This window comes from Dipodomys merriami, unplaced genomic scaffold (assembly GCF_024711535.1).
Source record: "Dipodomys merriami isolate MVZ:Mamm:240054 unplaced genomic scaffold, mDipMer1.0.p SCAF_263, whole genome shotgun sequence".
Taxonomy (NCBI): Eukaryota; Metazoa; Chordata; class Mammalia; order Rodentia; family Heteromyidae; genus Dipodomys; species Dipodomys merriami.
The window spans coordinates 939,001-1,083,179 of record NW_027204082.1 but is presented as its reverse complement, the minus strand read 5'-3'; the positions used below and the strand labels follow the sequence as shown (position 1 = coordinate 1,083,179).

Here is a 144,179-nt window from a genome sequence, read left to right as displayed (position 1 = left end):
TGGATTTTTGTTTGTTTGTTTGTTTTGTTTTTGTCAATTGTGGGGCTTAAACTCCAGAACTGGGCTCTGTTCTCTTTCACTCAAGGCTAGTGCTCACACTTTGAGCCATAGCGCCAATTCCAGTTTTCTGGTGGTGAACTGGAGATTAGAATGTCATGGACTGTCCTGCCCAGGTTGGCTTCAAACTGCAATTTGCAGATATCAGCCTCCTGAGTAGCTAGGATTACAGATGCCCCTGGTGCCTAGTGTGTGTGTGTGTGTGTGTGTGTGTGTGTGTGTGTGTGTGTGTGTGTGTGTGTGTGTGTGTGTGTGTGTGTGTGTGTGTGTGTGTGTGTGTGTGTGTGTGTGTGTGTGTGTGTGTGTGTGTGTGTGTTATTTTTGTTTTTGTTTTAAGTAATGCTCAGTTGAATCCAGAGCCTCCATGCTCTATTACTGAGCTCCATTCCCCAATCCCTGATTCTATTTATGGATGTCTATGTGATACTGTGTAAATCAAGCTATCTCATTGGGTTTTTACATCCCAAGAATTGGGGTAGATTCAATGACCTCTGGGTCACTTCTTTAACATGGTTTCAGTGACTTCAGAATACTTTAGGAAATGATAGTTTTGTGTGCCCCCTAGTGGTATCCTCTGGCATGGCAACTAAGAGAAGCAGCTTTTAAAATGGTGGTGATTGCCTCTAATTTTTTTTCCCCCTGCACCATTCATTTTAGGTATTACAATTAAATGATGTGGAAATATCCTAGAAAAGCATTATGAGTTAAAGACTCAATTCAGTATATTCAGAAATCAGCTACAAGTACACTATAAAATACATTACAGATGTTCCTTTAGGTAGGACTTATATCCTACCCAACTCCTTATAGCTTGAAAATGCATTATTTTCTTGTCATCATTTTTCTTTTCTTCCTTTCTTTTTAAACTGATACATAAAATCATAGATGTTATCATATCAGTGGAGTACCATGTTATGTATTGATACCTGTATACATTGTGTAATGTTTAAATCAACTTAAACATTTTTATCTCAAATATTTATTATTTCTTGTAGTGCTGTGCATCAAACCCAGGGCCTTTAATTATAGTTTTGCTATACTGTGCTTTGTAAAGGATTGCTTGTTTCCCCCTTGGGATTCCAAGGGCTAACGAAGATGAAGTTTGCTACTGCTGCCCAGAACACAGATGGCATCATATTCTACAAATCCCTAGCCCAGAAAAAGATCAAAATTCAAAATCTGAGGCTTTTACATAAGTGTATATTACTTTCTCACCATCCGAAAGCTAAAAAACCCTAAGTCAAATATAATGAGTTGGGAACTGTCTGTACATGTCATTTTTGAAATAAAGTATCAAATTGCAACAAGAAAAATAAAGCCGCTGCTTACAGAAACCAAAATTACAATTCTTCTTCAGAGAGCAGAATATAAGTAAAATCAAGATTCTTAGTTTTGAACTGAAACATAACAGCAATATAATCAAGTTCTGAGTCCTAAATGTGTTAGCTCTTTCACCATTTTAAAATAAGTTTAATTAATACAAAATAGTCTGATAGAATCTTACTCCTTTTTTATTGTCTTCCTCTTATTGTGGTTACCTTCTCAATCATTTAGCTACTTGAGAAATCTTTTTCTATGTTTTTATCTGCTTGCCTGATTCCCATCTAGCTGGGCCCTGGTGGCTCAAGCCTGTAATCCCCACTATTCAGGAGGCTATCTGAGGATCATAGTTCAAAACCAGCATAAGCAGGAAAGTCCATGGAATCTCCAATAAATTAGCCAAAAAAGGCAAAAGAGGCACTGTGGCTCAAGTGATAGAGCACTAACCTTGAGCAAAAGAAGCTCAAGGACAACATCCAGGCCCAGAGTTCAAGCCTCAAGCCCATGTGAGGGAGGAAAAGAGTGGGATTCAAGTCAGAAAAGAAGCTCAGTGTTCACACTTGCCCTGGGAAGTTCAGTTCCCAGTTCTCAGTGAACTGAGAGACTTTGGGCAAGCCAGTAGCTCTCTGAAACATTTTTTTCCCCTATAGAATATGTGGTTTTGAAATGGTAGGCCTTACAAAGTATGGTTGTATGGAAATGTATCTATTCTGTTTAGAGACTATGGTTATTGTCAAATGTAAATGATTGTGTTTTCTATCTGTATTTTTTTAAATCTCTACAAATCTTGCAGGTCTTGCCTTTTAAGTTTCAGTATATTCAGAAACTGGCTACAAGTATACTATAAAATGCATTACAGATGTTCCTTGAGTTAGGATTTATAGGAGTTCACTCCTAAAATCTTCTTTCTAATTAGCTCTTATAATATACTCCATTGATTATGCTGTCCTTCCTCACTCCTGGACTCATGCAATCACTGGGCTCCAATCAAGCCACTTTGCCACCAGGGTGGTAGAGTTTCTCACGTGCAAAAGTAATCATGTTTTCCCAGTTTGATGTTCTGTGTGGCTCCTAATCATCCACAGGAGAAAGTTTTCAATTCCTTTACCATCTCCTCTACCTACATCTCCATCTGCTAGCTTGTACTTCACAGATTCCTAATTCCAAGATTGTTTTGGTCCCAATCTGCACGCTTTGGTAAGCTTATTCCTCTAGCCTAAAATGTCCTCCTTCTGAGTACCTCCACTACAATTCTTTCACAACATCTTTTCATTGATTGCCGGCAAAATTCTGCTTACACTTTACAGGACTGCTCAAAATGTCCCCTTTCACACGACTCCTTCCCACTTTGTTCATGTTTTGTGTTTGTTTGTAGGGCATTTTCTTTTATTTATTTATTTATTTTTATTGTGAACATACTATACAGAGGGGTTACAATTACATGGGCAAGATAATGAGTACATTTCCTATCAAGCATTGTAGCCTCCTTCTTTGTTTACCCTTCACATCCCTTCCCAGCCTCCCTGGCCACCCCCCTCAATCCTCCCCCACCCCACCCAAGTTGTAAAGTTCATTTTCGACATGACAACTTGTACTTCTCATTGCTGCAACGGGTCCACCTGTATCCTTATTTAAACGACTTGTTTTTCCCCTTCCCCTCCACAAATTATACCGACATCAAATACAGTGAAAGCCGGGGTTATACTGTGGGAAAGGGACATACAAAGCAACAAAGAAATAATCTTATTAATGTGTTAGAAACAAATGCATGAAAGAAAAAAAACATTTAAATACATATCTTAGGGTTCATTTTCCTAACATCACCTTATCTGACCTTTTCTGCTTGACTCATACATATACTAGATATTGCAAATAAGGGAAACCATGGGACCTATGTTTCTTTGGGCTTGGCTTACTTCACTTAATATAATTTTTTCCAAGTCTTTCCATTTTCTAACATGGGGCAATGTCATTCTTTCTGATGGAGGTATAGAATTCCATTGTGTATATATACCACATTTTCTTGATCCATTCATCTACTGAGGGGCATCTGGGTTGGTTCCATATCTTAGCTATGGTAAATAATGCTACAATAAACATAGTTGTGCTGGTAGCTTTAGTGTGGTCTTGTTTGTAAACATTTGGGTAAATGTGTAGGGCATTTTCTTCATTATACTTTTATATGCTAGATTCCTGAAGACAGTGGACCATGTCTTCATGCTCCAGTCACTAGGACAATCCCTGTTCTAGTAAACACTTGACAACCTCTCTCTCTCTCTCTCTCTCTCTCTCTCTCTCTCTCTCTCTCTCTCGCTCTCTCTCTCTCTCTCTCTCTCTCCAGTCGTGGGGCCTGAACTCTGGGCCTGGGTGCTGTCCCTCAGCTCTTCAGCTGTCGACTAGCACTCTACCACTTGAGCCTCAGTCCCACTTCTGTCTTTTTCTGTTTATGTGGTGCTGAAGAATCGAACCCAGGAACTCATGCATGCAAGGCTAGTGCTCTACCACTTGAGCCACAGCGCCACTTCCGGCTTTTTTCTTTTTGCTTACGTGGTGCTGAAGAATCGAACCGAGGGCCTCATGCATGCAAGGCAAGCATTCTACCAGTAAGCCACCTTCCCAGACCCTTGACAACCTCTCTTGATGATGAATATTTCCTGATAGGCTAACTCTGATTTTCATAGGTTTTTAATAATTTCCTTAAACTAAGTGATAGGCATCTGCTTTGTTCTCATTACTCCATGTTGTCCCCATGGCCCACTGACCACCCTCCCCCAGGAGCCCCTCCAGATTCTCAGGAAAGCTTCGCCCCTGACCTTGTCTGAGAGCACAGGACAGGTCTTATCTGAAAGTGCAGGACCAGTGTCAGGATGATATCCCTACCATTAAAACTCCACAAATCCCAAACAGAACAATTCCACAATAAATTCCTAGCAGGACAGGACCAAGAAATTCCAAAGAAGAATCTGACCTCTTTCCCAATCTTCTTCTCCAGCCCAATCTTTTTATCTATCCAAAGACCCTATATTAAAGACTTACCTCTCCCCTCTTGGCCCATTCCTCTTATGTATCTAAAGATGGAAAATGAAGGATTGACCTCTACTCTATTATCCTAGGTGCATATAGACATTAGTGCAAGCAGGACAATCCTACCTAAGCGTGGCCATCAACATTCCATTGTGGGCCTAATGGACACTGCCCACCTACTCCAGCCCGAAGAGCCTTTTTCTAGAACCTGTGTTTCCTTGCTCAGACCACATAAAAGTCCAACTCCAACCCCACCTCCTTGAACAACCTCTGATCCAATGGAGAGGTGTGTTGCCCCTCGTTGTATCTCAATATAACAGTCCTTGCCTGTGGAGATGGAGAGTCTGGCTGGTTCTTTCCTTCTTCATTTTCCTAACACTGTTTTAGTATTCTTTTAGCATCTGCATAGTTGTTATAACCTTCTCTTGGGACATCATCATTGTTATCAAATCTATTATTGCTTAAGCCATGGCTTTTATAGTTAGAAAAGACAAAGCATACTTTCCTTCAGGGAAAGGATGAAGATGGAGAGTTAGACTGAGTGAGGATGAAGTGAAGCCTCATGGGAAAGATGCTGAAACAGAACAGCTTTGGGTCTCTTGTCATGTTCTGCATCTTTCTATATGCATGCTCTAGTCCTCTCTCTTTGCTCTATTTTCAATTTGCTGGTAACTTGCCCGTGCATTTTTGGCTATTATTCCAATCCCCGATATCCTTTCACTCTGTACCCGGAATACTTCCTTTCTCAGTCTCAAATTTCAGGTCCCAAAAGAGGACTCAGAATGACACAGTCTATCTACTTAAGTCAAGCCACATTTAGCTATTAATTCATTAAATATTTATGGGATATCTAACATGTACCATGTAGTTTTCTAGGAATTGGGACAATAGTATGAAAAAGACAGATCAAGAAAAACATCTCTCTTCAGTGAGATTATATTTGGTTCATAGCGGACAAGTAACTAAATTACAGTGCTTAGACCAGATTCCAGACATTGGTATCATTCCCTGAAGTTGAGAGTAGTTGAGCAGGGTAATGTGGTTAAAAAAAAAAAAGTCACCTGGTCAACAAAGGTGAACAGGGCAGATTCCCACAAAGGGAATGTGGAAAGGCATAGAGGAACATTAGCATAATTTTAGTTTGAACTTCCTCTGTATTATTCATATTCCCTTACTCAAGTCTCATATTTTATATATCCCATTTATAGTTTTATAAAATTCTTTAAAATCTTACCTTTTTTGGTTCATTCAAGAACACCATGATATCTAGCAGTGAAAAAAAAAAAAAGAACTCCATGATGTTTAAATGCATTCATATATATTCTAAGAAGGCCCATCTTGAAAGTAATTTGTAAAGATTACCCTGAAGAAAATCTAGATTTGATGTGTATGTGTGTGTTTGTGTGCGTGCGTGCATGCGCACGTGCACGTGCACGTGCTTGTGTGTGTGTGTGTGTGTGTGTGTGTGTGTGTGTGTATGTTTGTATGCTGATACTGGGGCCAGAACTCCACTTCTAGTTTTTGGTAGTTAATTGGGTGTGAGAATCTGATGGACATTTTTTGCTGAAGCTACCTTTGAACCACAATCCACAGATCTTAGCCTCCTGAGTAGCTATATTATAGGCATGAGCCATTACACATAACTTAAACTTTAACACTTGACATAATTCTATTGGCTCATTTTGCAAGACCTAGACAGTACTATTCCCACTTATCTGTGTTCATGTTAAAAAGAAATGACTTTGGAACATTTATTAACAAGCTCTAAACTCCATTAAAATCCATCTTTCTTTCTGGGATCACTGTGTGTGTGTGTGTGTGTGTGTGTGTGTGTGTGTGTGTGTGTGTGTGTGTTTATTCTTACTATCCCCTAATATCCACATCTTTCCATTCTTTTTTTTTAACACAGTCCCCCACTACCACGAATTCCACAGTGGAGTTTCCCACACTTGGAGAAATCACAGGGGTCAGCACATCCAGAATGTAATGGATAAGCCTTGCCCCGAGAAAACCACCTTTGTGATCATAATGTCTCCCCTGCCAGGTAAGTATTCCATTTCTTTTTTGTTCATGTTTCTCTTCATTCAACCTCTCCATTTTTTCCCCTTCCCATCACAAGTCTATTTATCTCTCTTAATTTTTATATGAAACAGAAATTAATATTTTATAAGTGGTGCTACCACCTTTCTGGGTAGGCTTATAAATGAGTATCCCATGTCTAGATTACCATTTCGTATCATGCCTGAAATTCAATTAGCTAAAGTTATGGCCTAAGAAGAAAAAAGAAAGTAATGGCTCACCCACAGGCTCAAATTAGAAGTCTTCTCCCAGAAATAAATACTTGCCACCAAATGATGCCTTTATGCTTACGAAACAATAAATTACTCTAATGTATAAATACATTTTGTAAAATTCATAATGACAATGACCATTAATTTTCTATTATAAAATCATCACAATGAATGACAATGTTCAAGAAAATCAAATACTTTTCTTCAGACAAGAGCCTTACTCAGTAGCTTTTATTGTGATTAAAATCAAAGAGCCTGCTCAATAATCTTCTGTTTAAGGTAACCCAAATTTTCTCTGGTATACACAGATTAAATCTGCCAGGCTCACAAGTCTACAGTGGGACCTTTGACTTCAAAATTCTGAGACTTTGGGTACAATTTTTCATAAAGAAATTCTTGTAGAGTTTTTATTCTATGATTAAACCCTAAGTCGATCTGTAAGTATTTGCTTACAACTTTAAAGATACAAGCATTCGTTTCTTTCTCTAACTCTCCCTACTCTTTCTAACATTACTTTCTGATCTCGCAGCAAAGCAGGGGTAGGAATAGGGACAGGAACATAGGATGTAGACCTGAATGAAAAATCTTTAAATGATCCTCTTTTTTTGTCATAGGCAATTCTACAACTGTTAGCTAACTTCACCCATTTCTCTCAGCCTCAAAATAGATTTTGTGCCAAAACTTGCCATCTATATAATATTAACACTTTTTTTCAAGAGATATGAACACTTTTTAGAGCAGAGGAAAAGTACATCTGAGATCTGAGGATAACAGTTTAAAGAAGCACAGACACATTTGACAGACTCTTTTTTTTTACCAAGTAACTTTTAACAAACTAGAAGTGGAAGTGTGGCTCTAATGGTAAAGCACCAACATTAGGCAACACAATCAAGCAAGAATGCAAGTACCTGAGTCCAATCCCCAGTACTAGCACATGTGCGCACACACACACACACACACACACACACACACACACACACACACACACACACACACACACACACACACACACACACACACACACACACACACACACACACACACACACACACACACCCCAAACTATTTTTACAACTTTCTTATTGGTTTAAAATGCTCCAAATACATTTTGGAACAAGGAAGGAGAAGCCCAATAGGACTTCAGGAGCGTTTTATTAAAAAGGTTTTTTGGTATTGTTATTGTTGTTTGTTTTAAGAACGAACTCTCATGACATAGTCTTGAATTTATAACTTTCTGCACCAGCCTCTAAGTGCATGAGCCCCCTGCACTGAGCTAATTTTTCAATATTTAACAAACATACTGAGCTGGTGCTAAGCACTGGGGGTTCAGCTGAATAAAACAATCTTCCCTGATGCTACCCAATTCTACTGGGAAAGTAACAATCATGCAGTATAGAAGAAGGGAATAAATGGTGCTGGCAGGCCAATAGGTAGTGGATATTAAATAAGATGGGAAACATTAAAGTGGCAGATAGGCTGATCTTTTGGAGTGGTTTAATATTTTCTATTCTTGATTTAAAAGGCAGAAAAATGCCCATTTATAATCCACTGTATAAAGACAAAGTAGTATTATTTTAACTGCTTTTAATCTTACATACATTTGATTAACTATTTTTGTGTATCTGTCTTCTGCCAGGAAAAACAAAACAAACACACAAACCTAAACCAGAGTTGGTGTCATCTTTTAAATCATTGATATTTGGGCCCTGATTTCATGTAAATCAGAATCTCCCACTGTGACGTCCAGGTACCTGTTGTGTTGTTTTTTTCTTGAGGTTATGTTTTTGTCTTCTTTTTCTTCTCACTTGTTCACATATGCCTTCCATGTACTTGTATTTTAAATAGAAACATGTTTTATAATCCACATTATAATTTTTTGGAGTTCCAATTATACAAGAAACGCAACAGATAGTTTGGACCAAAAACCTTTGAACTCAGCCTACAAACCCCCGAAAGCCTCATGCCCAGCAGCTCTAAGGTATTTCCTAAGATAAATTATTGTGTCTGTAGATGTCAGCTTTTGCCTTGCTCTTCTACTTTCTCTTTCAACTGCTTTCCTCTACTTTTTCTGCCAGGAGCCTGGTGACAGCCTGGTTGTTTAGCCCTATGGGTGGCCAATGCTGGGCTAGGTTTTCAGCCTCTGATGCAAGACAGATCTAGTTACCAGGATTACTTTGGGGGCTGCTTCCATGCTTCCCTGGGGACTCTCTACACCCTGACAGGTGGCTGTCCTTCACAACTTGTGCTATACTAGAGACCAGTTCCAGAGTACCTCCAAGAATAGCCCTTGGAGTTCCTGATAGCATACCACATAAGTATGCTCTTGGTGTGGTATAAAATGCATCTTATATCTAGTCCCTTTTCTCCTTGCCACTTTACTCACCCCAGCACAGTTCTGCCTCACCTCATATGTACATATCCCCTTTATGTGTGCTCACATTTCCCAGAAAAAAGAGAACTCTTATTCCAGTCTAGAAGTTTTCTTACCCATCACACAAGAAACTGATTCAACTCTTGCTCCCTAAAAAGCTTTGCACTGGAGTCTGCCCTGCTAAGCATTCTGCTTTTGCTTCTTCAGAACTCTACGATCCACTTCTTTATGGCCATATTTCATTATAATAAGCTTGTACATTGCTTTAAAATGTTTTTGTTCACTTTTTATCTAGCTGGGAAAAATGGTATGATAGTTTAGCTGGCTTCAAGTTTATATCCTTCCCAAATAGTTCTCCTTCTACTGTAACGTCTCTGTCTCTGTCTCTCTCTTTCAATCTAGATTTCACATGTGTCAAAAAAAATTCAATATTTGTCTAGTTTATTTCAACTAACATGATAATTTCCAGTTTCATCCATTTTCCTACAGAGGATATAATTTTATTCTTCTTTATGGCCAAATAATACTCTATTATGTATGCATACCACATTTTCTTTGTTCACCCATGTATTGATGAACACTTACACTGATTCCATAGTTTGGGTATAGTGTAGAATGCCACAATATACACACATGTGCATTTATCTCTATTATAGGCTGGCTTTGATTTTTTCAGGTATATACCCAGGACTGATAGGTCTGTTTTAGAGATTTGAACTCAGGTCCTCATGTTTTCTAGGCAGGCATTATTTTTGACCAGTGTTTTTTGATACACGTGTAAATATTCAGAATTAAAAGTCTAATTAATCACAAATACTACTACTAACACTAGCACTGAGGTGCTATATAAGGTCTAGCATGCTACCTAAAAGGCCCATATGTTGAAGATTTGTCCCAGGCTGTGGTGCTCATGGGAGGAAGTTGAATCACTGGGAGCATGCTTTTCAAGGGGATTTTGGGCTACTGGACTTTTCCACTCCCTCTCTGTTTTTCATCCCAAGTAAACAGACCTCCTCAGCCAAACACTTCTGCTACAATGTGCTGGGCTGCCACAAGCCCAAAGCCATAGGGCCAAACAACCATAGTCCAAATGAATCATTGTGCCTCAAAAAGTAATTAGCTAAGATTTTTTTGTCATAACAACAAACAACTGATTAACTAATAAGGCAATGAAGATTTATTTTCAGGATATTTATTATTTTCTCTTTGAAAAAATAATTGTAGAATGTTTTATTTATAAAGAAAGGTAAGAAGGAGCAGTCCTACCTTTCCATGTTTTCATGCTGAATTTCATTAATTCCTCAAATCCAGCAGGTGTGCACCTCCGATAGGATGAAAGCTTTCCTGGAGTTAATTACTTCCTAGACTACTACTGCAGTATATATATATATATATATATATATATATATATATATATATATATATATATGTCTATAATTGCACTCATCATATGCAATGTAATTATTTGTGCATCTGATTTGTAACCCACTCTGACAAGACTACCTGGGATGGAATCTATATTTTATTCATTCATGCACTTCTCCAATGAAGTCAACAAACAACAAATGCTGTTTGAAGTGTATCTGAAGAAAAATGCTTACATTTAAATAGATTTCTTTTATTTGAAGTTTTTTTGTATTTTTGTTTTAGGTTTTGTGTGGGTTGAACTCAGGGCCTAGGTGCTGTCTCTAAGCTCTTTTGCTCAAGATAGCACTCTACCACTTTGAGCCACAACATCACATACAGTTTTTTTGAGTAGTTAATTGGAGATGAGCGTCTCACCAGGACTTTCCTGCCCTGGCTGGCTTCGAGCCACATCCTCAGATCTTAGCCTTCTGAGTAGCTAGGATTACAGGTATGAGCCACTGGCACCCAGCTTTGAAGTGTTTTTATTATAGCTGATCAGGCAGACTTAACATTAGAGAAATTTCTGGAGGTACAATCACTGAGAGCTATTATTTATTTTTTATTATTGGAAATACTGGGATTTAGACTTGTGGAGTGAACCGTTAGTATTTACAACATAAAATATTTATAATCATTCTTATAACATTAATGAGACTACATTTATTCTCAAACTTTTCAGGTGTGAAGTATTTAAGATACCTATGAGATTATGATTTGATCTATTTTTAACTGTTTTATTGTATCTTATGAATTATATATAATATATACTTGCTTTTTTTTTTTTTTTTTTTGCATATCCTGTCATTTGATTCCTGTTGGTGGTGGTGGTAGTGGTGATGTTCATGGGGTTTGAACTTTGTTGCAAGCCTGGGAGCTGACTCAGAGCTTTTTTGCTCAAGGCTAGTGCTCTGCCACTGAGCCCCGGCACCACTTCTGGTTTTCTGGTGATTAATCAGAGATAAGAGTCTGGGGAACCTTCCTACTCAGACTGGCTTCAAACCAGAATCCTCAGATCTCAGTAGCTAGGATTATAGGTGTGAGCCACCGGTGCCCAGATTTTATTTTTATAAGAAGTAGTGTTTAAATATTGAGAGATTAATTTGTGAGATGAATGAATTTGTTTCTCTACATATATTTGCTATAGTACAATATTCCTTATTTCTTCAGTTAAAATCTAATGTATGTGTTTAGTCATTTTGGTACCACAAAAATGATATTCTCTAGCCAGGTGCTGGTGGCTCATGCCTATAATCCTGGCTACTCTGAAGGCTGAGATCTGAGAATCATGGTTCAAAGCCAGCCCGGGCAGGAAAGTCTGAGAAACTCTTATCTCCAATAAACCACCAGAAAACCGGAAGTGGCGTTGTAGCTCAAGTGGTAGAGCACTCACCTTGAGCTGAAGAGCTGAGGGACAGCACTCAAGCCCAGAATTCAAGCCCCATGACCGACAATAAATAAAATAAAATAAAAATAAAAGCAATCATATTGCAATTTTTCACTCCCCAATTTTTATTATTAAACATCAATTAATTCTGAATTAAAGAAAAACCTAAATGTATTCTATTTCTAATTGTTTCTTTTTCTAGTTTATTAAAGAGTCCTTTCACTATACTTTTTTTTTTTTAATTTTTTTCCCCCAAGCCCTGGTCATTGAACCTTACAAATGTGAAGATATTTGGAATTTAGTTTGCCATCCTGGTGGGGATTTCTTGTTTATTTATTTGTTTTTGTCAGTACTGGGGTTTAAAGATAGGGCTTTCACTTGCTTGGCTGGCTGGCTTGCTTGCTTGCTCACAGTTGGTGCTATACCACTTGAGCCACACCTCGAGCCTGGCTTTTTGATAGTTACTTGGAGATCTAGGATTTTTCTGGTGGGCTGTCTGCATTGTGATCATCCAGATCTCAGCTTCCTGAGTAGCTAGGATTGCAAGTTTCAGCCACCAGCGCTCGGCTGATTAAATATGTCTTAATATGTATAAATAACAGAATATTTGATTGATACCCACAATATTTTTATTCATTGTAATTCCTGAACCTTGAATTCTGTAGAGGCTTTTAAGATTTTGTAATAAATATTTATTAGAGGAAATGAGCTTCCTTTTTGAGAATCTGCATCCTTATTTTTTTCCCAGAAAAGATAGTTTTTAACCCATCCATATTCCCTCTGTATTCCCATAAAACAAAGACATTAGGGTGCAGTAGATTTTTGCAAGCCAACTTACAAATTCCCAAAGGTTCTTTATATTGTAAATGCCTGGAATAGTATGAAGTCTATTGAACAAGCCGAAACATTGGATGTAGCAGGATGCTAAAAGAAACTATTTCTTTTATGCTACACGTAGTAACTAGTTATGAAGGTTTGACTTAATGTAGAGCCTTGTTTTTCTCTAGCCCTACTTTCTCTAGAAGACTTTTCTTTCATGTATGTCCTTTGAATTATAAAAAGAAAACAAAGCTGTAATTTTTGTGGAGTCATTTACAGTTTTTTGTTGGTTTTATTTTAGTTTTGCTTTGCTTTTTGAGATCTGGTCTCACTCTTGCCAAGGCTGGGTCTCCAGCTCTGGGCTCAAGTGATCTTGCTGCTTCAGCCTTTTGAATGCTAGAATTATAGAAATGCATCCCCATATCTGACCCATTTTGTTTTTTAGTGCTTTTGTTGCTTTGAAATTTATGGCTTGCTCTATTTTGAAATGATGATAGGAAAATATTTAAATCCTCACAACCTCGTGATCCTTGCAAAATAAAATTTAATTATTCTATGTTTTCAGTAAGATTTGTTTTGTGTGTGGTTATATATCATTATAATTATTAATACAGTTATGTCTTAGTTTTCTCCCTCTCGGTCTTTCCTTCCATAGATGATAGATAGATAGATAGATAGATAGATAGATAGATAGATAGATAGATAGATAGATAGATAGATATTCCAGGCATTTTGACAGTTATAAAAATGGATAGATGAAGGAAAATAAGTAAAAAGAAAAGTAATCGACTGAAATGGCCAAGTTTTTTTTTTAACACCTCAGTTCATTAACAGTCACATGTTTGTTTTGTTCCTAATAGCGAATAGCAAAGTGAATTTCAATCATCATCAGTACTTCCTTTTGTGTAAGTCTAAGTTGATCTTGTTCCCTTATGTTGAAACCATTTTAATTGATTCTTCTCTGGGGCTTAGACTGCATTCAACAAACATGTGGACTTCTGATTCATTGGTCACAAACAAATTCTAAACATCTTACAAGGGGATTAAACTCATCTTTGTTCTGGATTATATTAAAAGGAAGAGTTGTTTCAGTCCCATGGAGATTGAACTGTATTTTGAATTTATTACCTGGTGCTTCAAAGCATTTTTTTTCAAGGCATTTTCCCCCCAAATCCTATAATTCCAAACCAACTTCAGCAAGTTGAACTAAAACTTCATTTGGCTTCACCAATGTAAACATTTTATATTTCTTGCTAGTCTCCTGAAAGTGTATCAAATATTTTCATTAATGAGTTTAAATTTTATTTGAAGAATATGCATTTTTTTTGCAAAAGTAGACTCATTATGCTCATAAAAGTACTCTAAGCTTGTAAAAGTTAAAACATTACAAAAATATTGTAGAACTGGGCACCAGTGGCTCACGCCTGTAATCCTAGCTACTCAAGAGGATTTGAGGATCACAGTTCAAAGCCAGCCCAAGCATGAAAGTCGGAAAGACCCTTATCTCCAATAAACCGCTCAGAAAACTGGAAGTGGTGTTGTGGCTCAAGTGGTAGAGCGTTTGCCTTGAGCTGAAGAGCTGAGGAACAGTGCCCAGGCCCAGAGTTCAAGCCCCACGACTGAAAAAAAAAATGTAGAATATTTACCTCTGAACTTTCAGAGAGCCATTGTTCATTAAAGGTGTTCACTAAAAAGTGTGCTTATAGGTGGTTGCTGTGGCTCATAGTTATATTCCTAGCTACTCAGGAGGCTGAGATTTTGAGGATTGCGGTTTATAGCCTGCACAGGCAGGAAAGTCCAAGAAACTCTTATCTCCAATAAACAAACAAAAGGAGGAGGAGGAGGAAGAGGAGGAAGGGAAGGAGGAGGGGAAGGGACAGGAGGGAGAGGAAGAGCAGGAGGGGGGGAGAAGAGGGAAGAGAAGGAGGGGGAGGGGGAGGAGGGGAAGAAGAAGAAGGAGAAGGAGAAGAGAAGAAAACCTGGTAGAGAAGCTGTGGCTCAAGTGGTAGAGTACTAGCCTTGAGCAAAAGAAGCTCAGGGACAGTGCCCAGACTCTGAGTTCAAGCCCCAGGACCAGCACACACACACACACACACACACACACACACACACACACACACACACACACACGCACACACACACACACACACACAAACACACACAAGATATTAATTAAAATATGTGTAACAACAAATCAAAGAAAGGTTGGAAAAATGGGATTACATGAAGTTGCAGAATTTCTGCATGGCAAAGGCCATAGCTATCAAGATTAATAGAAAGCCCACAATTGGGAGAAGATGTTCACTACCTATACACCAGACCAGGGTCTCATAGCTAAAATATACCTGGAACTCAAAAAATTAAATCCCCCAACAACAGATCCTCAAAGAAACAACTGCCCAATAAATAAGTGGGCTAAAGACTTACAGAGAAACTTCTCTGAAGAGGAAAGAAGGACGGCCAATAGACACATGAAGAAATACTCAACCTTTCTAGCCATAAAAGAAATGCAAATCAAAACAACATTGAGATACCACCTCACCCAAGTTAGAATGGCTATAATCAAGAAATCTAATAACAACAGATGCTGGAGGGGATGTGGACAGAAGGGAACCTTACTGCATTGTTGATAGGAGTGTAAACTTGTTCAACCACTTTGGAAAGTAGTACGGAGGTTCCTCAAAAGACTCCACATAGAGCTCCTCTATGACCCAGCAATCCCACTTTTGGGCATTTACCCGAATGATCACAAACAAGAACATACTAAAGCTATCAGCACAACTATGTTTATTGCAGCATTATGTACCATAGCTAAGATATGGAACCAACCCAGATGCCCCTCAGTAGATGAATGGATCAAGCAAATGTGGTATATATACACAATGGAATTCTATGCTTCCATCAGAAAGAATGGCATTGCCCCATTTGTTAGCAAATGGAAGGACTTGGAAAAAATTATATTAAGTGAAGTAAGCCAGGCCGGAAGAAACATAGGTCCCATGGTTTCCCTTATTTGTAATAACTAGTATATGTCTGAGACAAGCATAAACGGTCAGATAAGTTGATGTTAGACTAAATGAACCGCAAGATAAGGACTCAAGTCGTTTTTCTTTCTTGCTGTTGTTTCCAACATATTTATAAGGTGATTTTTTTGTTGCTTTGTATGTCCCTTTTCCACAGTATAAGCCCTGTTTTCACTGTATTTGATATTGGTATAATTTGTGGAGGGGAAGGGAAAAAACAAATTGTTTAAATAGGGATACAGGTGGACCCATTGCAACAATGAAATGTACAAGATGCTATGTCAAAAACCGAGCTCATTACCTTGGTCATGTAATTGTAACTCCTCTGTACTGTATTTTCACAATAAAAACTTATTAATAAAAAATAAATAAAATATGTGTAAATGTTTTACAAATTGGTGTGTAGGGAAACTTTTTTTTGTCAGCCGTGGGGCTTGAACTCTGGGCTTGGGTGCTGTCCCCTCGCTCTTCAGCTCAAGGCTAGCGCTCTACCGCTTGAGCCACAGCGCCACTTCCATAGGAAAACTTTTTATTCACTAATTCCTTGATAATTATATAGTGCTTAGAAACATACTAATCATCAATTAATACTATTTTTCACATTGTATTCATCACTTAATATATTTTGGCTATCTTTCCATGTTGGTGTGTGTGCGTGTGTGTGTGTGTGTGTGTGTGTGTGTGTGTGTGTATACACTTCATCTTTTCCATTGACAATGTGATATTCTATAATATACACCTATCTTACTTTTCTAAAGATTATAAAGATTGGGGCTGGGAATGTGGCTTAATGTGGTAGAGTGCTTGCCTAGCATGCAAGCCTTGTGTTCCATTCCTCAGTACCACATAAACAGAAAAAGCAGGATGTGGTGCTGTGGCTCAAGTGGTAGAATACTAGCCTTGAGCAAAAGAAGCTCAGGGACAATGCTCAGGCCCTGAGTTCAAGCCCCAGGATGGGCAAAAAAAAAAAAAAAAAGAGTTGTAAGTATGGAAATATCTGTTCTAGGTATGTCTTACTTGCTATACCAATGTTGCAGTGAATACCTTTTTATACATATCTGCATATTCTTAGAAACTAATACTTTAAGTCATTTTTTAAAAAAGTAATGGACTAACACTGTTTTAATGTATTCCATTTTTGTTATTTCACTAAATAATTACTAGTAGTATATAAATCTTGTAATAAATAGCATTTCAAAAATCTTAGTTGGCACCTTTAGTAAGTGCATTTGCCTTGATTCAAAAATAGTGTCCTACAAATGACCCATCAACATGTTCTTTTATGATCCACTGAATGAGAGTAATAATGATTGCTTGACCATTATACAGCTCTTCAGTTTACCAAGCACCCTTACATAATGATCTCATTTGACTCTCGCAGCAATGCCATGTATGCAGGACAGGTTTATAGAAAAAAATGGTGCTGACTTAGAAATATATACTGCCTGAAATAGTGCATAAGTTCTTTGTTCTGCTAACTCAAAAAGTCAAGCCACTGTCATGAAAGATGTGTTATATCATATTGGTACCTTAATGTGGAAAAACATTTTCATGTTACTTCAATAACTAACATTACTAATTTGTTATCCAGTTCTCAGTCAGTCTCTGAAATCTAGAGATTAGACTTGCCAGGTATTTATTAGGTAAGGCCTCTAGTAATTACCACTCCTGAACTAAGCCTGGAAAAGACATGTGTGCAGCAGTTGTTAATGGTTGGCAAATGTTAGTACTCCTTTCCCTCATTTGGAATTGGTAGAACAGAGAGTAAAAGTGGAAAAGAAAATCTATACGCTGTAACACCAGAAAACATTGCCTGATAAGACCTTGGGAATTTCTATCCCTACTTCCTATTTTTCTTATCCCAATGACTGTTCCTTTATCCAGTACCTATTATGGACAGAATAGGCTTCCATTATTTCTCACACTCCTGGGAGAACACAGACTCCTGTGGCTGGAGAGGAAATCATTGTTATGGTGTCTCCTGTTTTGGGAAATTCCGGAAGTACTCCTGAATGACCCTATTGTTGGCAAAGCAGCAAACTTAGGTTGTCTCATTAGTAGATCTAAGCCCACTCTCAATTTAGCTAAAAATGTCCTTCTGAACTTCCTCTCTCTTATGTGAACTGTCACATGCACAAGATCTCAAAAACCAATGTCCAGATCTAAAATTCAAATACTGCCTATTAAATATGGTAACAATTGCTAACCAACCATGATTCTGCTGAGTGGTTACATTAATACTTGAAACAAGTTTTGAAATGCTGCTGCTGTGTTCTCTTCTGTCAATACACTTACAAGCAGGTGATCTGTCACTATTCTATCTACCTGGTATACTTTGTACTGGTAAAAATGGACTCAGCCATCAAGTCAAATTGTCTCTTGTTTGTTCTGTGTACAATACTAGATCATTCTCACCTCCCTGCTTTCCTTTATATTGTTCCTTTTCCCTTCAAGTCCTTCACTTTGATATGTCTGAATTTGAATTAAGTTTTGGGAGCAGACCACAGGTCTCTCATTAAGGCTTCCTTGCTATGACAGGCAGTCTCACTGTTATTCATACATAAGCGGAGAAAACTCACCACTTTTCTCTACATCCTGATGTTCTCTTTCCAACTGTGTTTGAATGATCAAATTTGTACTCTTGAGAATCAGCTCTTAAAATAATAACCTGGTTATTGAGTTGCAATAATCATAATAGGCACCAAACTCCAGCAAATGTCTGTCTAGTCTCATATTCCTAAGGCCTTCAGTCCAAACCAAGTAGGGATCTATACTGATGAGTAAAGTGAGTTTCCTACGTATCAGTTGGGCCTTTCAGAAGAATCCCAGTAGCGGTAGGAGTCAACAGTAGTTGATCAATTTCTTCCTTTACTGGGCATGGTGGATAATTTCAGAATGATCACCTAACCCTATTGCTTGATGAACAAATTCTATCTTGCACAAGAATCAATTCTTGTTCCTTATAATTTGTATATAGCAGGTAACTTTGTCCACATTTCACCTAGTCAGAACATTTTAGAGAAGGTTACTCCATGCCTGGTTGAAATTTTAAATTTTCTAGTTCAAAATAATATATGTAACAAATCCATTAAACATTTAAAATAGATTTAAAATGTCTCAAATTCAGGAAATTTTAAAAATGCAAGAAATATGGTGCATCTGGAGTGTGAGGATCTCCTATAAAAATTTTATCTTGGTCTAGGAAGGTGGCTTAGTGGTAGAGAGCTTGCCTTGCATGCATGAGGCCCTGGGTTCAATTCCTCAGTACTACATAAGCAGAAAAAGCCAGAAGTGGTGTTGTGGCTCAGGTGGTAGAGCGCTAGCCTTGAGCTGAAGAACTGAGGGACAGTGCCCAGGCCCAGAGTTCAGGCCCCACGACTGACATAAATAAATAAATAAATAAATAAATAAATAAATAAATAAATAAATAAAATTGATCTTACTTCTAGCTAGTTCTATGACTTACCTAACAAGATTTACAGTCTTATGTTACAGGTTGTTAATGGACCTTCTAACTAGATTATAAACTTCTCAAGACTGAGAACCAGACACATATGACCTTTGAACCTCCCATAGCTCTTAGTATAACTTTGAACACACTAAAATGTTAAATATGGATTTAGTAATTGAAGTCAAAGACAACTTAAGAAAGAGGTACTGAGGTTCCAACTCAATGGGTTTGAAGTAAGAAGGAAGGAAACAAAATTTATCCAAGGTATCCCAAATGAGAAGACTTTAACAAAAAGATTACTCAAATATATGTAGGTGAAATTAAGAAAAGAGTCAGTGTATACTTAGGGAGCAACTACAAAAGCAGAACCATTATTTCCCTGGGGCTGAAGAAGCAAAGAATAAAAGAACAAAGAAGCAAAGAATAAAAATACAGTAAATAATAATCTAGTAAGAGCTGAAGTTTGGGAAGAAGGCCAATCTAGCAGAAAGTATGATTAGGAGTGACACAGGTACTAACAAAGATGTAGGGTCATAGCAGGGTCATAGTAGGGATAGAGAAGAAATCCCTACTTTCTACCCTGAGATATCCTATGTGTCTTTACTCAAAAGAATTGGAGATGTAAAATCCAGTCTGAGGCATGAAGCAGTGCTGAGAAGGCTGGGGGGAAAATGGAGGTAGAGAGGACTAGGACAGGACTGGGAAAGTAACTAGAAAATAAAGTTTTTATTATACACAGGGACAAGAAAAAGTCTGAGTCTGCAGGGCGTCCGTAGCTCATGTCTGTAATCCTAGCTACTCAGGAGGCTGAGATCTGAGGATCGTGGTTCAAAGCCAGCGTGGGCAGGAAAGTCCATGAGACTCTTATTTCCAATTAACCACCAGTGGTAGAGTGTGGCTCAAGTGGTAGAACCTCGCTTTGAGCTGAAGAGCGGAGGGACAGCGCCCAGGCCCAGAGTTCAAGCCCCACGACCAACACAAAAAGAAAGAAAAATGCTGAGTCATTATCTCTGGATAAAAGATACCTGGTAAACAAAAATTATCTGAGAAAAACTAGATGATCTAACTTAGTCAAATGTAAGCCCTGACATAGTATTACTTTTCTTCATTAAATCATTCTGATCACAAAAAGCAAACTCACAAGGGGGAAAAATCTACCTGAATACAATCTGAATAAAGAGAATTAATGCTCTGTAATAGTCAAATTTTTCATTTTTTTGTAGTGTCAAACTAAGGAATAAATATACATATCTATCATTCAAGACAATAAATAAAATTCATTTACACACACTGCTGCCATTACACTCAAAAGTAAGGACCTACTAATTAATGAACATCTCTGGATTTCTTTATTAAGTTCTATAAAATAAAATAATTATATATTTCTTATGGTACAGAAACTGTTCCGAAGAACAACAAACTGTCTAGTCACTGGTAGCTCACTACAATCCCAGGAGGCTTAGTTCTGAGGATCCAGGTTCAAAGTCAGCCCAGGCAAGAAAGTCCATGAGACCCCTCTCTCCAATTAACCAGCAAAAAGCCAGAAGTGGAGCTGTGACTCAAGTAGCAGAGTGCTAGCCTTGAACAAAAGAGCTAAGGGATATTACCCAGGCTCTAAGTTCAACCTCCAGTACCAGCAAAAAGAGAGAAACAGAAGACAGACAGACAGGCACACAGAGACAGACATAGAGACAAAGACAGAGACCAAGACAGAAACAGGAAGAGAATAACAAACTATTCTTTGTATTTAAACTTTAAATGTAAATTTATTTTAATTTCACATTTATTTGTGACTATATAGGTTAATAAATATTTATATTAGTAAAACTACAGAGCTAGAAGACACCAAAAGTCTTACGATCTACCATTTAACAGATAAACAGCTCTTAGATTTAAGTCATCTGCCCTTTATTAAATACATAGTTGTGGCAGAACCAGAATAGAGTTCAAATAGTCTGTATCCTAATCCAGTTAACCATACTTTTAGAAATGTTTTATTTAACTCCTATTAGATTGCAAAAGAGCATAAAGGTTAAAGTCAAAGATTCAGAATTAGGTAGCTTTAAATCTAGCTGGACTTTAGGGAAATGACAAATTTTTTCTGCTATCTCATTTCCTCCCCTATAAAATAATTACAAACTATCTACTGCAATAGACTAAGAAAGTAAACATTAAAGTATTAGCAAATGTTAAATATATAGTGGATGCCCAATAAATAAAAGCTATTACAAGTTAATTATAAAATTGTTTTGGTTTTCTTTTAATTGATAATTTAGTCATAAAAGGTGGGCAAAAAAGAACTTGAGAGGGATTATGAATGGAATTCTAAACCAAGAAGAGAATCTTTAAATAAATCAGAAAAGGTACTGGAGTTGAGGCTCAAGTAGTAGAATGCAAACCAAGTAAGATCTTTAGGCCCAGAGTTCAAACTTCAGTATCAGTACAAAAAAATAAATCCCCCAAAACAGAATTACAGAATGAAGGAAAGTAATTAGAATATGAAGGAATACAACAGACCTAACTAAGTGAATAAACTTTTTTACCCCATCTTTTTCAAAGAAATATTATCTAAGAGTTTCATTTTCTTCCTTTTTTTTTTTTTTTTTGGGTCCGGTCGTGGGGCCTGAACTCTGGGCCTGGGCACTGTCCCTCAGCTCTTCAGCTCAAGGCTAGTGCTCTACCACTTGAGCCACAGCACCACTTCCGGCTTTTTTCTTTTTGCTTATGTGGTGCTGAGGAATCGAACCCAGGCCCTCATGCATGCAAGGCAAGCACTCTTCCACTGAGCCACCTTCCCAGCCCTAAGAGTTTCATTTTCAAATTATAAATTTTAAAAATTAATGGAATGCCAGTTTCCATTAGTTCATGCCTGTAACCTGCCTACACAGGAGACTGAGATCTGAGGATCCTGGTTCAAAGAAGAAAAGTCTGTGAGACTCTCATCTCCAATTAATTACCACAAAAGCTAAAACTGGGGCTTTGGTTCAAGTGGTAGAATAGTATCCTTGAGAAAAAAGCTCAGGAACAGCACCCAGGCTGGTTCAAGGCCCAGGATGGGCATAAAACAATTAGTAGGGTTTTTTAAAATAGCAGTTGTAAGATTATAGAAATAATAATTATATTTTCATGATCAGCAATTGAAATTGTTGGATCTATTAAAAAGTTGAGAAGACATTTAAAAAGCATAAAGCACTAAGAAAGGATGTAAGGGGAGGGCTATTTCTTTTATTTTCTTTCTTTTCTTTTTGTGCTGATACTGGGGCTTGACCTTAATGCTTCACTTTCTTCCTTAGCTATTTTACTTAAGGTTGGTGTTCTACCACTTGAACATGCCTCCAGTTCTGGTATTTTACTGGTTAATTGGAGAGTTCTACCTGAGTTGGCTTTGAACCATAATCTTTAGCTCTAAGTCTCCCATGTAGCTAGGATAATAGACATGAACCACTTATACCCAATATGGGGAGTATATTTCTATTAATAAATAGTGAGAAGCACCCAGGACCTAGTGAACACACAACAAAGAGATGAATCAATAGTTCTTTTTTTTTTTTTTGGGGGGTCCGGTCGTGGGGCCTGAACTCTGGGCCTGGGTACTGTCCCTCAGCTCTTCAGCTCAGGGCTAGCACTCTACCACTTGAGCCACAGCGCCACTTCCGGCTTTTTTTCTTTTTGCTTATGTGGTGCCGAGGAATCGAACCCAGGGCCTCATGCATGCAAGGCAAGCACTCTACCACTGAGCCACCTTCCCAGCCCCTGAATCAATAGTTCTTGATCTATTTGCCTGTATTTTAAAAAGCATATCAAGAGTAAAACTGCAATGGTAGCCAGTTGTATAACCTGTTAGGTCAATTTTTCAGAAGACTAATAGATGAACTATCTGAATTCTGTCTAAAAAATGAATTTCAGGTTTAGCTGTGTAATCTTACAGATAGTATCAAGAATACTTCATGAACTAGTTGGACCTGTAATTAAAGTTCAGGACCAATAAAAAATGTAAAAACAATTTACTGAGGAAAAGGTACCATGCCTTATAAAGGAAGTTCATGTAAAGCAATCTACTGAGGAAAAGGTACTATAGCATATAAGAGAAGTTCATGTAGACATATTATGGGTTCTTTAGGAAAATAATGACCACCGTGCCAAAAACAAAAAACAAGAAAACAACCAGATGAAGTTTACAAATAAAAGACTTCCTAAATATTCTCATGTATAAAGATTATTCGTACTATTAAATAAAAAGGTTTAAAGATTGTAGTGACAGTGCTTTTTTTCCCCTTTCACTACATATAGTTAGGGAACTGGCTTAATATGAAGAAAGAAGATATATGACTCAAGAAATACATCTTAATTTGAAGAAGCATAAATAACAGGGTTATTATAACAGAGATCCCTCTGTGTTGAGTCAATATTTAAAAATTATGTGATCTGGAGACACACAAGTTCAAAGATGATATTTATAGGTGATCATAAATTCTTCATGTAGGAAATACAAAAATAGCAATGGTTGAAAGACCCCAGCTCACATTTCTTTTTTCTTTTTTTTTTTTTTTTTTGGTGGTCATGGGGCTTGAACTCTGGCCCTTGGTGCTGTCCCTCAGCTCTTCAGCTCAAGTCTACCACTTGAGCCATAGAGCCACTTCCGGCCTTTTCTGTATATGTGGTATTGAGGAACCGAACCCAGGGTCTCATGCATGCTAGGCAAGCACTCTACCACTGAGCCCCCTTCCCAGTCCCCCAGCTCACATTTCTTTACAGTTATGTCCAGAAATGTTGATTCTCTTTTGGGTGAGGGGCTCTAGGAGTGATGGTGTTATTTAGTGGGGTGCAATAGGTGGGCCTCAGTGTTCATTATATGCTAAGTAGGTACTGGGCTAATGATAGAGGTAGCCCATTTTTCTCTGAATATGAATTTCCTTATGCTTCCTGCAAGAGCTGGATAGGCAGAAGATCTATGAATGCAGTTTTTTCTCTTAATGGCAAATGTTTTGTGATGGATTACCAAAAAATTATTGTTAAGCATACTAATGCCTTTTGTTTTGGCTTGTTTTGTTTTGTTGAGACAGAGTCTCACTGTATAACTTAGACTGACCTCAAACTTTCTATAAAAACTGTGCTGGCTTCAAACTTGCCATCCCCCTGCCTTATCCTTCCCTGTGCTGGGATTACAGATGTGCACAGATACTCCTACTTTCTAATGTACTTTCAAGAGTTCACTTAACTTATGGGCAAGCATTGAGGCCCATTCTGAGATCTCTAAAGGGCATTGAAGGGCATAATAAGACTGAGCAATCAAAGGTACTCAGGCTAGAAATTTACTCTTGCATCTATGTGATAAATCCAAGGCCAATGATAATCTATAGTTCAGTTTATAACTACAAGATACTACAATATAGTAGCTCAAGGGACTTCAGAGATCATCTAAGTATGAAGTATAAAATTTTTTTTATTTGGATGATATTGTTTTACTTTGCTTTTTATATGTAAGAAGATCACAGAGCTGGTATACTATGTTTAAGAAGTTCATAGGTTTTGAATGCTTTAAAGGGAAAGGTTGCATCTTGAAAACATTTAAAAAATCACTTTCTCTAATTCTTACATAATCTCATGTTTGCTTTTGTTGTTGTTTTTCTGTTTCTATAGTTCCTTATTTTTGAGATACTAGAAACTAAACCAAGTTCTAATACACTCAAACCAAGCACTCTGCCATTGAACTACACCTCAACCCTTGTAAGATTCCTCTTAAGTAGCTGATTACAAATACTAAAAATGAATGGAAAGGATGAAAAAAATAAGCTATCTTTTATATATAAAGAGCACATTTACTATGTCCTGGGAATTTATAGTTTAATTATTTATAATAAGTCCTTCAGGTATTACTATTGCTAACATTAGGGGACACTGAGGTTCAAGTATATTAATAACAACTTACCCGTACTTCCTGCATAAACCGAAAGGACTTAAGCACACACTTTGACTCTTTCTTCCGTGTTTTTAGCATTCCTATTTGATACAAGAACTTACCAATATTCTTAAAATTCATGTTGGTATTTGATTGTGATTGCTATTAACATAACAAAAGGCACCCTCATTAAAATACCTTTCATCTTATATCTTTAGTCGTCTTGAATTTCTACTTTTAAAATATTTTCAATTTATTGTTCATGTAGGTTATCCTGTTAGTACAACACCCACTATTATAGATAATAAAAACTATTTTTCAGTAAGGACATCTGCCAAATGTCATGACTATTCATGTGCTGATGTTGGTACTTTCAAATAAATTTGTTTTGTGGTGCCCACTCTATTGCATTTTTGAGTAGGCTGTAAATCTTGTTAAAACCAATAAAAATATAATTTCAGGATGTTTCAAAAGCAATCTTTCATGTCACTGGAGTCTCAAGTTCTTTCTATTTCTACTTTCTTCTTTGTTCAGTGCAAAATGGATTCTGATAAAAAAAAGTACTTTTATCTTTAAAGATAACACTTTTTCTTGTTAGAAGTAGCACACAACTACATGACAGAATTTAGAACATGCACAAAGTTATAAAGAAAAACTTCAACACTCCATTACCTAGAGATAAAATATGATGAGCATTTTCACATAAAGTATTTCTTTTAAATATATGAGATCAAATAGTGAACTCTGCTTTATTTAGAAGAATTTCAAGTGATTGTAAATTATACGTATACATATAGACATGCTTTCATCTAAGATATTCATGTTACATTTTTCAAATAGCTTCTATAATCTTAATCCATTTCTTTATGTAATAGTGATTATAAAAGGTTTTGATAATAAGAAAAACTTTTACTAACTGTATATTTGAAAAATGATAGTTGGACAACAACAAGGAAAGGAAGGGGTAACAATGATCGACAAGTAATGTACTCATTGCCTTAGTCATGTAACTGGAACCCCTCCTTACAGCATCTTAACAATAAAATAAAAATAAAAAACAAAAAAAGAAATATATGAGAATATACATATTATATAATAGAAAAAGTTATATTTTTATTCATATATATTTGTTTTGAATTTTTGTTTACAATAATATGTAGTCCAATAAAATATAAAAGTCTCAAAAATAACATTTGTTGTGGTTGAGTACCACATAGATAAGAGTAACTATGAGGACAAGTGCAAGGCCCACAGTTCAAACCAAACTATTGACAAAAATGGGGGGAATAACTAACATATTCTAATTGCTTCTTTATGCCAACCAATGCTCTAAGGCTGTGTTTGTATTTGTTTGATAAACTCTCAATAACTCTATAAAATAGGGAATATTATTTACTCTTCATTTTACATATAAGAAAACTTAGAGCCCGGTGCCGGTGGCTCACGCCTGTAATCCCAGCTACTCAGGAGTCTGAGATCTGAAGATCACAGTTCAAAGCCAGCCCAGGCAGGAAAGTCCGTGAGACTCTTATCTCTAATAAACTACTAGAAAACCTTGTTGCTAGTAAATTGTATATAAGAGTTTTAAGGATTTGTCTGGGTTGACTCTAGAACTTGGTTTCTCAGATCCCATCCTTTTGAATAAATAGGATTATAGGTATAAATCACAAGTGCTGGCATCATGTTTTTCTTTTTTGGCTAAATACATTACTCTTGTTTGACTTATCATGTAAAGAGATAAGAAGAACCTCAAGAAGATATGTAAGAAGGATTAATGTTCATAATTTTCTTTAGCTTTAAAGAACATCCAAATGGAAGCCAGGCCTGGTGGCACATAGTCCTCTAATCCCATCACTTGGAAGGAGGTTCACAAGTTCACAGCTAGTATATGCTTCATAGGGAGACCCTAACATAAACAAACACACAAAGGAAAATAAATACAAATGGGCTTTTCAGTAGGTTTATATGGGAGGCTCAGCTTGGAAAAAAGAGGGAAAAGTAAGTTGTACAGTGGCAATGACTGACAATCTCAAGAAACGATGAGTTCTCAGAAGGAGACAATGCAGAGTATCTAATGGGCAAGGACTGCTGTGATGTAAAATCATATGTGAGTTGTCTTAAAATATTGGAATAAAAAACAATTGTAGGGATCTCATCATTCAAGCTCTTCTCTGACAAAAGCATATTTTCTAAATCATCCCAATAACTGGTCTTACAGCTAGTTTCTGCTTCAGAAAATCTAGTGAGGAACAGCTCAGCCAATTATTCTCAGGGAAACCAGTTTCATTCGTATAGATCTAATGGTTTTTGCATTATTTCTCACATTGAGTTGAAATCTGCCTTTTACTAAGTTTTAGTACTGATCTTTTAATATATCATGGTGTGCTGTTCATGTAGTTGTTATCTATGCTTTATCATGTCAACAATTACCTCTCCCGTTGACTTTGTGTTAAACAAATTAAACATCTGTTTGTCCTCAAAACTTTCTCTTGGTTCTAGTCACCTTGGTTATTCTGCTATTTTATCAGAATCTCTCTTATATCCAGATCCTGTTTCATCAGTGGACAGTACAATGGAATTATTGTTTCCAATAAAATAACTTGCTTCTATTTTTTTGTTTTTATAATTGTATTCTGTAAAGTTATAGTACTTTCTTTAAAAAAATATAACCCCTGCTTTCATTGTATTTGATGTCGGTATAATTTGTGGAGGGGAAGGGGAAAAACAAGTCGTTTAAATAAGGATACAGGTGGACCTGTTGCAACAATGAGAAGTACAGGTTGTCATGTCGAAAACGAACTTTACAACTTGGGGGGGGGGGAGGATTGGATAGAGGGGAAGGGAGGATGGGAAGGGATGGGAAGGGTAAACAAAGGAGGCTATAATGCTTGATAAGAAATGTACTCACTATCTTACCAATATAATTGTAACCCCTCTGTACAGTATTTTCACAATAAAAAAATAAAAATTTTTTAAAAAACAATGTAAATGATATTAAGGAAAAAAATTTAAATCTCTTTCAAATCTATACTTCCACTCCGAGAAGTTAGCCACAATTTAGTTGATTGTAACCACTCAGAATTTTCTTCTGTATCAAGCATATTTCCTATGGTTCTATTTCATTCATTTAAACAGCTGCGTTGTATTTCATTATATGATTATATCATCATTCTGTTAGCCACTCCTATAATGATGACATAAATGTTGAGGTCTCTCCTTTATTCATTTTAAAGCAGTATTTTTTAAAAGTTGTGTTTCTTTGAACACTTGGTAAATATATCTATAGAATAAATTCCTTGAAGTAGACCTCTTATGTCAAAGTTTAAATATGTCTTCAAGGGCACACTAATTTGTAGTTCTATTCTGTTATGCAACTTTTTTCCTATGTACCAAACTTCAATATATCCATGTTTATCTATATATATGACACATGGAATACAATTTGGGCTAGATATCTTCTATTTATGTCTCCAGATCCACTGTGAAGGCTTCTTTTCCTCTGCTCTTTGCCTCAAGATAACAATCAGTTTGGACAATATCAGTGGATTCCTGTATTCAACTTCCTGTGTGTCTGCTTTATGAGGAACTAGTAGGAGATGAACAGTAGAGTGAGGAGGAGAGTTAAGGTATTTCTTGGGCTGCCTCTGAGGCCTAGCTGTGACCCTTAAGTAAAGGACATACCTGTGCAGGAAGCCCTCTTCCCACAGTCCTCTCTATGTTCCTACTACTGCCTCTTCCTCCTGTCCTTTTAGGCGCAGAAGAAGCAGTCTGCCTTGCTGAGCCAGGTTCTGCTCTTTTAATAGTTTCCTAACCCTAATCCTTCCTATGTAAAAGACTAAGAGCTTAATGAAATCCCCTCAAAGTACCTAGTGTGTATACTTTTTCCTACCATTTCTTATTCCTAGGACCCCCAACCTAGATTCATCTGTCTTCTCAATGATTCCAAGAGCTAGGTATATGGTCTTCTAAACCTCTTTCTTCTGTCAAGAGCAGATATGATCAAGTAATTCTTCCTAAGAATAACTGGAAACTACTTAAGGAATACCTGCTATGTGCTAGACATTGTTTTGCTATTGTAGATGGAAAGTTAATCAGAGAGTCAAAGTTTCTCTTCATAGGGCTATATTCTACAAGTAAATTAATAAAATATATTGTTATGCTAGCTAGTGCTAAACATAAAATTAAAATAAAGCAAGTGAAATGATTGGATAGTGCTGTAGATATACAGATATTTTATAAAGAATATCTAAGAGATCTCTCTGAAGGATGCAATCTGAACACAGAACTAGATGCTGAAGAAGAATATACTATGTGAAGATGTCAGATGTATGTTCCAGGCAGAAGGAAAGAGCAAAGGTGCTATATTTGCAGCAAGTCTGCCATATTTGAAGAGAAATTGGAGTAACAGTGCCTTTAGACTGTGTAGCAATGGGCTTTGTTTGATCAAGATCAGTTTGGTCCTTCTTTCTTGTTGTAAGAGTTATAACTTTGTTAGATCACAAAATAATTGAATAAACCAGAATGTCTAAGCCAGTCATGAAAACCCTTTACCAAAACTCTTACTGATTAAGTATATTAGTATAGTTTTGATCTGTGAGACATGAGACTTGGGAGGTATGAAGCTTCTTGAATTTTCTCCTTGGTAAGAAACAAATCTAAAGGAGAACAATTCCTCAATCTTCTTCCCTTTCCTTTTGCATTAGATGATCTTTGTCTAAATATAATGCTGGAAATGAAATAATCTGGCAGCCATGAGACCATAGCCAAATTTTAAAAAGATAATACATAAGACCAGTGTGGAGGATCATACCTATAATCCTTGCTAATCAGGAGACTGAGGTTAGGAGAATTGAAATTAAGGCCAGTCTAAGCAAAAAGTTCATGAGACTCATTCAATCAGTAAAAAGCTGAGTATATTGGGATAGAGGTGTGTCTCAAGAGTTAGAGTGCCAGCCTAACAAGCTTCTAATATAACTGGGTGCCCATGTCTGATACCTGTTATGTTAGTTGTTTCTAAGGTAGAGATTGGGAGGACTAAGGTCCAGGCTACCCTGGGCAAAAATTGATGAGACTATCATCTCATCTAATAGCTAGGTATGGTGGTATCTCCTGTCATCCCAGCTAAGTGGTTTGGTTTTGTTTTTTGGCCAGTCCTGGGCCTGAGCACTGTCCCTGAGCTTCTTTTTGCTCAAGGTGCTAACCTTGAGACACAGTGCTACTTCCTGCTCTTTCTGTTTATGTGGTACTGAGGGATTGAACCCAGGGCTTTGTGCATGCTAGGCAAGCACTCTACCACTAAGCCACATTCTCAGCTCCATCCCAGCTAAGTGGAACGCACAGATAGGACTGTAGTCCAGGCTGGCCCAGGAATAAATGTGAGGCCCTATCTGAAAAGTAATAAATATAAAAAGGTCTGGAGGTGTGGCTCCAGTTGTGGGGCACCTACATAGCAAGTAAAAGGTCCTGAGTTCAATCCTTTTTATACAGTTACAAAAACATATGAATCAATAAATATAGACAAATTATACTGTATATAGGCAAATTATCACATATGTACTCAAATTTATGATAGTGTAATCCATTATTAAGGTAACTGATTTATGGGGATTAATTTTGGTGTCAACTTGGCTTTGCTGAGGAGTACCTAGAGAGCTACTAGAGAACTATTTCTGGGTCTCTTCATGAGAGTATTTCTAGAGCAGACTGGCATTTAAATCAGTAAAGTATAGATCTATTACTTCTAATGTGGACAGACACCATATAATCTCTAGAGGGCCTAGGTAGAATAAAACGGCAGAGAAAAGGAGAATGCTCTTTTTTTTTTTTTAGAGCTGGAACAATCATCTCTTGATTGTGAACATTCAAACTACAATTTCTCAAGACTTTCAGCTGGACTAAGGTCGACAGCATTGGCTCCTCTGGACATTAGTTCTTTTAGACTGAAGCACAATTTATCACTAGATTCCCTGGTTTTCCTGTTTGCAGATATAAGATTCCTTGGTCTCCATATGACAACCATTCTATCTGTCTGTCTGTCTGTCTGTCTATCTATCTATCTATCTATCTATCTATCTATCTATCTACCTACCTACCTACCTACCTACCTATCCATCCATAATCTGTATTTTTTCTTGGGGGGAAAAGAGGGAGCATATTGGGGCTTGAATTCAGGACCTGAGGTTCTCACTCAAGACTTAAACTTAAGTCTGATGTTCTACCATTTGAGCCACACATCCACCTCTGGTTAATTGGAGATAAGAGTCTCACAGACTTTTCTGCCTAAGCTGTCTTCAAACCTCAATCCTCAGATCCTATTGGATAGGTAAGATTATAAGCATGAGCTACATCTCTATACAGCACTATGAATATAACTTTATCCTATTGGTTTGTTTCTTTGGAGAGCCTTGATTAATACAGATTTATTTACCATTTCCATTTTAACATTTAGTTAAAACCACATTAAAAGAAATAAAAACCTCACAAATAATTCCTGAAATATTGTGATTGAAATCCTCAAATGCTAAGAATCTCTCTGACATCTTCTGCTTGCCAGAACCTTTAACACAGGTTCTAGGTATTGCTTTTCTCTGCTTCAGCCATGTCAGACTCTTTACCAATTATGTTTTGATTCTGTGAGTTTGCTATTGCCATGTTAAATCCTTATCTCTCTTTGAACTAGTTTAGAATTTCTATTTCAGACACATCTCTTTTGAAAAGAAGGCAATTTCCTTTCATAAGCATGGCTGTCTTGAATACCTTGGGTGTTGTTTTCTTCCTAGCTGGCACCAAGAGTCACAAAAATGAGGCAGCTCATTTAAAATATTTTCCTCATGGTTGTTCTCTTCCCCCATTCAGGAAAAAGATTATTGGTTACCATGGCAATCAGCTTCCACAGCATTTCTTTCTAAGTAACAGCACAGGTATAGCACAAGCTTTATTCCACGTTCTTTACTGTAGTTCCTTACAGATCTGCATATTTTTCTAGTTTATTCTCTGTAACTGCTGCTTAAAACAACCAACCTCAAATTATACCAGACAATATTTTCAAAGACACTATGTTTCCTGAATATTAAAAAAATAGGTTTATATTTAGTTGTACAGCAATTTCCTTTATCAGTTTTCCTTACTTTTGTTCTAGCTAGTCTTCTTTTACAATCCTAGAATTATATTTGTATATATTTGACCAGACTTGGAAAATGAACAGTGAATTTATAGTAAGAAGTAAGAGCAGGAGTTTGTCCTAGAAATCACTTCCTATGATCTATATCATAGTTTTCCTATGGATAATTCACCAGCTTTCCTCCTGAACTCCCAAGCTGTCTGATTTTTTAAAAAAGAGTAAAATTCGCCCTTAAACCACATTGCCTTGAAGATACTATTATATTCCTAGCCTTGAAACTGCTTTTACTTTTTTTTCTTTTTTCTTTCTTTCTTTCTTTCTTTTTTTTTTTTTTTTTTGCCAGTCCTAGGGCTTGAACTCAGGGCCTGAGCACTGTCCCTGAACAAATTCTTTTGCTCAAAGATAGTGCTCTACTACTTGAGCTTTCTCTGTATTATGCGGTACTGAGGAATCGAATCCAGAGCTTCATGCATGCTAGGCAAGCACTCTACCACTAAACCATCTTCCTAAATATGCTTTTTCTTTTAAATTGAAGACACCATTGGACTACCCTGTTTCTATCAAAAATATTACTAAAAAAAAAAAAAAAAAAAAGATGGAGCCGGGTGCTGCTGGCTCACACCAGTAATCCTAGCTACTCAGGAGGCTGAGATCTGAGGATAGTGGTTCAAAGCCAGCCCAGGCAGGAAAGTCCGTGAGACTCTTATTTCCAATAAACCACTAGAAAACTGGAAGTGGCACTGTGGCTCAAGTGGTAGAGTGCTCACCTTGAACTGAAGAGTGCAAGGACAGTGCCCAGGGCCAGAGTTCAAGCCCCACAACTGACCAAATGAATAAATTAATTAAAATAAAATAAAGAAATAAAAGATGAGCTGGGTGCCAGTGGCTCATGTCTTTAGTCCTAACTATTCAGGAAATAGATCTGAGAGGATGTGGTTTCAAGTCATCCAAGGCAGGAAAGTCCATGAGACTCTTGTGTCCAATAAACTACCTCCTCCAAAAGCCAGAAGTGGAGTTCTGACTCAAGTGTAGAGTGCTAGTCTTGAGCAAAAGAAGCTCAGGGACACCATCCAGGTCCTGAGTTCAAGCCCCAGGACTGGTACAAAAAATAAAATAAAAGATAACTTTACACATTCTAACACAACATTCAGTGATCTAGGTGTGCTAAATAGTATAAGATATAGAATGAGTTTATAGAGTTCATAGGAAAATATTCTTACCATTACTTTTAGTCTTTCCTGACTAGTTGTTTATAATTAGGTATCATAAACTAGGAATCAAGATTTTTATGGAAGGATCTCTCTACTTATTATTTCTACCTATCACTTCATTTAAAGTACAAGTGGTATTTGGTAGGGGAGTATCTAAGGGAGTTGCTATTATCTAATATTTGTCAATTCAATAAAAGATCAGCCTTTAACTCTTTCCTTCAAGATTTTTTCCTAGCTCATGAATGACTTTTCATTGAAAAACTCATATCTCATGATCAGTCTATGAACAACACCCCATTGGAGACTTCCATCTCCTATTAAGGGCATGGAAGTAAACTCGGTAGCTGCAACAGATGCCTACACCCACAGATTCTAAAATCAGAGGGTATTCATAAACCACCCCACAAAATTTCAGAGTGTAGTGGGAAATGGGAACAGTTAAAAACTCAAAATGCTACTGAAGTATGTTCTTCCTCTTCCGGTAAAAGAACATATATTACTTTCTAGGAAGCTCACTACTTAAAAATACAAAGAGCTTAGAGTTGGGAATTCAGGACTAGAATCTGGGTTATGTCAGTTCATTTTAGAAGAAAAGATGTTTACTAATAGACAAAAAACCATAAGATGGAACTCTAACTCCTTTCTAAACTGTTTCAAAGCTCAAAGAGGAAAGGGAGGAAGGAATGTATTTTACTTATTTATATTTTCTGAGAAGATATTCCATGTTACATACAAAGTTTCATGGTTGGGCTCCAGTTGTGACTGGGTGGTAGAGCATTTGCTTAGCAAGTGTAAAGCTCTGAATTGCCAAAAAAGAAAAAAAAATCCATGGTTTTACTTATTCCATTGGGTATATGGACATACATGTTTCACATACTAATCTCACATAAGCTAGATAGAAAAACTAACCATTTATAGGCACCATTTTCTAGATTAAGAGGCAGAAGTAGTCATAAAAACTGAATAATTATACCACAGAGAACAATTAGATATATGAAGAGAAAACTTGCTCTTAATTTTCAAGTTGACAAAAGACAACTAAGAAGAAACCATCTAGCTGTGAAAAGTAGAAACTCTAATGAAGGGTTCACATTCTAAAGCTAGAGTCAGCTGGCAAACTGTTTTGACAGCTGGATTAAGATCAGTTGGGTTTGAACATGGTCAAATGAGAACCGTAATTAACATGTAGAGAAAGAACTGGAAAGAAAAAATTACTCAGCACAGATAGAAAGGTTTGTAGAAAAGTTTTTTATAGAGTAATACATGTACAATTTGTAGTTTCATGTATAGAAGCCAAAGGATTGGATTATTTGAAAAAGGATAGCTTTATTATTTTATATGTAATTAAAAAGCTCCATTTGTCTAAAACCCCTATTTATATGATAATAATATCATATTAGTGTCAAATTGGCAAACAGGGATTTAATCAATTTTGTGTGTGCACGCGTGCGCTGTTCCTGGGGCTTGAACTCAGGGTCTGGAGCTGTCCCTCAGCTTTTTTGCTCAAAGCTAGCACTATACCCCTTCTGCCATAGCTCTATTTCTGCTTCTTGGTGATTAATTTGAGATAAAAGTCTCATAGACTTTCCTGCCTGGGCTGGGCTTGAACTGTAATCCTCAGATTTCAGCCTCCTGAGTAGCTAAGATCACAGGTATGAGCCACTGGCACCCACAATAACCTACTTTTAATATTTTAAATTATAAAAAAGATTATGATTTTATAATGTGAAGATGATACTAGAAAGTCTGAGTCAGTTGCAAATGTGTCCTTTTTCATGCTCGAGTCTTTAATACTGAGTTTTGAACTTGACCAAGAAAATATAAGAGCAGAAAGCTGCAAAAATAATGTTCCCTAATTAGGAATTATGAAAGTTATTTAACATTAAACTGAGTCTTTTCTTTTTTCCTTTTTTTTTTCTTTGCCAGTCCTGAGGCTTGAACTAAAGGCCTGGGCACTGCCCCTGAACTTCTTTTGCTCAAGGCTAGCTAGCACTCTGCCACTTAAGCCACAGTGCCACTTCTGGCCTTTTCTGTTTATAGGATACTAAGGAATTGAACCCAGTGCTTCATGCATACTAGGCAAGCACTCTACCCCTAAGCCACATTCCCAGCCTGATTTTGCTTTTTTAACGCCCCCCCCCAATAAAAACAAACCAAAAACACCAGGAAGAGTAGGCTGGGTGTGGTGGAAAAGGCCTGAAATCCTAATATTCAGAAGGCTGAGGCATAAAGATGTAAAATTCTTGGCCAGCATGGGCTACACATCCAGATCAAAACAAAAACTCAGACATAGGATACATTGTATACAATTTCAACTTTTTAAAATTTAATCTTCATTGGTATTGATTTGTAACTCTTTTACTAATGACTTTATAGTTTTGTAATCATAATCCTGGGATTGGCAGGTCATCTCTGTGTTGGGTCAGCCCTGGAGAAATGGCCCCTTCCGTTGGTTTTCTCCCCAAGGACCCTAGAAGTCCCGCCCAACACCTCTTACCTAGGCAACTGGCATGCCTGGGGGCAGTGGGAAGTCCCTCAGGCTCTGAGGTCATTTCTTCATCCTCTGTGGTCACCTCCCCTTCCACTGTGACCACACTTCTCCCCGCAACTCCAAATAATCTCTCTCCTCCTGCTATAATAAACCCTCTTCCCTTGAGCCTCATGGGAGTTTCCTTTCAGCAACCCTTACACTCTGATTCTGAATATTTAGTTTAATGTTAAATGATGTATCAAAGTTTGATTTGTAAAATATAGTCACTGAATTTATAGACTTAATTCTTAATTCTGAAATAGTAATAGTGTGGAAAATATAGTAACTATTTCTGGGTCATGATTATCATATTAAAGCAAATAAAATCAAAGTTCATTGTTTGAATCTTACCTAATAATAAACTATCTTAAAATAATAAAGGTGAGCTGGGAAGGTGGCTCAGCGGTAGAGCACTTGCCTTGCATGCTTGAGGCCCTGGGTTCGATTCCTCAGCACCACATAAGCAAAAAGAAAAAAGCCGGAAGTGGCACTGTGGCTCAAGTGATAGAGTGCTAGCCTTGAGCTGAAGAGCTGAGGGACAGTGCCCAGGCCCAGAGTTCAGGCCCCACGACTAGACCAAATAATAATAATAATAAAGATATTTAAAACCTTTTTAGTATTATGATTTTGTGTGTGTGTGTGTGTTCCAGTCCTGGGGTTTGCACTCAGAGCCTGAGCACTGTTCCTGAGCCTTTTTTTTTTTTTTTTTTTTTTGGGTCCGGTCGTGGGACCTGAACTCTGGGCCTGGGCGCTGTCCCTCAGCTTTTCAGCTCAAGGCTAGCGCTCTACCACTTGAGCCACAGCACCACTTCCGGCTTTTTTCTTTTTGCTTATGTGGTGCTGAGGAATCGAACCCAGGGCCACATGCATGCAAGGCAGGCACTCTACCACTGAGCCACCTTTCCAGCCCCTGTTCCTGAGCTTTTTAAGGCTAGTGATCAGTACTACTTGAGCCAAACTGCATTTCTGGCTTTTTGGTGGTTAATTGGATATAAGAGTCTCAAGGAGTTTCCAATCAAAGCTGGCTTTAAACTCTGATCCTTAGATTGTAATAGTGGAGATAAGAATCTTAAGGACTTTTCCCTCAAAGGTGGCTTCAACCATCTCCCTTCTCCACCCCCACCACATCTTCAGATCTCAGTAGTTTGAATTATAAGTGTGAGCCACCAGTGCCTGGCTGATTTGATGAAGTTTATAGATACAGTCTACAGATGTTTACTTTGTCATATTAGAAATAATATAAAACAATACTTACCAAACTAAGAAATAGACTAAAGTAAAATAATATATGTTTTGTCTTGTTTGTCTTTGTGTTGGTGCTAGTCCTGAGGCTTGAATTCAGGGCCTGAGTGCTCTCTGAGCTTTTTTGCTCAAAACTAGTGCTCTACCACTTGAGCACAGCTCCACTTCCATCTGTTTTTTTTTTTTTTTTGGATGGTTAATTGGAGATAAGAGTCTCATGGGTTTTCCTGCTGCAGTTGGCTTTAAACCATGATCCTCAGATCTAAGGCTCCTGAATAGCTCTGATTATAGGTGTGAGCCACCAGTGCCTGGCCTATGTGTGGTAATAATAATAATACTAGACTTGGTGATCTTAATTCCATAAACTAGAATTTATATTGTTGATAAACCATAAGGAAGCAGATGCATTGGCATTTGCTATGTATATGATGGTAATTATCTGAGTGAAGGAACTAAGTTTCCTTTTAATGAATTTAATTCATTATACCAGGCCAAACCAGGCTATTTTGCATGTGAAAATTTCAGATCATTTAATGACTTTCCTTATGACATAAAAATCGTCTGTAATTCAACTGTTAGTCCATTACTTTAACTATTAAAGGAGTCTAGAGCCGGAGTTGAATAGTTGACTAGTTGACTATGTCACATGATACATAGAATTTTAGGGTAATGTATCCCAATTCTTACAGGCAATATCTTTCCACTAGTGACGGGTTGTCCCTCTCACATTTCCCTGCTGGAAGGGACCTGAGAAGACTTGGATCTCCAAGGCTGCTGCAGCAGGGATGCGAGTAGGAGATAGGATATTACCCGCTTGACACTTCGCCACTGTTGCTACGAATGATTCACTTGTGTTTGGCACATTTGCTGCAAGGAAATCTCCTCCTCCTGCTGCTTCCTTCTTGGAGCTCCTCTCCGGTTGTCTCCGCTGTGGCCTTTAAGAAGAAGTGAGAGCAGGTGGGCAGAGTTGCTCGCCGAGTCCTTCCCCCGCCCCCCCTCACTCCTTCCCTAATTTAGCAGTACTTCCGGCCGCGTGACATCATCCCCCGCACCAGGGTGACGTAAGCGGCGGGTGACGTGTGTGCGGCGGAGAGCGCGCTGACGTTGCTATTTAAAGGTCCTCCTGATGGGAGGATGGAGACACAGCGCGAGCACCTGGTGCGGGGCGTGGAGGAGGCTGTAGCGGCAGGGAGCGGGGTCGGGAGCCAGCGGAGGAGCCGAGCGCGCTGCCCGCCTGCCGCCGGTCGCTAGGGGAGGGGAAGAAGAAGGAAGGACAGCCGGACTGACCGGCCGGCCTATCGCTCCACGAGGGCCAGCTCGGCCGCTGACGGACGCCTGGCCTCCCCGCCGCTCCGGGGCTCTGCGGTCTGCCGCTGGCCTCGGGGCCCGCGACCGCGGCTCGGTGGGGCGGCCGCTCCCGCCCCCTCCCGCGAGCAGGGGAGGGGCCGCGCTCGCCCCGCGTTTTCCCCGCCCCTCTCCGCCCCTCGCCCCCCGCGGCTCGGGGCCGCGCTCGCCTCCAGCCGGCGGCGCTGACTGAGGGAAGCGGCGCCCTCCGCTCGGGGAGCGGGTCCGCGGAGGCAGAGGCTGAGGCACCGGCAGCCTCCCCCCGGCGGGCTTCCCGGCCGGCGCTGCCCTGGCCCAGCGGGATCTGGAGGCCGGCGGAGGCGGCCTGTGATGGAAGTGTGAGGAGGCAGCCGCGGGCCCGGGGAATGTGAGGTGGCGCGTGGCGGCGGCGCGGAGCGCGAGAGACCAGCCGGGGTGGGGGCGCTGGAGCAGCAGCCGCGGCGGCGGCTCGCACCGCTGCCAGCCCGGCTCTTCTGCCTCAGACGCGGCGTGAGCCTCCCGCCTCAGCCCGGGAGAGCGCCCGGCGGCTCTTCAGCCTCCGCCGCTGGCCGCAGCTGTTCGGCCGCCCTGGCGCTGGCGGGGTGGGGGGGGGCTGGGTGCCGGGAGGGGAAGCGCGGGGCTTCGGCTGTCTGATTCATTCATTCTCCTCCGCGGACTGGAGCCTTAGAGCTGCCGTGCTCTGAAGAGAGAGGAGGCAAGCGGGGACCGACAGCCTCGCCTGAAGAGCCGGGCGCGGGTCGGGCTCCATTGTGCTCGGCGGCGGGGGGCGGGAAGGGGCTGAGGGAGGTGGGATCGGGCCCCCTCCCCCTGCTCCCCGGCGCGCGCGGCGCCCCCAGCCTGCTGCCAGCCTGGAAATGGCTCCGTTTCTTCTCCTGGGGAGAATGAATCGATCCTGCCTAGCCTTCTCTTCCACCTCTCCTCCTCTCCGCTCCGAATCTTAGGAGAGAGGAAAAACAAAACAAAACAATTCCTTTTTTCTTTTTAAAGACCGATTCCAATGTGGAGTGCCGAGCCAGCCGCGAGCTGCCGGGTTCGCACTTCCAGAAGATTTTTCTACATACTCTTTCTCTTTTGTAATGTAAGCGCTGGGAAGCAGTGGCATTGCTGCTTTTAGGATTTTTATTGGAGTGCACGTCGCATTGGGTTGCACGCTCCACCCCCCGCCCCCCGGGAGCTGGTGGGGTGGAGAAATTTGAACCCACAGCCTTAGCGCCGTTAAGGCCGAATTACCTGGCTCGCTCGGAGTGTCGAGGAGGACATGAGTGAAATGACCAGCGAACTCATTTTTTATAGGACTCCTTGAAGCTGGTTTCTGCGTTTTCCTACATGTGCACTCATTTTGTGGAATAGTTTGACCGCTGTATCCTCCACGCAGCATTTTTAACTGATACTAAGCAAATGCCACCTCTGTTTGAACGATTTGGTGTCTACGAGAGAGAGCTCATTTTACCTAAGAGAAATAATTGAATTGGTCAGCATCACTGAAATAACCCCGGAAAAGATCGTGGGGAGGTGGAAAAGCAACTGCGAAATAGCAGACGGAGAAATCCTTTTGGAAGTTATTCCGTAGCATAAAAGCAGAAACTTCAGAGCAAGTTTTCACTGGGCAAAATGGGGTAAGGATTTTTGTGCTTATCACAGCTTTAAATCTGTGTGTGTGTGTGTGTGTGAGTGCGCGCGCGCGCGCGCTCGTGTGTGTATGTGTGAAAGAGGGTGAGAGATTGGTAGTGGTGACTGATTTTCGACAAATTTGCCTCTTGATAACGAGTCTTACTTTAAAATGTAGATGTGCTAACCTTTTAACAAGTTATTTGTATTTTTTTGTGGAGTGAAATTGGAGGTCATAATTAAGGGAGTGTATTGTTTGTAACTTAATTATGGACTCATTAGTAATGTTTACATAGATATTATATTCTACCCAATACCACTTAATTGATCAAACCCACTGAATCAGTTACCAAAATCTTGTCACCTTAGGTTTTGTTGACCGTATTTTACCAGGAGAGGTACTGCATTCTCTCAAGACTTTGGAAATAAATCAGAAGCACAAAGGACTAGTGATTACTCTACGGTGCTTGAATCTGATCCAATGTAAATCTTTGCCCTTACAGTGCTCCCTGTTTTGCCCTTGACTATGCAAAACTACAATGTAGTTAATTTATTGGAATGTTAAAAGGATAATTTGAAAGTCTGGCTGGTGGGCTCTCCTTTGTGCCAATGCACTTGGTAGATCAGAGCTGGAAAAAGCAAAGCTTTTGGTTGAAGGAACTTGTTCACTGCTTTTTGCTTTTAAGTTCAGACTTTAAGTTTGTGTTAATCTTGATTTACACCCTTCAACTCCGAAGTCAGCCAAGAAGGCATTTTCCAAACTTTTTAACTATTTACGGCTTGATAAAACGCTAGTGATTTAAGTTAAGCTGGAAATTTATTAGTTTCTTTCCAGTGCTTTCGTCTAAGAAGGACTTCCAGAATTTTCTGTTTTTTTTTTTCTTTGTTGTTGTTTGAACAGATCTTCTGAAGTGTAGTTGGGTACAGAGTTTAAAATGAGGGACTCTGAAATTGTGACAGGTCAGGGTGTTCATACATTTTGGGTAGTACTTTTTTTCTGGGATTTATACGTTAGTTAACTTAAAAAATTTCAAACATATGTTACAGGAGTCACTTAAGTAGTTAATGAGGTAAGTTTTTTTGGTAACTTTTAACAGGTAATTAGAATATATATAACTTGGATGATTTGGGTACTGTTAAATGAAATTAAAATACTTTATTTCTAGTGCTGCTATTAGTAGCTTGGTGACCTTAGACAATTATTTAACCTCTATAGACTGTATTCTTATTTGTAAAATTAAGAATTTAGATAAACTAACTTATAAAGACTTTTGTAATCTGTAAAAATAAATTATTTTCTTTCCCTCTGTTTAAACAATCATGTTGAAATAGATCTTGCAAATATAGAGATATTTTCTTTATCTAAGCTGTTTAAGCACTTAATCTGGGCAGGTATGGCATTTCAAAAATGTTTTGGGTGATTTGCACCAATTCAAACTTGAAAAAAATACTATGTTTTTAAAGCCTTTGAAATATGGCTTCCCTTGAGCATCTGCAGCTTGAGTTTAAAATGTGTTATTTAAAACGTGTTGGAGTACTTTATGCGCACACTAGAACCACATGACAGGTTTTTTTTTTGTGTTGACACTATATTCTCTAGACTGGAGTCAAATCATGAACGAAAATCAATTAAAAAAGAAAATAAAAAAAGAAAAAAAAAGAAAATGAATTTTCCACAACCTTTCAACTATTTTGACCATTTTACAAAGGGAAGAAGGAGATGAACTTAAGGAGGCTAGTATTTAAGGCATGAAAGCCCCTTATGTAGAACACTTAGTATAATGTTTTATATGCCCTTTCATAAATAACTTAAAAATGGACTAAAGAGGAAATGGAGCAAAGATCTGTGGAGTTAGTTTTCCAACATCTATATTTGGGAGTAAGATCCTTTCTCATTGAGAATGACTTATTTTAACTGGGTTTTTGAAAGAGGAAGGACAGATGGAAAAAGGGAGAGCATACAGTAAATAAGTCTGGCAGAAATTCCCCCATTTGTAGGTGTTATATTTAATCAATGCTTGTGGAATAAGTAGTCACCTGGATCTGTTTAAAACAAGAAGAAACAGAGCTTTAATTGACATTTCAAGTTCTTCCTAGTCCTAAATTACCTTCCTGTGACAGGTATCTAAAATTTAATATTGTGGATAAAGAGTTTCATATAAATAGATCTGTTGTTAATGTCGAGTTTAAAGGATTTGTCTTTGTCTTACTTATGTATAATTGCAAGTCTAGTATCAAAGTTTAAGCAAAGGATTTTTTTTGAATAAAATAAATGATTAGGCAGAAAAGAAATATGGCCCCTGTAATAGTTTCTGAACTATGTGCAAAAGGAAAAGAACAGCTGAAACTGACAGTTGGCAGAGTCTTTCAAAGATCTTGGATGTTGTTTGAACTCTTGAATTGCAGTGAAAGCAGCTGAAGTGTGGGTTTGTATAATAGGTATATCAAACATCTTAAAAAGTAAAGGCATTTATGTATGTAAGATGAAGCCTGTAAAAACCTTCAATGTCTCAGTGAGGAGCAGGTTCGGTTTGACCCAACTCCCTGCCCCCTCCTGTCCAAATAGTATCTCTTAATGACAGCAGTGAGTCAGTAGCTATTTCAGAACTGTTAGAGTAGGTAACAGACATCCAAGTAACTTCAACCAGTTATTTCATTCTACCTTTTGTTTTTACTTAGCTTATATTGGTAACCCTATCCCCACCCCCTTAAGATATATATATATATATATATATATATATATATACATATATAGAATTATAAAATGGGGGTTCTCTCTGCTAATGGAGTATGTTAATAGTATTTTTGTTTGTTTTTGCTTTGGTTTTAAATTATCTCGCTTGCTTTTGAGAACCTCCAGTTCCTCAGTTTCTCCTTTGCTTTCCCTGCTTAACCTTCTGAACAATAAAAGTTTTTCTGGATTTTTGTTTGTTTTGATGCTTCCAATTGCAACCTAAACAGATTGCTTTTTTGGGGGAAAGGGGGTGCTGAAAGACAGGATGTCCCTATTTTCTTTCTGCCTGAAGTGGCATGGGGGTTTCTGATCTCTGGGGTTATAGCAAAAGTATGGAAATCTTGATACCTCACTATAATATGAATGCACTTCATTGGCAAAACAATCATCTTATTTCTAACCACAAAGAAGTTATGCAAGTCCTTAATTCTTATTTTGCCAGCAAAATTTGTCCAATCTTATTAAATGGTATTCTATGAACAGATACGATTTCTAAAGAGCTGCTAACTCATACAGTGGTCTTCAGTGTTTTGTAAGTAAAATCATATGTTTAGAATGTTAATTTTAGGCAACAAACTCTGACACCTCTTATAGAGATGGATTTATTGATGAACTTAATTTTAGCATTTTGTACCTCTTTTTCTCCCCATTTACTGTAAATATTACATGTTGGTTGTTTTTCTTTTCCTCAAGGAAACAAAGATGAAATTAATGAGAATCAGTGCTGCTGCTTTTACTTCTTCTAAGCAATATTTCTGAGAGAGAGGGATAAAGTAATTAAGATTTGCCATCTTTTTAATATTTTGTTCTTTTCTGTCCTTCATGTTTTGTTTTTCATCTTATTTTGCGTTTCCAAAAATCATTTCTCTGGGAAGCCAAACTTAATTTTGTAGGGACATCTTTTTAGTGATCTTGTAAAGGAGAAAACAATAACAAGACTTTCTCACTTGGCTTTTTTGTAATTAAAAATCAAAGTTATGGCTCTTGAATAACTAAAATATATAGCCAAATTTTGATTTGGTTTAATTTCATTTGTGCTTAACTATTCTCTTTTAAGGTAAGCTACTCAAAGAATGCAGTCATTTCTTGTATTTGAAAATAAACTTGTTTATAAAATCCAGAACATTAGCAGTTCAAGCAATATTTTATCTTCATAGTACAGTTCCCCTTACAGTTTCTCCAGCTTTTGAAAAAAAATCACCTTAATCTCTTAATTCCTAATATTAGCTCAAAGTAGCTTTTCTTTGTGGGTATTTTACTTTCATATTATTCTATAAAACATGGAGAGCTGCCACATTATCTCTGAAAAGGATTGGCACTGAATGTTCAAAGCAGAATGGTTATAGGTAACGAGGTCTTTTTGTAAAATTATCAAGCAAGAGTGGAATGGAAATTGAACACAAACACAAAAACTGTCCTGAGGGACCTCAGATAACAAAGCAGTTTCATTACTTTATAAGGACATTCACAGTCAGTCAGGTTTATCATTGTCATGTCTACTTGTCATGTGTACTTGACTTTTTCTCCCCCATACAAGGACTTGTTCCTAATTCCAAACTGGGCATTCGTTGCAGAATCTTGATAGAAACATACTGAAAGTACTTGTCCAGCACACTGAGGCCTAGTTTGATCCCCAGCATGCAAATTAAAAAAAAAAAAAAAGGTTAGGGAGCCATAGCTTTGATACATGACTATAGCAGTATGCTTCCTAACAGATTAGGAAACATGCAACTCCAGCATGCATGTATGCAATTCTAGCTAAGAGGTTATGAAATAATTAGAACTTGTTTTTAGTGTACAGAAAAGTAGGGCTCCTAGTAACTAGTATTGCCAGTTGTTTTTCTGCTAATTTTCTTGGTAAATAGTTGGACTCTTTCACTTGTATTTAAGTATGCCCCAATCTTATTATTCTTCCATTTCATGTAGGTATTTGTAAGAAGGCTGAGGGAACTCTGAGGGTTGTTTTATAAGACTTTTTTTTTTTTGATGATGATGATTCAGAATTTTCTGTCCTAGTTACTTTCAGTTTCTTCCATTAGGCTCCCATTAATGTTCTCTAGGAAATTATCTTGAATTGACTATCAAAGACCTCAAAATGCTTAGGTTAGAAATTCTTATCAGTTTTCCAGAAAGCAGGATAAATCTGTACCTTCCTAAACTTATATGGGACAGTTATTTGAATCTAATTATTATTAGATTAATGAGCTCAGCCTAGCTCCTTTACTTTTCCTGTGCTTAGTTTCTACTTACATTTTTGAAAAACCATGCTCTTTCCTTACTGAGTTTTTCTGAATCTCTGTCTCTTGGCTTTTAAAATTGATAAGCTTTGTTTAATCACCCTGCCAGCTTTCAACATGTTTGCAAAATGAGGTTTCCACTTACTCTATGGTCCATATATGTTAGGCTGAAAGAGAAGACTACCTTAAACTGATGTATCTTGAGATTTTGTTAAGTAACTAGCAGTGCTAGATCTTGCAAGCTGCTCTTTTTCTTACTCTATTACCATCTGGAAAGTTTTAATTATCTATTTTCATTGTTGCTTTCATTTGGCATTTTGTTAATATTAAGTGTATGTATTCCTATGTTACTATAGAATAGACACAAAGACATTAGTGTCAGTATTGTTTAATTTTATTTTGTAATATGTTAGTGTATTCTGAGTAATCAGTAGGTTATTGGGGTGGTAGGAAGCGAAAGGTATAGTTGTCAGGATGCAAAACTATATATTCTTTATGATCTCAACTAAAAAAATGTTCATTATATGTATAAAAATGTTTAAAGGAGGATTGAGGGTGTGGCTTAGTATATAGTGCTTGCCTACAATGTCTGAGGCCTTGGGGTCAGTCCCCATTACAAGGGGTGAAAAATAGATTTAAGAAAAGTGCATTAAGTCTTTTTTGAATAGTTTCTATAACTCGTTACTTAAAATTTTATTCAACTCCTCAACTTTTTTCTCAGACCTCACTGAACCTCCTCTGCAGTTCCTTTACCAGCAGGTAATTACTGCTCTTTTTTGGGGGAGCACTTTATAGTTTCCTTGTACTTCAGCTACTGTTCCTTATACTTTCTGTCCATAAACACTATTATTAAAATTACTTACATATTGGTGCCACTTTTCTGTTCTTTGATGTTACAGTTTTATCCTTCATTTTTTACTTCATTTTCATTTTAATATAAGTTTAGCCAAGGAAGACAAATGTGTGCAATTAATTTGTTATGTTTGACCAGAATCTCTGAGCCTTTAGCTCATGAATTTATAAAAGGCATTCTTCAAAATGTGTTGACACTGTTGATGTTTAATTGGTTGGAATTTGGTAGATGATAAAGTGTTGACTATCTAAAAATGTAATGTAAGCAACACCCGAAAACTCAATGTATGATATAAGCACATTTTAAAATTAAAAACTTGAAATTGGTCGTCAACCCAAACTCCAGCATAATAGAATACATTCTCAACCGTGTTGAGTAAGTAAGGTATTGCTACGGCTTGTCCTCTAACATTGTGCCTCTTGTTTAAAAAAAAAAAAAGCATTAAACATTTAATTCATGTCATGAGTCATGCTAGGCACTGGCAACACAAAGATTAGATCAACATGTTAACAAGAAATTGCATCACTATGATTCAGGTGATTGTATTTGAGAGCTCAAAGAAGGAAATGCCCACTTCTGCTATAGAAGATTAGCGATATTTCATATAGCCAGTGATGCTTGTTTTGAGCCTTAAAGAACAAACAAGTGTTGGGGAGTAGAAAGGTCTGTGAGAATTGTTAGGACATTTCAGGAAGTTGGTTTCAGAGGCGAAGTACGATAGTTAAAAAAATTAAAAGTAGTTAAGGGAGATGTGACTAGAAAAGTAGTTAGGGGCCAGAATATAGCCATGTAACATTAACAGGGTTCTACTTCTCCTCTCAAAGAGTAGTTTTTGTATGTTTTTGATGAACCGAATCCATAAAAAAGAATTTGAACATGTAACCATATCTCAAATTCCCACTGCTGGGTTTCCTTTCTTCTGTTCCCATTGTGTACTCTTTTTTCCCCCTCACAGCCCTTTCCTCTCATCCTCTTGGCAACACTGAACATAGTTGTAATTGTTTCTCCAAGTAGATGAAGGTTAGATCTGCTGTATACCCAATATCTAGAATTGTGTCTATTGAATGTTAAAATGTATTATTTTATATCACATTTTAATGAAGGAAAGCATGTTCCAAACTTTATGTGAAGAAGGGAACAGGCAGATAGAAAAACTAGAAGCAGTCCTTGTAAGAACTCATACTTCATTGCTTAGCTTAAAGTGAGGATGAGATGAAAAGGAGAAACATTTATGCATAAATTTTGTAAGTGGGTGGATAAAAGGACAAAACAGTTCAAATAGTTGAATTTCTACTTGCTTTCCCCTAACTTAAAAAAATGCAGACTCACCAATTCATGAGCCATGTTCATGACAAGAATATTCTAGTATGTACTTAAAATATTTATGTTGCAAGGAAAACATGATGGCTAAGAAGTACTTAATGCTTTCAGGGAATAACCAAATAGACGTGCTTTACTTAAGGAAAACTAATTAGAAACTCACTCAGAGCCAGATGTCTTTTACTTTTGTCACACATAATAAGATTAGTTATCAGATTTTTCTGGAGACTGGGTAGGGAATAGATAATGAAATGGCTATTGTGGCGGGGCGATGGTGGCTTATGCCTGTAATCCTTTTGACTCAGGAGGCTGAAATCTGAAAATCCCCGTTCAAAGCCATCAGGGCAGGAAAGTCCATGAGACTCTCACCTTCAGTTTACCACCATATAACCAAAGTGGAGCTATAGCTCGAAGTGGTAGTGTGCTAGCCTTGAGCATAAAAGCTCAGGGACAGTGTCTAGGCCTGAGTTCAAGCCTAGGCCTGAGTTAAAGGGCCAAGACCGACAATGCAGGAGTGGGGGTGGGAGTGGGGGACTGTTGTGTCTTAAATGGGAAAAAAAAACAAGTTCACATGGTGCCTGTCCTCATAGAACTTTATTCAGGATCAGTGAAGACTTTATAATTAATATTTTCAAACTGTATCTTTTTCCATTTTTCTTTGGTCTGTATGTGTCTTTATGTTTAAAAAGTTTTCTTGAAAGCATTATATATCCAGTGAATCTCTGACTTTTAGTGGGGATGTTTGGGCCATGTGCATTTAATATGAATGTTGATATAATTGGGTTTTAATTTGGCATCATAAATTTTCTGTTTGTCCCATCTCTTCTTTGTTCCTTTTCCTTTGTTTTGCCTTAGTTTAGATTTCTTTGTGTGTGTGTTGGTACTAGACCTTGGACCTGGGAGCTGTGCCTTAGCTTTTTCACTCAAGGCTAGTTCTCTGCTTTTAACCACACCTTCACTTCTGGCTTTTGGATGGCAAATTGGAAGAGCTCGTTGATGTTCCTGCCCAGTCTGGCTTTAAACCATGTTCCTCATATTTTCAGCCTCCTGAGTAGCTAAGATTACAGGTGTGAGCCACTTGTACTCAGCTAGATTTCTTTCATCTCTTTTGTTGACTTCTTGAATCCCTCTTTCTCTGTCAATGATTCTTTCAGGTTTTCTTTTTTTTTGTTTGTTTTGTGTGTGTATGTGTGAGTGTGTGTGTGTGTGTGTGTGTGTGTGTGTGTGTGCATGCGTGTGTGCGTGTGTGTGCATATGCATGTGTGCATGCACTGGTACAGAGGCTTGAACTCAGGGCCTCAAACTCTCACTTGGCTCTTTTACTCGTGGCTGACACAGCTATTTGAGCTATTCCTCTGCTTCCTGCTTCTTTTTTTTTGTTTTGTTTTTTTCCTGCTTAATGGGAGCTAATAGTCCTTGGATTGTCTACCTGTGCTGGCTTTGAATCTTGATTTTCAGATCTCAGCTTCCTGAGTAGCTAGGATTATAGGTATGAGCCAACTGCTCAAGTTTATACAAGTTTGTTCAAATGAAAGTTTTTTTTCACCCCCAGAGTACTTTTTCCTTGTTGGTGATACTAGGGCTTGACCTTAGGGCTTTGTATGATCTAAGTTTTGTATGACTTGAACTATACCATTAGTCCTTCCCCAAGTATTTTCAGTCCAAGACTTCTTTTTATTTTATTTTATTTTTTTATTAAGACCAGGAATCCAACCGGTAGCTGATGGTACTCTACCAACTCTACCAACTAAGCCGTGCCTTCACCCCCTCAGTCTGTGACCAACTCAATTGATATACAACAGACAGATAAAGAGGGACAAGTGTGTAGTCATTCCTATTTTTATGCTTTTGTTATGTTTTACTTTTAATATTGTCAGTGTTTTTTTTTTACTTTCACAATATTTTTTTTTTTTTTTTTTTTTGGTCCGGTCGTGGGGCCTGAACTCTGGGCCTGGGTGCTGTCCCTCAGCTCTTCAGCTCAAGGCTAGCACTCTACCACTTGAGCCACAGCGCCACTTCCGGCTTTTTTCTTATGTGGTGCTGAGGAATTGAACCCAGGGCCTCAAGCATGCAAGGCAAGTGCTCTACCACTGAGCCACCTTCCCAGCCCCTACTTTCACAATCTTTTGAAGAGATTTTATTTAGTGCTTGTTCTGTGGCTTGAACTCCAGCACTTGTGTTCTCACTTGGCTTTTTCTCTCAAAGTTGGCACTCTGCCACTTGAGCCATACTTTCACTACCAGTATTTTGCTAATTAATTGAAGATAGGAGTCTTTTAGACTGGTTTTTAACCATAATCCTCAGATCTCAGCCTTCTGAGTAACTAGGATTACAGAAGTGAGCCACTAGCACCAGGCTTGAAGGTATTTTAAAAATACAAAGTGAGGAGCCAGGGGCCCATGCCTGTAATCCTAGCTACGCCTGTGGCTGAGATCTGAGGACCACAATTAGAAACTAGACCGGGCAGGAAAGTTCCTATGACTTTTATCTCCAGCTAATCACAGAAAAAGCCGGAAATGGTGCTGTGACTCAAGTGTTAGAGTGCTAGCCTTGAGCAAAAGTAGCTGAGAGACAGGCCGAGAACTCAAGTCCCAGGACACACTCTCTCACTCACTCTCTCTCTTTCTCTCTCTCTCTCCTCTCTCTTCTCTCTCTCTCACACATACACAAACAAAACAAAAAACAGTAAAGAAATACTAAAGTATATTTGTCCACGTATTTATCACTTTTCTTTTTATTCCTTTGAGTAGATCCAAATGCTGATATCAATTTACCTGTAATCATTTCAGAGCTTCAAATTCAGTGGCATTTAATATATTCATAATGTTTATAAGCATTACTCTTATTTAGTTCTAAGATTTTTTTTCTTATTTGTGCTGGTACTGGGGCTTGAACCTCAGGGCTTTGTGTTCTTGCCTGTTTTTTTTGCTCAAGGCTGGTGTTCTACCACTTGAGCCATTCCTCCAATTCTGGCATTTTGCTGGTTAACTGTAGATAGTCTCACAGATTTATCTGCCCACATTGGCTTTGAACCACAACTCTCAGATCACAGCTTTCTGAATAGATAGGATTACAGACAGGTGTGAGCTTCCTGTGCCTGGCTTTAAGACATTTTCATAACCCTAAATTCACTTTTTTTTTTTTTTTGGTAGTCCTGGGAATTCAACCCAGGGCCTCTTCCATGCCAGCCAAGTACTCTTATCACTTGAGCCATGTCTCTAGGTCCAGAGCCCTTTCATATTTCGTTTTTGAGATAAAATGTTACTGACTTGGCCCAGGCTGGGCTGGACCTTGAGATTCTTCTGCTTCTACCTCCCAAGTAGGTGGGAGCATAGGGGTGCAGTACAATACTCAGCTGAAAAGTACATTTGCTGGGTAGAGGATTTTGAGCTCTGATTTTTTTCCTTGTTCTATATTTTGAAGATGTTCTGTTGTCCTCTAGTTTATGTTGTTTCCAGTGATACGGCTATCTTTTCTTTTTTTGTGTGCCGGTCCTGTAGCTTGAACTCAGGGGTTGGCCATTGTACTTCAGTTTTGTTTGCACCAAGTGAATGAGCTACCACTTGAGGTATAGTTTTACTTCTAGCATTTTAGTGGCTAATTGGAGATAAGAGTGTCACAGATTTTCCTGCCTGGACTGGCTTTTGAACCTGGATCCTCGGATCTCAGCCTCCTAAGTAGAATTACAGGGGTATGTCACCAGTGCCTGGCTTAAAAATGGACACAGGAAAACCCATTGCAGCATTGATACCCACAAGACAGTATATGAACTTTCCAACTTCAGGGTGGGAGGAGGAGTGAGGGAAGTAGGTGAAGGAAGGGATAGTGGGAGAACAACAAGGAAGGGGGTAACAATGCTGGACAAGAAATGTACTTATTGCCTTACTCATGTAACTGTAACCCCACTGTTCAGCATCTTTATAATGAAATAAATTAAAAAATAGTCTATAAAATTGCCATATCTATTATACAACATTAATTCTATCAGGCAAGATATTCTGTTAAATAAAAAAGGCTCTCTGAAAAAAATACTATTAACAAAGCAATCATTTTTAACCTCTTTTTCCTAGTTCATATTAGTGTTTACTTAAAAAAAACTTAATAGCGTAGTAGTGCTAACATTTAAAGATTTTTATTTTTTATTGGTATACATTAGGTGTCCACAGCTGGAATTTCAGCTGTGACATTTCCAGACAGATGCAATATATTCAGGCTAACCTCAATCCTTCTCTTATTGTCTCTTAACTCATTTCTTAAAACAATTTCAACAGCTTTCATTGTTCTCATTTATATATGCAAACAAACTACTTGGGTCATTAATCCTTAGTGCACCCTCCCTCCCAGCAGAGCCTGCTTTATTTGCCTTCACTTTTTTAAAAGTCTGTATTGAGGTTGGAAGTATGGCTCAGTTGGTAGAATGCTAGCCAGTGAGCAAAAGCATCAGGGTATCGAGTTTGAGCGCCAGACTCAGACCAAACAAACAAAGGAAAAGTGTATGAATTGCACCAAGGGTTTTCACTGTGTGTGTGTGTGTGTGTGTGTGTGTGTGTATACATATATGCATATGTATATATATATATACATATATATGTATATATTATTCTGAATAACCCTCTCTATTGCATTCTCTATTGCTACCTTGCAGCTTCCTGCTGATCAGTAGCTGTCATTGAGATTCCTTTTGGCCTTTTATTATCCTTTCTGAGACATTCCTAAAGTTATTCAAATTTTATCACCTTGCTACCTGATACTTCACTAAAGAAGAAAATGGAATCATGATAAAATAGCCTTGTGAAGCATGCTTACAACTCCTGCTAGCCTTGGTATTAGGATTTAATGAGACATTTTCTATTTCTCCTTATATTTCATTATAATTAAAAATTGGCCATTGTGAAGAATTCCACATGCTGGAATTTTATTGACAAAAGTGACATAACATACCTGTAATTTTAGTTGCCTGTTAAGCCCTTTTAAGGGTACTTAAGTGTTTTCATAAGATGTATGTATGTTCATGAGTACTTGAATTTTGAAGATAGTTGTATTAGAATACTTAGTTATTTAGATTGATAAGTAGAAGAATCCTAAAGTTTATTTTTAGTCATGCCATTTATCATAGTTCTTAAGCAATATTTCTGCAAGGGAAAGTGTGTGTGTGTGTGTGTGTGTGTGTGTGTGTGTGTGTGTGTGTGTGTGCAAGCGTGTGTGCATGTGTGTGTGTGTGCGTGCTGGTCCTATGGCTCAACTCAGGGCCTGTGCACTGTCCCTGACCATTTTGTGTGTGTGTATATTTTTTGTTTTTGCTGTTATTGTTGTTGTTCAAGGCTATTGCTTTACCACTTGAGCCACAGCTTCACTTTCAGCTTTTTTGGTGGTTAATTAGAGATAAGATTGTCATGATCCTTCCTACTCTTCTTGCTTTGAACTACTTACTCTCCTTGGATGTCAGTCCCCTGAGTAGTTAGGATTTCAAATATAAGCCACCTGTGCATGGCAAGTGATTACATTTTTTTTTTCCTTTGGGTCCGGTCGTGGGGCCTGAACACTGTCCCTGAGCTCTTCAGCTCAAGGCTTGAGCTCTACCACTTGAGGCACAGCACCACTTCCGGGTTTTTTCTTGTGATTACATTTTTGACAGACTAAAAATAAGTAAATAAAAAGACAAGTGTTAGGGCTGGGAAGGTGGCTCAGTGGTAGAGCGCTTGCCTTGCATGCTTGAGGCCCTGGGTTCGATTCCTCAGCACCACATAAGCAAAAAGAAAAAAGCCGGAAGTGGTGCTGTGGCTCAAGTGGTAGAGCACTAACCTTGAGCTGAAGAGCTCAGGGACAGCGCCCAGGCCCAGAGTTCAGCCCCCGTGACCGGACCCCCAAAAAAAAAAAAAAAAGACAAGTGTTAGCATATTGAGATTAATATGTTGCTCTTTGAGTCTAGAAGTTGATTATTTCAAATTGTTACTTAAGTGCTTATGACATTGACTAGATTTGATCACAAAGCAGTATTTTTTAAAAGGATGTGATAAAAAAGAATATATTTTGATAAAATATAAACCTTACATATATGAAATACTGTCTGCTTTTTTCTCCAGTGTTTTTCCTATCTTAATTTTCTTTCCAGTAAAACTTCTAAATATTCTTCCAACATTTATTGAATATCTCTTACGGACCAGGTGTAGCTTCAGTGGCAATACTGAACTAAGGTTTATATAATAGAGTTCTTCCACACAGTAAGATACAGATACAGATCTGGAGCAGGACTTTGTGTGAATACCAGCAGTATAATGTGTCAGGCTAGTTATACATTCTATGCCTTAGATTCCTCACACTTTTAAAAGGGGGTAGTAATAACTACTTAAAATTTTTAAAAGATTAAATAACACAGGCTTAGTGCTTAGAGCCCTGTGACCATGTTGTAAACTCAGAAATGTTCATTACACCCAAAGAATTTACCACATTCTTATTTTGTAAGTTCTTCAGGCTTTTGTATATTTAAAAGTCTTTGTTTGGACTAGCCAATTTTGGCTTCTTTCACAAAAATGGTTAAAGTTGTTGGATAATTTATTATGTTCTTATTGATACCATAAATCCAAAAGGTTTAAAACTGATACCATAAATCCGAAAGGTTTAAAACTGTCAAGTCTTTTCTGTCATTATTACATCTTTTGGTTTAACATCTTGTATTTAAGCTGAACCGTTTTTATTAAGTCTGTAAACTTCTATACACAATTAGTTTCTACAGAAAATTTTCTGTATTTCTTAAAATCAGGAATAAAAATAGTGTTGACATGAAGCAGGTAAATAAATGTAGGAGACTACATTTCCATTACTAGGGTAATGGAAAACTGAACCTGGCTGAGTTTCTTAGCAAATTAATGTGTGCATTGAGTTGTCTTGATTGGGCATAACAGCAAGCAAATTTTCCCCCTACAACTGTCATCATATAAGATACTGAGTTAAATAGTGATTCAGAGAAGCCTCTTTTTTTTATCAATAAGTTAAAAGATTCAAGGGGGAACTACAAAAAATTTCCCCTCGTATTGGGACTTTATACTTACTCATGGCTGGCGCATCGTACTGCCAGCCTGGAATTTAGGACATTTTTCTGCCCAGATTGGCTTCAGACTACAATCCCAAGCCTCTAGGATTACAGGTGTGAGCCACCAATGCCAAATAGAACTATAAATCTTAATTCAGTGAAAGTATTCTAGGGAAGGAGATAATCAGAAATTTGCCATCTAACTATATTACTATTCTTTTTTTTGGGGGGGGGGGTCTGGTCGTGGGGCCTGAACTGGCCTGGGCACTGTAAGGCTAGCGCTCTACCACTTGAGTCACAGCGCCACTTCCAGGTTTTTTCTTTTTGCTTATGTGGTGCTGAGGAATTGAACCCAGGGCCTCAGGCATTCAAGGCAAGCGCTCTACCACTGAGCCAACTTCCCAGCCCCACTGTATTATTACTATTCTGTAGGAGGAAAGTTTATCTCCAATTAAGCACCAAAAAAGCCAGATATGGAGCTTTGGCTCAAGTCGTAGAACACTAGCCATGCCATGAGCACAGAAGCTCAAGGACAGCTCCTAGGCCACAAATTCAAGCTGCAGGACTGGCATACACACACAAAAAATGGCATCCTCTTGTACAGCAACACATTGTGTATTGTAACAGGGAAGAAGCCAGATAGTGGTGGCTCATGCCTGTAATCCTAGCTATTCAAGAAGCAGATATCTGAGGATTGTGGTTTGAAACCAGCCTAGGCAGAAAAGTCCATGAGACTTATTTCCAATTAAGCACAAAAAACAAAAACAACAAAAACAAACTCCCAAAACAGCTGAAAGTTTTGGGGCTATGGCTTAAGTGATAGAGCACTAGCCTTGAGCAAAAGAGCTCAGGAACAGCATCTAGGCCCTGAGTTAAATCCCAGGACCTATCCCCAAAAACAAAAACAAAAAACTTGAAACAAGGGAGATTTGTAGTTGACTTCTTTTTTAGGAAGCATTTTTATAGGCAAGAGTATCCACAAATATATACTTTTCTGGATGAATCCAGTATCTCTAGGGCTATAATATTTTAATGGACTCACTTAAAAAATTAAGATATTCAGTAAATTATGGAAATTTACAGCTCACTATTTCTACATGTACTTGAATGATCACCATGACAACATTCTATAGCTGTATTTTTTATATATTTATTTATTTATTGGCCAGTCCTTGGGCTTGAACTCAAGGCTGCTACCACTTGAGCCACAGCACCACTTCTGGCTTTTTCTGTTTATGTGGTACTGAGGAATTGAACCCAGGGCTTCATGCATGCTAGACAAGCACTCTACCACTAAGCTACATTCCCAGCACCAATATAGCTGTATTTTTTAAATACATTGGATTAAACATTTTGCTTAAACTCTTTTCTTATGTATAACACATTCACATAGAAAATTGAGATTATAAAAAAAAATAAGTTACTTATTCCAAGAAGTTTTAAACATTTTGGTGTGTCGTCTTCCACTCATTATTTTCTGAGTGCTTAATATATACCAATTATTTCAGCTGCTAAGGAGATACGGCAATTATTAAAATAGATTCTTTCCCTTGATAAGATTATATACTTTATTAGGCAAAGAGGAATAATAAGAAAATACATTGTATTGTCAGATGATGGTAAGTACTGAGGAGGAAAAGTAAAAGAAATAGAATGAATAAGAGGGCCAGGGGCAAGAATTAAATGGTATAGTTCCTGCTTAGCAAGTGCAAGGTCTTGAGTTTAAACTTAGTATCACCAGAGGGGGATACTTTTTCCCCTTCTGAATGAATGAACATGAGAATGAGGGAATCCTGGAAGAAGAGAGAGAAGGAGATGCAGTATTTATAATATAGTAAGCAGGTTCAACCTCACTGAGAAGGTAACATTTGAGCAAAGAGCTGGAGGAGACAAAGATGATGGGTAGATATGAGGCAAGAAGGCACTTCAGGTAAAGGCTGTGGTCTGGGATATGCCTGGCATATCTCAGAAGCATCAAGTAGGCCATTGTGGCTGGAACAAAAGAAAGACAAGAGGTATATGAGGTCCGAGAGGGACCAGGGGTTATATTCTGTAGCTGTTCTCCCTCCTGGCAACACATGACAATTGCTTTGGAAGTTTTTAAAAAACACTGATGCTGGGCTGTCCTATCTAGACCACTGATTGGGTGAATGGAGGCTGGTTTATAATGTGCAGCCAGAGCTGGGAAACACTAATAAAAGGTCACTAGGCCACATGTGAAAACACTATGAAAATATCAAAGAATTCACTGATTTAAGTTTTATTATTTTTAAACAAGTATGAGGAAAATTTGTAGTCATATAGAAAAGTATCTACACCCTCCTCACCACTTCAGCAGCCATCTAAAAATTGCAGCATTTGCTTTATTATTCTCCCTACACTCCTTTTTAAACCAGAATGTTTTAATGATAGCTTGGTTTTTAAAAGGATCATTCTGGTGTCTGTTGAGAGAGGGAAGGCAGGGCAAGGGGCCAAAGTAAGTATCTGTATAGAACAGCCACTATACTGTCATCATTTATGAACTATTTGCATTTATAATTTTGAACATTTTATGTCACTGAATACTCTAAACTTGTTTTTTTTATGGATGTATACTATTTTGTTAAATGGTTGCACCATAATTTATATGATCTTACTTTATTGGACATGTTAATTTATAGGCTTTAGTTATTTTTGGTGATATATCTCTTTAGACATATCTTTGCTTATGTTTAGAATTCTTAAGTCAAGTTACTGGAATAGAATTTCTGTGTCAAAAGATATGCACAGAAATTTAAAGGCTTTTAAAATACATTGTCAGAGTGTTTTCCAGGAAGACTTTACTAATTTATACTCCCACAGACTGTTTCTGAAAGTGTCACGTTTCCTTAAACTTTGACTAATATTGAATTTTGCCAGAAATTTTTTTAAAAAATCCTGTTTTGACAGGTTGAAAAAATAATTCATGGTTTTAATTTGAAGTTCTTTGATTTCAAGTGAGGCAGAATTCCATTTTCAAAATAACTATTCGTATAATTTGCTAGTTGTGTGACTTGAAGTTACTTAGGACTTCTGCTTCACAGGATTTTCATGAACATTAAAGAATTTTGATGGTCTAAGTTTTTAAACTTTTTGACTTTGATCCACAGTGTAAAAAAATTAAATTATATCACACACTTTTAAATGTGTAGCCAAGAGTTTCATGAAATTGGAGTGACACTCATGCCCTTGTCACATGTGATACACTTAGATGTTTTATATTCATGTTAATTTTTTTCTTCTTTTTGTTGGTTATAGGCCTCAAGCTCAGAGCCTGGGCACTGTCCTCTTTGTACTCAAAGCTAGTAGTACCTTAGCACTTGAGCCACAGCCCCTACTTCTGGTTTTTGAGTGAAGATAAAGAGTCTCATGGGGACTTTTCTCCTGGGCTGACTTCAATCCAGGATCTTCCTATCTCAGCCTCCTGGGTAGTCAGGGTTATAAGTGTGAGCTGCCACCAGTGCCTGGTCATTAATTTTTTTTTGGGGGGGGCAGTCCTGGGCCTTAAACTCAGGACCTTGGCACTGTTCCTGAGCTATTTTTTGCTCAAGGCTAGCACTCTATCACTTGAGCCACAGCACCACTTCTGGCTTTTTCTGTATGTGGTACTGAAGAATCGAATGCAAGGTTTCATGCATGCTAGGCAAGCACTCTACCACTAAGCCACATTCCCAGCCCTTGTGAGTATATTGTCTTCTTTATGTCTAGTGTGTGTGTGTGTGTGTGTGTGTGTGTGTGTGTGTGTGTGTGTGTGTGTGTGTGTGTGTGTGTGTGTGTGTGTGTGTGTGTGTGTGTGTGTGTGTGTGTGTGTGTGTATGTCTGGTGTGTGTGTGTGTGTGTGTGTGTGTGTGTGTGTCCCCTCCCCGCATCCCCCTGGGGCTTGGGCCCTGTCCCTGTACTACTTTTGCTCAAGGCGAGTGCTCTACCATATGAGCCATAGCACTACTCCGTGTTAATTTTTTCTATGCTCTTATTCACCATTCAATTGATTACAGCCCTCTGGCTTGAAAAGCACTGTTCTAAATTATGTTGTAGCAAGGTACTTGCGGTGGCTCACACCTGTAATGCTAGCTCCTCAAGAAGCTGAGATCTAAGGATTGCGGTTCAAAGCCAGCCCAGGCAGGAAAGTCCATGAACTCTTATCTCCAAATAACCACCAGAAAGCCAGAATTGTGCTTCAGCCTTCAGCTGAAGATCTCTGGGACAACGCCCAGGCCCAGAGTTCAATAAATAAATCGTTATGTTTTATCTTGTTAGTCCACTTTTATCTGCAGTGATTACCTCTATCAAGTACCTCAGAAGTCATCCTCTCTTTTTATCTAATAAAATTTACTTTTAGAGAAACCGAACAAAAGGCCTCCAGAGTAACACTACATTCATGTATCAAACATTAAATAACTTCACAAAATCAGAAAATATATTTGTTTGAGCTTCTATTATGTTTTATTGATGGAATAATTAGTACCATTGTGAAATAGATACATGTTTGAGTCAAAACACTGCATTATTACAGGAATTGTAGTGCAGACTCCCAAATTGGGACACATGTGGAAAAAGAATTTTGTTTATAATTGATATTAATTAGAGAAGTTGACAAAATTTAACTCACATTTAGTAATATATATATATTTTTAAAATTTTTATTTTATTTTTTTTTTCGGTCGTGGGTCCTGAACTCGGCCTGGGCACTGTCCCTCAGCTCTTCAGCTCAAGGCTAGCGCTCTACCATTTGAGTCACAGTGCCACTTCTGGCTTTTTCTGCTTATGCGGAATCAAACCCAGAGCCTCATGCATGCAAGGCAAGCACTATACCACTGAGCCACCTTCCCAGCCCATATTTAGTAATTTTTAATACAACTTTTTCCAACAGAAAAGAATTTGAAAGTTAGATAATTGAGGATGTATGACTACTGTACATAAAATACCCAGATGTTGTTCATTGTTAGATATCCAAATGACTTTGAGGACCACTCAGAAGTAGCTCTTAGAAGTAGTGTGAAGAGAGAAAACTTGATAGGATGAAAGTAAGTCTTTAAGTACTGAGGATGTTGGAATTAAAATGCATTGAGGGACATAAAATGGAGTGGTGTTTACTATTAAAAAGCCATTCAGGAGTTTACCTAATTGACAATATAATTGTGCTATTACTCTTGATCTCCAATTTAAGATTAAGTATGTTTTATTTAAGTTGTTAGTTGATGCTGGACTAAAACATTTTAATGACTAAGTTAAAAGTTTAAGGCATTTACTATTCTTTACTGTTTCTAATTATCTACTTCATAGAAAAATTTAGACAAATGTCAGTATTTTGGCCTATACAAATTAAATTTTATATGGAATAACCTTGTTACTTTTGGGAAAGAAAAATAAATAATTCTATATCTGTACTATAATGATGTAATGTCATCAAATTGAGCAAAAAGAAGCACCTCAGTTGTGCTGTAGTGGGTATTGCCTTTATTTAATTCATTTTTAATATTTACTGATTAATATTAGATATATGAGATGTTCTCATACATATGATTTGAGAGCTGAATTGTAGATCTAGCTTTTTATTATCTGGACTAAAATAAGATTTTAAACAAGTTCACAAGTGAATGCAGAAAACCACTGGTCTCAGAGAGCTCAGAAATACTTGAGAAGTTGCTTAGCCTTCAAAGCTAAGCAAGGAATGCCATTTTATGCCCATTAAATTGACACAAATTAAAGATGTTAATTGGACATTTACAAGTGAAGGTAGAATATAATACTAATAAGAGTATAAATTGGTATACATGCTAGGAAGAACAGTTTAGATATATGCTTTGGGTGGATATGATCAAGAATTCTGCTTCTAGTGTATTTCTTACCATATGTGCATACAGAAACATTGTGTGCAAAAATGAGAGCAAACTGTAAGGAAAATGGCTGCATACAGTAGCCATTGTCTAGTCCAGCATTCTCCATTAAGAATATAATGTGAACAACATGTAATTTTATTTGTTTTATAGTTCACAAAGGATGAAATCAAGGACTGAGGTTGTGACTCAAATGGCAGACCACCTGCCTAGGAAGCATGAAGCTCCAAGATCAAACCTCCATCTCACTAAAAACAGGGATAAAATTAATTTTAATATATCTGATGTATATTAAAGATATATTATCTTTCAAATGTGAGATATTTTCAAAATTGAGATGTTTTCCATTCTCTTTTTCTACTGTCTTTGAAAAAAATATATAGCATTTCAAACATCTCAATTAAGATGTTAAATTTTTATCCTAAGTACTTGATCCAAATTTAAGTTTCATGAAGTTAACTGTTGGAGAAAGAAGAAAGAAAATTGAATATCAGATAGTTTAATTCATTTTCTTAATCATACTAGTCATATTTCAAATGCTCAGTAGTGTGGTTAGAGGCTTTCAGATATGATAGGGAGGTTCTAATTATAGCATGTCCTCTTACATGGTAGTTAAAGTAAATTGCCTATACATGTGGAAAATAAAATGTGACCAATTGTTCAAATATTTAGTGTTAATTAGAACCAGAAAAATTGTATCAGTTTGAAATATGCAAAATAATTTAGAGAATAAACAAGTTTGCAGGTGTTAATATTTTGCCATGGTACTTACATATCTTTTGTTTTAATTCTGTATATTTAAAATATTTACACATTCATATAAAATGTCTATTGTTTAGTGTGTAGTAGCAGGCATAAAAGAAGAGAATTTTGTTTCTTAAAGGTGATTTTAGAACTTAACAGGAAGTGGCTTTGTAGCTAAAGTAGTAAAGTACTTCAGTCCCTGGTTCAGATCCCAATACTGCCAAAAGAAGGGGAGAGCTAGGGAGAAGAACAAACTTAAATGGCTCCCCCCTCCCCCCATCCCCCCATCCCCCAGTTGTGGGGCCTGAACTCTGGGCCTGGGTGCTGCCCCTCAGCTCTTCAGCCCCACTTCCAACTTTTTGTTTATGTGGTGCTGAGGAATCGAACCCAGGGCCTCATGCATGCAAGGCCCTCTACCACTGAGCCACCTTCCCAGCCCTTAAATGACCTTTTAATGTTTTATTCTTTTTTGAAGTGTTTTTTTTTTTTAAACTAGATGTCTGTTGGGAATCATTTTAGGTTTTTAGTAATATGGCACCTATAATAACAGGAATTACACTCTAGTCATTACAAGACTATTTTCATTAGATTTCCTTAGTGTATACTGTCAATTCTCTGAATTAGCTTTATTTATTGAAAATCACAGGGGAAGAGAAAAATAGTCTTATAAAATTGAAAATAGTATACTAATTTTAAATGTACTTATAAAGCTGTTATTTTAAATGTAATATGTATCAGGCATAGTTCCTTTAATATTTAAAAATAACCTAGTATTTTAAATAGGTCTTTAAAATGTAGAGACAATGTCACTTGGCTATTATTTAATAAATAACAAACCCAGATTTTTGACATTGAATGGGCGTGCTTGCTCTTTACTCTGAATATTACCATATTCCTTAATCATTGTGTGCGTGTGCATGTGTGTGCATGCACGCACGCATGTACACACCAGTACTAAGACTGAAACTCAGAGACTGAGCTCTTGCTTATTCACTTTTTTTACACTTAAAGGCTGGTACTGGTACTCTATCACTACAAAATATAAACAGTAATGCTACTGTTTAAGTATATTTTAGTTAATAATCAAAATTTCCAACTGTACAGTGTCATTTGATATCTACTGGAATATGCAAATTTAATTAAATACTTCATGTTATGAACGTATTTCTGATGCAGTGATTTAGACAAAAAATCTGTTATTTGAATATGTATTTTAAATCAGCTAAAGGACCAGAGAAGTCAGATAGTATAATTTTAAAAAAAATCTTTTTGGAATGGGGCTGGGAAGGTGGCTCAGTGGTGGAGTGCTTGCCTTGCATGCATGAGGTCCTGGGTTCAATTCCTCAGTACCATATAAGCAGAAAAAGCCAGAAAAGTGGCACTGTGGCTCAAGTGGTAGAGTGCTAGTCTTGAGCTGAAGAGCTCAGGGATAGTGCCCAGGCCCAGAGTTCAGGCCCCACGACTGACCAAAAAAACCCAAAACTTTCGGGAAGACATTTTTTAGTTAGTATTACATTTTTTACTCAAGGCTGGTGCTCTATCACTTGAACCACATCTCTGTTTCGTTGGTGTCACATTTTAAGTCTGTTCACCTTTCTTAGCAATATCACTTTAAAAATTTGTATTCGTTATATATAGTAACTTGATCAATATAAAAAAGCCTGGACCTGCTATGTTTTTTGTTCATCACTAGATGGAGTTCTTGCTGTATAACATGTATTGGATAGGCATCAATACTGTAATTTTGGCTTTCCTCAAACTTATATATTTAAAGAATATTCTCTAGATGAGCAATCAGCTGTTAAATACATACCATGGTAATAGGAATATACAGTTATAATGTGCTTTTTTTTCTTTTTGTCAATGCATATTAATTTTACAAAGGGATTTCATTATAGTATTTCCATATATGGCATACATACTAGGTTCTTTGATCAAATTCACCCCCTTTATAATTACTTATTGTCTCCCTCTGTCTTTTTAAACAAAATGGGTTTTATTGTTCTCTTTTACACAGTATGCAATCTTTAACAGCATTAAAAAACTTTTTTGTTAAGTTTTGTAGGGGGTATATATGTGTGTGCATGTCCTCATGCAAGAAAGAGGAATTAGGTGGAAGGGGCAGTGAGATTGATTGATAACAGATTCTTGGTAAGCAATTAATATTAACTTACTCAGCCAGTTCTTTTTCAAAAATTCGAATGATTAAGCTCCTTCTGATCTGTGAAGGTATGCTGTATGGTTAGAGTAGCACTGAAACCAAATTCTTCAGACATTACCAATGAAGTTAAATGACCATTGGGTAAATGGTCTGTGTACTCCTTGACTTATCCTTACTGTTGTCCTCAATTTTAGCCTTGTCCAGCTTTTCTTACCACTTTACACTCTAAAAAAAACCCAAGCCAGCTGGGAAAGTGGCTCAGTGGTAGAGTGGTTGCCTTGCATGCATGAGGCCCTGGGTTCAATTCCTCAGCACCACATTTTTATCTTTTCTATGAATAATAGAAGCACTTTTCCTAAAAGTAGGCACTTTATGGTTTTTCAGTAGTGTTTAAAAATGTTCCCTATAGCATTCTTTCTTCAGTTTTTTTCAGAGTTTAATTTTTCCATAGTACCAGTTATAAAGATAATTTTAGTACCTATACAAGATTGAAAAGTTAAATAGTTAAATGATTATGAAAAAAAGTAGTAGTCCCTTATCCCATAAAATGCTGTCATTCATCTCTGTCCCTGTAGGAAACTGCTTTTAAAGATCCCTGTTCTTAGTTTTTTCAGTTGTTGTTTTGGTGTGGCTGACAAACTCTTTCACTGCTCATTTTTGGTTAGAAGCTTTGAAGATTAAATATTTGTAGAAGAAAGTCAACAGATAGTGAAGTGTCACAATTTCCATATTCTTGTTTCTATTTCTTCTCCCACTCATCTCAGTGCAGTTAAAAAAAATAATTTTCTTTATTAGCTCTACAATTTTAAGTGGGATCCCTAAAGTCCATTTATGGATACTGTGGAATTATTAGGAAGTTAAGGAAGAACCATCAGTCAAGAGTTCTCAAGGACTACATTAATGTTTTATTGGAGGTAAGGGATGTGATTGCGAAGTTCATTATATATAAATCTCTTCAATTGTCATTTGTATAATCTTTATAATGATAACTGTTTCTACTGGGAAGCTTATTTTATTACAATACAGTCTAGAGGTAGACTGATTCATAAGTTCAGAGACATATCAAGGAACCAGGTTTTTCCATTTACTTTTTTTTTTCTTTTTGAAATTAGACTTCATGATTTTATTGACTTCAAAACAAAAGTTAGAGCTTAAAACAGGATCATGTGCCTCATTCTGTTTTTATCTTCTTCCAGATCAGAATGTTTGCATCTCTTAATAGCCAACAAGATGTCCAAATGGCTTTAACACAGCCCGCCAGTATAATCTTGGTAGTTTCAGCTTCTTTTCTGGGAGTTTGGCTTAGCCTTTTCTGTAACCGCTGTGCTTCCTGTCACAATACTGCTTTCCCTGGGCACATAGAATCTTTGCCCTTCTTGTACTTTGTTATTTTGTGAGGTTTATGTTTGACACACATTTTTACAAAAAGCCTAGTGGATTTTTGGAAAGTTAACTATGATTGTGAGGGGCTTATCAGCAGACATCTATTCTTAACTAAGAATGTTGGCTTTGTTCTCGGGTATATTCCTATTACGGTGCTACAATGGCCTCATCAAGTCTGAGTGTCATGTGCAAACATTATTTATGAGAACACCCTTTCTTATATGAGTGGTTATCTCTTCATGAGTGACCTTAAAAGCTTCCAGAAAACTTTCTGCAGTTACTTCATCGACCAAAATTGCTTCAAAGATCCATTTCTAAGCTAGCATCTGGTAAGAATGGGATTGACATGATTATTTTAAGTGTAGAGAAGGGTATAGTGTTTGAGGTTTGTTAGATAGGAGCAGGAAGCATAATTGATGGATAGTCTGCCAACAGTGTTTGCAACAATCAAACTCTCAGTGGAAAGTATTACCAACATCGTTTCTAAGACTTCTGCCATGTTACTTTCTTTTGAAAAATGAAATAAAATGGGAAACTTAATTGAAACCATAACCTTTCTATCTCCTTTGCTGGAGTATCTGTTTGTACTTACATATGGAAAAATAACATTTGTTTATTTATTTTTTTATTGTGAAAATACTGTACAGAGGGGTTACAATTACATGGGCAAGATAATGAGTACATTTCTTATCAAGCATTGTATCCTCCTCCGAAAAAGAACATTTGTAAACTAAGCTTTAAATGTAAACTAGGAAATGTATCATTTCTTTTCTCTTGAGTTTGATTGTATTTATTGGGCCTATAACTTTGTATTTCCTCAGAACAAAGATGCAATACTGTGAGTAATCACACAGTATTCTCAAATACTGTGTGACATATAGTGATTTCAAACAATGTTATCACTGATTTTTTTCTTTAATGAAACATATTCAAATGACAAATATTAACTTTTTGCTTTTTTTTCCTGTAGAACTTACATAAATTTCTCAGCAAATACTCATTTCACTTATTTTTTTGGCTACTCTCTTCCTCATTACACTGATGCTTCAGAGCTAAATATAGTAATTTTTAAAAAAATACTTATTCATTGATTTTTGGTACTTGGGCTTTCCATAGTTACTTGGCCTTTTCACTCTTGGCTGTTCCTTTATTAATTGAGCCACACTCTACTTCCAGCTTTTTTTCTGGATAATTGGTGATGTAGTTTTTTGGATTTATCTGCCTGAGCTGACGTCTGACTAAGATTCTCAAATCTCAGCCTTTTGAGTAGCTAGTTTATAAGCATGTGACACTTTCATCTGGTTTAAATACCGTAATTTGTTATGTAATGTCACATGAGTTTAAATAAGCCCCACTTTTTTTTTGTTTTTGTTTTTTTGGGTCCGGTCGTGGGGTCTGAACTCTGGGCCTGGGCACTGTCCCTCAGCTTTTCAGCTCAAGGCTAGCGCTCTACCACTTGAGCCACAGTGCCAACTTCTGGCTTTTTTCTTTTTGCTTATGTGGTGCAGAGGAATCGAACCCTGGGCCACAGGCAGGCAAGGCAAGCGCTCTTACCACTGAGCCACCTTCCCAGTCCCAATAATAATAATAATAATAATAATAATAATAATAATAAAGCCTCACTTTTAAAACAAGATTCTGATATTACTAATTTTTTCCTCAGTTACCTTATACTTAACATTCTTCCAGTTTTAGACCCTGTCATTATATAGTACTAAGACAGAATTTTAGCCCAGGATGAAGCCTTATTATTTTTTTTATAACAGTTTTGAGGAATTGCTTAAGGAACTAACAGGAAAGTAATCTAACAAGCTTTTCATATATCCATGTAGTAGTTAAAAGTGCTTATTATTCTGATTGTAGATACTAAGACATTACCATATAAGTGATTCCGTAGTATCTGTGTAGTTTTTCTACACTAATCTAAAGCATTTTATGCCAAACCTATTCACTAGTAAAATTTGAGTTTTAGATTACTGTTTATTTTCTTAGTAAAGTTAAATTTTTAACAAATATTTAAGAAATAATGAAACTATTACCAATTTTAAGGCCTAATTTTGAGCTGTCATATATATTTTCTAGTGATCATTACTAACTAAATATAATTAGTGATATCAGTAATAATGATAGAATTTCATAACCAGCTATCAGTGAGGTAGTATGTATCTTGAACTTATCTTTGTGTCTCCTAATTACTGTAATAAATCTAAATTTTATGAGCTGTTAATGTGTGTTTCATGGAAAAGGGTTCTGAGGCCAAATAATTTCCCCTAGACTGAATGATTCAGGCTAAATGTATTTCTATTGTAGAATTTCTTAGACCCTTCACTACTATAATGTATATTTTACATATTTCAAACTTATTTAAATATACAGCACATTTCTCAGACTATTGTTCCGTAGTATTTGATCCGGTTAGTATGAGTGTGAAATAATATAAAGAAAATAGTGTTTCTAATCTTTATAATTGTTAGCCATTGTATTAAAAAAGATATTAACCAGAATACTTGGACATCTGGGACAATCAGTTTCAAGTTCATTTCGCAGTTTTGTTTTTTCAGATTTCAGTTATGCCTTCTCTGCTAGTTCTTAATTAGTTAATTAATTTTTTCTTGGTCATGGGGCTTGAACACTGGGCCTGACTGTCCCTCAGCTCTTCAGCTCAAGACAAGCACTCTTATCACTTGAGCCATAGCACCACTTCCATTTTCTGGTGGCTTATTGTAGATAAGAGTCTCATGGACTTCCCTGCTGGGCTGGCTTTCAACTATGATCCTCAGCTCTTACCCTCCTGAGTAGCTAGGATTACAGGCGTGAGCCACCAGCGCCCAGCTTTCTTAAAAGTTTTATTTTCCCCTAAATGACATTTATTAACATGTGTAGTATTGCTTTTCTCATCTGATCCTTTAATCTTCTTCTTTCTGCTTCTCTTCCTGCATACTGGCACTGTGATCTTTTCAGTCAATCCCAGACTAAAAATCTAGAAGATTCAGATTCCTTCTTCATTAGGATCCTAATCAGGATTTCCCTACTTTGGCCCAGACTCTTGGGCTGAATAATTCTTGGTTGTAAGAAGCTATCTGTCCTGCATTGTATGTGTTCAGCAACAAAAGTGGCTGCTTCCTACTACATGCCAATCTTTTGGGGTTTTTCTCCTTCCCCTAATAATCCAAATTAGGTCATTGTGTATACTAGGCAAACACAGCGTTGTCTTATTTAATTTCAAACTGCAAGACTATTTCCTATTTATAATTTCAGTCAATTCCAGTGCATACCCTCATGAACTGGCTTCTTTATTTCTTCACTCCAGTCTCATTCAAAGGCACTCATACTTATTAATGTTCCTCATGAATACAATAGTGTACTGTGCTCTCTTCTCACTGTGCCATAATTTGTTTCAAACTTTCTCTAAGCATCAGTTTCTCCCTCATACTACTCAATATTCCTCAGTTTCTTATTTTCAGATAATTGTTCATGATGGGGAGCGTATTTTATTTTAAATACGTCTGTCTTCTCTCACTTTTAAAGGACAGGCATTGTCCCTGGTCTCTTCTCTTTTCTCTTTACTTTTCGTGAGAAGGACAGCAGTTTGGGAACCCAGAGCCTAACACATACTAGGCAAATGCTAGATTGCATCCCCAGCCTCCATCTTGGAATTCAATAAAAGGTTGGCTGATTCATTAGTATGTACTTTCAGATGCATTACACTGTCATTGTAGGAATTTTCTTCCTTATATTAGTGAAAATTATTTCCCTGGTATTTATCATCCAGACTTGGATAGGTTGGCATTTGATCTCAGAAAAATCTTGAAATATAACTCTTTAAGAAGCCAGCTGTTCATAGGAGATTTTGGGGAAAAAAAAAAAAAAACTGTGTACTTAAGATATATTGAAATGTTGTCTCCTTATAACTAAAAGACTTTTTAAAATTCAGAACAAAATTAAATTGTAAGGATATGGAGAGCTTTTTTATTTTTATTTTATTTTTGTCAGTTGTGGGGCTTGAACTCTGGGCCTGGCCACTGTCCCTCAGCTCTTCAGCTCAAGGTGAGCGCTCTACCACTTGAGCCACAGCGCCACTTGTGGTTTTCTGGTGATTTATTGGAAATAAGAGTCTCACAGGCTTTCCTACCCGGGCTGGCTTTGAACCTTGATCCTCAGATCTCTACCTCCTGAGTAGCTAGGATTACAGGCGTGAGCCACTAGCACCCAGCTGGAGAGCTTTTACTGGACTGAAAACCTTGCATTTTCATTGAGTGTGGATTTGTTTAATTGGTTATAGAGAGCTTGAAAATCATTGTGTTTTTTATCTATTAGAACACAGTCCTACAATCCTTAACCTGCACTACACATGAAACAAAAACAAAAAATAATTCAAGCTGGATGCTGGTGGCTCACACCTGTAATCCTAGCTTTTTTGAGATCTGAGGATTGCAAGTTTGAAGCCAGCTCTGGCAGGAAAGTCTATGAGACTCTGATCTCCAGTAAACCAGCAGAAGACCAGAAGTGGCACTGTGGCTTAAAGTGGTAGAACACTAGCCTTGAGCAAAAGAGCTCAGGGACAGCACCCAGGCCCTGAGTTCAAGCCCTACAACTGACAGAAGAAAAAAAATCAAGTCACTAAAGAATAAGGCCCTGTCTTCTTTCCTCATATTCTTTAATAGAGTTATATGTTATTACTTAGAACTAGCCATGATTAGTTTGATAAGCTACATTTTTACCAGGAACTTTAAAAGGTGGAAAAAGTTACACAGCTTTTAGAAGATAACTCAAGTTGTAACAGAACCTTCCTTCAAGTCAAGAATTGAGAATGGGGGGGAGAGGAAAGAATAAGACTTTACAAATCAGAATTCTTCACTCTGCACGATGTCTTGTAGATTAGTAATTCTTTGTTAAATGAATCCATATATAATAGCAGTTAAGCAAGAAGGAATAGCTTTCTGTTTCATTTTTTAAGGAATGGCAAAAAAATTATCAATTATTTTCAGAAGAAATTCTATATAGGGAAAATTAAGACCTATATGTAATTCCAGGACTCAGCACTCACAGCACTCAGGAGGATGGCAGATGGCAGATTCAGTCAGGATGTATGTAGCAAGACCCTGTTTGGAAAGAAGGAGAAAAAGGAGAATGGAAAGCAGAGAAAGGAGGAAAAGAGTGAGGGAGGGAAGGAAGAAGGAAGGTAAGGGGAGGAAAAGGAGGGAATGAGTCGTCAGAAAGGAATAAAGGAAAAATAAAGGTTGTATTGGACATTCCCAGAGAAAACTGGGAGATAGGTTACTTATAGGAAAAGTACTTCCCTTTCACATCAAGCACACTTAGGTAAAATGGACACAGAAGACCTGTGATACCCAGCTACTTAGTATTATCAACCTGATGAGCCATTTTGCCAACAGCCCAGATTTGCTTTGACTTTTTATCATTTTTTTGTTTTGTATGTTACTGTTTTTCTTCAATATTTTAATAAAAAAGTATTTGATATTATTGAAGTGAAAAAAGGTGAATTCATTTAATTTCCAACATTTAATATTACCAGTTAAAATGTTCTTTTGTACTTTTAATTGCTTCAGAAAAGAAAGTATATATAGTATATTAACCATAAATATTTTGAGTAAGCTGTCTGTTAGCAGAATAATCTAGGGATATTTGGTGGGGGGGTGGGGTGCCAGTACTTGGGCTTGAATTTAGGGCCTCATACTCTCAGCCTTTTCACTCACAGCTGGCACTGCCATTTGAGCAACACCTGCAGTCTGACATTTTGCTGGTTAATTGAAGATAGAGTCTGGAGAACTTTACTGCCCAGCCTGGCTTTGAATCAAGTGCCTCAGATATAAATCTTCTGAGTGGCTAGAATTACAGGTTTGAGCTGCCAGTTCCTGGCTTATAAATGGTAAAATAAGCCACCAGTGCCTAGTTTTAAATAGGTAAAATCTGTTAAGCATGCGATGGTCAAATAGAAGATACTTTTTTTTTCAGTACTGTGGTTTGAGCTTGGGTCTTGCACTGCTGGACAAGGACTCCACAACCTGAACCATACTTCCAGCTCTTTTTGCACTCATTATTTTTGAGATAGAATCTTAATCTGGCCTAGACCCTGACTCCTTATATTTATGCTAGGATGACAAGTTTGAGCCATCACACCCGTTTGTTGTTTATAAATTTTTATTGGTAGATATGGGATCTTGTGATCTGTTTTGTGTAGGCTGACTGCAAACTGCAATTCTTCTGATCTCAGCCTTCCAAGTAGCTAGAATTACAGGTATGAATCTCCAGTGCAAGGCTGTACTACTTTTTCTGAACTTATACTTCCTAATAACAGGTAGATCTGAGCCAGGCAAAACTTTTTTAAAGTTATCTATTATTATTATTCTTCACAGTAGAATTATGATCTGTGAAGGCACCAGGAACACTGAATTAGCAAACACTGAACAATTGTTTCTAGGAAAAGTACAGTTGACTGCAAGCCTCTATTCCCAGCATTTTTGTAAACTAGCAGTACATAACATTGTTTTATTTCTCCCTCTTTCTCTCTCTCCTCCCCACTTTCCTTTATCCCTTCCTCCTTTCCTTATCTCTTCTATTTTTGGGGGGAGGTTGTTTTTGAAATATAATCTCACTATTAGTACAGACCAGCCTTAAACTTGCTGTTTGGCCGAAGCTGTCTCAAATTTGCCATCCTCCTGTCCCATCTTCTCAGAGCCTGAGATAATAGTATGGGGCACTACAACTAGATTTTGTGTTTTTCTTTTTATGTATTGTTACTGAATTAACATTAAACTCATGGCCATCAGTAATACATGCCTGAGTGAAGCTTATCTAACATATGTTTTCTCCACAAGGCATATATAGCTTTGCTGTACCTAGAAACAGACAGCTTAGTTAGGAACATTTCAGCACTATGTTGAACACCTTCTTAAACAGTGAAAATACCAACAATGCAAAAAAGGACACTTGTTTATATAGTATGAATGATGAAGAAAGAAGGTAGAATGTTGTCTCGATTAAATTCAGATGGAAGCATATCAGATGGCTCACATCTTTCCGCTGATCTGGCTATCTTTAATAGTAAAAATATGCTGTATTAGCTTTGGAGTTGCAGGTAAATTTTATTTGGTGAAATTGTGTATGTAGAATATGAATAACAAGGATGGACTATAATTTTTTTTCTGGTCCTGGGGCTTGAACTCAGGGCCTTCGCTCAGTCCCTGAGCTTCTCTGTGCTCAAGGCTAGTACTCTACTACTTGAGCCACAATACCGCTTCCAGCTTTTTCTGAGTAGTTTATTGGAGATAAGAGTTTCACGGACTTTTCTGGCTGCTGGTTTTGAACTGTGATCAGCTAGGATTACAGGCACAAGACGCCAGCACCCTGCTCTATAATTGTTTTAAAGAAGCTTATAACTGAATACTTAATATTTACATTAGAAATAAAATTTCTCCTGATTTGGGGTATATGGGAGTTGTTAGCTATGCAGAGTCATTCCTTTAATTCATGTTGTTTTGTTGAATGAAATAAAATACGCTGCTTTCAGTTTGCCATTTTCTTTTCTGTCCTGCAGGGAGCAACCTATCTTCAGCACTAGAGCTCATGTCTTCCAGATTGACCCAAACACAAAGAAGAATTGGGTACCCACCAGCAAGCACGCAGTTACTGTGTCTTATTTTTATGATAGCACAAGAAATGTGTATAGGATAATCAGTTTAGATGGCTCAAAGGTAAGTTACATTTACTTTATATAATCTTGATGTTTTGCTACATACTGTTTAGCATTTCTGTTTTATTCTGGTTCATCTTCACTAAAATATTTGAAACTTATTTTTTATGGTGCTAGAGTTTGATTCAGAGCCATGTGCTTGCTAAGCTGGTGCTCTATTACTTGAATCACATCACCATACCTCCAGCTCTTTATTGCACTAATTATGTTTACAGTAGGGACTCAGTTCCCACCTGGGTGTATGCATGAACCTGATTAGTTTATTTTAGGTTTCCCATGATTGCTAGAATAACAGTCATGTGCCATCGCATCCAGCTTTTCTCACTTAGATGGAGTATCATGGACTTTTGCCTACGCTGATGATTAAGAAGGGGCTCTTGGGCTGGGAAGGTGGCTCAGTGGTAGAGCGCTTGCCTTGCATGCATGAGGCCCTGGGTTCGATTCCTCAGCACCACATAAGCAAAAGAAAAAAGCCGGAAGTGGCGCTGTGGCTCAAGTGATACAGCACTAGCCTTGAGCTGAAGAGCTGAGGGACAGCGCCCAGGCCCAGAGTTCAGGCCCCACAACCGGACCCCAAAAATAAATAAATAAATAAAAAAGAAGGTGCTCTCATATAACAATAGACAGCACATCTACTTTCTGTCCAAGAAAGGAGAAAGCCAGTTTTGTTTTATTGTCTTTAATAAGGCAGGTATCCATGTAGCTATTCATCCGTACCTGCATAGCTCATAAGTATTTTATATTTACACTGTGTGTATGATAAATTTATTCTATGTTTGACTTTTCATTCCACTTTTAATAGCTCACCAAATGGCTGTTTATGGATTTGATAGCATGCATTTTTTTCAGTTTTTTAATTTAAATTTTATTGTAAAGGTGATATACAGAGGTATTATAGTTACGTAAGTACGGTAACGAGTACATTTCTTTTGAACAGTGTTACCCACTCCCTCATTTTCTCTCACTTCCCCCGACTCCCCTCCTTGCAAGTTGTAAAGGTCATTTCCAACCTAGTTGCTAATGAGTACCACTGTTGAATTGATACACCCTTTGTCCCCACCTTTTCTGTGATTCCCCTTCAGTTCCCCAAATCAGATAAACACATACAGGACAAAGGATAGAGAAATCAAAAACAGTGACCGGGAATAAACAAAAGGAAAAAAAAGAAAGAAAAAAGAAATAACTGCAAACAGTGCCACTTTTAAAAAAAACAAAACCTCTTGTTTCCATTTCTTGGAGTTCATTTTGATAAACATCATTTTATATGGTCATATTGACATAGCTATTGAGCCATTGTGATCCTCTTCTATGTTCTCAGATGCATGCTTTTTTTTTTTTAACTTTTTTATTACTGTTGGAATTACATTTTAGTTTTAATTTTGGAGAGCATTAAAATGACTTTGGTACTGGCAGAGCAATGAATTAAGATGTTGTAATAGTTGAAATCTATCTTCATGATCTCCCAAGTTAATATTTAATAACATGTTAAAGTACTATTTTTAAGAAATTATGTGTTAAATAGAAGTGATACTGTCATGAATTGTACTACTTTATATAAGAAAAGAAGTTAAAGCTTATATTTAGTAAGTTTTGTCCCCTGTAGTAAAGGAAAAACTGAAAGACTTTTCAGTATCATGATATATTTCAGGTAAGTCAACCTTAGGAAAACTTCTTTTCTTATGGATATAGAAAACCAGCATCACTTTTTCTATTGATTTTTCTATTCAGTTTTGAAAGATTTTTTTTGTAATGTGGGATCTTTCTGTTAAATATGCAAACACTGTTGTGACTGAGGTCTATTTGCTTCTAGTGAATGTCATTAAAATTCAATAAACAATGACCTTAAACATTCATGGGGAAGAAACTGACCATGCTAAAAATGCTTTGATGTTTTCTAGATTATAGAAAAACTTTGAAATATAAGATATTGAATTTTTAGTGGAAAGAATTTCATTGTATTTATAGTTGCTAGTTACTGTATTTTCCATTGTCATTTATGCCAGAAACTACTTCTACACTTACCTTAATACATTAAAGATTGTTTTTCAGTGATCCTAAATTTTTAGAACTAAATAGTTCTGTGCTTAAATGCTTGTTTGGTAATTTTGGCCTGGTTACACATACTTGTTTTTATTTTTCAGGCAATAATAAATAGTACCATCACCCCAAACATGACATTTACTAAAACATCTCAGAAGTTTGGCCAGTGGGCCGATAGCCGGGCAAATACTGTCTATGGATTGGGATTCTCCTCTGAGCACCATCTTTCAAAAGTAAGTTAAATCATAATATCTGTAAAATCTTCATCTTTAATTCTGACATATTGAATATATAACAGCAAACAGGTTATAAAATACTTGGGAAATTGGTTAATATTCTCAGAATAGCAGTAGTGACTTCAGAGCAAGAAGCAAGAGATCATTAGATTCCTCTGTCTCTTAGAAATAGTATACATTAAAAATAGTCATCATAGCAGGCGCCTGTGGCTCATACCTGTAATCTTAGCTAGTCAGGAGGCTTAAATCTGAGAATCACAGTTGAAAGCCAGCCTAGGCAGAAAATTTTTTGAAACTCTTTCCTTCAATTAAACACCAAAATAGGTGGAAGTAGAACTATGGCTAAGTGATGGTAGAGTAGTAGCCTTGAGCACAAAAGGTCAGGTACAGCTTTCTAGCCCTGTGGTCAAGCCCCAGGACTAGCACCCCCAAAAAAAGGTTAGCATTTATTAAGAAGGGCTTTTGTGTTTTATTATCTGTATGACAAGATATAAAAGTTGGGACTTACCCTTTCAGAAGGGGTTTTGCTCAGAGATTTAACACCTCTCAGTTAGGCATTGTCTTCAAGATAGGAAAGTATATCAAGCTCTTCTGAATTATGAAACATGAACCTAAGGCCTGACATAGTGGCACACACACCTGTAATCTTATCTATTCTGGAGGCAGAAATGAGGATGATATGATTCAAGGCTAACTGACAAAAAGTAAGACATCTCAAACATGTTGGCTCATGTTTGCAGTCCCAGCTATTTGGGAGGCATAGGTAAGAGGATCTTGCTCTGAAGATGACTGCTGCCCAATAATGCATGAGACTTTATCTGAAATTAAAGCAAAGAAGGTCTTGGGCATGGCTAATGTGGTAGAATTTCTGCTTAGCAAGTGCAGAGCCTTTAGTGCAGAGCCCTTGGATCAAATTCCAGTAACTTCCTGCCACAAATCCCTCTGAATCTAATAGTGACACAGATTTCAGCTTCCTTTTCCATCCCACCACCCACCCCCTAGTTCTAGGGCTTAAACTTCGGGCTTGAGTGCTGTCCCTGAGCTTCAGTTTGCTCAAGGCTAGCCCTCTATCACTTAAGCCACAGCTCCCCTTCTGGCTTTTTCTGAGATTAACTGGAGATAAGAGTTTCATGGACTTTCCTGCCTGGTCTGGTTTTGAACTGTGATCCTCAGACCTCAACCTCCTGTGTAGTTAGGATTACAGCATGAGCCACTGGCACTCAACTAGATTTCAGCTTTTTGATATGAAAGTAGGCACATATAAATTAGTATATTAGGGAAAATGGTATTTTATCTGGATTTAGAGTCTCAACTCTGATGCAATACAAAGTGAGAGCCAATAAACAGGGTGAGGAATTTTATTCCTGTGTTTTTCTAAGAATTAGCATTTCATGAGCAATATTTTGTCTTCAAATTATCAGTCCTAAAGACCTTGTAAAGTATTTCACACTTTTCTGGTGCTAAACATTACTGTTTAGAAATCTTTGGGAATAAATTTTTATTTTTGTCATTGATAATAGTACATTTGTAATACTGATACTTTGGTAATAACAAATTATTTCCTTAGTACTCTGATGTTAATAAGTAGATACCTAAATTCAGTTTTCTTAGTAATAAAGAAAACATAGTATGCTATCTTTATTGATTCTACTTCCCACCCTCTGCCCACATTGGTCTTACATAATTTCTGAACAACAGAGGTATATAAATACAATGGTTAATAGTGAATTCCAACTTATTTATATTTATAATACTTTTATAAAATTGATTTTGAGTGCTTTATGTATAATAATTATTTGATGATAAGCTTCTTTTTCTGTCATATTACAAGTTATTGCTTTGGAGGCTGTACTGCTTGTGTAAGAAAATGAAAGCAAACTAAGGTAAAAATGATCGCTGTGGCTTATTTTGTTAATGTAGATAGTCTTTATACATTCAGTTTGCAGAAAAGTTTCAGGAATTTAAAGAAGCTGCTCGACTAGCAAAGGAGAAATCACAAGAAAAGATGGAACTTACCAGTACACCTTCACAGGTAAAGATTTCATTTCTGTTTCTGTTTATGTGACTTGTTAGTTTCAGTTATCCTTTATGCTAGAGTTACTTTGGGAAAAGTTTACAAAGTTGACATAGAAATACACTCTCTGATCTCTTTTGGTAGTTTTTTTTCTGTACATATCATTGTAAGAATATTTAAAAATTCAAGTTATTAATGAAAACTTAGATCAATCTACATAAAACTTAAAAGCAAAGTACCCAAAGATGATATAGATTGGCCTGTGCTTTTATTTCATTTTCTTTTTCATAGATGGTGGTGGTCAGACAAATTAGGACATGAAAGGAACCACAATAGAGGTTCAGAAAAAATACAAGATATAGGATATGGAAACTAGGCATGATATACCATGTAGAGTCCCTTGGGAAAGCCTCAGGGATGGTCAGGCAGAAAGCAGGGGCAAAGGGAAAACCAAGGTAGAGCTTTTTGTGGGTTTTCCATGGAAAACTCTTTAGAATTAGCTATCAATAGCATCAAGTCACCTGGCATCTGGCCCTAGGATTATTAAGGTAAAGGAATAGTGTCTCTGAGGTATGAAGGCCAGATAGAGGAAGATGTGGCTTTGAGCTAGTAATTTGATATCAAATGGGATACTTCCTGCAGGGTCTTTGGTTCCTCTAAGGCTTGAAATCAGGAGGGTTGAGTTCCAGGCCGTCCTGAGCAAAAAAGTAATGTGACCCCCTCTATCTCAATAGAAAACGTTGGGTATAGGGCACACACTTGTCATTCCAGCTACAACAGGAAGTATAAATAGAAAGATTGTGGGCCAGACTAATCCAGACAAAAAAAATGAAGCCCTTTCTCAGAAATAGTTAATACCAACTGAGCACTGCTGGCTCATGCCTACAATCTTAGCTAATCAAGAGGCTGAGATCTGAGAATCATGGTTTGAACAGACTGTGCAGGAAAGTCTGTGAGACTCTCTATCTCCAATTTACCACCAAAAAACCAGAAGTGGAGGTGTGGCATTAAGTGGGTAGAGAGCTAGAATTGAGCAGAAAGGTTCAGGAACAATATCTAGGCCCTGAATGAAAGCCCTATTACCAGAATGCCTGGCTTAAATGAGTAGAGTGCCTACTTAGGAAGTATGAAGCCCTGAGTTAGTAATTCTGTTTCTACAGGAAGATGAAACAACACATTAAGTAAGAGAAAGTTGAAGAACACTAATTATAGTGCATTAAAGCTTGCCATTGTTTCTTTCTCTTTATCATAACATATTTTTTAATTAGTTGTATACTATCACCTGTTGTTTGGATACCTACTCCTCTTGCATGGAATGCTTGTCTGTAAGCCTTTACTTTTGCCAGAGGGATAAATATCAAAGATACTTATATTTGGGAAATGCTGTGAAAAATTAAAAAAAAATAGGGAAGTGTAAAATCAAAGTCATCAGCATTTGAGACCCAAAATAGGCATACTTTTATCTTTCAAAATATTTTACCTGATTAGTCATGTGTCTAAGCCAGAGAGTGTAGTCAAAAAGGTATTTCTTTCATTTCTTTCCTACTCTTCTTTCTTGTAATGTTTCTGTTTCACTTGAAGTACATTACCCTAGGCCAACTTCTAGCCTACTCACCTAAAATTGGGGGCTTAATTCACTATTGAGTTAATTCTCTGCCTGAAAAGTAGGCTGTTACTTAGGAATTGGGCAGAAAGAAGAATAAACAGAATAATGAGTTACTGTTTAGGTGAAATAATCAAGAGTAATAGATACTAAATCGGTCATAGTTAACACATTAGTTAAGAGTACTTTGGGTCTTCAGAATGGAGGTGTAGCTCAATGGTGGAGTACTTGCCTACCATATTATCAGGCCCTGGTACCCTAGCATCAAAAAGAAAAAAGTATAAATTTACAAGTCGGATAAATTTAGACAAATCCTTTTTCTGTTGCTGTAGGATCTTGGGAAAGTTGTTTTACCCAAATATGTATATATATATTGGTAGCCTTAGCATAACATTTACTTTATAGAATGGTTTAGAAGAATGAGTATTTAATAATGTAGGCTATAGAAATTGGAGGATTTGGGCTGGGAAGGTGGCTCAGTGGTAGAGTGCTTGCCTTGCATGATGAGGCCCTGGGTTCAATTCCTCAGCACCACATAAGCAAAAAGAAAAAAGCTGGAAGTGGCGCCGTGGCTCAAGTGGTAGAGTGCTAGCCTTGAGCTGAAGAGCTGAGGGACAGCACGCAGGCCCAGAGTTCAGGCCCCACGACCGGACCTCCCCCCCCCCCCCAGAAAAAAAAGAAATTGGATGATTTTAATCTTGTATCTAACCTTTATTAATTTTAAGAAATTAAGACAGAGTACTCCTGTTTTGTCCACAAAATGGGAAAAATACATTCTGACTAGGGTTATTGGAAGAGTTCAGTGAGGGTTGGGAAGTATTTAGCATGTAGTAATTGCTCAATAAATGTAAATATCTGTGGCTGATGTTGTGATTATAATGGTGAAGCTACTGATATAAAGCCTTTAAATGGTAGCTGGCACATAAGAATTACATAATACAATTTAGATGCCTTAATTGTATACATGTTGCCTCAATTCTGTAGAAGGCTTGTAAAACACACATTATTGAGTCCCTCCCCCACTATATTACTTAGTAAAGCTGAGATGGGGCTCAGGTTGTTTGCATTTCTAACTCCTGAGATGCTGATGCTGTTTGGACTATGCTTTTAGAAGCAGTATGTAGACATTTTGCCTCCGTAAAGGTTTGAGTAGAAAGAAGCCAGGCATTTAGAGCAAAGTTCCATTTCACCGTTCTTAGACTTTTGGAGGGATGTGTATAGAAAATTAAATCTAGAATGAGCCTGACCAAGTAGCACAATAGCTTATAGTCAAGAGATTGCATCCAGTTTAGGTAAGGTTGAAGAACATGTATGTGTAAAGGAGTGGGATGGATTGGGAGAACAGGAGGTTGTACAGCATAAACTATCTTGTTGGAATTAAAACCAGTAATCCATTTATCAGATGTCAGTTAATGTGAGAAGTTTCTTAGGAAAGAATTTGTGCTTTTATAATTTATAAATTAAAACTCAGTAATACAGTGCCTTATTTTTCACTAATACTTTGATTATGATCTATTGTCTAGAATCCTACCATATCTTTTTCTTTTTTACTTTTTCTTTTTTAGTATAGTGTTATTGGGATTAGAGCTCAGGGCCTTGAGCTTTTTTTTTTTAATTTTTATTTTTTTGTGAACACACTGTACAGAGGGGTTACAATTACATGGGCAGGTTAATGCGTACATTTCTTATCAAGCATTGCAGCCTCCTCCTTTGTTTACAGGGCCTTGAGCTTTTTTTTTTTTTTTTGGGTCCGGTCGTGGGGGCCTGAACTCTGGGCCTGGGCACTGTCCCTCAGCTCTTCAGCTCAAGGCTAGCACTCTACAACTTGAGCCACAGCTCCACTTCCAGCTTTTTTTTCTTTTTGCTTATGTGGTGCTGAGAAATCGAACCCAGGGCCTTGAGCATGCAAGGCAAGCGCTCTACCACTGAGCCACCTTCCCAGCCCAGGGCCTTGAGCTTTTGAGCAGACATTTTACTACTTGAGCCATGTTCCCCAACCCCTGCCCTCCACCTTTTCTTCCTTATATAAACTATACTGGTAGTGAATTTCCTCCCAATTCCCAGAGGCTTGCTCCCTGCAGTCTTTACATTAAAAAAAAAACAAAAAACGTAAGTGTGATATTAGATTTCTATGTCATTTTTCTGCTATATAGTGGTACTTATGATATATAATAATACAGAGTAAATTACATATGCCTAATTCAGTTGTGGGGTATATTTTAATTTTTAGCCATTTACCTTCACTGTTTCATTTGGTTTTCATTAAGATAATCATTCTGGTTTATATTCATACTTTATTAATTTATAAAATAGTCATTATATGAATATAATTGATATAAATAGGTTAGGGACAAGTATTAAGCATTTAATGAAAATGGTGGGTGAAAAATACATAAGAAGAATGAAGAATAACCCACTAACCTTGTGCATCATCAGTCAATACCCTTTACCATAGAGAAGGCAGAACATTGCTAATGCAGAAAGAGATTTTTCCCCCCATAGTTCTGATGCTTTGAAGATGGTAGGCTAGTGTTCTACTTCTGAGCTATATCTGTAGCCCTATAAAAACTATTTTGACTCCACCTAAAAGTAACAAGTTGTGCCACTGGAGCTGAGGATGGGCCAAGGGGAGAAGGGCAGAAGAATGAAAAAGGAAGGGGGCAGAATGCAGGCAAGAATTCCTTGTATATACTACAGAATTGATAAATATAAGGGAAGGAGTAAGAGTGAAGATGTTGAAGTAGTGACAGAGATTAAGATGCATTGTACACATAAACTACTTTGCTGCAAAAAAAATTTAATACCTAGCCTAAAATTAAGTTACGGGAAGGTGTGGGGAGTAGGTAGGTAGGTGAAAAATGTTGAAAGAAGTGATATTGATCAAAATGCACTGTATTCATAAACTGCTTTGGTGAATGGCAACTCCTTTGTACAACTACTTAAAAGCAATAAAATATTTTTTTAAAGGACCTATTATGAGTGTCTGAAAATCCTGATTTCAGAGATAGTAGCTCTGGATGGTGACCAAGGATAGGAAATAATTTATATCAAAAGATTAGAAGATGTTTATCTGAGATCTCCACCCCATCTTTATTTCTTTTTCTCTTTTTCTTCCTTTTGCTCTTTTTCTGTGCTACTGTGTAACAGGTTTATCAAATGAATGATAACCAGGTATTAGAAATCACTTATAAGAATAAATTATTATTTTTATTACTTACAAGAAGAAATATTGCCCAGATTTCAAGCTTCATGACGGACAAAAAAAATAAGTAATAACTTGGGTTACATATTGAATTTTATTTTCTAGAAGAATAAAGTAAGCTTACTTTGATAGGCAAATCTTGATTAAAAGTAAAGATAAGATTTGTGAAGACAATTCTATTATGACTACTAGAGAAGGAAAGCTGGAATGTACTAGTAGTATTATGATATATGTTATTAAGGTATTTCCGGTTACATTTCCAAATAGCTCTAAATGATTTGAAATTTAGAGCAGATTAAAATTTTAAATTTGTTGCAGATTTCATTTAACCCTCCTTTCCTCATTGTCTTCTTCTCGTCTAGTTCCTTCTTTCTCCAAAGCAAGATTACATACTTTTTGTTTGTTTGTTTTGCATTTTTCTGCTATTTTGGGTTTTTTTTGGAACAGGGTCTCACTCAATAGTACAGACTGACCACAAACTCAAGGCTTCAGCTTCCTGAGTGGCATGAGCCATCACAGTCACTGTAATCTTTTTTTTTTTTTTTTAAGTAATTCTTTGACTACTTGGTTTTCTTTGATAGCCCATGGATTTAAACTCAGATCCGTGAGCTAGGCTGGTACTCTACCCTAGTCCTAGAGTTTATCTAATAGGATGATTTCACTGAAGGAAATGGAAGGGATCCAGGGATATATAATAGATAATTTTGTACATCAAGAAAAAAACATTAAAAAAAAAAAAGAAAAAGACATTAATTTGCTTCTGAATTTTAAATGCCATGTCTTCAGACTGACATTTTACTAGTTCATTGGAAATGGAGTCTCAAGGACTTTTCTGCCTGGGCTGGCCACAAACCAGATCTCAGTTTCATGAATATCTAGGATTATAGTAGTGAGCCACTGACTCCACCTTTGAATACCTTTTATTCTGACCAAATAATTGCTTGTAGTGTCCCAAATTTTTTCAAGGTTTTTGTATTGTTTGGTTTGGTTTTTGTTGGTCATGGGGCTTGAATGCTAGGCCTGGGCGCTGTTCCTGAGCTCTTCAGCTCAGGGCTAGTACTCTACCACTTGAGCCACAGCGCCATTTCTGATTTTCTGGTAGTTAATTGTAGATAAGTGTCTCACAGACTTTCCTCCCTGGGCTGGCCTTGAACCATGATCTTCAGATCTCAGCCTCTTGAATAGCTAGGATTACAGATGTGAGCCACTGACGCCCAGCTTTTTCAAGTTTTTTGAAACTACATTTCCAAATTGTGTTATGCTTATCATTCTAAGGTGTATTGTGTTTCAGTGAATTTTATAGCTTGCTTTGCTTCAAAATATATTTCTCTTTAAATTATTTTTAAGCTTTTTCTTAAATTTCTATTGAAGTTTTGTTCTTTAAGATGTGAGAGGTTAAAAGAAATACAAAAAAAAAAAGTCAGATGTATATTTAAACAAAAGTGTAACTATTTTTTCTCCCCCACCCCTTTTCTTGCAGGAATCAGCAGGTGGAGATCTTCAGTCTCCTTTAACACCAGAAAGTATTAATGGGACGGATGATGAAAGAACACCTGATGTGACACAGAACTCAGAGCCAAGGGCTGAACCAACTCAGAATGCATTGCCATTTTCACATAGGTACAGATTTAATTCAGCAATCATGATTAAGTAAAAAGTGTACATATGGAAATATATTTGGTTTTAGAACTTTTTAGAATTATAATCTTTGAATGAAAGTACCAGGGCAGATTGTTTTTTCTTATTAATGTATTGTTCATAGTTGCTGAGATGGACTGAGGTAAATGTTTTCCTTTAGAAAAGGTTATATTGAGCTTATTACAGAATTTATAATATTCAGTGAAATGAAATATAAATCCTTCTGCCTATTTTTAACAGGAGGCTTTTAAAAACCTCTTTGTTAACTTGTTTTCTTTTTCCTATCTGTTCTTTAAGGCTTGGAAATTGCAATTAAAAAAAAATAGAATTCCCATTCTGAAATTATACCGTAGTCCTATAAGTTACCTAAGAGCATGATTTCACTGAAGGAAATGGTAGGGATCCAGGGAATATGATAAATATTTTTGTACATCAAGAAAAAGAAGTTCATTTGCTTCTGAATTTTAAAAGAATTCAATGTTTTAAAAAGATAGTTTGTCCTACAAGTGTTGCAAACCAGTTACAGTAATTATTGACCATACTATGGTATTTTAAGAGGTATTTTTGGAGGCTTATGATATTATAGTACTGTAAAATTAAATATCTATCAGTAATCTGTTTTAAAATATTTTATTTGAAAACTTCATTTTTTGATAGTTTTAGTTAAAACTATCAAATGAAATACAGAATTTAAGATTTCTTTTCATGTAATAATTGTAATGAGCAGAAGACAGTCATTATAAGTGTAAGAAAATACCTTAATTTAGTAAAAAAAAAAAAAAGGAGTTTGTTTGACATACTGAGCAGAATTTTATTGTCTTTTTATGAAAATAATGAGAAGCATTGTGCTTCCAGTAGTTTACAAAGCTCCAAAGTCCAATGAGAGTCCTTAGGTATCACTTCTGTATAGTTAGATTTCAATACATTTTGGATGGGGGAAGAAATGTAACTTCCTAATGTTTTATTTTATTTATTTATTTAATTTTTTTGGTCGGTCATGGGGCCTGACCTCTGGGCCTTGGACACTGTCCCTCAGCTAATCAGCTCAAGGCTAGCGCTCTACACTTGAGTCACAGTGCCACTTATAGTTTCTTCTGCTTATGTGGTGCTGAGGAATCGAACCCAAGGCCTCATGCATGCAAGGCAAGCAGTTTACCATTGAGCCACCTTCCCAGACCTTATTGTATGTTTTTTGAGAGACCAGTTTTTAGGAAATCAAGTTCTTTGGCATATTAAGAATTGTGAAATGAAATGAAAGCTAGGTGCCGGTGGCTCATGCCCATAATTCTTGCTCTACTAAAAGGCTGAGGTCTGACAATTGTGGTTCAAAGCCAGCTGGGGCAGGAAAATCTGAGACTCTTATCTCCAATTAACTACCAAAAAGCCAGAAGTGGAGCTGTGGCTTAAGTGGAGAGCTCAAGAACAGTGCCCAGGCCCTGAATTCAAGCCCCAGGACTGGCACACATGTGCGCGCGCGCACACACACACACACACACACACACACACACACACGTGTGAAATATTTTAAACTATGAGGATTTTGATTAAAATTGAAATTTGTTAAATGTTAGGATCATTGGAAATTAGCATTGAAAGACCTTGTAATTAGACTGAAGAAGAATAAAATTGAGAAAGAAGGTTTTTTTTTAAAGAAATGAACAAAAGAAAATAATTTGAGGTTACTTTTTGCTTAAAATGATAATTATTTTGCATAAATTAAACACTTTGTAGTTAGCATGTGTATTTTTCTTTCTAAAACTATAAAGATGACTAAAGACAGGAAAATTTTTAGTTTTCCAATCTAAGACTATATTCACACTGATGTGTTATACATGCAATCTTTTAATCAGAGACTATAATTTTTATAATCTTAATTAGCAATGATGATATGGGCTAAGTAAGTGGTACATTACTTGTCTAGCAAGTGGAAGGCCCTGAGTTTAAACCCTAGTATCACTTTCAAAAATAATTAAGTATACAATTTTTAAAATACTTCATGATGAGGGAAGGAAAAGTTTCTGGACTTCTAAGTTCTAATTAACATATCCATTTGATAAATAAACTTAACTGTACTCAACTAATTATAGAATTGATTTTGTTAACACCTAAATTGAGCCATCTCCATTAAACATTTAGAAATAAGAACTTAAAATTTAACATTTGTAAAAGCTATTTCTAGTTTACTTTATGTACCTAAATTTTTTTTTTCATATTCCCTGTTTTGCTGATCCTTAGTATTTGGCATGTTTAACAGGGATTGGTCTTCATCTATTACTTTTTCTCTGTAAGGAGTCTCTTAAGAGTCACTTTGAGCCTGGCGCCCGTGGCTCACACCTGTAATCCTATCTACTCAGGAGGCTGAGATCAGAGGATCATGGTTCAATGCCAGCCCGGGCAGAAAAGCCCGTGAGACTCATACCTCCAATTAACCACTAGAAAACCAGAAGTGGCGCTGTCAAGAAGTAGAGCGCTCAGCTTGAAATGAAGAGCACAGGGATAGCGCTCAAGCCCAGAGTTCAAGCCCCACGACCCAAAAAAAAAAAAAAATTACTTTGAACATAAACTTTCTTGACTACTCAAATTTATAGATTTACCATGGAGATAGATGTTTGACAGTTATAAATATGTTTATAAAGTTAAGAAGCTTAGTAGGTCTATTTAAGATTTTAGTTGGCTTAAAAGTATTATGTCATGTTACAGTTATTATTTTACAAAAATGTAACTAGAATTTTAGAACTCTGAACTTCATCTTGTGATTTTTTTTTAATTAATCAGTATTCAACTAGTACCTTGGTGAAATCAGTATTTCCATGTGAGGTAGACTGAGTGTTCTGTAGTTATTTCTAGAATCCTAGAATGTCAGAAATAGAAGATATCTCAGGTATGGAGTAACTGTAGTAGCTTGAAATCAATTTAGTAATTATCCATGGCATTCTGAAAATGAAAATATGTAGAAAACATCAAAGTAAAACTCACATTGAGTAGTACCTATTTCAGTAGTGCGTGTGTGTGTGTGTGTGTGTGTGTGTGTGCACATATAAGCTCTGGATTAGTGAAATGTCAAAGTTTGAAGGCTTTTTTTTTTTTTTTTTTGGACAGGTAAGAAGACTAAATCCCAGAGTGTAGGCAAATTGTCCTAGATAGTCACAAGTTCATTAGTAAAAGTTGACAGCTCAGCTTTGTCCACCCTTGTTGTTACTGTTGATTAATAGTACATTTAAAATAAATTGCAAGTATGATCATATTATTGTGCCTATACTAGGAGGGCCATATAGAAATAAGGTTAGTATTTCATAAAGTAGGTCCAGAAAGTATATTAGACTATATTTATTTTAACCTGAAACTCTTAAATGTTTAAATTGGATACACTATTCTTTTTACCTATGCAAAGGAAGACAATCATGATTATTTATGGCTTATTTAGACTGTTTTCCCTTCTGTCTCAGTACTTCGTTTAAAAAGCAAAATGCTTCTCTAAAAAGTAAGCAAAAATCATAGAATGTCTTTAAGAAAAGAATGTAGGGAACCCCCTACCCAGTTAACTAAATTAAAAGTTGACTTGAATGCCTGTAATCCTAGCTATTCAGGAGGCTGAGATCTCAGGATCACGGTTTGAAACCAGCCTAGGCAGGAAAGTCTGTGACATCCTTATCTCCAATTAATCATAGAAAAAGCTGAAAATGATGCTAAGGCTTAAGTACTAGAGCGCTAGCCTTGAGCAAAAAGGAGCTCAAGGACAACGCACACGCCCAGAGTTCAAGTCCCAGGACAGGCAAAAATATAAAAAAGATTTATACTAATAGCATCTTGTGTTGGGTGCCGTGGCTCACATCGTAATCCTAGCTACTCAAGAGGCTTGGCTCAAAGCAACCCAGGCAGGAAAAGTCTGTGAGACTCTTATCTCCAATAAACCACTAGAAAACCAGAAGTGGTGAGGGACAGTGCCCAGGCCCAGAGTTCAAGCCCCACAACCAAAAAAAAAAAAACAGCTTCTTGTGCTCTTCTTGAAATAAAAATGTATGCCTGAATCTCATGAGTCATTAAGATACTAATAGAAGCCTTCATTTTCATTTAGCCCTGAAAGTTTTAGTATTACAGTTATAGATTGTCTATACTCTCTATAAGCTTTAAGTTTTTAAAGTTATGTAGCTTTAGAGTTAAGAGAGTTTTTTTTAATTTCTTTTACTTTTTGTATCTTTTTACTATACAATTTTTTGTTAGGAAGTCTTAAATTATTTTAAAAAATGGCGAGTCTTGTTTCATCTCTACCTCAGCCACTCCTCTATACTGTTTTTTTTTTTTTTAAGAGAGTGTGCTGAGGATCAGACCCCAATGCACACAAATGTTAGTCAAGCAAATCCTAGAATAAGATTCCATTCAGGATAATTTTTTAAATTATTTTTAAAGCTTATATACTGAACTATTGCAACTTTTTATATTTTACCTGATTGAATAGCATTATAGATTACTTCGTTTTGTTTTTCAATTATACTGCTGAGCTAAATTTTAAATGTATGGGTTGTTTGATACTACTTATTCAAGTGCTATAGCTCTGTTTATGTCCTTGTTATAAACTATGCAAAATATTCTCATTAAATTAGTTTCAATGAATTAATACTTTCTTAGCATATTTTTAAAAAATGCTTTAAAGGTTTAGGAATGTGTACAATAGGGAGTTCACGCAAGGGTGAAATGTTCACCAATTTCTTTGAGGATATATTACTTGATTTTATCTAAATTGCTATTCTTTTAAAAATTATTTTCAACTTAAATAATAAAAACCTTTTGGGATTGATAAAATATACATTGGAGTATTTAGGGCATCGTTTTAGACTGTAAGTCTTAGATTAGTTCTAGGCTAAATAGACTAGAGTTTACAGTGGGAAAAGGTTTTGTTCTGTCATTCAAGGGCATTGTTTGGTCATCTGTGTAGAATTGTAGAAGTTGTTATTTCTTACAAGTAATAATAGATTTTTTTAAGATTTACAAATACTTAGAATTCTTTTGGAAATAGTTAATTTTATAGTAGTCTATTGCTATTGGAATGTTATACTGAAATGTAATCCTGAAAACAAGTTTTTATTTTGCTCATTATACTTTGTGATGCTCAGATATGCAGTACTATATTCACAAATAAAACTGCTTATATTTTTGAGAGTTGAGAACAGGCATTTACTAATAGTTTGTGAAGGTATTTTTGTACTGAGAAATTTTGATAAGTTTATTATATGAAAATTAGACTCTTTAAAGCACTAATTATATATGGATTCTTCTAATGTTTAGATAGTATGTTCTTATGGTGCTGCTAGACTTTATGTATTTTGGAGGTACTGCATGTATCTTCTATTCTGTTAAGGGATATTTCTGCTACTTAATGTGTTTATGTTTCCAACAGATACTCATTAAAGAATGGATGCAGAAATGTTACTTTGTAGTATATTGGTTTTACTTTAAACCAGTGCAATAACTATAATATTACCAAAGTTATTATTTCTGGGTAGATTTCTCTACTTGTGCGTATTACAGCATCAGAAAGCCACTACTTTATCATTGTGACTAAGGATTTTTATACAATTTCAAAAGCTAAAATTTCATTCAAAATTTTACATCCATTTTCACTAAAATATAAAAGTATAAATATAAAATAAAATATACAAAAGGTACTTTATCTTGAATTAAATACAGTTATAGGTCTTTGAAGATGTTACAAATAGAGGTGAATGATGTTGAGATCAATCTCACTACTGAAACTCCCCATACTATCTTATCTATCTCCCTCTTTTATATATAGAAAGCAAAACTTAGAAGATTGTAAGTATAAAAAAAAGAAAGAAATAACATTTCTGTAGATAACATTCATTGAATAAAACTAAATAAAGCTGGAACTTAGCTGAGTGCTGGTGGTTCACACCTGTAATCCTACTCAGGAACCTGCTATCTTAGGATCATGGTTTGAAGCCAGGCTAGGCAGGAAGGTCCATGACATGCTCTCATGTGTAAACTACTCAGAAAAAGCTGAAAGTGGTGCTGTGGCTCAGGTGGTAGAGTGCTAGTGTTGAGCAAAAGAAGCTCACGGACAGTGCCCAGGATCAGAGTTCAAGCCCTAGGACAAGTAAAAAAAAAAAAAAAAAAAAAAAGGATATTGCTAAGCTACCTCCCTTTAGTCCTTTTCTCTGCTGTAATTAATGAGAAGGAATGTTCATCATTCCATCTCTAGTTATGATCAGCTGCTGTTTTTAGCATGAATAGCTAGAGTTATAGGGTGCGGTAATTTGCCATGGGTCAGATTGATCCTAGATTATATCTTCCCAATGGAGGTCTTTTAAAAATCTTAGCTCATTAAAACTCGAGCACTTAGCAGGGAAAATGTTTTTCATTTGGCTTTGGCTTTCTATTTTCCCTCTTAGCAGAGTAGTACGGGCCAAGACAGAACCTAGACAGAGGCAAAGCAAGCCATATATATGTGTGAAATTTGTGGTGTGTATGATAGTAAAGAATGGAGAGGTCTGTGGTAAAGTAAAATATGCAGAATTTATCTAATGATACCGTTTTTTTGTTGTTTTAGTTGTTGGTTTAAAAAAAGAATTAAGTCAGGGATGAAGTGGAGGTGACCCTAGTCTAGGTTTTCAAAAGGAACACTTGTAAATATTGGGGCCAACTCTTGCTTCTTGTGGATAGATAATACATTAGACTCACATTTCATATGGAAATAAGCTGAGAATTCACTGAAATATATTGAAAGTAGTCATGCTGTGTCTAGGGAGGCACTTATAAGGAGTGTGTAAAATGTAGGTACAACTAAACAATAAAAAATATATATTGTGCTTTGTATCTGTTTTTCATTTTTTACTTACTGTTTAATTTAGCCATATGTCCAGTGTTGATCAAATCACTGATTTTTGTGACCCTTGCAAATTGAAGTTTAAAAGTTGATATCAAGGGTGATATTCGGGAAAAGTGAAGGAAGGGGTGACATTGTCCAAATAAGAAATGTACAATCATTCTCTCACTTGAGAACCTCTCTGTAGGACACCTTAATAATAACAATAAAATTACATTAACTTTAAAAAAAAGAAAAATTAGTTCGTAAATAAACATCTAAGTATGTTTTATTAAGTTGATATTAGAACTTTGAATATTGAAGGAGCTTTGGCTGTTACATATGTTGCTCAACTACTTCATTTTATAGAATTGGACGCAAATCTAGGGAAGAGGTATTTAGTAACATTATTTGGTAATGGTTAGGTTACTCCAGGGAAATCATTAGAGATTTTCCTTCTTAGGGCAGCTCAAATCACTAAACTCCAAGGTTTGTTTTTTCTCTCACTTTTAAAATACAAGCTAATTTTTATCATAGTTCAACAATGGCAGTTACATGGTAAGCTCACTTCCTTAGAAATTCTTGGTTTCTGAGCTAGCTTTTATTTTTTTTCTAGATATCCTATGTAATTTCTTGCCATCAAAAATGCTATAGATAATAAGTTTGTTAAATAAGTGTATATATTTTTTCTTTTAAGTGAGATGACAGAAAAAAAAAAGATTGGTGCAACCTGATCATTAACATAAAAGTGTCATTGGGTAGAGCATGAAAAATACTGATTTGAAGAATAATTGGCTTATGCCTTTATTTTATTAGGACCCACTTAGCTGTTAACATTCTTGTGCTATTTTTAATAATAGCTTTTTGAAGATAGAATTTATACACCAAACAATTCATGTAAGGTGTAAAAATCAGCACTGGAAGTTACACAACTAGGTAAATATACTAAAAATGCTATGGCCATTAACAGCCACTTCTTTTCCCTATACACACACATACATATGCTTGTGCGCACACACACACACACACACACACACACACACACACACACACACACACACACACACACACACACACACACACACACACATCTACCTCTCTTCCAACCTGAAACAACTACTAATGTACTTGTTATCTTGAATATTTCATGTGCACAGAATCATATAATAATATGCTGATCATATGGTAGTTCTGTGTTTAATATTTGGAGAAGCTGCCAGACTATTGTACAAAGCATGCTATACCATTTTACATTCTCACCAGAAGTGAACAAAGTTCAAATTTACCTACTTAATATCACACTTCTTTTGTCTTTCCTTTCCCCCATATCTTGGTGCTAGGGATGCTAAACAGGCCTTGAGCATTCTACCACTGAACTACTCTTACAGCCCTCTATTTTCCTGGTTTTTTGTTTTGTTTTTTTTTTACCCTTTGAGTGGTTGTCACTATGGTTGTGAAGTTTTTTGTGTTTCTGTTTGTTTGTTGTGTTTATTTTTGTTTATGTAGTCCTCTACCACTTTGAGCCATAGTTCTACTTCTGGTTTTTAGGTGAGTAGTTGGAGGTAAAAGTCTCACAGACTTTCCTGCCCAGGCTGGCTTTGAACCACGATCCTCAGATCTTAGCCCCCTGAGTAGCTAGGATTACAGGCATGAGCACTGATAGTTTTGTTTTGTTGGGGTGTGTGTGTGTGTGTGTGTGTGTGTGTGTGTGTGTGTGTAATATAAAGGGATTTTATTGTTTAGTCCATATGTGCACACATGCACTTCAAACATATTCACTTCTACCATATTTCCATTACCTTTTTCTTCCCCTTTCTAAACAGATTTTATACATTAACATACACATATAACATCCTTCAGTCCTCATATCCCAGTATGCCTTTCTTTCATCTTTTCCTCTCCCACTGAATAGTCCCCTTCTAGTAACTTTTACACTTATGACTCTTTACTATTATCATTATTGTCATGAATTCATTAGCCATTTGTCTGTTCAATTTGCCCATTTCTATTAATTGGATTGTCTGTTTTATTGAGCTCTTTGTATATTCTACCAATTCTTAATTCATTGCATAACTGGTAAAGATTTTCTGCTATTCTGTGGGTTATCTTCTGGTTCTGGTAATTGTTTTGATATGCAGAACTTTTTTAGCGGGGAGGGCAATGCTATTCTTGGACCATGAACTCAGGGTCTGTGCACTATTCCTGAGCTTTTTTTGCTCATGGCTAGTGCTCCACCACAGGAACCACAACTTTCAGGTTTTTGCTCATTAGTTGGAGAAAAGAGTTTCACAAACTTTCCTGCTTGGGCTGACTTGGAACTGCAAGTCTCCAGAACTTAGTCTCCTGATTAGCTAGGATTACAAACATGAGCCATCAGCACCTGCCACAGTATGCAGAACTTTTAAATTTGATACAGTCTTGTTTGAATGTTTTTATTCCTATTACAGAAATAATTACTATACCTATATCTTTCAGAATTTTTCCTTTATTTTCCTACTATAGTAATTTGAGTTTCAGGACTTACACTAGGTCTTTGATCCATTTGGACTTGACTTTTGTACAGGTTAAAGATAGGGATCTAGTTTCAGTCTTCTGCACATACTGTAATCAGTTTTCCCAGCACTTGTTGTTGAACACTATATGTTTTTGGCTTTTTTTGTTAAAAATTAGTTGGCTGTAGCTGTGTGGGGCTTGAACTCTGGGCCTGAGTGCTCTTCAGCTCTTCAGCTCAAGGCTAGCACTCTACCACTTGAGATACAGCACCACTTCCGGTTTTCTGGTGGTTTATTGGAGATAAGAGTTTCACGGACTTTCCTGCCCAAGCTGGCTTTGAACCTCAATCCTCAGATCTCAGGCTCCTGAGAAGCTAGGATTACAGATGTAAGCTACCGGCCTTGGCTTGCTGTATGGTTTTATTCGTGGATCTTCTCTTCATTAGTCTTCGTGTGTGTGTGTGTGTGTGTGTGTGTGTGTGTGTGTGTGTGTGTGTGTGTGTGTGTGTGTGTGTGTGTGTGTGTGTGTGTGTGTGTGTGTGTGTGTGTGTGTGTGTGTGTGTGTATGTGTGTGTGTGTGTGTGTGTGTGTGTGTAACCTCGGACTTGTACTCAGGGCCTGGGCACTATTCCTAAGCCTTTGTGCTCATAGCTAGTACTGTAGCTTGTAATGGACTTTCTTGCCAGGATGGTTTTGAACTGCAGTCCTCGGATTTTAGCCTCCTAAGTAGATAGGATTTTAAGTGTGAGTTGCTGGTGCCAGGATCATGTCAGTTTTTGTGCCAGTGCCTTGCTGTTTTTGTTTTTATGGCTCTGTAGTATAATTTGAAGTTGACTTTTTAAAACTTGATCATGGTGAATGAAATAGCATTTCATTGTTGCTTTGAATTTTATTTTTCTGGTGATTAATAATTTTGAGCACGCTTTCATGTACTTATTCAAGACATTTTTATGTATATGTATATATACATATATAATACAATATACATATAATATACATATATATGTATATATACATATACATACATACATATATACATATATACATATATATACACACATACATACATACAAAAAGTGCCTGGCTTTTTTTTAACATTTAGTTGTTTGTGCTTTTGGTATTACTGCATCTACGAATCAATGCCTAGTCCATAGTCATAAGATTTATACCTGTTTTCAAGTTTCAGTGCTTATATTGAAGCTGATCCATTTTGAATTGTATTTTTCTGATGTGATTATCTAGTTGTCCCTGCTATTTTCTTTACCTATGAATTATCTTGGCACTTTTATCAAAAAGTCAATTTACTCTAAGTGTGAAGACTTTGTGATAGAATCTCAATTCTTCCCCATTGTTCTAATCTTCCTTACACCAGTACTAAACTGTCTTAATTACTGTAGCTTTGAGGTAAGGTCTGAAATTAGAAAGTATGATTGATTCAAGCACTTATTCTTCCCTTGCAAGATTTATTTTGAATCTCCTAAGTACCTGAAGTTTCCGTGAAAACTTTTAGTCCATAGAAATTCACTATGAGCTGGGCGCTGGTGGCTTACGCCTGTAACCCTAGCTAATCAGGAGGCTGAGATCCGAGAATCTGGTTCAAAGACAGCCTGGGCAGTAAAGTCTGTGACATTCCTTATCTCCAGAAAACCAGAAGTGGTGCTGTGACTCAAGTGGTAGAGCACTAGCCTTGAGCTGAAGATCTGAGGGACAGTGCCCAAGCCCAGAGTTCAAGCCCCACGACTGACAAAAAAAAAAAAGAAAAGAAAAGAAAAAGAAATTCACTGTGAATTTCCATAAAGAAAGCAATTGAGAGTCTGATAGCAATTGTTTATTAAGCTAATTAGTGTTAATAGCTTTTAAAGTGGATTCCTTATTATTTTCTATATACAAAATTATCTACAAATAAGTATCTTTCTTTTTTCTAATCTGTCTTTTATTTTCTTTACTAATTGTCCTGACTAGAACCTCCAATATAATGTTAAACAAGTGACAAGAATGAATATCCTTGTCTGTGGGTAAAACATTAAGTATACTATTAAGTATAAGGCCAGCTATGCACATTTCATGGTGCTTGTTATTAGAGTGAGCAAGTTCCCCTGTATTTCTACCTTTTCAGCATTTTTTCATTAGTATTTATTCCTCTTGACTAGTGATTTTCCTCCCTCATATCCCATATTATGGTAGCTTTAGTACTTAGGCATTGACAAAGAGCAGTGTTGTTTCCTAATGCTTACTTCTGGAAAGGTACTTCATCGGATATTTTAAGGATAAAAAGAACTGAATTGAAAGAAAGACTTTTTATTAATGTCGCATTTTGAAAAGTTTATCACTGAGTCTTAGTCTTCCTGTGTAAAATTTGAAGCCTTCTTGTCTTCTTTTCTCTCTCTAAAATATATGAAGCAGTTCTTTTTTGTTTGTTTTTAATTTTTTTGGCAGTGCTGGAGTTTGAGCAGTTATTCTACCATTTGGTGTTCTATTCTCCAACCCTTTTCGCTGTAGTTTTTGTGTGTGTGTGTTTGTTTTTTTTGTATAAGATCTCCTGGTTTTTCCCAGGTTGGCCTATACCACAATCTTTCCTACCCATGTATTCCAAATACATGGCATTACAGGTATGGGCCAACATGTATGGCTTATTGGTTGAGATCAGATTTCACCAACATTTTTTGCTTGAGCTAGTAATCCTCTTGAGCTTCACCTCCTGAGTAGCTAGAATTATAGGTATGAAATACTATACCTGGCCCATGAAGTGGTTCTTGATTTTTTTGGCAGGGGGGGGGGGAGGGGGTGGGGTGGGGGGGTGGGGGGGCTGGTATTACTTATTGAAAGAAAATAAGTATAAAATTAGACTTTTGGGCTGGGAAGGTGGCTCAGTGGTAGAGCGCTTGCCGTGCATGCCTGAGGCCCTGGGTTCGATTCCTCAGCACCACATAAGAAAAAAGCCAGAAGTGGCGCTGTGGCTCAAGTGGTAGAGTGCTAGCCTTGAGCTGAAGAGCTGAGGGACAGCATCCAGGCCCAGAGTTCAGGCCCACAACTGACCAAAAAAAAAAAAAATTAGACTTTTTTTTTTAAGGGAGGGGAATATAAAAACTCCTTTTAAGAATATATTTGTTGGGGCTGGGAAGGTGGCTCAGTGGTAGAGCGCTTGCCTTGCATGCATGAGGCCCTGGGTTCGATTCCTCAGCACCACATAAACAGAAAAAGCTGGAAGTGATGCGGAAGTGGTGCTGTAGCTCAAGCGGTCAAGCGCTCGCCTTGAGCTGAAGAGCTGAGGGACAGCGCTCAGGCCCAGAGTTCAGGTCCACGACCGGCAAAAAAAAAAAAAAAAAAGAATATATTTGTTAGGAGTTGAACTCCCATTTCCTGCATGGGGAACAGGAAATGGTTTTCTCTTTTTCTGTTTCTCACTACTTTTACCTAGTTAAAATAAATCCTTGCAAAACTTAAATATATATATACAAAGAGAGAGAGAGAGAGATAATATGTGATAGATAAATTATAGCATCAGTAAACACAAACCATATTTTTATTAAACATAAAAATATACATACCAAGAGTTATTTGTTTCAAATAATTGATTTCTAGTTTACTACTCTAGAAAAGACTTGGGCTTTTTTTCTCTTTATAATATGTAGTATAGAAATGTTAACTGAGATTATTTTAAACAATAGGTAATTTGACCCAATCCTTTTTTAATCAAGTGTTCTAAATACTATATCATGAGGTTGTGTTTTTAGGCACAGCTATATTAAGAGTATTCAGCATACATGTTCATTAATCTTGAAGCAATACAAGAATTCTATAATCCTGTCATAGGACATTGGAAAAGCTATATATTCAAAATAGAACATGAAGGCATTAAATAAATTGATCCCAGATTTTAAAGTCTCACTTACCTGAGGCACCAAAGGAAACTGTATTTTGTTTTAATTTTCAGTAATAGAAGTTCTTCATGACAATATAAACTTAGTCATAGTTACAGAAAATTATTTCCTTCAGAGCTGCCTGAGCATTTATAACATAGGTTAATGTCACGGTGTGTTAACATGTCTTTAGAAAACATATTGGATCCTATGGCTTAATGTTGTTTTAAAAATTTGATCATTCTACTATATGCTTTACTTATAAGCCAAGTCACTATTTAAAGAAACCAAAAGTAACTGACATTGTTCTTAAAAATATAGAGAATGGATATTCATAATTTGTTAAATTATGTGAAGGACAGTTTTTTTTAGCACGGAATATAATTGAATCTCTTTTTAACATTTTTTATTATTACCTTTAAGTAGTTGTACAAAGAAGTTCCCATTCTACAAACAGTATAGAAATACAAGATGTCTGACAACATTGTTGTCCATTGCTCCTAACCTATCCCTTCTCTCACTTTTCTTTTTTTAAATTAAGATTAGGTGATTGCATAAATTTCACATCTTTCACAGTATTGTGGAATAATGATACTTAAAGTCACAAACACATTTTAACCTTTCCAAGGAAAATTGTCTTTATCATGGTTTATAAAGTTTGTGAATTCTGAGCTTTGACAATACAATTATTTCTCCCACATCAGGTGATGTTTACATTTCTTTCCTTTTGCTTAGTGTAAGCTTTCCCTCTTTCTCTCTCATTTCCTCCCTTCCCATCACTGTCTTTGGGTTGCTTAGTTCGTTTTCTTCTATGTCCAGTGCAGCTGATGGGCCCCTTTGTTATGGGTTGTTCCGTTTCCCACTTATTCCTAGTCCTCCTCCTGGCTTCCCTTCGTTGCCTGCATATATATACCATACATATGTGAAGAACAGTATTTTGAGATGTCACCTGATTCCAAGAACACTGCTACTGTACAGTAGTCATACTATTTTTGGTTTTGTTTTTTGTGACAGGGTTTCCCTATATAATATAATTTAAGCCTTTTTTTAACAAGTGTTCACATTAGGGTCATCTTAAACTCATAATCCTCCTCCCCCATTCTCAGGAGTACTGTTCATTCCAGAAGTACTGTTAATTCCAGGCAGATACAAAAACTAGCGAATAGTAACAGTTTTTAGCTATTTTTCAAAGCCATTATGAATTGTTCTATTGCATACAGTTAGAAAGTCCTAGGTTTGTTGTCAAGAAAGGAAGATAATTTTTAGTTAGTTGTACTTTATTATAACCCATAAGACCTTATGGTTGTCAATCACTGCACTAGGTAATAAGAAAAAAAAGCCACATACCTATACCAAATCCCATCCCTTTTCCCCACTACCACTTTAAATAAGTAAATCCTACTCAGGACCACTGAGATCACATCTATAATTCTAGCTACTTAGGAAGCTAAGGTCTGAGGGCTGCAATTTGAAGCCAATTTGGGCTTCTTTATCACCAATTAACCAGCAAAAAGCCAGAAATGGAGCTCTAGCTCAAGTGGTAGATCACCAGCTTTGAATGGAAAAAAGTTAAAAGATAGCATCTACGCTGTGAGTTTCAAGACCAAGTACCAGTACAAAACAAAAAGAAAAAAGAAAATTCTGCTTTTTTGTGAAAAGCTGGACTCTATTCCCTTTACATTCTGATACCTAATACTTAGTTTTTTGAAACTCAAAAAAAAAAAAATCAGTGTTCTTAGTTGAATTTTCCCTCACTTTGGAGACAGACAGTTCCTTGGTGGACAATTTTCATTTAGTATTGGAACTTAGTGGACTCACTATTTTCCTTGAAAGAAGAAGATCTACAGTTGATTTAATTGAAAACCTGCAAGTAATCCCTGACTAAAACTAAAGTGGAAGAGACCCAGCCATTTAAAAAGACTCAGACATCACAATTTTAACTTGGAAGAGCCAAAAGGATTAGTACTTTTAAAGAAGACACTTAGCTGCTTGAATTCCTGCGTATGTCTAGATGACATGCTGTCTGTCTACGTGAAGAGGAAGAAAAGAATGACTCACATGGCATCTTATGGCTATTCTTTTGGCAAAATGCCATAATACTTGCTCACTGTTTTTCAGAAGACTTACGGGGTTGAAGGTGTGGCTCAGGTGGTAGAGCACCAGCCAATGAGTAAAAAGTGTTGGTAGTTACCAAGTTTGAGTTCCAGTTTCAGAGGGGAAAAAAAAGACTTAAAAGCCATCGATGGAGAAAAAGCAACTTAATTTTTCTGGACTTATGTAGCACTGACACCATAGATGCCTTTTCTTTTGAGCCACTTTTCTATATAAATTCTGGTACCTGTAATCTTGCTCAACTTCAAATGTAGTCATATGAAAACACTTACCTCCCTACCTCACAGGGTTGTTGTGAGGCAAAATTTAATTGTTTTTAAGGAAAGATCAGAAATAACTCTTTATTCTTTGTTGATAGTTTCTATACCAAGATTTTGCTTATTTTTAAATTTACAAGTGCTTTACTATAGTTATGAATGGATATTAGGTAACATTCTTAAATGTAAGATAATGAAATTGTATTTATCCATGAGCCTCCTTTTATGAAGAGTAATTTGCATGAAATGTAAAATTCTTTTTCAATCAAGAACTTTATACAATTATAATTAAAGAAAAGCTAAAGTAAAAATGTCTGGTTTCCCCTTTTATTTAATTGGGATCTTATTATTCATACCTGCTAGATAAAGATAACCTAGCTTAGCAAATTCTAATGCTAAAAGTGAAAAATACAATGAAATAGAATTTAAAGAGAAAGCAACAGTTGATGGAATAAGGTTCAAGAATATAGAGATACTCAGAATTTATACTTTCAAAAACTGAGTAAAGCTCTTATGATCTTAGAGGTGAAATCAGTAATATTTTCATGAAAAATAGGATCGTTGTAGGAATAGAGATACGATAAATACTTGTTTCATATCACAGCATGAAAGTCAAAAAGAAAATTTTTGTCTACTAAATCAGAGAAAACATTTAAGTATGACTTAAAATTTATACATAGAAAATTCTTAAAAGCCTGCAAAATCTGGTGTCATTTGTATAGTTTCATTTTTATAATAAACTGGGAAGTAATTATATAACATTTTCTGTTTTGCATAAGTCAACCCACTAGTTGTTTCAGGGTTTTTTTTTTTTTAATTTGTCAAATCAAACCTTAAGTACAATCACACGAATTATATATTGGCTCCTAGAACTAAGCTTTAAAAATACTATCAAATTTCTACTTTTCATTGCTTGTTCCTGTTTAGTAGCAAAAGACAATTCAAAGTAAATTAAGGCATTCAAACTAATAAGCTGATGTTAGCAAATAAATATGTTTTTCCCTAAATTAAAATATCTCTTAAGTATTTGTTTCGTTGAAGCAAAAAGAAAACATCATAAGCGTACGAAAGACTGTTGGAGATTAGCCTCAGAGCATTGAATATGTTAGGCAAGTGCTTCACTATGAGCTTCACCCCCTAGTGTTTTTGGATAAGGCTTCCAAAGGTCACCAGAGACCCTAGGTTTGCTATCTTATATGCTCATTTGTTAGCTTATTGTTTTGTGTAGGACTGGGAATCTTAGAAGGGACTTTTCTTTGCTAACTCAAGTTAGTGAAAGAAATGGCTGGATTTAGACTCATTCAAGCATTTTACTTGTAATATGAGTGGTTTAAATGGACTCAATATATTTATTAGACCATATCCATCTTAATGTGATGTGTTTACTGAACCAGTAATATTTTGAAAATCCTGATTTCATAATAAAACTATGTAAACAGTGGTCTATGTAGTGAATTTGAGGATAATTATGAAATCATTGATAAAACTTTACATATGAATTAATAAAAATAAAGCCTCTTAAAAATAATTCTGAACTTTATTTTTAAAGTAACAACAATAGAATCTAACTCTAGTAAGTCATGTTTCAATTAAAATATTTAGAGAAAGGGTGCTATTTGCCCCACAATACAATAGCATCTAATATAGTATATATTCTTCTAGCTAAATGAATTACAGGAAGCAAAAGTTAGTGGATAAGTGCTTGAGAAATAATGAAGAAATCTAACAGTACTTACAACTCTTCTTAGTATTATTTTTCCAATATTTAAATCTTAGAATGGCTTTTTTATATCAGTTCTCTTTATACAATGCATCTTGAACATGATTGGGAAGAATGTGAATTTAGGTAGACCATTCTTGTTCTAAAAATGTGAAATGGTTCAAAAATCTGAAATTATTCAGTGCTGATATGATGCCATAAATGGAAATTTTTACATCTGACCTCGTGTGACAGGTTATACTAAAAATGCAGGCAGAACAAAAATACTGTATGAAATTCAGCCTATGTGTATAAGGTAACGAGTAGACCCTTAGTATCTACCAATACATAATTCCAAAGAAACTGCCATTAAAACAAAACCTTAGAATGTGAGGTTGCATAGAGTTTAAACACAACTGAAGATAATTAGGACTGAGAGTTTCTTCACATTTACTGAACTACATCATATTCACAGAGGAAGTGGTGGTTGTTTTTTAATTTGTTTTGGGACTGGGCTTGGTTAAGACTGATAGCAGAAAATGCACAAATATGAAGCCTGGCTTATTGGATATGAAATACAAATGAATTTCAAGCTTACACTGGGTCATATCCAAGTATTGTACTTAGATTCTTTGAGCTATTCCATTTACTTTTGCAAATAACTTTATCTCTTAGAGTAGCGGTTTCATCTGTTAAATAAAGGAGAAAGACTTGGATGTGATTTCTAAGTATCTTCATCTGTACTAGTTCAAGAAATGAATAATTACCTCCTCTTCGCGTCTCTTATTAGCTGTGCATGAGATTCAGGACAGAGTTTGTTAAAACACTAGTAATGTTAATATGAAAATTCATTTGTGTAAGGCAGATGAGCTATCTGTCTTTAAATAGAACACTAGGTGAAAGTAATACCTTATGTTTGTTATGTGTAATATAATGAAAATTATTTTAATTCCCTTAAAATTGATTCAGAATATGTGATCTATCAGTTACTATTTTTTAATTAGAACACTAACATAATAGATAACATCATAATGTCCTGAAATTACTTATTTTAATGAGATAAATTGGTGAATTATACAGCTGTCTGATAACTAGACATAAGTAGACAATAATCTAGTATTATTAGAATATACCAGATTAATAACATAGGATGAATTAACTATTCTACAATTGTAAATGGGTTTTAGCAGTATTAAATCACAGCAGGGCAAAGGATATAGCCCAGTGAACTCCTGAGTGGGTTCAGCCTCCAACCTTGAAAAAAAAAATAGCATACTGAAAAATACTTTGCTCAAGTCTGTATGATATATGTCATTTGGGGGGAAAGCAACTTGAAAAATAGCACAGACATTTAGCACTTCAAATAGCATTAGTTTTAACCTCACCTGTGAGTCCTACCTAAACAAGTTCTAGACTAGTATATAGAAAAAAAGCATTATGTGCAAGAAAACAAGGGAAGAATACTTCTTCATTTAATTAACCGAAGTTCAGTGATATCAAATGAAAGACCATACTTTTTGTTCTTCCATTTTTTTTTGTTTTGAAGGGATTGTTTTTAATATCTAATTTATTTACCTGTACCAGTTCAAAACTGAATGCTAGGTTATGTGCATTATCCTTACTACTTTGGGTTTTTGGTGGGGCTGAAGAATTGAATCTAAGGCCTCATACTAGGCAGATATTCTACTACTTGAAGCCACACCCTCAACCCTTTGCTTGTATATTATTGTGATATAAAATCTTGCTAACTTTGCCTGGGTTGGCCTCAAACTCAAAATTCTTCTGCCTCCACATTCCTAGTAGCTGAAAGTACAGACATGTGATATTATGTATATGAAAGTCTGTTCATTAAATGGTCTAGTCAAATTTTTTTAATCTTATATGTTTTTATAAATTTTAATTTTACTTTATGGGTTTTTTTTTACAGTCATGAGAAATAGACACAGTTACACATTTTCAGAGGGGAAAAAATACTGAAGTATGAGGAGGTTAAAAAAGTTTTTTAAAAATCCATAGGAAGGGCTGGGAAGGTGGCTCAGTGGCAGAGTGCTTGCCTTGCATGCATGAGGTCCTGGGTTCGATTCCTCAACACCACATAAGCAGAAAAAGCCGGAAGTGGTGCTGTGGCTCAAGTGGTAGAGCGCTAGCCTTGAGCTGAAGAGCTGAGGGACAGCGCCTAGGTCGAGTTCAGGTCCCACGTCCAGCAAAAAAAAAAAAAAAAAAAAATCCATAGGAATCTCAAATAGAATTCGACTAATCCTTTGCTTCTCTGCTTCAGTCTTCCTCTAAAGTGTCTTGAAGAAAATTAATCTCCAAATGGATCCCAAATATCAAAAAGAGACAATTAACAGAATTTATTCATTATTTGGTACAATATTATGAATTTAGCATAAGTTATGAATGTTTAAAATTTAAAGTTGAAATTTAAATGAATATTGAGTATAGGCATTTATTCATTTGACAACATACTGTGCCTTTAAGTTAGGTTATCATGGTAATGTTCTTTTTATTATTAAAGTACTTACCTTTGACTCATATTTATGATTATAAGTGTGAATACATGTGTGTGTCTATATAGTTCTAGTTATGATTATGTAACTGGTAGTTTATAATTGCAAAGCAAAACTATTTAGGGATCTTAGATTTGAATAATTATGTAAAGTGTTAGAAAGAAATGAACAAATTTCCAGCTTAAATTAAGATCACTAGTGTTAGAAATAATGTAACATGTTAGATTCATCATGAGCACACCTACATAAGTTATCATCCTAATCATGGGTAGCCCTTTCTGGCAGTTATCCATGTGTCTGTCCATTTTAATACTTCCAAGTCGTTTATTGAGCATATCTTGTGTGTGTGTGTGTGTGGTGTGTGCCAATTTTGGGGCTTGAATTCAGAGCCTAGAGACTGTCCTTGAGCATTTGCGCTCAAGGCTAGCACTCTACCATCTGAGCCACAGCTCCACTTCCAGCTTTTTTGCTGATTAATTATCTCATGGACTTTCCTGCCTGGGCTGCATCTCTATTCTCAGATCAGATCTCAGCCTCCTGAGTAGCTAGGATTATAGGAGTGAGCCATCAGTGTCCTACTATTGAGCTTATCTTGATGTTGATACAAAGGTGAAAATTATTTTTCTTACGAAGATTCATGTGCTAATAGAATATAAGTAATATTGATAATGCAAAGTAGTGATCCACTGGGTGCTCTGCAAGCTCAAAGAAGAGCCTCTTAGCTATTCCAATGGCTATTTCAGCACTCTGACTTTATAGTGCCCTATATACACTTGACAAATATTAGTGAACAAGCGAAAATATCTTTTTCTTCTCTCTCCTTTCCCTCTTCTCTCTTTTCCCTCTCTTCCTTTCTTTTTTCTCCTTTCCCTCTCTCCTCTCTCACCTACCCCTCCCCTCTCTTTTCTCCATTTCTCCTCTCTTCTCCCTCTCTCTTTTCTCCTCATCTTGAGGTAATATTAATGACAACTGGAAAGACTTGAGAGAGAACAACAGTGTTAGAAGAAATGAAACAATTTTTCATGATTTAGCTCTGAGAATAATGGAATAAAAAGAAAATATATTTCTAGTTCTCTAAGCTACAAGCTTTTGAAAGACAATAGCATGATTAAGCAGCTTATTATGTGCTTGACACATAGCACATGCACAGTAAATATTTGTTAAATCAAGTCACTGCTTATTTCTTATATATTAGGTGTGTGTGTAGGTATGTATGTGTATGTGTGTGTGTGTATGTTCTTTTTATGTGCTAATACTGGGATTTGAACTCAGGGCTTGGGCTCTGTCCCTGAGTTTTTTGGCTCTACCTTTTGAAACACAACTCTCCTGGCTTTTTGGTTTTGTTGCTGTTATGTTTTGTTTTTGTGTTTAAAATTGTAGATTAAAAATTTCATGTACTTTCCGGCCTACACTTGAACCTCCATCCTCAGATCTTAGACTCTTGAGTAGCGAGGATGCAGGTGTAAGCCCCCAGACCCTAGCTTTTTTTGTTTTTTATGATCATGGTAGAAAGAATAAGATAAATATTTTCTACATCTATATTCTTGAAAATATTAGGCACATAAAAATAAATACTGTTGCTGTATTATATGTAATAATATACTGGCTATATAATGATCATCAGATACTAGTATTACATGTTTAAATAAATTAGAAATAAAAATTCTCACGTAGAAGAAACTAAGATGCAAAAAGTACATTTTAGTTGTGAGCACTTTGTTTTAGTGGAATCTTCATTGCTATAGATATAGGAAGCAGTCTAGCAAATATTAATAAAAGGGTCTGAAGTTGTTTCCGAAATACATCTAAATATGGTATAAAATTATTTTGTTTTCACCAATTGGAGGAATAGCTTAAGTAGTAGAATTCCTGTCTAGAGTAAAAAAGCCAAGCAAGAACATGAAGCCCTGAGTTCAATTCCCAATACCAGCTCATAATAACAACAACAAAAGATACTTTTTATGTAAATATAAGCAAAGCATATAATCTTCCATTTCCACAATAAAGTCTTCAAACTATTCAAGTTGATCCCTAACTTTCACATTTTCATATCTGAATAGTCCAATTTATTATCAGTAATTTTTATTAATCATATTTCAAACTAATTAAATTAGTCATTTTAGTGACTTGTATACATTTGCTGCAATACCCTTATTATATGACTATATATAACCAATTACAAATTACTCAGGCAGTGAAGCAGAAGTAGTACTATTATAAAAGAAATTATAGCTTAGTTGGAAAAACCATAATGCAGGAATCGTAGCTAAAGTTCCAACTCTCTTGCTTATATCCCCATTTGGGCTTAATAATATATCCCAGAATTTAGGTTGAATATTCTGTATTACTTAATTCAGATTTACTATTAATATAAGAGTATAAATGAAGCCCAAGCCACTGGTCACTGGTCTTCGTATTGTATGTGACAATTTCACACAAAGAAAAATTCTTTTGAAGTCACAGATTACTTAAGTGGGTATTAGATGAGCAAGAGGAATTGAGTTTTTAAAATATGTTCAACAGAATAGTAAAGCAAATTTCCTGCTGACATATTTCAGTTGTAGGATGAACTAACCTGGAGTTGGAATATAGTCAGACCTCATCAAATTGGCTAGTAAATACTGTTTTTTAGAATTACAGAAGCTTTTGCTTTTATCCAGACCATTAAGGAAGGTTTTAAAGGACAAACCAAGCAGCCAAACATTCAGTAATGGATTAAGTTATTATTCTGTGTTCTATTATCTTTCCTTCCTTTAGAGTCATTGATGTAATAAAATTTGACTAGGGCCTTACTGTAATATTATTTATATAGCTTGTATTAGCACTAACAAATGGAGGTAATGATGATTGTTGCCTTAACTAAGAAAAGAATAATAGAAACAAGTCACAAGTTTAAGAAAAGAAACAAAGTTCAAACAAGAAACAAGTTCATGTCATTTAAACATTAAATTATTTAATATTATATCTTTTGATTTTGATCCTCAAAAATAATTCTAAAATAATATGCAAATTGCTCTGATTCTAGTGACCAGGGAAAAAGTATTGACTGCTAATTTATAAAATACGATATTTTTTCATGGCAAGATATTGGGAAACATTATAACATTTCCATTTATTTCTACACAATTACAGCTTTGGCAAAGCCTCTTTGCAATTGTGCCACTTCCTAGAGTCATTTCTGTTACTTACGGTTTTTCCCAACAATGCTAAAATGCCAAGCAATTTTTAGGGCAGTTTTTTTTCCTTTCTTTTTTTTATTGCCAAAGTGATGTATAGAGGGGTTACAGTTACAACTTGTTATCCCTTCCCTCATTTTTCTCCTACTTTCCCTCTCCCTTCCTCACTCTCTGGGCAGTTTTTTTCTTAAGTGGCTTGCTTTCAAAAAGAAACAAATGTTCTACTCCCTCATTAAAATTAAATCAGATTATATATAATTAAAAATAACTCTTGGTTTGAATAGATTGTAGTGGTTATAATCTTGTAAATGAGAGGACAGGCTTGAAATTAATTGATCTCTTTGCAGAAATAAATATATATTCATAAGAGTTGGAAGAAACATAATTTTTTCCTAATATGTAAGATGAGTCTCTTCTAGACATCTCTCCAATAGAATAATCTAATACCTTATGGTGACTAAATTTCCAAAGAAAGCTTTTAGTTAATGATCAGTTTTTTAAGAAGGGAATGACACAAATAATGACTTGCATAGATATAATAGATGTATACTTCAGTTTTTCCTTGGGTCCATTCAGGTTTTCTTTTTACTTACAAAGTAGCAGTGAATCTACAGAATAGCTTTTTCCTCTTAGCTTTTTCCTTAGATTTGACCCTAAACCCTCCAAATTCACTGATGGAGAAAAACTATGGTTTATGGTAAAAGAGTAAGAACAACCTATTAAGCAAGTTGAACTTTTCATACATAATAAATGTCTTTGAATAAAAAATAAACATCTACACCTACTTTACAGAGAGTAACCTGCTATAAATGTTCAAAGAGATTTAGAACATAGTGTTAGGAGTTAGCAGTGAAAATATGAAGTGGGAGTTCAAATAGGATTCCACCCCCACCCTCCCTGCCATGATCTTTATCCTGTACTTCCATTTCTCAGCCACAACTACAGTGGGGCTCATGTTAAAGAATATAGGAAGCATTGTGCCAGGCAGGCAATGTGCAAATATGAGCAAACATACCTCTAGTACAGAGCCATCTCCAGTGAGAGCCTATTGCCAGTAAGAGCTATCCATCTATACATAGAAATGCTGCTCTCAGTGAGAGCATGCTTGAGGGTCACTTATGGGTCTTTGCGTTTTAGTGAATAAAAATGGAGGTAGAGCTAGACTTTTTATGTCCCCTAAAGTCAAATGGGAAACTGCACTGAAGGGCAGAATATTTTATGAGGTCTACATAATGTGATTCAGAGTCAGGCTTCACAGCTTCTCACCTCTTACCATCAAAATCAACTATAGTGCTTTTGAGAATCACTTGTTTACTCATTTTTTTGTGTTCCTTCATTAACTTAATAGATTCTTTGAGATCTACAACAGAGGTTTAAACTTGTAAATAATATCTCTTGTACCTAAGGAAGATAGCCTAAATCATTGAGTGCATACCTAATAAGAATTGAATATTTTTCAAGTTACAACTTCTCATCAGTAAGCCCTTTTCAAATAAGGTTAACATGTTTTTGTGTATGCCAGTCCTTGAGCCTTGAACTCAGAGTCTGAGGGCTGTCCTTGTACTTTTGCGTTCAAGCCCAGTGCTCAACTACTTGAAACACAACATTTCTGGCTTTTTGAATACTTTATTGGAGATAAAAGTCTTTTCCCTGACTATGCAGGCTTTGAGCCACAATTCTCATATTTCAGCTTCCTGAATAGTTAGGATTATAGGTAAAAGCCACTAAGGTTAACTCTTTCTTGGCTTGTTTTTAGATGACTGAAGATTCTTTCAGTATTCTTTTTGCTTATGCATGAAGAGAACACATTTGTATTGGAGCACCATATGTTTTATGTGGGCTATTGCTTCAGATCATCCTATTATTGACTCTAATTTTAAAATAAGAAAGTTGAGACCTAGTGAGATTAAATAACTTACTTAATGTGCTATAACTGGCAAATGATACTAGAGTCATGATTTGAACCAACTCATCCAACTCCTAAGCCTATGCTTTTAACTACTATTTGAATACTTCTATATACATACATACATATATATGTATATACTTACTAAAATTCTTCACAATTCAGAAATATAGGCTAGTTAACATTTTGAAGTAATTTGATTAAATTCTATACTTTATTTTTAAAAGTCAGCAGTATTTCATTTTCTAAGAGCTAAATAAATTTTATATGAGCTAAAATACCTTAGACTACAGGGCTCGTCATTATTTTGCATTTTACAAAAAAATAAAGTTCCATTAAACTATGAGTGAGAGCATTTAGATTTAGACACAGATGTTAATATATGCTACTTTTGTACACATGCAAAATAAATAGTTTAAGGTGTTATTACATTTCCTCAGATTCAGAGTCGCACTCTTCTGATTCACTCTTTTTCTTTTTTAGGAACAAAATTTATTCCAATTTAAAACAATTCATTTCAGGAAAAACTGATTAACTCTGTGTGTGTGTGTGTGTGTGTGTGTGTGTGTGTGTGTGTGTGTGTGTGTGTGTGTGTGTGTGTGTGTGTGTGTGTGTTAAACTAGGAATTGATTTCAGATCATTACACTTGTGGCAAACCTTCTATCAGTTGAATCTTACACAGCCATTTTTACCTTAGTTTATTTTTCAGATAGGATTTGCTCACGCTTTTGCTCAGACAGGCCTTGGAATGTGATCTTCCTGTCTCTCTACAAGCTGGGAATTACATCACCTTACCTAGCCCTGATTCCGTTTTTTACTTTATAATTTATTTTCATATTTTTTCAGCTTTATGCCATCAATTGCATTGATGATAAGTGTTTCTTAAACATCACCCTCCTCTTGGCTGTGTATAGTGTAGCTCATGCCTATAGTCCTAGTTGCTCAGGAGGCTGAGACCTGAGACTAGATGAGTTGAAGCTCAGGCCAGCTTGAGCAAAAAAAAAAAAAAGTGAGACTTCACAATTAAAAACCTGGGCTCGGTGGCATGCATTTGTCATATGCAGGAAGCTTAAATAGGAGAATCACAATTCAAATCATTCCAGGGAAAAAGTGAGATATAACAAAAGCAAAAAGAGCTGGAAGTACGGCTCAAGTGGTAGAATGCTTGCCTAGCAAGCACAAGTTCAAACCCAGTACTACCAAAAAAAAATGCATTCTCATCTTTTGAGATTTTCTCTAAAACCAATGTTTATTACTTCAACTCCATTTCAGTTCTACACACTTGTTCAGAATGTGTCAAAATAGTTTCCCATTTACATCAGGAACTGCCTTTAAAGCTTTTCCAGCAAACATGTAGTTTAATCAATTTAAAATAGTTTCCCATTTACTTCAGGAACTGCCTTTAAAGCTTTTCCAGCAAACATGTAGTTTAATCAATTTACTCATGGCCACTAGTTTCTGTATTGTATGTTAATCCAGGCTCATCAGAATGTATGCAAAAGATGATGACAAGTTAGGCAGGGAAGGAATCTAGGGGTAGGGTAGAAAGCAACACTGGGAACATTATAAAGGCATCCAGTAAAAAAAGACAAGGGTCAGAGGAGGCAGTACTTAAAACATTTGGAAGAGTCCCAAATAGAGCTGTATATGGTGGCATGTACTTATATTTCCAGCATTTGGGAGGTTGACATAGGAGGATGGAGTTTGAGACCAAAATAGGCTAAATATCAAGTCCCCACCTGAAGAAATTGGGGGAAAAAATCCAAAGAACTATCCTGATTGATATGTAAGTTACTGAGTCACAAAGTCAGAAAAGTTACAATAAGTTTTAGAGTCTCTTTAAATATTTAGGCAAGTTAAGACTTTGAGTTAAACCTAGCAGAAAATTGCTTTCATATACTAGGCTATTTGCCTGGCTGTATCTGAAATCTGTACTCATGCAAGTTGTTTTGAAATATGTGTGTGTGTGTGTGTGTGTGTGTGTGTGTGTGTGTGTGTGTGTGTACATACACATGTATATAATTTATGCACAAGGTTGCTCCTTTTATTTAAAAGGAATATCTTACATTTAAAAGGATACATACAAGATAATATATATTATGTATGTGTATCATATATATAATATGTATATGAAAACATCTTTGTAATTGTGAGACTAGTTAAGATGAGAGAAAAGGAGATGGATAGAAGGTAAGCAATGACAAAATAAATAACATCTCTGAAGGAAGATTGCAAAACAAAACTCACTGAAAGTTGCTGAATAGTAGGTAGTAATGGAAAATAGGGAAAGTGATAGTAAAAGGGGGGTATCGATCACATTTAAATATGGTATATGCATGTGTGAAATGCCACAATGAAATGCGTTTTTAGCATATGCTAAAAATGAATGACAATAATTCAAAATAGCTCAGGGTAGGGAGATACTAGTGGGAGGAATAAATGGAGAGAGTGAAGAGGGTGAATATGGTCAAAATACTTTATATGTATGTTTGGAAATAGAACAATGTAGCATGTTGAAATTGTCTTAGGAAAGAGGGATAAGGGAGAGTGATGAATCAATATACACTTGTGCATAATTGGACATTTCAAAATAAAGCTCCCTTGTGCAACTGATACTAATAAAAAATGTGGGAATAAAAAAGACACTTAAATTTTAGGAAAGAAAAATCTAGACCCTGAGATCACACACACACACACACACACACACACACACACACACACACACACACACACACACACACACACACACACAATCTAGACCCTGAGATGACACACACACACACACACACACACACCTAAATAGTTTTAAAATGGATCTAGCTTAGACTAATGGGCTAATGTAAAAGCACCTAGCCCCCAAATCTAGACACACACACACACACACACACACACACACACACACACACACACCTAAATAGTTTTAAAATGGATCTAGCTTAGACTAATGGGCTAATGTAAAAGCATCTAGCCCCCAAATCTAGACCCTGAGATGTTACACACACACACACACACACACACACACACACACACACACACACACACACACACACACACACACACACACACACACACACACACACACACACACACACACACACACACACACACACACACACACACACACACACACACACACACCCCTAAATAGTTTTAAAATGGATCTAGCTTAGACTAATGGGCTAATGTAAAAGCACCTAGCCCCCAAAGTGAGACACTTTGAGGAGTAACAATTAGAATTGATTGCTACCATTAGGGAATAGAAAGTGAGGAGAGAAATCAGCAGGTAGATGCTGAAACAATGCTGTACTGCACAATGCTTTTATAGATAGATATTGATATAACTCTTGCTAGAAAATCATGAAGAGAAAGAAAAAATAATTCTGTAACCTATTCTTAAATTCTCTTTTAAAAGATTATCTAGATATTCTTTTTCTAAGTTAGCATTCTCAGAGAATACATTCAAAGGACTACCATTCTAGAGACTGATGACTGGCCCAGAACCATGGAGACAGGTTTTAGACTTTGCAGGAAACCACTCACATATACTTTTATTTAGAGGTTAAGTAAGTAAATGACTTACTCATTTGACTCGTTTTACTCTATAGACGATTGAAATACTTTATGGTTATTTTACATGATTAATGAACCTTAGTGTTTTCTCATAAAATAAAAAATTCCAGTTTAAGGAACATTTCCAGCCCTGGTTTTGGACCATTTTGAACTCCATCTAGATTTGAAGCCAACAGGAAGCCTACTTGTCTTTTCTGAAGGAAATATTTACAGAATAATCATAAGAATATAAATTATTTCTCCTTATTCCAGCATTTAGACATTCAATCGTAGTAGTGTTTCTTCATTATCTCTGAATTACTAGTATCTCTGACTAAACCATTTAGATTTCTTTATAAATAATTAAGGTAAAACTATGAAAACTGTACCAAACAGTGGTAGCTCACACCTATAATCCTAGCTGCTCAAGAAGTGAGATCTGAAGGTGGTGGTTCAAAGACAGCCTGGGCAGACAGATCTTTGAAACTCTTATCTCCAGTTAATCAGCAAAAAGCCCCAAGTGATGGCCCAAGTGATAGAGTGCCAGCCTTCATTGAACAGGCTGAACAAGGACCTGAGATCCTGAATTCAAGTCCCAGTACCAGCACAAACAAAACAAAAATGAAAACAACTGTTCCTATAGAAAAGGATCAAATTAATCTCCAGAAAACCAAAGCATTTTTAGTGCTTTGAAATGTCTGATGCCAACTTAAAATGTTGACAACAGATTAATACCTTAGACTTAAAGTATTAATTACTGCTAAATATCAGCTAACAGGGAGAAATACAATATTTGAAGATCAATGAAAAAAACATGCATATAAATGCATACATATGTTTAAGAATTAAGACATCTAAAGAGCTCAAATACAGAACTTCTTTCAAAATAACTTTGAAATTTATTATAAGTAGAAATTGTATAAAGCATAAAAACATCTGTATGCTTGATAGCATGGACTGTTTAAGAAAAATAGAAATTGACTAAATTTTATCTTACATTATATTTTACCCTGTGTTCTAGAAAAATGGATTACTTAAGAAATACCTCATACAGCAAAGAATAACAGTGTTCTTCAAAGATTCAGATTTACTAAGTAATAAAACTTTATTATTGGGCTGAGATGTGGCTTAGAGGTAGAGTGCTTGGGTTTGATTCCTCAGTACCACATAAACAGAAAAGGCCAGAAGTGACACCGTGGTTCAAGTGGTAGAATGCTAGCCTTGAGCAAAAGAAACTCAGGGACAATGCCTGGGTCCTGAGTCCAAGTCACAGGACTGGCCAAAAAACAAACCAACAAAACTTTATTATTGAAAATAGCTTTAAGAACATACTTATTTACCTTAGAATCAATTATAAGAAAAAATAGAAACACAAGCTTACTGAACTGATCTCCTAATAATTCATTTCATGAATATTAAGTCTTAAATTACATGGTTTATTGTTTTCCATAAATGTTTTGGTATCCATAAAAGTATCTGATACAATATTTTTCTTTATTTTCTTACTAAATTTAGGGCAATCAGTAGTGCTTTGGGTCTTTGCATAGTCATGAATGAAAAGATCCATGAAAATCTTAAATAGTAAGATCTGTTGTCACCTCTTCCTACTTAATATACTGAGGGCCCAAACCCTGGATGTCGAGTAAACAAGTTGTATATATTGAGACTTGAGTCCTTCTATCTTTTTTTTTTTTTTTTTGTATTGTTCCTGTGGACTTGCTTTAGGCTTTTACTGCTCCAACCTACTTTTCTGTAAGCCCATGTCCCCTTTCTACATGACCTTGCCTCTGAAACTATTCCTCTCATTTACTTGCTATCTTTCTTCATCGCCTCACTCATCTATTTCCTTTTCCTTTTTGACTCTCTTATTTTGTAGCACAGCAATTCTTGCTTTCTACCCACCCAGTGCCTTTCCATGCCAAAAAATCCAGACAGAAATGGTGCAACCTAAAGATCAATCTATTTAATCCGAGAAGGCCTCTTTCCAATTCTTATGATTATTTGTAATTCTATAGTCACTGAAATTATATCTAAAAAGACATAGCTGTATCTAAAAATACATTGTTCCTTTGACAATAAGACAGTTTTTAAAAATTAACGTATAATTTATATTTGGAATCATTTCACTCTTTTCTAATCTATACTTTTATGAGTTTGGCAGATTCAGACACATAGTTACTAATGCTGTCAAGGTAGAGAATAGTCTATGACCCTAAAAATTCTCTCATGCTCTTTTACTACTCCTGCCACTCTAATTCTCTATAAGTGCTTTCATTTTGAAAATCTGAAATATAGTATCTACTGAAAAACAAGTGCTTATTCTCCTCTCTCTCCACCGCTGACAGCAACCCTTCTACTTTCTTTCTGTCTGGATTTAATTACTCTAGGTACTTCAAATAATAAAATACAATATTTCTCTTTGTGACTGGTTTATTTAGTATAGAGTTCATTGATGTTGGAGCATGTGTCAGAATGTCTTTCCTTTCTTTTTCAGGCTGAAGAGTATTCATTCCATATGTATACATACTAAATTCTGTTTATCCAACTATATTATTGGACACTTTGGTTGTTTCTACCTTTTTTTTTTTTTTGGTCCGGTTGTGGGGCCTGAACTCTGGGCCTGGGCGCTGTCCCTCAGCTCTTCAGCTCAAGGCTAGCGCTCTACCACTTGAGCCACAGCACCACTTCCGGCTTTTTTCTTATGTGGTGCTGAGGAATCAAACCCAGGGCCTCAGGCATGCAAGGCAAGCGCTCTACCACTGAACCACCTTCCCAGCCCCTACCTTTATATTGTTAGCCCGGCGCAGGTGGCTTACGCCTATAATCCTAGCTACTCAGGAGACCTGAGGATTTTTGTTCAAAGCCATCTCAGGCAGGAAAGTCCTTGAAATTCTTATCTTCAGTTAACCACCAGAAAAGTGGTACTGTGGTTCAGAGTGATAGAGCTCTAGATTTGTATAAAAGTTCAGGGACCGGGGCTGGGAAGGTGGCTCAGTGGTAGAGCGCTTGCCTTGCATGCATGAGGCCCTGGGTTCAATTCCTCAGCACCACATATGCAGAAAAAAGTAAGTGGCGCTATGGCTCAAGTGGTAGAGTGCTAGCCTTGAGCTGAAGAGCTCAGCACCCAGGCCCAGAGTTCAGGCCCATGACCGGACCCCCCCCCCCCCAAAAAAAAAAAAAAAAACACGAAACATTTGGGCTGGGAAGGTGGCTCAGTGGTAGAGTGCTTGCCTTGCATGCCTGAGGCTCTGGGTTCAATTCTCAGCACCACATAAGCAAAAAGAAAAAAGCTGGAAGTGGCGCTGTGGCTCAAGTGGTAGAGCGCTAGCCTTGAGCTGAAGAGCTGAGGGACAGCATCCAGGCGCAGAGTTCAGGCCTCACAACCCAACTCCAAAAAAAAAAAAAGTTCAGGGACCCTGAGTTCAAGCCCCACAACCAACAACAACAATAATAATAATATTGCCATGCACATGAACATATGAAAATCTCTGCTTTCACTTTTTCTGTGCTGGAAGACTTCTATAGTCTATTGAAGTACTTTATTTTATATAATTCAATGAACTTTAATGCTTTCTAACAAGACTTTGACTTTAGATAAAAGAAAAGCTTAGGGAACATTTCCAGTACTGGTTTTGTGCTGTTTTGAATTCCCTCTATTTGTATTCCTACTAAGAGCACACAAAAGTTTCAGCTTCCCCACGTCCTATGTGTAAGATAGTCTCTGATTGATCTTGACTTCCTTTTTCCTAATGGTTAGTATTCAAATGCCTATAGGCCATTTATATATCTTCTTTGAAGTAATATTAATAGTACTAATTCATTTTTTCTTCTGTTGTTTTTGAAGTATGAGGGTTCTTAAGTTGGGGGTTATATGACCTCTTTCTTACTTGACTCATTGCATTGTTTTTTTGTTTGTTTGTTTTTTCAAGAATCCCACAGGAAATGATCTTTTCTCTGTGCATTGTAGCAGGGTCCCATGAGATACATCTTAACACTAGTGATGAGCTTTAGAAACTTTGAAGATGGAAACTGCTTTCTTTAATATATATTACAATACTGTAAAGTATTAGTCAGTTGAAGCATATGTACTGTGATACAAATACTTACCAAAAACAGAAAGAATGAAGTAAGATACAACATCACTAGTTGTTTAATGGATAAGGTTAGCAGAATTTCACTAATAGAAATAAACTTCAATAATGAAAAAGAAAATTAACCTTTTTTCAAATAAGGCAATTCAGTTAAGACAGGAATTATAAATAGAGGTGTCTTTCCATTAATAGAATTGTCTTTGTAATCGAAAGTAGTCTTAGCCTGGCTCTGGTGGCTCACGGCTGTAAGCCTAGCTACTCAGAAGGCTGACATCTGAGGATTGTGGATCAAACCCAGCCTGGGCAGGAAAGTTCATGAGACTCTTATCGCCAATTAACTTCCAGAAAACTGAAAGTAGTTCTGTGGCTCTATGTGTTAGAATGCTAGCCTTGAGCAAAAAAGCTCAGAGACAGTGCCCAGTTCCTGAGGTCTAGCCCCACGAATGATGAAGAGAACAGAAAAGAGGAAAGAAAAGAAAAAAGAAAAGAGACATGGTTAGATATTTAATTCTAGGTAACTTACTAAGTAGAGTATTAAATTAAGAAAGGAAAATTGCTTTAGTATTCTATATGTGATAATATAAAGTCACTAGAACCAATTTCTAGGTCTAGTATATAAAATTATTACAATAATTTTTTATTTTGGCATTTTAAAATTCTGAATGATTTATAAATTAAGAATTTTAAAAGAAAAAATACATTATATGCCTAAACTTTGTCATTTAAGCATCCAAATATGTTTCGTTAAGGAATAAAATTGTACTGTAAGCCTTGATTCCCTTTAAAAATATAATGTATTAGTTGGACACCAGTGGCTCACACCTGTAATCCTAGCTACTCAGAAGGCTGAGATTTGTGGATTGCAATTCCAAGCCAGCCTGGGCAGGAGACTCTTACTTCCAATTAACCATCAAAAAGACAGATGTGGGCTGGGAAGGTGGCTCTGTGGTAGAATGCTTGCCTTGCATGCAGGAGGCCCTGGGTTCAAATCCTTAGCACCACATAAGCAGAAAAAGCTGGAAGTGGTGCTGTGGCTAAACTGGTAGAACGCTAACCTTGAGCTGAATCACTAAGGAACAGTGTTCAAGCCCAGAGTTCAAGCCCTACAAGCAACAACAACAACAACAACAAAAAGCCAGATGTGGCCTTATCATTCAAGTGGTAGAGCACTAGACCCTGAGTTCAAGCCCTAGGATCAGAACAACAGCAACAAAAACAATGTAATATATTGTAAGATGTTATTTTAGAATTGCAAAGTAGGGCAGTATAGTGATTATTCCTTATAAGAATAACTATCTGACACAATGAAAAGGGGGGACTATCCCACATTTGTTAAGCCTAGTCCTTTGGTACTTGTATTTCCTTTGTTACCATGCTTTCTTCTCAAAGACATAACTGTGCAGTTTTTGGGTTTTTATTGCTTTAGAGTTGTTTTTGAAAATATCCTTAGGAATAAACCCAATAATAGAACCGAGTACTGCTGTCCTTTCAGAAACCATATTCATAATTTTCCTTTATTTTATTTTAGTTCAGCAATCAGCAAACACTGGGAAGCTGAACTGGCTACCCTCAAAGGAAATAATGCTAAACTCACTGCAGCCCTGTTGGAGTCCACTGCCAATGTGAAACAATGGAAACAGCAACTTGCCGCATATCAAGAGGAAGCAGAACGCCTGCACAAGCGGGTGAGTTCAGGGCTGCTCTCAGGGATTTAGAGATAACAGGTTTCCTTGTTCAGAGGAAATATGCATGTAGATTCAACACAGGGGAATCCAAAAATATTCATTGGTTGCCAGAACATACCATACATGCATGGTTGTATCATGTGAGTTTAGGAAAAATATTTCCAGAGTTAGCCAGGTAACTCATATCTGTACCAGCTACTTAAAACGTAGAGGTAAGAGGATCATGGGCTAACCCTGGGTATCAACATTGAGAACTGCCTGAAAATAACTGCAGCAAAAATGGCTAGGGGTATGGCTCAAATGATAGAAATATGAGACCATGAATTAAAACATTCTTACCAGATTAGAAAAATAGCCATAGTTTGATAAGTTTGAAGATTAAACAGCTTTTTGAAATTAGATGAACTGACTTTAGATTCTAGTTTTACCACTTTTAGCTGAATAACTTTCTTTCAGCTCTATAACACAGAAATATTATATACTCTATATAATTCTTGTGAAAATTCAGACTCTAGCATTTAGTGAGATTAAGTCAAAATACATATTCTATCTGCGTATGTCAATACATAACTATAGTTATGTATAGCTACTCAGGATAATAAAGGAGGAGCATTGCTTCCACTGGACAAATTCAAGACCAGCCTGAGCAATATGGTGAGTACTTGTTTAAGTAAGTATGTAAGTAAGTAAAAAAATTAAAAATATACAACCATGTTCTGTACAATTTCTATGACACTTAGTTGAACTGATTGAGTGTATTACAGTGAATCAATAATTGCTTTTATCATTTTGATTATTAGCGTATTATTTTTATTTTTAAAGAAGGAATGATTTTTTAAATGTAGCTAGAAAATTCTTTATAAATTTGACAATATTAGCGATGTAAGGCAAAAAATCAGAAATTATAATAGTTAATAGGATAAGCTCAAATAATTACTTTAAAATTTTAAATTCACCTTACCATCCAGGCAACAATGCTTGATAAGAAATGTACTCATTCAAGTTGTCATGTCCAAAACGAGCTTTACAACGTCAGTGCGGGGGGGGGGGGGGGGGGAGGAGAAGGATTGGGATTGGGGGGGAGGGGGGAGGCTGGGAGGGGATGTGAAGGGTAAACCAAAGGAGGAGGGTGCAATGCTTGGTAAGAAATGTACGCATTATCCTGCCCATGTAATTGTAACCCCTCTGTACAGTATGTTCACAAATAAAATAAAATTAAATTAAAAAAAAAAAAGAAATGTACTCATTACCTGCTCATGTAATTGTAACCCCTCTGTATGGTATTTTCACAATAAAAAAACTTACTAATAAAAAAAATTAAATTCAGCTGGGCACCGGTTGCTCATGCCTGTAATTCTAGCTACTAAGGAGGCTGAGATCTGAGGATCACGGTTCAAAGTCAGCCTGGGCAAGAAAGTCTTGCCTCCAATTAACCACCAGAAAATGGGAAGTGGTGCTGTGGCTCAAGTGGTAGAGCACTAGCCTTGAGTTAAAGAGCTGAGGGACAGCGCCCAGACCCAGAGTTCAAGCCCCATGACCGACCCAAAAAAAAAAAATTAAATTCAAAGCATAGAAATAAATTCACCCCACAGGAAGCAGGTGCCCTTAATTTCTCAAACTGACTAAAGGAGGGAATACTTAGGGGAGAAATATAAAGGCATAACTTTTGAACAATTAAAGTACTGTTTATCAAAATGAATACTAGGAAGTGGAAACATGTTTTGAGGGTGGCACAGGAATGGAGGGAGGAAGGGTGAGCAAGTGTAGTCATTGTATTCAATGTACACTATGTGAAAAAATGAACTATGTAACATGGGTAGGGACAGGAGGGGGGAAATGGGGAAGAATGAAGGAAGGGATGCCATTGACCAAGCGGCATTGTACTCATAACCTGTCTTAGAGAATTGTAGCCCTTATGTACAACTACTTAAAAATTACAATTTTAAATGCAAAAATATATTTAAATGAAAAATGAAAACATAAAAGGATGCCAAATAAGAAATTGCTTGGTATAGTTCAATGTGAGGAGTATAATAGAATAACAGAGATGTAAACCAAAATGGAATAGAGACAAGGAAGGAAGACTAGATCCTGAATAAACAGCATTCTATTTTAATATCCATTTCCCAATAATACGAATATACTGAAAACTACTGACCAAGCTTTGAACTTAAAAAGGTTAATATTATAATTTTTGTTATCACAACAAAAGTCTAACTTAAAACTATTAAGACCTTGTAATGAATATTTGTTGAGAAGGAATCATGTCTCCTTATTATATAATCCATGCCTTCAAAGAATTTTTGTGTTGGTCAAAAGATTTTAAAGAATTTTAGAATGAAAGAAGTAGTGCAGGTATTATACTATCTGCATGCTAAAGGTTGAGGCAGGACCATGAATTTAAGGCCACCCTGGACCTTTTCTCAAAATTGAAAGAGAGAGAGAGAGAGATCTTTTATTTATAGCTTCTAGTGTTTCTCTGTCCTTTTCTGTAGATCAGAATTTCCATCAAGTGCTATTTCCCTGTATCCTAATAACTTTATTTAGCATTTTTATACTGGTTACTGGCAAGAAACTACCTCAGCTTTTATTTAGACATTTTTATCTTTTCCATTTTTTAAACATTTAGCTACATATTGGCTATTGCAAATGAGGTATTATAGAAATCATAGATTTTCTTATCATTTCTTGAAGAGTGTTGGTTGGGGGATTTTGTTTGTTGTATTAGCAAGTACTTAAAGTGCTTTTATGTTACTTTAAATTTATGGAATTGTGGGCTTAAATGTTAGATTTGATTTATTTTAATTTTTCCCAACTCCTAGGATAAATCTCTTAGTCCCAGGGCATCTTTATCTCTAATACATAATCCTTCTGAGTTTCACTAGAAAGCTTAAACTTTTTACAAGGCCCTCTCACTTGACAGGACTAGACTTTCAAACTGTTTTCACTATGGAAAATAATACCACAGCTTAGTTCTTTCTACAGCTAGTTCCCATCCCAACCCCACCATGACTCTTTGGATTCTCCCTGCATGTTCAATTTTAGAGTCACCTAGAGATTTGTGTATTTGGGGTCCTTCTTTCATTTCTTCATTTGTTAACTATTGTAACTACTTTGAATACTCCTAAAATGTTCAGTCACCTAAGAAAATAAGAATATAAATGGAGTTTTTGCTTGAGTTCATCCAAGAAGCACAGCCTGTCAAGTTATTGCTTTATTTCAGACATTTGCCAGTTTGTCTACTCGTCAGGACTTTCAGTTAATTTTTTTTTTTACACTTGCAGTTTGTTGTTGTTATCTGTGGGAAGGTTATGCTAGTAAAAAACACTCCATTAATGCTCTACTATCAGAGTTAAAACTGTGTTGAAGGTTTTATTATCTAATGAAACAAAGTTAATATATATTAAACACTAAGAAAATAGTTTCCAAGATTTTTTTATTTTTTTAATTTTTTTTGTGAGTCGTGGGGCTTGAACTCTGAGCCTGGGCACTGTCCCTCAGCTCTTCAGCTCAAGGGTAGCACTCTACCACTTGACCCACAGTGCCACTTCCGACTTTTTCTGTTTATGTGGTTCTGAGGAATAGAACCCAGGGCCTCATGCATTCAAGGCAAGCACTCTACCACTGAGCTACCTTCCCAGCCGTGTTTCCAAGATTTTTGATCAGATGTTCTATTTTGTAAAGCATAGCAAAGGAGAGTTTTGAGATAGGAATGGCTTTCTGAAGAAAATAGGTACTAAGGTGTGATTTGTTGTTTTGATAAGGTCAGAATGTTTTTCAGAAATAAGAGAGACACTAGTCAACAAGTTGGGCATGGTCATGGGGACCATGGCCTAGGAGATTTGCCTGCTACTAGTTGGACATAATGAATCTTGGCCAAAGAAGATGGTTAAGTCATTTGAGGACAGTTTATAGAGATCTTGAAGATAGAATTGTTAAAAATATAAACAGTTGAAAGACTTTGAATGGAGGAATCACCTAGTGAAAGATATGAGGGATTGGGGGAGCGGGGGGAGGCTGGGAAGGGATGGGAAGGGGAAACAAAGGAGGAGGCTACAATGCTTGATAAGAAATGTACTCATCTTGTCCATGTAATTGTAACCCCTCTGTACAGTATTTTCACAATAATAAATAAATAAATAAATAAATAAATAAAGATGTAATCTGTTAGCAGTTACGTAAAAGTTAGAACAAACAAATTAAGTTATAATTAAGTCCATCTTGGGGCCATTGCTTTTGTATAGGCCTAAGTAATAATGGTGTATAAAGCTATTAAAATGTGAATAGAACAATTGAAAGTGATAAAAGAGGTAGACGAATAGAATGTTGAGAGTAATAAGGTATTGAGAACATTCAAAAGATTTACTATATTCTAGTTACCCAAATTTGTAAGCTTGTTGTGTATTAAGAGTTTTTACAGTCTGTGCCGGATGTGTATATATATGTACACACTTCTAATTATATGATTTTTGTCTATGTTCTCTTTCTGGATGGTCTAACTCTGTGTGTGTGCCTGCGTGCATGCGTGCCAGTGCCTGGGCACTGTCCCTTAGCTTTTTGGTCCACCACTTGAACCGCAACTCCACTTCTGGTTTTTTGGTTGTTAATTGGAGGATATATGAGTCTCAGTGACTTAACTGAGCTAGTTTCGAACCACAATCCTCAGACTTCAGCCTTCTGAGTAGCTAGGATGCTACGAGCATGCTGAAGAGCTAGGATTTCAGGCATGAGCCATGGTTTGGCTAGTGTAACTTTTAAGGAGACTCCCCTTTTCTCTTATCTTAAAAAATATCAAGTACTATTTGAAATTGCCTATTTGGGGAGAGCATTTAATAATTTATTATTGACTAAAGAACTATTCTTTTTTGAACTGGGCACTGGTGGCTCATACCTGTAATCCTAGCTACCAAGGAGGCTGAGATCTGAGGATCATGGTTCAAAAGAAAATCTGTGATTCTTATCTCCAATTAACCACCAAAAAAACAGAAGTGGTGCTGTGGCTCAAGTGGTAGAGCGCTAGCCTTGAGCTGAAGAGCTGAGGGACAGCGCCTGGGCCCAGAGTTCAAACGCCACGACTGACAGAAAAACAAAAAAAAGAGGTACTATTGATGTGAAGTTTTTGTGGATTCAAATAATTTGTTATATTTTAAACATATCTTTTCTTTAGATTCTCTATCATTTTGGAAATGTATTTGAAAAAATTCTTTGCAAGGCCAGTTTTCAGAATCAATATTTAGTTTGAACATTACAGATGGGAAGGCAGATGGTCATGTCTGATATTGGATATATTTTCAAAAGAAATTTTTTTAAGTTTGTTATATTTGCAATGCTGAGGAGCAAACCCATCACCTTACATATGTTAGGCAAGCACATTACTCTGATCCACACACAGCCCTAAAAAGAAATTTTTAAAGAAGACTTTCTTGTGAATTTATTCTCTATTGTAATAATCATTTAAGTTTTCCTTATCTGTCCTGTAACCAAGCATGGAAATAACTGTTTTCTTTGTTTTAAATGTGTATCTTTAAAGAATCAATTTGTTTCATTCTGAATGTCTTGATAGTTCTCAAAATTTATTTTCATATATCTATCTAAAATTAAGTATTCTCTTATCAGAGGCTTTCTATGTTTTCAGTAAGAAACCCTTTGAAATTGCCATTTAATTTAACCTTTGTTCTCATTTAATTTTAGGTCACTGAACTTGAGTGTGTTAGTAGCCAAGCAAATGCAGTGCATACTCATAAAACAGAATTAAATCAGACAATACAAGAACTAGAAGAGACATTGAAAGAAAAGGAAGAGGTATTTACCACTTTTCATTTTCCTGTAATCTACCTTATATATGTGTATAAAAATTACAGTCCATGTTAAATTTAAAGATATGCAATAAAGTAGAATTGTGGGATTTTTTTAAATGACATTTTTCTTCAGTAGTGTAAATCTTATTCATATTTTCTTCATGCTTGTTTCTACTGTTGCTATCAAGTATGTCAATCAAACTATGGTGAGGCAATCAGAATAAATAAGAGAATGCCTGTTGTCTTATGTGTGAGAGTTTTATTCATAGCATCAACAGAAAATCATGAGATTATTAAGTGAATTTTAAACTGTTGCTTTTTCCAGTTTCTAGTCAAAATCTATGTCTTGGGATAGAATTGTATCTCTGAGTTGAAGCAGTCATAAAAAGTCAATACTGTTTTTTTCTAAGTAGTGCTGTTATCAAAGCCATCAAGTTGAATTTGTTGCTTAGGATCATTCTGATCCAGGCCCAGGTGTGATAGTGCAATACTATATTGATTTCAAGGCAAACCTGGGCTCCATGACATGACCTTGTCCAAAACAAAACAAAACAAAAAGTAAGCAAGATGGCATATTAGGAGCATTTACCATTTGACTCCATGAATGAGAAAAGTCAGATAACTCAGGAGAGACTATCTTTTGAAGAATGAAAATAAGAAGAACAGCTTTTGGAAACCTGAAAGAGGAATACAATCAGAAGAAAAGTAAGGAGAAACCAATCAGCAGAGAAAAGCAGCAAATAGTTCCAAACTCTAACGAGGCTCCCCTCGGGTGAGGAAAGGGAACCTGAAAGTGGAAGTACAAAGTAGCCAAAGGACCCTGGTGACAGGCTTGTAATTCTAGTTGCAAAATAACAACTTACCACTGTCCAAGCTTCCTATCCATTGCAGGAATTTAGTGAGGCAGAGACTGCTTCAGTGTGTAGCACTTTATATAAATGAAGCTCAGGATGGCGGATCTGTGCAGCAGTCACAAAGCAGAGCTAGAGCTCCCTGTCCATCCTCATTTACCATTGAATTCTATGAAGGGAGGACTCTATATAAGCCTAAAAGGTCTTAAAGTCCAGCTTCCCACTTTGAAGAACAGACTCAACCTTTGTTTTTTGTTGTTTTTTTTATTGTGTTTTGTTTTTCTTCCTCCAACCCCCAAAGGCCTCCTCAACTGCACTAAGGAAAAGGACTAACCAAGTACTTAGCAAATCAGTGGGGATTTTTATTTTTTTGAGACAATGAACTATATATATGTATGTGAGACAACCCAGTGTAATATACAACTGTATGATCTACTTAGTGAATTTAGAAGGTGAGGGTAGGCTTTTCACAGCATAAACCTTGGGCTGAGTAGTAACTGAAGCATTTTGAACCCCCATTTGTTGGAAGCAGCACAGCCAAAATCAAATCAAAAGAGACTTACCCCACCTCAATATTGAGGCTGCATGATCTCAGAAGCAGATATGTCGCCAGAGCTAGAAGTTCCCTGCTTTCTGGAAGAACCATCATACTGAGAAGTACCACCATGAACCTCCCCAAGCAACACCCCCAGCAGTATTAGGAGTCACAGAGCTGGGAAGCACCTCTTGCTTGTACATATTACAGAAAGAATTCCACCTGCATGCTAGGGATTGGCCATCACAACCCTGCTTTCCCTGAAGCTATAGCACCCAGAGCCAACCATCATGCCCACACTACACCTATAGGGGAACTGCTACAGGCTCCCAACCAAAGGGAATCGGCACCAAACATACAAAAGGAACTGCAGAAGGATCTCTAAGGGCCAAAATTTGGAAGAAAACAGCAGACACTCATGCAAGGCTGTAAAGAAGAATGAATGTTACTTGTAGGAAAATGGATGGAACTGAAGTTATCATGTGAAGTCAAATAGGCCAATTTCAGGAAGATAAATATTGCATATATTCTCTTATATGTGGAATCAATACCTAAAATATATGTGTGTGTTTGTATGTGTGTGCATGTCTCTGTACATTTATATTATGTTATTTATCTGTAACATGAATGTAATTGTGGGACTGGAAAGGGAGAGGAAGAAAAGGAAAATGGGAATTAAGTAATATCAAAGTAGCCAGGCACTGGTGGCTCATGCATGTAATTCTAGCTACTTAGGAGGCTGAGATCTGAGGATCGTGGTTCAAAGCCAGCCGGGGCAGGAAAGGCTGTGAGACTCTTATCTCCAGTTAACCACTGGAAATCTGGAAGTGGTGCTATGGCTCAAGTGGTAGAGTGCTAGCCTTGAGCTGAAGATCTAAGGGACAGCTCTCAGGCCCAGAGTTCAAACCCCATGTCTAACAAAAAAAAGTAATATCAAATTACATTGAGTCTATATATGAAGATGACATAATGAAACCTACTAAAAACTGTTTAAAAATAAGAGGCGGGGTAAGAGGATAGGGATAAGAAAGAGCATCAATATGATCAAAATACAATAGATAGACATGAAATGGCACCTTGAAACTTTTTTTTTTTGGTGGGTCGTGGGGCTTGAAATCTGGGCCTAGGTGCTATCCCTCAGCTCTTCAGCTCAAGGCTAACACTCTACCACAGCCACAACACCACTTCCAGTTTTCTGGTGGTTTATTGGAAATAAGAGTCTCACAGACTTACCTGCCCAGGCTGGCTTTGAACCATCATCCTCAGATCTTAGCTTCCTGAGTAGCTAGGATTACAGGCATGAGCCATTGGTGACCAGCTTAATAAATATTTTCTTTTCTTTCTTTCTTTCTTTTTTTTTTTGTTGGTTATGGAGCTTGAACTCTAGGCCTGAGCACTGTCCCCTCAGCTTTTCAGCTCAAGGCTAGCACTCTACCACTTGAGCCACAGCACCACTTCATTTTTTGTTTTTTGGAGGTTTTTGGCCAGTCCTGGGGCTTGAACTAAGGACCTGGGCACTGTCCCTGAGCTTCTTTGGCTCAAGACAAGGGCTCTACCAACTTGAGCCACAGCACCACTTCTAGCTTTTTCTGTATGTGGTACAGAGGAATTGAACCCAGGGCTTCACGCATGCTAGGCAAGCACTAAGCCACATTCCCAGCCCTTTGGAACCTTTTTATACAATGATATTTGCTATTTTTTAATCATTCTATTCTAGATAACATATCGGTAAAATGAAATCTAAACGCTTATAAAGCAAAGCTGAATAAATTAATGTTTTCTAAGATCTGGATTAATCATTGTTGGAGAAAATAAATTTAAATGTTATTATTAAAAGCATTGCTCTATCTTTTCTAGGAAATAGAAAGATTAAAACAAGAAATTGATAATGCCAGAGAACTACAAGAACAGAGGGACTCTTTGACTCAGAAACTACAGGTGAGTTACAGTGAAATTTTTCTTTATTTCAGAATAGGATGCCATTATTCTTTCACTGAGCGATGACATTTTTCTGAATCGTATGTAGCAGACTTCGGACATTTTTATTTTCCAGTGCTTCTGATTCATACCTAATCTTTGATTTTTTTTCAAAAATTACTTGGTAATTTCATCTAAGTAGCTTATAATTATTGGTCACCATCTATAAATTGTTATTAATTTATTTTGGAAATTTCTACCTTTATCATTAAAAGTATCATGAATTATGAAAATTTTTCTCTAATAGTTTTCATTCTGTTTAGGTACTCTGCTTTTGTAAGATCTATTGAGCTGGTATATAATTTACAACAGTGGTTTTAACCTAGTAAAATGCAAGATTTTTCTAATTCATTTTATTTTTCTTTGTATAAGCAACATGCTTCCTAATTTTCATTTATGTACATGCATCCTATCATCAATGAGAGTCAGACTTAGTGAAGAAAAATTTTTCAGAATTCATTACAAAATTCTCCTCTTGCCAACTCAGGCACTTTTTTCCTCTTATATCTCCTTGGTTAACCTGAGAGTGCTTCAAAGAAGATATAGAACCACTTTAGAATCGAAATAAATGTACTTACTGAGTAAAGGATTTTAATAGGACAAGTTAAGAGGAATGTGATAGATTCGTAGAATACCAGATGAGTGAACCAGTAAGAATGAACAAAAATGAATACAGGAAGCTAAAATGTGTTTTGTGAGGGAGACAGAGATGTAAAGAGCCAGAGAGAAAATTGTGGATGAATAGTCATTATAAATTCAATAAACGTGAATATGGAAGTAGATAACGTGACGGGGATAGATGGGGTTAAGAGAGAGAAAGGAAAACAACAGAAGGGGTGACATTAAACAAGATACATTGTACTTATAAACTGATATATTGAATTGAAACAGCTTTGTACAACTGCATAAAGATAACAAAAATTTAAGAATTAAAAAAGTCTGAAAAAAGAATGGACAACATGGGCTGGGAAGGTGGCTCAGTGGTAGAGTGTTTGCCTTGCATGCATGAGGCCCTGGGTTCGATTCCTCAGCACCACATAAACAGAAAAAGCCGGAAGTGGCGCTATGGCTCAAGGGGTAAAGTGCTAGCCTTGAGCTGAAGAGCTGAGGGACAGCGCCCAGGCCCAGAGTTTAGGCCCCATGACCGGCAAAAAAAAAAAAAAAAGAATGAACAACATTTATTAAGTACATGCTCTATACAGCTGCTGTGCTAAGCACATTACTTACATTATACATTTAATTCATACAACAATAAAACCCAAAAGAATTCCAGGCTCAGAGAAATTAATTTATTGAACTTATATTTAAATGGAAACAGCCAAAATCTAACACTTATGTCCTTTTCTACCAAACTGTTTCATTTGGCCTCTACTGACACTGGCTTTTCATAGTATAAGGAAATGAAATTTCTCATTTTAAGCTGGTCAGTTGTTGCTCACATCTATACTGCTAGCTACTCAGGAAACTGAGGTCTGAAGGATTGTGGTTCTGGGCCAGCCTAAGAAGAAAACTATGAAGTTCTATCTCCAAAATAAGGGACCAACAGCAACAGAACCAGAACTGAAGGTATGGCCCAAGTGGTAGAGCTCTAGTCTAAAAAGTGCAATTACATTTTAATTGTTTTTCAGCTTGGGGCATTTTACATCCAGGAGGCATTTAACAATGTGTGGAGATATTTTTCATTTTTATAACCAAACACCTACTAGGTAAACCCAGGAATGCTGCTGAACATCAGATTATCTGTCCCAGAATGTCTAGAGTAATGAAGTTGAAAAACCTTGAGGGAGAAACAGAATATAAAGCATGTAATATGAGCTGGAAGCAAATGATGTGGAAGAATTCAGCCTAGTTTTTTTCTTTCCAGTTTTGAGTGACTCCATTATATGTTACGACTTGGCTATTACTCAGATAAATTATTATTCACATACATACATTACCTCTAGTTCTCACACTATCAAGTAGGGTATCAAGGGCCGAGACCAGTTCAAAGATATTAAGCTTAATCAAGGCCCTTGGCTACCTTGTTCAAAGATGTTAACAAGTTACATCAAAGTACTTGTTTGATTCTAAAGCTTCTGTCCTTTCTGTATCTACCACATGTTTTTAGCAACAAATACTTAAGCCATCCCTAATTACACTTAAAACATTTTTGTCAGTGTAAATTTTTCTCATTTATAGTGTCCATAGCTTGTGAAGAAAAATCTACAAATCTAAAATGGTTTATTCCTTAATTCTTTTCCCCTTTATTCTAAAAGGCTCTTTTCCTTTTATCCTTTTCTCAAAAGGCTGTTGCCACCTCTAGACTGCCTCTTCAAGTTTCAAATATAATTTTTTTTAGTGCTGTCCTAGAGCTTGAACCCAGAGGTAGGTGCTATCCGTGTTTGTTTTTTTTTTTTTCCTCAAAGCTAGCACTTGACCACTTAAGCCATGGGTCTATTTCTGGCTTTTGATGGAGGGTAGTTTATTAGAGAATCTCATAGACTTTTCCTGCCCAGGCTGGCTTTGAACCACAAGCCTTAGACTCAGCCTCTGAGTTGCTAGAATTACAGATATAAGCTAGGCTTACAGGCTTGAGTCCCCCCACCCCCACACCTTTTTTAAGTTATCCATTGTGTTCTACCATGACAACAACAATTACTGCTGCTGCTACTGCTACTGCTACTGCTACTGCTGCTGCTGCTGCTGCTGCTGCTACTACTACTACTACTACTACTACTTTTTTAGTGTCTTGGAACTGTCAGTGGTCTTTCTCCTTTGTAGGGTTATTGTGGTTCGGTTTCTGATCGTCCATCTTCTCTTCACTATTTTATGCATTGTCCCCATGACCTCCCTCAATAAAAGATAAGAGAGCTTGAGAAGTACTCTGCATAAATTAGTATTTACACTTTCTTTTTCTTCTTTCTTTCTTCCTTTCTTCATTCCTTTCCTGTCTTCCCTTTCTTTTTTTCTTACCTTTCCTTCTTCCTTCCTTCCTTCCTTCTTTCCTTCCTTCCTTCCTCCCTTCTTTCCTTCCTTTCTTCTTTCCTTCTTTCCTTCTTCCTTCCTTCCTTCCTTCCTTCCTTCCTTCCTTCCTTCCTTCCTTCCTTCCTTCCTTCCTTCCTCCCTTCTTTCCTTCCTTCCTTCTTTCCTTTCTTTCTTTCTTCCTTCCTTCCTTCCTCCCTTCTTTCCTTCCTTCCTTCCTTCCTTCCTTCCTTCCTTCCTTCCTTCCTTCCTTCCTTCCTTCCTTCCTTCTTCTTCCTCCCTTCCTTCCTTCCCTACTCTTCCTATCCTTTTATTTTCCTTTCTTTCTCTCTCTCATTCTTTTCTCTCTTATTCTTTCTCCCCCCACCCTCTCTTTCTTTGCCAATACTAGATCTTGAACTAAGGGCCTCACACTTGCTCAGTTCGCTTGCTTACTAGCACTCTGCCACTTGTGCTATACCTCAGACCCAGTATTTTGCTGGTTAATTGGAGATGGAATCTCACAGACTTTTATACCGAGGCTGGCTTCCATGGGTGATCCTCCACTTCTCAGTCTCTTGAGTGAGCCTACATCTTGATCAAACTTATATATTTTAATGACAGGCAACTTGAGCTTTATTCAGTTTCTTTCTTGTAGCTGCATTAAAGTCATGAGACTTGAATGCTTTTATTCCTTTTACCTGTTGATATAGTTTGAAGAGGATGATTAGTAGAAGTCAGTGTACACCGTCACCTTGTTGTATAGAAAATTTCTTGCTTTACTGTTTTTGTAACAGTTATTGCTCATTTTTGTGATAATTATTTCTGTCATTTTTACTGATTTTGAGGTGTCTTTCAAGTAAAATACAAGTATATAAAGGTGAGAGAACAAAAAATACATTTTTAACTTAAAGCAATAAGTTAAGCAGTGAATGTGACATGAACAAGGGAAATCTTTATAAGTGTACTGAAATTCAAAGAACAAATTCTCAAAATATATTCTGGCAGTTTCTTTTCTCCGGGTATTCTTTGTTTTCCCTGTCCTTCAGATTGTAGAGCATATCCTTTATATCCCTGTTTTTCAGACTGTAGACAGATGTCACTCTGTTATACACAAATGGGAATTTAGACATCGCAAAATGAAGGCAATAATTCTGTAATAGAGTGATTTCAGTGAGATGAGAGACACAGGTAGAAAAGACTTTGTGTTGCTCTTTAGTGGAACACAATTCGGGATTCTCATCACAATGTGAGAGAGACAATGACAGAGTTCAGTAACAGAGATAACTGAATAGGAAAGTTTTAACAAAGAAGAGAAATCATCAAAAAAAAAGTGATCTATCTGATTTGATTTATGAAAGCACAGACTCAATAAACAACTAGTAAATGTCCAAACATTCATACAAACAGCCGTATAGGAGGTTCCAATAAGAGGATATAGATACTGAAACATTTGGATGTAAAAAAGCAGGAGTGAGCTGATGGCCACATAGCAACTGTAGGCCAGGGGAGCCAGCAGGAAGCACTCAGCTATACTAAATGTTACTATACAACAGAGTTGGGCTTCACAACTAGCCACAGGGCTCCATGTCCAATGAATCCTATAATCATTGTAGCATTGTAGGCATGACTGATGTACATAATCCAATGTCCTCAAAAGCCAGATGGCTGGCGCCGGGCGCTGGTGGCTCACGCCTGTAATCTTAGCTACTCAGGAGGCTGAGATCTGAGGATCGCGGTTCAAAGCCAGCCCGGGCAGGAGGGACCGTGAGACTCCTATCTCCCTCCAATAAACCACCAGAAAACCGGAAATGGCCCTGTAGCTCAAGTGGTAGAGCGCTCGCTTTGAGCTGAAGAGCTGAGGGACAGCACCCAGGCCCAGAGTTCAAGCCCCACGACCGACCAAAAAAAAAAAAAAAAAAGCCAGATGGCTAATGGCCAAAGAACATGTATATAGGGGTGTATAGCTTGAAATAGTTTCTTTTCTTTTTTTTTTTTTTTTTTTTTGGTCAGTCATGGGGCTTGAACTCTGGGCCTGGATGCTGTCCCTGAGTTCTGCAGCTCAAGATGAGGACTCTATCACTTGAGCCACAGCCATTTCGTGTTTTCTGGTGGTTTATTGGAGATAAGAGTTTCATAGATTTTCCCCAGGCTGACTTTGAACTGTGATCCTCAGATCTCAGCCTCCTGAGTAGCTAGAATTACAGGCTCGTAAGCCATCTGTGCTGGGCTAGAATGGTTTCTTAAAATGATCATGCTGATGTTTCTACTAAAGTGGCAACTCCAAATCTTGTGTGAACTAGTCCTAGGAGGGAGGGAGGGAGGGAGGGAAGAAAGGAAGGATGGAAGGGAGGAAGGGAAGGGAAGGGAAGAAGGAAAGAAAGAAAAAGAAAGAAAGAAAACCCATTAAATGAGGAAGGTGGGGAGAATGCAGCCCAATTATTCAATGAATATCCTATAAAATTAAGAAAATTGCAGGATTTTGTGGAGGTGGGAGGGAAGGGATGGTAGGGGAAAAACAAAGGAGGAGGCAACAATCCTTGATAAGAAATGTACTATCATTACCTTGCTCATGTGATTGTAACCCCTCTGTACTTTATTTTCACAATTTAAAAAAACTTATTAAAAAAAAAAGAAAATTGCAGGATTAGAGGCATGGCTCAGGTTGTAGAAAGAAAATTGAAGGGAGGGATTGGGTTGAGAGAGAAGGGAGAGAATAATGAAATGGGTGTCATCGATTAAGATGCATTGTATTTATAAACTGGTTTGTTGAACAGTGATTCCTTTGTACAAATACTTAAAGATAATAACATAATTTAAGAAATTAAAATAATATTAAAAATGAAATTTATTAAAGACACAGTTCCTGCAAATAATAAAAGTTGGCTTATTATATTTATTCTTAATTCCAGTGGATGATTGGACATGATACCTAATATTAGTCTTTTCCACAAATGAATTATATTCATATTTTCAAAGTAATATTTTGTGTAAATGTTTCACTCTTCAGTTCTTTTCAGAGAAAACTGAAGATATATTATGAAACCTCTTTTTTTGGGGGGGGAGGGTCCGGTCGTGGGGCCTGAACTCTGGGCCTGGGCACTGTCCCTCAGCTCTTCAGCTCAAGGCTAGCACTGTACCACTTGAGCCACAGCACCACTTCCGGCTTTTTTCTTTTTGCTTATGTGGTGCTGAGGAATCAAACCCAGGGCCTCAGGCATGTAAGGCAAGCGCTCTACCACTGAGCCTACTTCCCAGCCCATATTATGAAACCTCTTAATAATACCTTCTCAGCTGTGGGATTAGCACATTTTGCTCAACATACTTCCTTGATTCTCAGTTTCTGAGATGTCAGTCCATTGTTGCTGTCAGAGAGTAATTCAGTGATGGTGGTCAGGAAGCATACTGTATTAAAACAAGAGCTATCTTTATCTGGGCACTGATGGATCACTCCTGTAACCCTAGTGACTCAGGAGGCTGAGAAAAGAGGATTGCAGTTCAAAGCCAGCCCAGGCAAAAACGTCTATAAGACTCTTATCTCCAATTAAACACTAGAAAATGGAAGGAGAAGCTCTGACTCAAGTAGCCTTGAGCAAAAAGAGTCAGGGACAGTGCCCAGGCCCTGAGCTCAAGGCCCAAAACCAAACAAAACTAAAACAAAACAAAAGGAAAAAAACCTCTTTATTTATTTACTACTTTATCCTCAATACCTAATAATAGAAGATATAGAAGATATTTAGTCACCAGTTGTTTAATAGTTGTTCTTCAAAATGTACATTGTGTGCATCTTCTACCCATTTTTCTGGTCAAAAATTAGTTTTTATACTTGTCTTTATGTTTATGTTCTATTATATAGGATGGTACAGACGAGTAAGGTATTAATAAAGATAAGTTTTGGCTTTATATAGATTAAATGATGTAGGATTAGAACTTAGTGAAAAACTGATTTGGATTTATTGGTGATGGTCATAATATAAATTGTTGTTGTTGGTGGTGGTCATGGGGTTTGAACTCTGGCTTGGTCACTACCATTTGAGCCACAGTGCCACTTCCAGGGAGTTATTTTTTTTTTTTTTTTGAGTGGTTAATTGGAGATAAAAGTCTCACAGGGACTTTCCTGCCCAGGCTGGCTTTGAACCGCAATCCTCAGATCTCAGCCTCCTGAGTAGCTAGGATTACAGGTGTCAGTCACCAGCACCTGGTATAGTATAAATTTTTAAAGCTTTAGTGTTTTAATCTCCAAAGCTAACTAATACAGAATTGACCTGCCCAGCTAAATTTTAGACACTTAGTTTTTGCCCTTTAAAGTACTTAAAATGGAGTTGAAAGTTGTACCTGAAATATTCTTTGAGTCAGAATCATGCTTGTGGTATATGTCTTACATCAGTAAAGGAAAAGAGGGAATTAATAAACGCACATATTAAGTAGAAGACTAAATGTGGGAGAGAGCAAAAATCATAGAGGAGAAGTTTGACATTGCTGGCCCTTGCTTTAATTATGTCTGGTTGTCCCTTGTTCACTAGGTTATCTATTCTTCCCTAAGAACATATTCTCAAGCTGGGCACTGGTGGCTTATACCTATTATCCTAGCTGCTCAGGAAGCTGAGATCTGAGGATTGTGGTTTAAAACCAGTCTGGTTAAGAAAGTCTGTGAGCCGGGCGCTGGTGGCTCACGCCTGTAATCCTAGCTACTCAGGAGGCTGAGATCTGAGGATCGCGGTTCAAAGCCAGCCCGGGCAGGAGAGACCGTGAGACTCTTATCTCCAATAAACCACCAGAGAACCGGAAGTGGCGCTGTAGCTCAAGTGGTTGAGCGCTCGCCTTGAGCTGAAGAGCTAAGGGACAGCGCTCAGGCCCAGAGTTCAAGGCCCATGACCGACCAAAAAAAAAAAAAAAAAGGAAGTCTGTGAGACTGATGATCATCTACCAATAAGCCAGAAGTAAATCTGTGGCTCAAATAGTAGAGCACTAGCATTGTGCAAAAAAACTTAGGGATAGCAACCAGGCCCAAAGTGCAAGCCCCAGGACCATACACACAAAAAACACAAAAAAGAAAAGAAAATATTCGTTCTGCCTAAACGTAGACTAGAATCATAAGAATTATATTAGATCCATTTTGTTATCTAGCAAGTAAAACTCCTTTAAACAGAGAAATGGCTTAGAGTTGGCGATCCATTCTAGAGGTATAAGAAAATTTAGTAACTGAAAGTATTTTGTTTTGGTTGGTTCCATTGAAAATGTTGGCTGTTTCATTGATTGGCAAAGAGAACAAGGGACCTTTCATTTTATGGAAGGCTTTAGAGGGCAAACTGGGTGGTGGCTGGTGATGTGGGTGTTTGCTTATGAATGACATTCAGTCTATTTTTAAAGTTGGAAACATTCTATCTCTTAAGCTTATTGTATAAACCAGCATAAAAGCATGCTGTGCAATCATGAGTGGAATTTTCACATGTGATTATAATAACCATTTCTTCATAGTTTATACCCTCTGTGGATTTGGCCTTTGAATTTGTACTTTATTAACTTCAGATTGTGTTCTTTTTTTCTTATCTGCACCTTGCAGACTTTCAAAGAATGAAAAATAGAAACATATAGCTAATATATGTCAACAGTAAATACTTTGAGATGAAATTGTATCCTTAAACTCTTCATTTATAAATCATTATGTTTTATTTCCTTCTTAAATATTGCAAGACTCTTACAACTCATCTGTGGCATACTTACTTGACTTGTACATAATTATCTGTCAAACGTGATTAAAGCCAATCTTAGTGGCTCATTCCCAGTAATTCCAGCTACTTGGAAAACCAAAAAAGGCCACAGTCATGGTCTAAGGTCTACATGTGCTACAAGCATGAAGCCTTATCTAAAAAGTAACTAAAACTTAAGACGGATTTTGGCTTGCATGGAGAGTATATGACCAGCAAGTGTGTGACCCTGATTTCAAACTCTCGTGCCACAAAAATCTGATTATTGGCTGGGCGCAGGTGGCTCGCGCCTGTAATCCTAGCTACTCAGGAAGCTGAGATCTGAGAATTGTGATTTAAAGCCAGCCCAGGCAGGAAAGTCCATGAAACTCTTAATTCTAATAAGCCACCAGAAAACTGGAAGTGGTGCAGTAGCTCAAGTCATAGAGTGCTAGCCTTGAGCTGAAGAGCTGAGGGACAGCACTCAGGCCCAGAGTTCAAGCCCCACGACCCACAAAAAAAAATTTTTTTTTAATGTGGTTATTGTCAGAATTCTAAATCTACTACTGTTTTCTTAAATGTATGTGAGTCTATTTTCTAATTATTTTTCTCAATTTAATTTTTGAATGTAGTGTGAAAAAAATAAATTTAGGGACAAAGTGCTCATAATCCCAACAGCAGAACTATTTCCTATTTTCTCTTTGTGCACTGATTCCCAGTGCTTGTCCTCATAGTAACAGGTGTTTGCCCAGTTGTAGTGAGCTGCTTCCTAATCTGTTCTTTTCACTCAATGTTTAACAGATTGTCTCTGAAAAATACAATTAAGATTTTTTTCCACTGTTCTTTAAAAACTATGAAGGTCATTTAGAAATTTGCAGTTAGATGATATATTTGAAGTATCCTATTTTCTGTGGCTAACTCATGTTGTGTAACTAACATGTTTTCCATTGTCTCATTCATATTTGAATATGATTTGTGTCATACTGTCTCATATATGTGTTTTCTAATTCATAACTTTCAGTCCATTGCTTATCTGAATCTTATTTAAAGCCTAATAGTTGATTTTTACCATTTTTTTATTTGAATTTTAATTGAAATTAAAGCATATTAGCTTTCCTGGCATTTTTTTTATATTTTTCATGTTTAGAAACACTGTTAAGTGCTACAATAATTTCTAATAATTTTCAGGTATGTCAGTTTATTCTGTATGAAAATTGTAAAACAATTTTTGTTATAAACTCTTGTTTCCCTTCTGTCATGTTTTTCTCTTCTCGGTTTCCAGACTAGTGGAATTGACAGCTTTATATTTCTAATATGTACAGTTAGTATGTATCTTCACTATATTTTTTAGCAGGTGAACTATATTCTTATAGTTCATTCCTTTGATATTTGAGACCAGAACAATTAATGTATTCAACCCTTCAGCCCTATTTTTGAGAGTTACTTTCTACTCTAGCTCTCCAGAGTTACCTGCTTTCACTTGGGATTGTTTGTAGTTACATGTTTCCTACAGTAGCTAGGCAACAACAAAAATTATATGCAAATATTCTTCAAAGTAGGTATTTAAGCCTATCTCGTATGTGAAGCACCTAGAGTGCTGCCTGGCACAAAGTAAGAAATCAACGCTGACAGTTTGTTGGGGGGATAGATGGATTCATAAACCATATGACTTTCTAAGATGACCTAATCTGATATTTCTTTCAGTCATGTTAAACTGAGCTCCAGAAGCTTATCCTGATCATCAGACTTACTACATGATACTGGTAATAGCAGAAAGTTATATTGTTCTATAAATAATGAATTGACATTTATGTATATTATACTTTTGTTTCTAAAGGAAGTAGAAATTCGGAACAAAGACCTGGAAGGACAACTCTCTGACTTAGAGCAACGTCTGGAGAAGAGTCAAAATGAACAAGAAGCTTTTCGCAATAATCTGAAGACACTCTTAGAGATTCTGGATGGAAAAATATTTGAACTAACAGAATTACGAGATAACCTGGCCAAGCTACTAGAATGCAGCTAAGGAAAGTTAAATTTCAGTGCCAATTGATTAAAAGATACACTGTCTCTTTTCATAGGACTGTATGGGCTCTGCATCAAGATTGCACAAAATTTTTTGATTATCACTCCTCCAGGAGGAGAATCTTTTGAAAATTGGAATTGTATATTTCAGTGTAAATTTTAGAATTCAGCTTATAGGTAGTTGGGGAAAAAAAGGATGAAAAACTTGAACTACAAATTACCTCCATGTATATTATTGGCCATAGTTAACTAGAACGATATAAATAGACACTTAATGCAATCTTTTTTTTCTGATATTAGCCAATGGGAGAATTAACAATGTCTGGGTCACATCCTCTTTTTTGTGTTCAACACAGTGAAGATTATCGGCTCTTAAAATTAATTTATTTATGATATCTAGAGCTGTGTTTTGTGCAAAAACTGAGTAATGACAGCCCTGTCTTTTGTTGTAATCTAAATAATTTCTCAGGATATTTTTGCACTGCTGAGAAGCAGTGCCATTACCAATTAATTCTTGCCAGGAGTGAGAGAACGCTGCATCTTTAATTTAAAAAAAAAACAAAAACACTATAACTGGGTGTATAGACTTCTTCCCTTTTTTGTACTGGAAGATTTTTCACTCTGGTGACTACTCTGGTACATTCTGGTGTTCTCTAAAGCTTGTCTGTTGTGTAGTTTACTTTTCCATATTGATTCCATGTATTTATGAGAGGATATTGTCTCCCATTTTATTACATATTTTAAAGCCAACTAACAAAGGCAGCTGAGTCCCTCAGAAATTTTCTTTTTAAATTTCTAATAAATTTGACAACACAGAACTGAAATACAGCAGCCCGTCACTGACGGTCTGGTCTAGCGATGTTAAGTATCTTTACAGAAAAATATGCAGTTACATTTATTTATATATTTTGCAAGAAACCTTTTCTGAATGATCAATACATTTCAATTTATGAATATTAATGGTTGTTGGGGAACTGTTTATTATAGATAATTTTAAGGTGTATAGCAATTTTCAAGGGGATCCATTTACATCAGAGGACTATATCTAAATTGTGATCGTGGCATATGAGATGGAGTTAAGTACTCTATCTGGTCTTTACATCAACCACATCTTTATTCAAACTTCACAAGGCAATATTCTGAACTGTTAACTAGGCATTTCAAAACAGGAATTACATTCAACAAGCTCTTCTCAGTGAGCAGGTTTTAATGTTGTTTTGATGTAATTTTAAAAGACTTTTAGCAAATATGCATTTCTTTATATATTTCTTTTATGAAGCTATTTTAAAAGTAAGCCAAGTGCTATCTGGTCTGCTATGGAGTAGGAATTGCATCAGAGTACATATATTCTTGCTGTACAATGCCTGTGATGTTGAGGAAGGTTCTTTTTTAGTGTATGCCTGAATATCTGATTCATGGAGCTGATGAATGCACTGATTTTGTTTGTACCCCAAATGATTGAATTGTTAAGTACAAAATTAAGCTAATTAATCAATTTGTAACCATTTTTCACTCATAAACAGCTATTTAACACTAGATAATTTTGTTTTATATTTATGTGTATGTACATAAATACATACATATTAATTTATATTAGAGTGGAAAATAAACGGTTTGTTTCTAAAGTTAGTTTCTGCAAGTGAGTTTGCAAGTGTCTCTGACACTCCTCATGTATTATATGTGCTGTAACATCATGTAAGTTGCCTCCATCTACTTTAGGATATTTCCTAACCTATTTATTAGAGGGAGAATAGTTTAGGTTCATATGCTCAGAGCTAAGATGTTTCTCTGATAAATCAGGTAATAAAATGTAACTGAGGATAGAATTTTGAAGTGGATATGGTTTTATCCATGAATTTCTGAACAAAACAGAATGACAAGTTTTAATTTAAATAAGGGGCTAAAAGTAGGGATCAGGGAATTAAGTTATGAAAGGTTAAACAATCTAAAAAACCAATATAGGCTGTTGAAATGGTAAGTGAATTATTTTAATGATGTAATAAAATATTTTTAAATTTTGGCATAGTGATCATTTAATGGGAAAATAACTCACCAAAATGTCTCCACAGGAATTGTATTGATAATGTGAGACGTGTAATTCAATATATACATATACCCATATGTATATACAGAAAATTATTTTTAATATTTTCCTACTGATATGAAACTTAAAATTGGAAATTTTGTGAGTGTCTTCCTTGTCCAATGGAGCATAATTGTTGATTTTTTTCTTTTTTTTTTTAGTGATTTAACAATTTCTTGAGGGCTGCACCTTTAAATTCCCAGATTGTCAATAGACATGTACAGCTAATGGGATAAGGTGGACACAAGTGCACATATAAATAAAACCTTATTAAGGCTGTTTTAAACACTTATTTATATTACAGTTAGGAGAGTATCTAGAAATCATAAGTCATATTTAGGTTGTGTACTGTAATTTTTTTCATTTCTGTATTATATAAATAACATTTGCATATTAAAATTTGATTTTTCCCAGAGACTAGTATTCTATAATGTATCTATATTTGAGATCAAACTGTGGTAATATATTTGTCAGAACATAATATTGGGGACTATAGCCTGAACACGTGGACTTAGAGTGACACACAGGAGAAAAGCAGTGACCAATCCCATTGTGTATAAGTTCCATGATAACTGAGTTCTTGTACAAAATTGAAAACTGGAAAAAAGACAAAAATACACTTTTTATTTTGAAATATAATTTGTTGTTCTCTGGAGAATGTACTTCATCTTTTTTTTTCTTCAGTCTTTTACCTATATTTTAAAGCATTTAAGTGATGACGGCATTTACTTAAATCTCACAGGTGCTACTGGATTTTACATTAGTGTGTCATGCTGTGAAATCCTAACTTTCACATAAAAGGTTTTATAAGTATTCCCTGCCTGGAAAATTAGTTTTTATACTTCTCCTACTGCCCTAATCCATTCTTCCCTCCCTTGCCTCACTCCCCCCCGCCCACCCCTGCAACAAGAAAGAGTTCACCGAGTTGCATCCTTCCTTGTCCCTATTGAAGACCTCCTGCACCATTATAGATTTTATGTTTGGCTGCCATGGAACTGTTGGGAAATACTTTAATCCTTGTACTTTTTTTAGGTGAAACTAAAAAGGACACTCAAAATTAAGCCAACACAATCATCTTTGAAAACTCATTTCTTTGCCCTGTTGAAATTAAACATATTCTTTACCATGTGTGCCTCCGTCGTCCATGTTTTCCTTTAACTCTGGAGCATGCACTCCAGCTGCTTTCTTCTGTGGTCCTACCTTTCTGCTGTGCTGGCATTGGAGAAAGACTAAGGGAAAGCTTGTGGGGTTAAAATTGTAGTTTCACCCCTTTATTTGGTTGGTATGAAATGATTTATCATTCTGAAATTTAATATTTAGAAACATGAAGCAGTTTTCATTCAGCTTTTGTCTTTTGCATGTGTAGCATTGTTCCCTCTTCATTCATGAGGTAAATTAGTTTCGATGAAATCTTTTCTGTGTATAATGCTGGGGCGGGGGCGGGGGGTGTGTCAAACCCAGGTCCTTGAATATCATGAGCAAGTACACTGCCAATGAGCTGCACCCCTATAAAATCTTAAAGAAGAAAACTTGCAGGTAAGAAATAGCTGAGACTCATGCATTTTTAAATAATTCTCAATGCTTTCACTTCAGCAGGAATAAGTTATTTGTTAAGATAATTCTTTCTAGTAATCATTAGAAAAGGATAATTTTGGAATGGAAATAGATATGTATTTCATTTTACTCTACAAGTCTCACTTTTTGCTGAGGCTGGCCTAGAACCAAGATCATAATGATCTCCACTTACCAAGTAGCTGGGATCACAGGTAGTCATCACCACATCCATCATAAGACACTTAACTAAATACATTTTACATTCACTTTTAAACTTCTATAATGCTTATAATTCTTGGCAATATAAATTATACTTTCTTTGTCCATGCTTTATTTATAGAGCATATTTTAGTCTCAATTTGAAGCAAAATCAATTTCTTTTTTTTTTTTTTGCTGGTCGTGGACCTGAACTCTGGGCCTGGGCGCTGTCCCTCAGCTCTTCAGCTCAAGGTGAGCGCTCTACTGATTGAGCCACAGCGCCTCTTCTGGCTTTTTCTGTTTATGTGGTGCTGAGGAATCAAACCCAGGGCCTCATGCATGCAAGGCAGGCGTTCTACCACTGAGCCACCTTCCCAGCCCATAAATTCAATTTCTAATAAGTAACTTTTCGTATGCAGAATTTCAGTCTATTGATTTTAAGTGACAAACTTAAATGAAAAGTATTCAGACATTTAGAAGATGAGAGTAGGCCAGCACAGATAAAACATGGGATAAGATGTGAGGAACGGGATAGAGGAGAAGGCAAGGCAGGTCAGGATCTTTCTAAGGTTATATGGAAGATTTGGATTTCATTCTTAAAGGTAATGGAAAGATAGTAAGGGGTCTTTGTTATTTTGTTGATGCAAAGGAATAGTATCAAATTTAAGTTTTCAAGACCAGGCAGTTTTATAAATCACAGTAACCCTCCTAAGAGACTGCTGTAACAGCATGTGAGGGGGAGGGGGTGGGAAAACCCAGTGATGGAGTCAGCAAGTAGTTTGCTCTTCTTGATTCATTTATATGGCAGGCCAGAGAAGAGTATAGGATGGCACTTGACCTCTTGAATTGGACAACCATTAGTGAACTCAAGGTGGAGACAAGCTTGGTTTGGTGGAGGTGAGGAGGCAGAGAGAAGATGAACAAGTTTCTGTGCAGATTTGTTTCTTCCTCTGCTGAGCTAGGGTAAAGAAATTTGTTTCATTTTGAGTTTGGCAAGCCTGTAGGATATCTGAGTGCAGCTTTGAGTTTAGGTATAGCTTAGGAGAAAAATCCACAGACATTTGAAGATGTACATTTGGGAATTTTGTGTGATTAGGGCATAAGAAATGTAAAGAGTTCAGGATGAGTACATGAACTTGGGCCTCATCATGGAAGCTGAGAATGGAATTCCAGAAAGCCAGATTTCACATAAAACAAAACAGCTCCTCAACTCCTATCTTGGAATAATGGTCATCATACTATTCAGTTGATATCTTTCACTGATAGTTGATTTGGGGAGGGAGTGGGGTCAGTCCTGGGGCTTGAACTCAAGGCCTGGGCACTGTCCCTGAGCTCTTTTGCTCAAGGATAGGGCTCCACCACTTAAAGCCACAGTGCCACTTCTAGTTTTCTGGTAGTTAATTGGAGATACAAGTCTCATAGACTTTCCTGCCCAGGCTGGCTTCAAAGCACAATCCTCAGATCTCAGACTCCTGAAGAGCTAGGATTACTGATACTTTTAAGATACATCTTAGCTGTAAGGGCAATAAAAACTCACAAACAAATACACTGAGTTTAATGTTTTAAAACATTGAAATTGAGCAGACATCATGAGATACCAGGTTAGCAGATTTGTGGGGTTTTTTTTCCCACAGGTTGAAAGAAAAGGCCATCTCTGGGTAGTAAGCCCTTTTTTTGTATCACAGACTAGGTGAGCTGAGAAAGAATTCCTCGGGGCTTTCTCAGTGCATGTAGCTAAACAAAAACATCTCTGGAAGGTGACATCTGTCCTCTCTAGACAATGTCTCATGTTTCTTTATGAAAATAGTTCTATTTTCCCTAATGATTTGGGGTGAGATGTTTTATCACTTGTTACCATGTTAGATCTGATGTCTTTATCACTAGGTCCAGGTAAGTTTGCATTTACAATAAAGTTCCTGCCTTCTTTCAGTAATCCATAAAGAGATAACTGTACATATTCTCTCCAATAGCAATTATCTCAAATGGTAACAACCACAAAATTGTTTTGAGTTTAGTTTTACACTGCTGTATGGTGTTTTATTTTTATTTCTACTTTGTTACATTTAAAATTTGTTTGAATTCCTTGAATAGATACAAATTACCCTACTTGGATAATCGAGCATGTTAAACATTCCAGTTTTTTGTTGCTTATTTTATTTTGCGGTCATGGGGTTTGAACTCTGGGCCTGGGTGCTGTCCCTCAGTTCTTCAGCTCAAGGCAACCAAGCACTCTACTACTTGAGCCACAGCGCCACTTCTGGGTTTCTGGTGGTTTAAAATTGGACATAAAAGTCTCACACACACACACACACAAAAGTCTCACAGATGGGGCTGTGAAGGTATCTCAGTGGTAGAGTGCTTGCCTTGCGTACATGAGGCCCTGTGTTCGATTCCTCAGCATCACATAAGCAGCAAAAGCCAGAAGCGGTGCCATGGCAAAAGTGGTAGAGCACTAGCCTTGAGCTGAAGAGCTGAGGGACAGTGCCCAGGCCCAGAGTACAGCCAACCCCCCCCACCCCTGGACCAAAAAGAAAAAAAGTCTCACAGACTTTCCTGCCTGGGCTGGCTTTGAACCATGGTTCTCAGATCTCAGCCTCCTGAGTAGCTGGGATTACAGGCATGAGACACTGGCACCCAGCATCAACATTACAATTTTATGGGTTATCCCAAATAACCTATATCCCAAAATAACCCATAAAATTTGAGAGTCATTTCTGAATTGTCAAACAGTAACTTTTAAACCAATGCTATTCATATTTTTCTACTTAGTGATCTTGATCTCCTTAGTAGAGCCTTTATTTTAGATTATATTCTTTGTTTTTCTTTAATTTTATTGTAAAAGTGATGTATAGAGGGATTACAGTTACATATGTAAAGTAGTGAGTACATTTCTTGGGGAACATTGTTACCCCCTCCCTCATTTTTCTCCCACCCTCCCCCCACCCAGAGTATATTCTGCATATTAAAATCTTAGTGCTCCTTTAGAATATCAACATGGAACTCCATTGTCTTATGGTGATTGATCAGTGACACGTTTCTCACAAGTGAATTTTTTGTGTTTTTTTTTTTTTTAATGACATCTGTGTGTCAAAAAGTCTCCAACGTATCATTCCAGTTTTCATTATTTCCTCAACAGATTTCATACTATTTGAAAGTGAAATGGCCATGGGAAAGAAGAATCAGAACCCACCTTGAACACATACCTTGTGCTGGGTGCCTTACATGTTATGTCGTTTGATCCCTACCACTGCACTGGGCAGGTGAGTGTTGACTATCCTTCACAGGAAGCACCCAGAGCCTCCAGGGAATCAGAACTTACCCTGTACCACTGAACTAGTAAGGGAATGACTACAGTTTTGGTTTTTGGTTTTTTTTTTGGATCCGGTTGTGGGGCCTGAACTCTGGACCTGGGCACTGTCCCTCAGCGCTCTACCACTTGAGCCACAGGGCCACTTCCGGCTTTTTTCTTTTTGCTTATGTGGTGCTGAGGAATCCAACCCAGGGCCTCA

At 36.6% G+C, this 144,179-nt stretch overlaps 1 protein-coding gene and 1 pseudogene across 1 annotated transcript; one reads left to right on the top strand and one right to left on the bottom strand.

Moving 5' to 3' along the window:
- Window positions 1-6,307: 6,307 nt before the first annotated feature.
- Window positions 6,308-6,453, bottom strand: LOC138837147 (U1 spliceosomal RNA; annotated as a pseudogene).
- Window positions 6,454-39,110: 32,657 nt separating this feature from the next.
- Window positions 39,111-140,044, top strand: LOC138837138 (homer protein homolog 1). The gene is made up of 9 exons (XM_070035929.1): window positions 39,111-40,109; window positions 71,977-72,133; window positions 74,274-74,405; window positions 76,348-76,440; window positions 82,708-82,847; window positions 116,866-117,022; window positions 122,714-122,824; window positions 126,064-126,144; window positions 136,648-140,044. The coding sequence occupies exons 1-9, from the start codon at window positions 40,105-40,107 to the stop codon at window positions 136,834-136,836; spliced, it is 1,065 nt and encodes a 354-aa protein (XP_069892030.1). The 5' UTR covers window positions 39,111-40,104; the 3' UTR covers window positions 136,837-140,044.
- The last annotated feature ends 4,135 nt before the right edge of the window (window positions 140,045-144,179 follow it).

What these genes read in the sequence shown, in the direction of transcription:
- LOC138837138 (XM_070035929.1), top strand. An exon ending in TTACCAGTACACCTTCACAG is followed by an intron (nt 76,441 to 82,707) that starts GTAAAGATTTCA and finishes CTTTTCTTGCAG; the next exon opens with GAATCAGCAGGTGGAGATCT. An exon ending in CTTTGACTCAGAAACTACAG is followed by an intron (nt 126,145 to 136,647) that starts GTGAGTTACAGT and finishes TTGTTTCTAAAG; the next exon opens with GAAGTAGAAATTCGGAACAA.